At 36.3% G+C, this 121,896-nt stretch overlaps 1 protein-coding gene and 1 pseudogene across 1 annotated transcript; one reads left to right on the forward strand and one right to left on the reverse strand.

The window, feature by feature from the left end:
• The first annotated feature begins 13,008 nt into the window (after window positions 1-13,008).
• SH3BGRL2 (SH3 domain binding glutamate rich protein like 2) lies at window positions 13,009-117,743 on the forward strand. Its single transcript, XM_007484250.3, has 4 exons — window positions 13,009-13,408; window positions 72,476-72,661; window positions 100,329-100,409; window positions 116,678-117,743. Exons 1-4 carry the CDS (start codon window positions 13,364-13,366, stop codon window positions 116,687-116,689), a joined length of 324 nt encoding a protein of 107 aa, XP_007484312.1. The 5' UTR covers window positions 13,009-13,363; the 3' UTR covers window positions 116,690-117,743.
• Window positions 33,798-34,383, reverse strand: LOC100619689 (non-histone chromosomal protein HMG-14-like; annotated as a pseudogene).
• Window positions 117,744-121,896: the final 4,153 nt, after the last annotated feature.

Here is a 121,896-nt window from a genome sequence, read left to right on the forward strand (position 1 = left end):
TCCCAAAGTCAGGCAGGTGAAAAACAGAGAAAGAAAACTATAGACCAATCTCCTTAATGAATATATATGCAAAAATCTTAAATAGGATACTAGCAAAAAGACTCCAGCAAGTCATCACAAGGGTTATTCACTATGACTAGGTATGATTCATACCAGGAATGCAAGGATGGTTCAATATTAGGAAAACCATCCACATAATTGACCATATAATCAAGCAAATGGACAAAAATCACATGATTATCTCAACAGATGCAGAAAAAGCCTTCCATAAAATACAACACCTATTCCTACTGAAAACACCAGAAAGCATAGGAATAGAAGGGCCTTTCCTAAAAATAATAAACAGTATATATCTAAAACCATCTACAAACATCATTTGCAGTGGGGATAAACTAGAAGCCTTCACAATAAGATCAGGAGTAACAAGGATGCCCATTATCACCTCTATCATTTAACATTGTATTAGAAACACTAGCAGCAGCAATTAAGAGAAGAAAATGAAATTTAAGGTATTAAAATTGGCAATGAGGAGACCAAGCTATCACTCTTTGCAGATGACATGATGGTTACTTAAATAATCCTAGAGAATCAACCAAAAAGCTAGTTGAAATAATCCACAACTTTAGCAAAGTTGCAGGATACAAAATAAACTGGCATAAGTCATCAGCATTTCTATATATCTCCAACACATTTCAGCAGCAAGAATTAGAAAGAGAAATTCCATTTAAAATCACCCTTGACAATATAAAATACTTAGGAATCTATCTGCAGAGACAAACACAGGAACTATACGAACACAACTACAAAACACTCTCCACACAATTAAAACTAGATCTAAACAATTGGAAAAACATTGATTGCTCATGGGTGGGATTAGGTAAATATAATAAAAATGACAATCCTACCCAAATTAATTTACTTATTTAGTGCCATACCCTTTGAACTACCAAAAAACTTTTTTACTGAATTAGGAAAAAAACCTAATAAAGTTCCTTTGGAAGAACAAAAGATCAAGGATATCCAGGAAAATCATTAAAAAAAATGCAAAGAAAGGAGGACTTGCAATCCCAGTACTCAAACTATACTATAAAGCAGTGGTCATCAAAACAGTTTGGTACTAGATAAGAGACAGAAAGGGGGATCAGTGAAATAGACTTGGGGTAAATAACCTCAGCAATACAGTCTATGATAAGCATAAAGATCCCAATTTCTGGAACCAAAACCAACTATTTGATAAAAAATGCTTGGAAAATTGGAAGACAGTATGGGAGAGATTAGGTTTGGATCAACATCTCACACCCTACATCAAGATAAACTCAGAATGGGTGAATGACCTGAATATAAAGAAGGAAACTATAAGCAAATTAGGTGATCACAGAATAGTATACTTCTCAGATCTTTATGAAATGAAAGACTTTAAAACCAAGCAAGAGCTAGAAAAAAAATCACAAAATGTAAAATCAATAATTTTTTATTAAGTTTTTGTACAAACAAAAGGAATGCATCCAAAATTAGAAGGGAAGCAACAAGTTGGGAAACAATCTTCATTACAAAAACCTGACAAAGGTCTAATTACTCAAATTTATAAGGAGCTAAACTAATTGTAGAAAAAATCAAGCCATTCTCCAATTGATAAATGGGCAAGGGACATGAATAGGCAATTTTCAGTGAAAGAAATCAAAACTATTAATAAGCACATGAAAAAGTGTTCTAAATCTCTCATAATCAGAGAAATGCAAATCAAAACAGCTCTAAGGTATCACCTCACACCTAGCAGATTGGCTAACATGACATCAAAGTAAAGTAATGAATGTTGGAGGGGATGTGGCAAAGTGGGGACATTGATTCATTGCTGGTGGAGTTGTGAATTGATCCAACCATTCTGGAGGGCAATTTGGAGCTATGCCCAAAGGGCACTAAAAGACTGTCTGCCCTTTGATCCAGCCATAGCACTGCTGGGTTTGTACCCCAAAGAGATAATAAGGAAAAGACATGTACAAAAATATTCATAGCTGCATTCTTTGTGGTGGCAAAAAAATTAGAAAATGAGGGGATGCTCTTCAATTGGGGAATGGCTGAAAAAATTGTGGTATCTGTTGGTGATGGAATATTATTGTGCTCAGAGGAATAATAAAGTGGAGGAATTCCATGGGGACTGGAACAAGCTCCAGGAATTGATGCAGAGGGAAATGAGCAGAACCAGGAAAACATTGTACACAGAGACTGAAACACTGTGGTACAATCGAATGTAATGGACTTCTCCATTAGTGGCAATGCAGTGATCCTGAACAACTTGGAGGAATCTATGAGAAAAACCACTATCCACCTTCAGAGGAAACACTGTGGGAGTAGAAACACCGAAGATAAACAACTGCTTGAATACATGGGTCGAGGGGATATTGTTGGTGATATAAACTCTGAATGAACATCCTAGTGCAAACATCAACAACATGGAAATAGGTTCTGATCAGGGACACAAGTAATACCCAATGAAATTGTATGTTGGCTGTGGGAAGGGTGGGTGGAGAGGAGGGAGAGAAAAAATGTGATTATTGTAACCAAGAAATATTGTTATAAATTGACTAAATAAACTAATTCAAATGTGGAAAAAAATAAAGGGAAAAAATTAAATAAAGAAATAAAGAAAGAAACCTCTGCAGGTATCTAATGATTTTTTTCTTTTATAAATAGTCACAAACCTTCCATTCAATAATCCATTTGAGAATTTCATTACAATCTTGCTCTCTAGTACAGCAACACTTCGTCCATTCTCTAGGATTCCTCAAATACCACAAACAATGGTCTAGCAATAATACCAGTAAGTTATTTCAGTACCCTACTCTGGCCTGGTAACTTAAATTTTTGAAGGGCTGCTTAGTGTTTTCTCTTTTTCTTATCAATCAATTTTCGGTTTTAATTCCCTATTATCCATCTTTTCTCTTTCTACTTTCTAGTCTGAAGATCATTCTCCTTGATAGAGAAAACCTAAGGAAAATGTGTTAAGTATGTCAGCCTTTTCTCAATTGTCCATTATCATTATCCCATCTACCCATAGCAGCAGGTTTATCCCTTCCTTGATCTTCTTCTTGTCCCCGTTGTAGCTTTAAAAGCTCTTTTTGTTTTTCTCAGTACTTATCAGGAGCATCCTCTCAATCTAGGCTCTATCCTGCCTGACACTGTTCTTAAAAGACAGGGCCACTTTTCTGGACCTGTCCTGAATTTCCTGCTTTCAGTTATATCTTTTATACATGCCTTTTAAACATCTGAGCTTGTCCAGGATTTCTCAGGGCAGCACTAATAGTTTCTTTAGGTTCTTCTCTTTCTTCTTCCTCACCAGGATCATTTCCTATTATGTTGTGAAATATGGTTCTTGGAAACCTTCTATCCCTCTTGATCTAATTTAAGATCATAGGATTTAGAGCTAGATGTCTCCTGAGCTCCCTTCTCTCTCTAGTTCTATGATTCTATGATCCTTCTGTTTCTCTCTCATTTGATCGTTAGAGATCCTTTGAGATCCTTAGAGCTAGGTGGTAGAGGGGATATAGCACTGGTGTAGTCAGGAAGAACTAAGTTCATATCTGGCCTCAGATATTTACGAGCTGTAGGATGATGGGTAAGTCACTTAACCTCTGCCTCAATTTTCTTAAATGTAAAGTGAGGATTGTAATAGCACCTATCTTCCAGGGTGTTGAAGATCAAAAGAAATAACAAAAACCAAATTTTAAAAATCAAAAGAAAAAAAACCTTGAAACAGTGTCTGGCACATAGTAGGATAAAGCAGTAAAGGCTTATTCCCTCCTTGCCTTCCTTTTCGTCAAATGTAACACTAGATTTTTTTCTTTAGATCTGGGTTTTTGGACAATTGACTATCTCCTTTACACAAAATGTAACTTCAAAACATTTTTATATAATTTGTTTCTCTGGATTGTTATTTTGTTCTATTGTTACAGTCCAATCTTAACTTCCATCCCACCAAATCTCAGTGGCAATGATGAGGTCAGAATTATTTCCTTGTAATAAGATCTCTTGTTTCTTTTGTTATTCTCAATAATCTATGACTTGCTGGCTAAGAAATAGTGGTGGATCAGTGAAATAGATTAGGTATACAAAATCTAGTAATAAATGACCATGGAAATGTAGTGTTTGATAAGTCAAAAGATCTAAGCTTTTGGGACAAGCACTCTGTATTTAAAAAACTGTTGGAAAAATCAGCAACTGATATGTCAGTGACTGGAATAGACCAACACCTCACATTGTGTATGATGATATGGTCAACATGGGTACATGATCTAAACCTAAAAGGTAATGCCATAAGCAAATTAATGGAGCATGGAATAGTTTACCTGTTCAATCTATGAATAAGGGAAAAATTTAGGACCAAACAAGAGATAATAAGCATTATAAGATGTAAGTGCATATTTTTTTTAATTTTTTTTTTATAAAATCCCTTACCTTCCATCTTGGAATCAATACTATGTATTGGTTCCAAGGCAGAAGAGTGGTAAGGTCTAGGCAATGGGGGTCAAGTGACTTGCCCAGGGTCACAGAGCTTGGGAAGTGTCTAAGGCCAGATTTGAACCTAGGACCTCCCATCTCTAGACTTTGCTCTCAATTCATTGAGCTACTCTGCTGTCCCCGAGAGTTTTGATTATATTAAATTAAAAAGATTTTTGCACAAACAAAATCAATGCAACCAAATACTAGAAGAAAAGCAGAAAACTGGGATAAATTTTATTCAATCTGATATTTCTTAATTCAACCTGATAAAGGTCTTATTTCTCAAATATATAAAGAACTAAGTCAAATTTATAAAAATACAAGTCACTCTTCAATTGATAAATGACCAAAAGATATAAATAGGCAGTTTTCAAATGAAGAAATCAGTCATCTATAGTCATATGAAAAAATGCTCTAAATCAGGTATGATTAGAGAAATGTAATTTAAAACAACTTTGAGGTACCACCTTAGCTTATCAGATCTGCCAATATGATAGAAAAGAAAAATGATAAATATTGGAGGGGATGTGGGAAAATTGGGATACTAAAATATACAGTTTGTGGAGTTGTGATCCAACCATTCTGGAGAGCAATTTGGAATGCCAAAGGATTTTATTAGAAATATAAGGCTCTAAGATCCAAAGGACTGTGCTTATCCTTTGATCCAGCAATATCATTACTAGCTCTGTATCCCAAAGAGATTTTTAAAAATGGAAATGTAGGTATTTTTAGAAAAATATTTATTGCAGCTCTTTTGGGGGGAGCACAGTAGGAAATTGAGTGGTTGTCCATCAACTGGGGAATGGCTGAATAAGTTGTAGCAAATGTCTATGGTGAAATATTGTGCTATAAGAAATGACAAGCAGGATTTTGGAAAGACTTATATGAACTAATGGAAAAATGAAGTGAGAAGAACCAGAAGAACAGTGTTCATGGTGACAGCAAAATTTTTTGATGAATAATTGTGAATGACCTAATTATTCTCAGCAATGCAATGATCCAAGACAATCCCAGAGGCTCATGATGAAAAATTCTATCTTCCTTTTGAGAAAGAATTAATGGAGTCTGAATATAGAATGAAACATACTGTAGTTCACTTTTTCTTCTTTTTCTTATTTGTGATCTCTTCAATAAAATTACTAATGAGGAAAAGTAGTTTACATGACTGTATATAAAAAATTATATCAAATTGCTTAAAAACTCAGGGAGTAGGGAGGGGTAGGAGAAAGGGAAGGAAGAAGCAAAGTAAAGTAAAGAGGAATAGAATTTGGAATTCAAACTTTAAGAAAAAGAATACTTAAAAAAACATCTACACCTTAATACCATTCCTGACTAATAATCATCTAGCCCCTAACTCAGTAGATTTGGCATATAGCAAGACCCTAATAAATGCAATGTTGATTATTTTTTCCTAGCCTTTACTTGAAGACTTCCTCTTCCCCTAGTCATCAAAGACTTAGGAAAATGGGGAGAGTTAAAACAAAAGTATTCCTTATACAAACATAAGAGACCTTTGAAAATTGTTCTTGGAGACCGAGTTTTGTACTGATTTGTATTGATTAATTTGTACTGATCCTAGGATATAGTTTGGTAATGATTAGATTTCCTTTCTTTTTTTTTTTTCTGACTAAATTCAATTCTTGTTTGGGTTTGGGTTTTTTTGTTTTGTTTTGTTTAGGGTAATTTGCCTGATTATCCTAAATGCAAGAAAAAGAATTCAAAGTAATGGAGGGCTTTGCCTAAGCCATTTCTCAAAATGTTTTACATTGTATTAATATTCCTCTCTCTTTCATGGATTGGGTTTTTAAAGTAATAGAAAGTAATGAATCTTCTGCTTTTTCCCTTGCTTCAGCCACATGGCTATATACCTCATCATTGTTTTATTTCATTAGAACTTTCTTAAGTATGACTACCATCATTTATTAAAGCTTTTTAATTAATCCCTTTGCTATGAATGGCATTGTACAAAGAGAATATAACAAGCTTAATTTTCTATCCATATGGACACAAAAATATACAAGTGGGCATATATACACATATATTGACATATGATGATACAGCTAATAATGCCTATATAAATGATAAATTGGTCAATAACATACTTACATAATTATCATAATAATAGCCAGCATTTATAGAGCACTTTAGATTTACAAAGCTTTTTATAAATATATATTCATTTTATCCTCATAACAACCTTGGTAGGTAGGTGCTATTATTAACTTCATTTTACAGGAGACTGAGGCAGGCAGAAGTTAAGTTACTTGCCCAGTGTGACAAAGCTAGTAAGTGTCTGAGGATTGATTTAAACTCAAGTTCTCCTGACTCTAATACTGGACACTAATCACTGTGCCACCTAGCTGCTACATTACATATGTTAGAAATAATATAGATATATTTTCTATACTAGAAGTTTGTAACCTGATATCCAAAGATACTACTGATAGAGTTAAAGGGGTCCATGAACTTATTGTTTTTATTATTTGGGTAACTTTTTCCTTCATAATTCATTCTTCATAAGGTTTCCTTCGTAACCTTATGTATTTTCTTTTATGCAATTAAGACCATTTTCTAAGAAGGGATCCATAGACTTCAGTTGATTGACAAAGGGGCCCATAACAAAAAGGTGAACCTTTGTTCTATGAGGAAAGAGCATCTATTAAAGAACATGCAGGTCATGTAGGTGTGAATTTTAGATTTACTCCACCCTGCTTAGTCTAACAGACAGGAATGTCTACACCCCTACTCAAGGATTAAGTGTTGAGAAGGATGGCCTATGACAGACATATGCTAGCAAATGACAAATAAGAAACAACTGACAGACCCCTTGGGCTGTCTTAAGTCAAGCTTAAGCTACCATTGGTACATGTGAGACGCAGGAAGTGATGTAAAAAATGGTCTATATATTTCGCGTCACTTCCTCTCTTCAACCTCTTTTTGGGGAGAAGTAGCTCTGGCTCTCATTGGTCAACGGAGGCTTCTTGGCGTGGCTACAGCTATTGTCTGGGTTTGGCAGTGAGAGTCCTTGATACAGTCCTGGGAGAAGCTTAGTAGCGTGGTTCAGGTGAGGCATCTTCCCTATATTCTCTTGGAGTTTAGATTGATTGCTTTTTCCTTTATCTTTCCTAAAACGCCATCTTCCTAGGAGGTCCCTCATCTCAGAGGAGGCCTCATGGCTGGAAGGTCGCTGAACTCCCCTTGGCTCGGCTAGGCCAGAGAAATCTTATACCCTTTTCCCTCTCTCTTCTTCTTAATCCCTTCCTTCTATATTAATTGAACCACCATAAAATTAATTCCCAAACTGACTTGAGTATTTTTATTGGGATTTTGAATTAATCCCTGGCGACCATAAGGATAACATATTAGTCAAAAAACCCTAAATTTACCCCTTACATAGGACACCATATTAGGACTACAGAAAACTGTAGAGGATGCTACAAGCAAAGTTCTTATTCTTAAAGAATTTATACATTAATGGTAGATACAAGAGAAAATATATGCATATATAATATTTAGAAATGTATATACATGCAGAGGACAGATATATTTATATTCATAGATTAAAAAACACTCCACTTTCTGTCTTAGAATTTATACTAAGTATTGGTTCCAAGGCAGAAGAATGGTAAAGAGTTGGCAATTAGGGTTGTTTTGCCCAGAGTCACACAACTAGGAAGTACTTCTCTGAAACCAGAATTGAACCCAGAGCCTACCCATCTAGCTGCCCCCATAGACTGTTTTTTAAAGGCTTAAATTCATAATCACCACTGTGGTAGCCATGCAGCATTCATTCTCAGCTCTTGCTAAGCCACCTCTTACCTGTCTCAAGTTTCTCCTAGTTTATTACCTCCCTTTGAGGTATGGTCTACACTATTTTCCCAAGCTGTATCTCAAGGGCTCTGCCAGGATTTTTCTATCCAATCCTGCTTTGGGGTATAAAAACCTCTCTTCTAAAGAATGGCATAGAAATGGGAGGCTGAGAAAACTTTAGCACTGGGACAGTGCAGCTATGCTGCTATACATATTTGATATCACAGGTGTCCCCAGCTTTCTTTAGCGGGCAAGGAGCTGAGGGTCAAAGCCAACCTTGCTAAATGAGGTCGCCAGGGATGGACCATGAGGCTACTGAGATCTTGATTTTGACTATGTACCTTTCAATAAGTATCTGCAGTCTTTGCAGTCTCTCAGGTAAATCACATCCAGTATCTAATGAATAAAACTTGAGCACTGATTGGCTTGTCTGAAAAAGGTATACACAGATACAGAAATATCTTAATGGCTTAGGAAGAATTTATTCCCTGTTCCATTAGATTTCTCAGATCACTTAGACACAATCATCAGATTAGTCCATTTACCTGGATATAATCCTTTAAAAAACAACATCAGATGGTTAGAATTAGAAAGTGAGTTCCTTGAAGTAAAAAACAAAAACAAAAACATTTTCATCTTTCTTTGTATTCCAGGCTTAACACAGTGCCTGGTACCAGTAAGTGCTTAATGTTTGTTAGTAACAATGATGATGAAGTAGTAAATCAGAGAACAACTATATCACCTTTAACATTAAAAACAAAAGCAAAACACTTGCCTTCTGTCTTAATATGGAAACTCACTATCAGTTCCATAGTAGAAGAGTGGTTAAGGCTAGGCAATTGGGGGTAAGTGACTTGGCCAGGGTCACACAGTTAGGAGGTGCCTGATGCCAGATTTAAGCTTATATCTCCCATCTCTAGGTCCACTGAGCCACCCAGCTGCCCTGCTCCCCTTTTAACATTTTTAATGAGGGTTTGCTGCATATCAAGGCCACCTAAAAAATTACCTGTGGAAGATGCCAGGAGACCTGCTTCTTGGTGACAGGACAACTGGTGAATAAATAGATGTTTTATATTAGCCTACTATGGGCAGCATTTTTCCATGGACTACAGAGCTGAACTGGCAATAAACAGCCTGGCTCAGCACAGTTGGGGATTTTGCTTACATTCCTCTCTGAGGGTGAAGGGACTAGGATTTTGTCCTTTTTATTCATCCTTTTCAATTCTAGGTGCAGAGAGCAGTCTCCACCATAAGAACTTAAACCATGAAGACTGATGAGTTCAGGAATTGACGGTAGATATTTCAACAGCCCAAAAGGAACACCCTAAGGAACAAAACTGAAGGAGATTAGCTCAGTGAGGGTTGGAAATGGAACTTGGTAAAATTGTTATGAAGGAACTCTGAGCCTAATTCTTCTTTAGAGTGGGTTATGTCCACCAAGGCACTGGGGGAAAATATTTTAGTATCTATGTTTGCTATATCTTTGAATTAAATATCTTTGTAAAACCCAATCTCATATTAAATGATTAAATGGAACTGAGGTGCTTTTCACCGGTCCTTCAAATGTAGGAAACACAGGGGAGGCTCAATCCTAATAGCAGAAAAGACTCACTACCTGTTTCCCCTTCTTAGAGGATGGAAGAAAGGGTGAGAAGGTTAATGTAATAGAGTTGGCCTTCGGGGAGTGGATATAGAGCAATTCTATGTTGTTTTACAGTTTTGTCTGACTCTTCTAGACCCCATTTGGAGTTTTCTTGGCAAAGATACTAGTGGTTTACCATTTCCTTCTCCATCTCATTTTACAGATGAGGAAATGAGGCAAAGTTAAGTGACTTGTCTAGGGTGACATAATTAGTGTCTGAAGCCAGATTTGAATGCAGGAAGATAATGTTACTGACTCCAGGCCCAGCATTCTAACCAATGTGTCATCTACCTGTCTGAATGCCATGTTTTACATTCATAATAATTCAGTTTAGAACAATGCAGAACATGGGGAATCCCAGAAAGTTCAGTGAATATTCATGTTAATACAGGTTGAATCTCTAGAGAGTACAGACATTAAAGACTTAAGCAACAGTCAGGCCTGATATAGAATTATTAACTGAACATAGTCAGTTGAGTGGTCAGAACATTTCAAATAGCTTTTCAATTAATTGGTGGGTAAACTTTACCTCCTTGAACCTCAGTTTCTTCATCTGTATAATGAGGGAATTATTTAGATGGTCTTTGAGGACCCTTCAGGTTCTAGAATTGGAATTCTTTTTTTTTTTTTTAACCCTTACCTTCCATCTTGGAGTCAAGCTAGGCAATGGGGGTCAAGTGACTTGCCCAGGGTCACACAACTGGGAAGTGTCTGAGGCCAGATTTGAACCTAGGACCTTCTGTCTCTAGGCCTAGCTCTCAATCCACTGAGCTACCCAGCTGCCCCCTAGAACTGGAATTCTATAAGGATGTCTCTCCAGATTTGAGTTAGCTAATTCAAAACTCTTCCTCCTAACATCCTATATACTATCAGTATATTTTAAAGCTGTAGCTATTATTTTGTATTATTATGGTACCAAATTAAAATAGACATGAAGTTATATCAACTATAGTACTTAAACACACACAGACACACACAACAAACACACAAAACACCCACAGATATAAATTGAGGGAACAGGGCACACTTGAAATTCAGCAGAAAGTTCCCCTCAGGGAAGTATTTTTTTAAGGAGAATTAGACTATAATCACTGTACTATTTAAAAGATTTGCATCAAGGGAAGTCTATAATAATAATGACAGAGATAAACAATATTTTAAAAAATTGTATTCCCATAATCACAGATGTTCTAAGTTGGAATGGACCCCAAAGGTTCACTTGATCAACCCATAGCTGAACAAAATTCCTTTTATATAATGCCTGGAAGTAGTTGTTCAGGGTCTGACAAAAGACACCCAGAAAAGGGGAACTCAGTACTTCCCAAGGCATCATACTCCTCTTCAGGATATCTCTAATAATTTTTAGAAAAATTTCCCTTATATTTAGGTTAAATCAGACTCTGCAACTTTCACCCTTTGCTCCTCATTTGGCTCTCTGGGACCAAACAGAGCATTCTCTTACAAATGACAGCTCTTCATATTAAAAAAACAAACAAAAAACATTTCAGTATTTATATTGGAAAGTCAGCAAATTGCCAGTGTTTTCATTTTCTCTTTCTCCCTCTTTAAGTCTGTATCCCTCTCTTTGTATTTCCTTGTCTCTGACTGTCCAGATCTGTCTTATCTCCATCTTTGCCCCTCCCTTCCTCCCTCTCTCCCTCTCTCCCTCTCTCCCTCCCTCCCTCTCTCCCTCTCTCCCTCTCTCCCTCTCTCTCTCTCTCTCTCTCTCTCTCTCTCTCTCTCTCTCTGTCTCTCTCCTCTCTCTCTCCTCTCTCCTCTCTCTCTCTCTCTCTCTCTCTCTCTCTCTCTCTCTCTCTCTCTCTCTCTCTCTCTCTCTCTCTCTCTCTCTCTCTCTCTCTCTGTCATTAAATAACAATTGGATTAACCTTCCCCGATTAAATAAGAAAGTAAATACAGGTAGAAAATAGTCCTTTCCCAACATACAAGAGGCTTGTATTTTTTTGTTTGTTATAGAATATGCCTAAACTATTAACAACAATATAAATGGCATTCATCTATAACAAAAGAAGATGGATTGGGCACATGGGGGGAGTGGGCATAATAAATGGACATTCTGCTTGTTCTGCTGGTATCCATGTAAAGGGAATTCAAAGATGGCCCTCAGAACTTTGGGTGGACCTCCTGACAAAGATTTATGAGGGGACATAAACGAGTCTCACCCGGTAGTCAGGCATGGATGAATTGCTATTTTGCACAATTAAGATCATGGATACATTGTTGTTAAAAGCCATCGACTCAACTCCCTTTTGGAAACGTGCTGGAAAATGAGCAAATAAAAACAGCCACACTAAAAGCCTCAACTATAGAAATTAGGTGCAATTAAGTAAAACTGTCCCCAATTTTTCTTCTATCACAATTTTCTTATTTAAAAAATTGGTTGCATTTCCAACTTTTAGCAAAAATATCTCATAAATCTTAACCAGTTACAGAGCAATTTATATAACAACTAAGTCCAACACCAGAGCCTCTGCCCCGCCTTCCCTCCAGGAAGCATCTGACCGGCAGAAAATTTTCCAGGTGGGGTCCTAGTATGCAAGCCTACCCACGCAAGGACTCCTCACTCAGTATTTTGTTTTGCTTTTCTAAACTTTATTTTTTCATAGGTGACTTTCTCGGTGAGAACAGATGGAAAGAGTGTTAAGAGTGTCAGATTTAGATTTTGGAGGGTTAGGGTTTAAATTGAAGGTCTTTCTTTCACTTGCTACCAATGCAACCTTGGGCAAGTCACTTTGAAGATCATAGATCTGAAACTGGAACAGACCTTAGAGGCCTTGCAGTCGATTCCGTGCTCCCCCACCCCCACCCCTGTTTTACAGAGGAGGAAACTGAGGCTCAAAGAATTCAGGATATTCTTCTTTTCCACCTCAGTTTCATCATCTGCAAAACTCAGAAGCAGACTACCAAGTAAAATCCCTTCCAACACAGCTCTCTTGGTTCTCTTCTGAACTCAATTTCTACTCCTCCCGATCAACTATGGCTAAAACCTCCCGCCCCAGCTCCCTTCGGGGAACGGGCCAAACTACAAGTCCCACAAGCCCTTGCGGCTCTCCTCCCCCAACCCCCTCCCCTCCTTAGTATCTTTCCAGGCTGGCTGGCGGCTGGGCTAGCGCTGGGCTTTTATCTCCCAGCTGGCGCTGGTCGAAGCCAGATCCCCGTAGTCTTCCGAGACATCAGGCTGCTGCACTCGCTCCGCTTTGCATCCTCAGCCCGCGCTCGCGCCTCCCGTTGGAGCACCGTACCCCCCACCCCCCCACTCCTCCGCCCCCCAGCCAGGCGTAGAGTCACTGGAGGTCCAGCGGGGACTATCCAGTTCTCCTCCTCCTCCTCTCACCACCACTCACCTCTCCGCCCTCCGTCTCCTCTTGGGTAAGGGGCAGCGGATGAAGTGAGACGATGGTCATCCGAGTGTTCATCGCCTCTTCCTCAGGCTTTGTGGCGGTGAGTGAAGGAGGTAGGGGCGCCGGCGGGGTGAGGAGGGAGAAGCTTTGGCTGGATTGAGGACCTGAGACCGTGGCTGCCCTCTGGCCGGGACGAGCCTCTATCCTAGCCTCCTTGGGGCGGGAGTCAAACTTTGCAAATGAGAAAGGGGAGATGGGAACTTGGCAGCTCCTCTTTTCAACCCCCGCCACCCCCCGGGGGCATTTTCTGGGAGTAGGGACCTAAATCCAGAGCTGGGAGGGACCTCAGGGGTCACCTTTTTGCCTTAGTTTACTGATGAGGAAACAGAGACCCGGAGAAGGGAAATGACTTGCCCAAGGTCTCCCTAGGAGTCAAGGAAAGTCAGTATTTGAACTCCAGGTTCCCTAAGTCCAAATCCAGGACTTCTTCCTCTAGAAAGGATACAAAGGTCTCCTTCCTCCCCTACCCACCCATAGAATCATAGATTTAAAGCAAAAGGATATCTCCGAGATCACCTAGTCCAACTCCTTCCTTTCATACACGAAGAAAAGGAATTTTAAAAGGTTAGATGACTGGTCGAAAGTACATTTTCTACATAGGTAGAGAATGGCAGGGCTATCCAAGTTTTGGTTTCAAATCCAGCACTCCCCCCCCCCCCCCCCCCACCAGAGAGGATACAGATGGGTCTTCTGGACCTCTGAGACCTCTTTTCCTACTTGATTATTATTATCATAGATTTAAAACTAGACCTAATCCGAACCCTTCGATTTATAGATCAATTATCAAACATTTATTAAGGCACTATGAGCCAGGCAGATAAGGAAACCAAGGTTTATAAAGGGAAGAGACAGAGGAGAGATTTGAACACAGGTTTTTTGACGGAATCCAGCATTCCCTCCAAAGGGGGAAGGTACAGGTGCCTCCCACCCAATGTTCTAGAATCTAGATTCAGAGCTAGAAAAGACCATGGGGATTATTTTTCCCAACCATATCATAGAAGTGAACTGACTTGCCTAAGATCACACTAAAGCAGAAAGTAGCCTAGGCAAGATTCCAACCCAGGTCTCCTGATCTGAAATCCAGTGATTTTTTCCCCCCACTATATCACAGGCTCAGGAATTGGGGATACAGGGAGAAAATTTTCTATGGTGTTCTCCTTTAAAATTGGGCTTTTAGGCCACTTTTTTCATTGACAATGTCAAGTCCATTGTTTGGTTTTTAAACTTAGTTCCTAAAGGAAACATGTTTAAATGGGAAGTACCTTCTCCCTTCTGTTCCATTCCCTCAGCCCCAAAATATATTTCTATAGTTTTGCCTGGGCATGAAGAGAGACAAACCAGGTTTTTCCTGCCCTGTCAGATTTTTAATGGTCACCCATTAAAATAGTTCCTCCCATACCTAATAATGTAATATGGATTTGTTTGAGGTACATATTCTTGCTTGATTCATCTCTGACTGTGTTATTTATATCATGGACATTAATGCTCTTGGTACTTTAGGTTTTAGAGTTAGAAGGGATCTCAAAGGCTATCTGGTCTAGAGGTTTTTAATCTGATGTCCAGGAACCCCAGGGATCTCTGGGTCAGTTTCAAGGGATTGGTGAAATTGGAAGGGAAAACAAGTCAACATCTTGATTTTCACTAACCTTCAACAGAAATTTAGCATTTCCTTCCTTGACACAAAAAAGATTAAGGATCTCTGATCTAAATTAGCCTTATCATTTTACAAATAAGGAAATAGAACTTCTGGGAAGTACAGTGACATTCCCAAGGTCACATAGCAGATAAGTAGCAGAGCTAAGATAAAAAAAAAATTGATGTAATGTATTTTTAATAATATCCTTATTTCCAAATATCTCTTCTGCCTCCCCTGCCCAGAGTGATCCCATAGAACAAAAACAACAACAGCAAAAAGATAATTCAGGGAAACTCTTGCTTATACACATTAACCCTATCTGTCTGATAGCAGCATTCCACACCCATAGGGAGAAGGCTTGGAGTCAACTTTCTTCATTTTACAGATGAGGAGACAACCCTAGAGATATGAAACAATTTACCCAAAGTCACCCAGGTATTAAGTAATAGAAATGAGATTTGAACATATGCCCTATTTTTTTTAGCTGTTATATCTATTTGGGGATAGAAGTTACTTCAGGTTTTAACCTTGGGATAAGGCGGTAGGAAGAGTAGGTCTCATTTAAACAGCTAGGCTAGAGATTTTTCCTTAAAGAAGAAAATAGTTGACATTTCATAGTGCTAGAGTAATTTGTATCAGAGCTATTGTGACTTAAATTTCTCGGATGCAGTTAAAGTTCATATTAAGTTTATAAGTATATCCTGATATTAATAAATGCTTAGTTAAGTCAAGAGTCTTAATATGCCTAAAGAAATGCAGAATTAATTGCCCCTGCTGAGGTCTCACTGTTTTTTTGCCTTATATTTGGGTGGCATAGTCTTACAGTGAAATTTTTCCTGAAGGTATTGCTGGAATAAAATATTGCATGTATTAATTATAAGAAAAACCAATCCCAAAGGTCTGAGGCACATGCCAACAATTGGTGGGAAGTTATCATCTTGGCTGGGTAGTGCCGAACACTCAGACTGGTGATAGTTGAGGTTTGTGTATTTTTCTTTCTTTGTTGCTGCTTAGTCATATCTACCTGCTATATATTTTCCCATTAAGTTACAAATCATGTTTCTGGGAAGACAGTATGTCTCACGAATGGAAGTGCTCATTTAAATGTATCCTTCAATGAGGACAATAGAAGGCTTTAGGGTTTATTCATGATCCTTGTGCTTTAATCATTCTGTCCATGGCATTTTTATTCACTGAAAGAAGGAGAGAAGTATTTTATAGACTCAGAGTAGGCCCAAACCTGGAAAAGTAGTCAGGAACTAGCTTGATATTAATAACTGGATCTATGTGCACTGCAAATCAAAGTGGTTCTATATGACCAAGACTTTTCCTCCCTAAATAGCCTTTAAAAAAAATCCTTACCTTCTATCTTAGAATCAATACTATATTAGTTCCAAAGTAGAAGAGTGGTAAGGGCCAGAAAATGGGGGTTAAGTGACATGCCCTGGATCACATAGCTAGAAAGTGCCTGAGGCTGAATTTGAACCCAAGACTTCCTTGGTTCTGTCCCCAATAGCCTTTAAAAAGACAAAACACCAAATCAACCATTTATTTTTATTGAAATGACTGTTGAATTGGGAATCATGAGACCTAGGTCTGTTCACTCAACCATGCTCTGTATGCCTAAACAAAATTGCTTCATGTCTTTGGGCCCCTGGTTTTGTTGTTTTGTTTTGTTTTTGAGCTGGAGTACACATAGAATGAAGGGTTACAACTAGATTCCTTAAAGCTCCAACATTCATTCCTTGAGTCATGAATCAGAGATAGAAGGAATTGTCTTGGGTAGAGATTCTTAGACTCTTTACACTTAAAAATTGAGAACTCCTCCTTCAGAGCTGTTGTTTACATGGGTCATATCTTGCCAGCATTTACTGTAATAGAAATGAAGATGTCTTAGTTTTGTACTAGTGGACCTCCTGAAAGGAAGAGTCTTGGGATCCTTTGGTGGTCCCTGGACTACACTTTGAGAGTCACTGGTCTAGCCAACTCAATACCCTCCAAAGAATTCCCACTACCAAATACTTGATTATCTTTATTTGCTGGACTACCTGTGGGGTAGAACCCACTGCCTCCCTTTCTGTTGGTTAAGTTTTTCCTAATATCGAGCCTAATCTTGCTTTGCAACTTTCACTCATTGGCCCTTGTTCTTCCCACTGTGGCTAAAGAGTCTAATCTTACTCTTCCGAATTACATCCCTATTCAATGGTTAAGGGCAGTTCTCTTGTCCACACTGAGTCTTTTCTTCCCTGTGAATTAAGTGGATCTGGATAATTTCCTGAATAATCCCCATTATTTTGTGTAGACAGGTCCTAAAGTGCATATATTTCTTTTCTTTAGCATTTAACTCTGTGGCACCTGTTCAATAGAATGCCTTACAGGTATTCTGACAGAGCTTGGCTGAAACTGTTAGAAATACTCAGCAGTTGCATACTTACAGCTAATGAAAACTAATTATCCATTTCAATAGACTTCTGTGTAAACACTGAATCTTTTCAGGTTTCAAACAATAGACATTCATTGAGTCTCCCTAACTGTAATATCCCCTCCCGTTAACCAGTAGTTCACTTTTTCTGTAAAAATACAATACTAATGTTTTTAGTGATTCTGGAGTTTATGCCCACATAAAAGAATTAATAATTATTCCAAAAAATAATGAGCTGTTTATAAACTTCATTTAAGTTAGCTACTAGATGGCTGGGGAAAAGTTAATAGGGTTTTATTGCAATCCTGCTAGTTATTAAAACTGGGAAATAAAGCCCAATTTCTTTTCCTCAAATAAATGTAGTGGTCATAGGCGCAATTTCATTCATGGTATTAGAAACCTAGAGCTTTCTGTTCTTTCCATAAAATAGCACATATGTTATCAGTCTTAGTTGCAGTGGATGAACAAAAATGACTTGTAACTCTGCCTGGGGTATGGGAGAATAAATAGTTTGCTCTGCAAAACTGTGGCTCTGGCTGAACCTTAAATAGCTGAGTTGGGAACAGGATTAGAACTAGACTGAGCCAAGGAAGTAATTCATCAAGGGTTCTTAAAAAGAGGAGAGAGAGGTATTACAGCTTGGTGGATAGGGGATCTGTCTTGGTGTCCAGAAGCCCTAGTTTCAAATCTTGTTTCTGACAGATACTAGCTTTGTGGCTTTGGGCAAGATAACCAATCTTTCAATGCCCCCAGGCAACCCTGATTAAACTAAAGATGAGTTTGTTATCTTTGTTGTTGAAGCAATTCTAAGAATCCCCCACACTGAAAACATCACAATTTGGGACAGAATAAGAAAAACTAAAAGGACTTTAGGCTAACCAGATTTGAATAGTGATTACAAGTTAAAATTCTGGTGTTTTATTCTAATTCATGTGACCTGCAGCAAGTCCTTTCATCACCCTGAGCCTCAGTTTCCCTAGGTAAAATGTAAGATAATATTTGTACTATAAACCTCAAGGATCATTGTTCGAAGGGTGCAATTGTAAATTATAAAGAGCTAATGTTAGATTTTATGTATATAGATATAATACATTTGTGTATAGCATATGCAGATATATAGATACACATACATATATATATATTCATATGGAAATATTTTTGTTGTTTAGTTATTATTTGTCCTAATTTGAATTGAAGTGACTCATCCTAGGGAAATGAATTTCATTCACTTCGATTAAACAAGTATTCAGCACCATATTGAATTGGATGGGGAGTGGGGGAGAGTGGGAATGGGATACAAGGATAAATAAAACTTGGCACTTGCTTTCCTGAAATTTATAATCAAGTAAGGGGATAGGATATGTGACACCTATATAATGACAGTGCAGAATAGAGTTAGCATAATGGATAAGTTGTAACTGTAATTGTATATTGTTATATGTGTGTATATATAATATATGTGCATGTATGTAAATATATGTGTAGATAAATGTATGTATGTCTATATACACACATATATAAACAATATACAATTACAGTTACAACTTATACAATGTGCCATTGTGTATATGCACACACATATGTAATCATTCTAATGATAATGCCTATTTCACTATGAAATACTATTCTGTGATATTGTATATATTTGAAAATTATATATGTTATAGAAATGAATGTTGGTATTATCCTAATTTATGTGTTAATCTTGTGCTGGTCCCAGAAGCAAGATGTTGTGAAATGGAAACCCACTGACTCAATATAGACAATTTAGGTAAATAAAGTCAAAAAGCTAAATTTCTCCAAGTCAAGGTAGAAAGTTAGATTTTATTGGAAGATGGTCAAGTCCTCAAATAAAAACGTTCTCTTGCATGTATTACATTGTTGGGACTCCAGCAAGAGACAACGCCCAGAGACCGGGACTTGGTTTAAATACTGGACAGTAACACAATGAATGTTTCTGTACAAGGTTGATGACATATCACAAGACATAACATCACATAGACCTTATTTAGAAACAGTTACCCAATTACAAAGCTGATTGGTTAGTTCATTTCGGAAAGCCCATTTTAGTCTAAAGGTCAAGTCACAAGGCAATACCCTTATTTGAACAGTTAGTGATGACCATTACCTCAGTCTCGTCTGATCTGGGGGGAAGGATGGCTATTTTCAAACAGGGAAGGGTGCATGTTTGCACCATATTGGGACATGAGGTTCAGATGGTCAGCATTGTATGATAAGGGAAGTACAAGCTCAGGGAGGGGTTAGAAATCCCCTTAGAACCAGTTTTTATCCTTTAGTTAGAAATCCTTATGAAAATTATGAATTCTACTGATTGCATTAAGATTATAATGGAATTTATATTAATCACTTTAGAATCACAATATTGATTATCTTAAACCTATCTCTATCACTAAAATCCAATCAAATATAAAGGGGTAGGGGTCTATTTTCCCAACAAAGATGATCTGAGGTCTACTTTCAAGCACTAGGATCCTTGGCAAGTCCCTTAACCTCTGTCTACCTCAGTTTCCTTAACTATAAAAGGGGATAATAATAACAGCCACCTCAGCATTGTTGTAAGGATCAAATGAAATAATATTGTACTTAGTAAATAATTTTTTCCCTCTCTTCCATAGAACATGTTAAGTGAGGTATAAGCAGTATTAGAGTAGATCTGTCTGAGAAAGCGAAAGCCTCAGTTCTCCCCAGAAAATGGAGGCCCTAAAATATTTGGAAAGGTAATATATTAATATGCTTTTTTTTTTTTAATTAAAGGTGGGGATAGCTTCAGTAATAGTCATTCAATAGTAATTTCTTGGGTTTATATATAACACTGTACTAGTTGCTGATGGGTGGGATGGTCAGGGTAGAAAGCAAAAGACTATCAGGCAAGTAGAGGACATGAATCTATAGAGTGTGGAAAGCACTGATGTGTTGTCACAAGACCTGGAGTTGTCACTGGGCTTGACTGCTTGTTATCTGAGGGACCTTCTCTAAATCACTTCACCTTTTTGACCTCATTAGTCTGATCTGTAAAAGGAGGAGATTGGCCCAGATGATTCTAAGGTCCCATTTAACTTGGAAACCTGTGCTCTTATGTTCTCTGCTCCTGGGACTCATTATTGAGCTGTGTAAACTAATACTTCTCTTAATAAAGAGGACATGTCACGAGGACACATTTCTTTGGAAGAAACTTTACAGTCCAAGGTAGAAGTGATGAGTAGGCACAAGGATGTTTTCTAGATTGGTTGATATAAGCGTTTACTTCTAAATACTAACATCAATTATATTGGAAAAAAATAGGAATTTCCCCAGGGAGAAAAATAACTTTCTACTTCAGAAAAATTTTAATAGGGGCCAAAGCTTTCAGTCTACAGTGACAGCCACCTCAGTATATCATGTTGTTCAGATATTTTCAGTCATGTCTGATTCTTCGTGACCCTGTCAAGGCTTTTCTTGGCAACAGTATTGGAGTGTTTTGTCTTTTCCTTCTCCAGCTCATTTGACATATAAGGAAACTAAGACAAGCTGGATTAGCTGTTTTGCCCAAGGTCACACATCCAGGAAGTATCTGAGGCCAGATTTGAACTCAGGAAAATGTCTTCTTGACTTCAGACTCAGCACTCTACCCACTCTTTCTAGCTTTCCATAACTATACCTTGGTGTGTTAAGTACCTGTGATTTAATGTGGCAGGTAGATATCAGGCCTTGTCTATAAGAAGATGGTCTTTGAGAATTTTTATAGCCCCCAAATTCATCAATGGTGATACACCTTGCCAACTTAACTAGTTTGTTCTTCAGATAAGACATGCATTCAGTTCATCACTTGTCCATTACTTGGATCTTTTCCAGCTTGGTTGGACCCAAAAGGCCCCAAGGGCCATCTCCATACTGTGAAGAAGCTTCAAGGATAGTTATTATAGGGGCAGCTATGTAGCACAGTGGATAGAATGCCAGGTTTGGAGTTGGGAGGACCTGGATTCAAATTTGACTTGAAACAACTTCCTAGCTATGTGACCTTGGAAAAGTCACTTAACACTGATTGCCTAGCCCATGCCACTCTTCTGTCTTAAAATTGATACTGAAACAAAAGGTAAGGATTTAAAAAAACAGAAAAAAAGGATGGTTGTTTTATGGAGAAATAAGAGGGAGAGCTTAAAATTTACATTCTGGTTTAATTTATACGTTGAAACTCGTTCACATAAAATGCTATCAATCAGTCATAAAATACAAGTGAATGATATGAATACTTTCCTGTTTGGATAAGGGGATGGGGCAAGAACAGGTTTAGCAACTGATAGCATGGAAACAAATATATGACTTATCTTGTGGGGAATAAAGCAGGCCCAGAAGAATAGCATATATAGTATGAGTTTTTTTTTTCCTTTTAAAAGCATTAGGAACAATGGAAGGATTCTGGAATCAGAGAACTTGGGTTCAGATACAGCTTATACTTTACTATCTGATCTTGATTTAGTAAAGGAGTTGGACTAGATGACCTTTAAGATCCCTTATAGTCCTGTATTTGTGGTTCTTTGTTGTTCAAATATTATGATTTTGGGCAAAAGAAAACAGTATTGATTCAGCAGAGTTGTTTTTGTTAATTTCCAAGTCATCTTGAAACATGTCTTTCAGTAATTCAGTTTAACAAACATCTATAAAGCACCTACTGTGTGCAATGTAGTATGCTAGATATCAGAGATACAATAACAAAATCTGAAGGGAAACACAAAAGGAGTAATAATAGTAATAATGTAGATTTAGTATACATATAAAATCATTTTACATTGTAAGTAGTTTTAAATACATTTTAGTTTTGCTGTTTAAAGTCGTGTAAAAATTTGTATTTTAAAAAAGATTTTGTGCAATAGTTGCAAAGTAATAGTTGAATTTCACCTATTATAAGTGAAAATTAATGATTGCTTTCTGAAGTGGCTTACTCGACAAAGCTGAGTTTTTAAGGGTGTTGAAGGGACTATTTGTTCAGCTGCTAAATTTCATCAAACTGGACCTCTAAATTCCAATTGCAGATGAATTTTTTTCTCACTTATAAATTATCTTTAAGAAGGACCTACTTTCTTCTGACTAATTTTGATGGTAGAATAATTTAGTTAAAAATATGAGCCAACTTTTATTGATCCAAATTACAGAGTGCTTTTATGAATTAGCTTTTATATGATCTTTACATTTTGGTTGACTGATGTCAAGGGGAAAATGGCTTTGAAAACCCTAAATTATAGACTTTATGATGTTTGCCTCTACTCTTTCTGGGTCATGCTGAGCACTAATTAAAATTTTTGGGAAAACACTTCTGACTCTACACAATTGTTTTTTGTTTACCTTCCAACTGAAGCTCAGGGACTTGTCATTGAACCTTTCTGTTCAGTACTTTTGGCCAATCATAATGCATCATCATCTAGGGAAGCAGGAAGCCTGTTGTGAATAGCTCATTCAGTTTGTAAAAGGAATTTATGGACAATGTGAGATTTTTGGTTTGAATTTATTCTCTTAATATGTCTCTCCAATGGGTAACAATCAGCCCCTTATTTGTAGTAATAGTTCCAGTAGAAATAGTTATAAGATGTAATAATTTAAAGATTAAAAGAGTCTGTGCCTCCTTTGTGAATTTGATTAATTCCTTAGAGTTTGAGAGAACCTTCCTATTAGACCCATTAGGTGCTTAACACCAAAAGGATAAAAATCTAGCCAAATGATGCATTACCACATCATTGGTTTCCTCTAGGACAGTCCCCTAAATCAACTTTGATATGCAAACACTAAGGGCTTATTTGGGAATTGATTTGAACCTATCAGGATAACCTAGAACTAGATTGGTTGTCTGAGGACTCTCTGTATTCCTGGGTCTTTTGGAATTTGATCACTTCTTGGGTAGGTGGGAACACAAGTGTTAACAGCAGGAACTTGCTGGGAAGTATCTCTCACTATTGCCATAGTGCTCTCAGAGCAGGATTCAGTTAATTGTTCTATCAGTAAGCAATTTTATTAAGCACCTATTATGTGCCAGGTACTGGGCATACCATCAAGAGATCCCAGACCTGTCTGCAGAGAGTGATAGCCACTTCATTGTGTTGTTTCAATTTCCTGTAGTTAATGTTGACCTCCTCCCTTCCTCACTCTCCGCCAGCAAAATGGATATTGGAATAGCTCTCTTCCTTCTTGGATTTAATAGCTTTGAAATCAGAGGATTGGCACTTGCATGTATAGAGGTAGCTTCCCTAGTCAAGGCTAGTTCAATTTTATGTGATAAATATTGATGGAGTTACTATCGACAATAATACACTAGTTTTTATACCTTGTATACTTCCGTGGACCTGTGGTATCATTCTTCTACCAGTGTAGATTGTGACATATCTTCTCTCTTCTAATCCTCTGTAACTTTAGTCATTATCTTTCTGTAGGCAGCTGGTGGTGAAGTGAATAGAAAATTGGGCTTCGAGGAAGTCTTGTTCAAATTTAGCCTCCAGACACTTACTATATCTGAGCAAATCACTTAACTTCTGGCTGCCCCAATTTCCTTATATGTAAAATGGTGAAAAGAATTGCATCAACCTCTTATGGTTGTTGGGAAGATCAAATAATGATAATATTTGTAAAGTACTTTGCAAACTTAGAGCACTATGTAAAAGTTAGCCATTATTATTACTTTAATATTATTGGGATATGATTATCTTATTATTATTGTTGTTAAATAACTCCTCCATTAGAGAATATGTTCAATGCTCTGGAGATGTTCTAATATTTTTAGGATACCAATGCAATCCTTGGTTTGTCTATATGTTCTCCCTCATTCTTTCTTATTCTTCTCATTATCTGGACATATGAGTTCATCATTGAAAGAAGCTTTCCAACGAGGGCATTCCCTTTTCAAATTGGCAATTGCTCTATAGTCTATAATTTTAGAGAGTTACTTTAGGACCTTGAGAAGTTTAGCAGTTGAACACATATATGCCTTTTCTGATCATGTATAGTCTTACAATGTATTTATATCAATTCTAAAAGGAAAAACATTGTTGCTAATGTATTACAGCCTACTTTTAAAAAATATTTTTCTGTTATTTTTCTATTAAGCATTTTTTCTTTCCCTCATATCTTTCCCCACTTTAAAAGTAAAATAAAACTCTTGTAACAAATACAGTCAAGCAAAACAAATTCTTACATTGTGCATGTCTAAAAATGTATGTCTCATTCTCCATTTTGAATCTACATCCTCTCCATCACAAGGTGGGTTGGCGTTCTTCATCATCTGTCTTCTGATCATGCTATGGTCATATTGATCAAAGATCTTTTGTCTCTTAAAATTGGTTTTATTTACAATATTGTTTTTATTCTATAAATTGTTCTCTTGCTGCTGCAGACTTTATTCTGCATCAGCTCATATAAGTCATCTCATGTTTCTCTGAAGCCATCTCTTCAGTCATTTTTTATAGCATAATATATTCCATTACATTCACATACCATAATTTATTCAGCTGTTCCTCAGTTGATACTCTACTTCCTTAGTTTCCAGTATATTGCTACTACACAAAGAGCTGTTGCTATAAATGTTTTTGTATATATGGATTATTTTCCTTTTTATTTAATCTTTTTATAGTAAAAATCTAATATAGGCATCTCTGAGTCAAAGAGTATGTACTCTTTAGTGACTTTTTAAAATTATAATTCCAGTTTTCTGTAATAGCTAGACCAATCTGCAAACTCCTAACTCTTCTAACACTTGTCTTTTCCTTTTTTTTTGGGTCCTATTTGTCAAATCTGATGACTGTGAGGTAGAATCTCAGTTATTTGCATGTTCTTTAATCATTAGTGATTTGGAGTTTTTTTTTAACATATAGCTTTTGTTGTCTTGGATGTCTTCTTTTGAGAACTGCCTGTTTAAATTCTTGAACCATTTGTCAATTAATGAATGGCTCTTATTATTGTAAATGTGAATCAGTTCACTATGTATCTTGGAAATGAATCTTTTATTAGAAAAATTTATTGCAAACATCCTCTTTCATATTGTTAGTTCCCCTTCTAATTTTAACTGCATTGGTTTCATTTGTGCAAACAAATTCATTTTTATGTAATCAAAATTATCCATTTTATCTTCCGTGGTCTTCTCCATCCTCTTTTTCATCATGAGCTCTTCACATGACCCACATATACTAACTATATTTTTTTCCTTGTGTTTTGGATAACTGTTTTGCTGTTTTGGAGATCGTAGTGTTCCCTTAAGTAGGAGCCACATGCCATCACTTAACATGTCCTCTCCCATGAGTATTTTAACCTCATGAAAAATTCCTCAGTAGATGCTAATCATAGAGATAATTGTATATAGTGATTATCTTATTAAAATCAAGCACTTCATTCTCCTTGGAGATATTTACTGTTGTTAAAGAGATAGCCTGTGCAGGAGTAAGAAAAAAAAAAAGAGTTAACTCCTGGCCAGAGGCAAAATTCTCCAGATGCTTCTCCATTTGGATGACATTCTGGGACTCAGTGTATTAGCACAGACAACCAAAGGGGATCCATTTAGTAGAATACACAAGGCAGGAAAGTGGACAAAGAATACACATTGATATGCTTTTGGTTCGGCAACTTGTAACTTAGTCCCTTAGTACAGGTCTTGAATAGGCACTGTGGATGATGAGCTGGACCCAGAAATGAGCGGAGAAGGAAAGTAGGTTAAATTAATTCCACTTGAGAAATTGTGCAGTATTTTCAATGATCATAAATTGTTCTCCAACAGAGGACACCAGGAAAATGCTGAACAAAACTTTAATGTTGGCATATTTTGTTTGGTTTGTTGGCATAATAGTGTACTGGGCCTGGAGATAGAAAGACTTGACTTCTCATCCAGTGTCAGATACTATGACACTTTATAAGTAACCTTTGCCTCAGTTTCCTCAACTGTAAAATGGGAATAATAATAGCAACTATTTCTCAGGGTTGTTGTGAGGATCAAATGAGGTAATATTTGTAAAGCACTTAGCATAGTGCTTAGCATTTGCTTTTCCCCTTCCCCTATCTTTGTATAGTTTGGTGTCTTTTCTTTCTCATTCATGACATTCCTGTGTAAGCTAGAAGCTTTCTTTCTGCTTAATTATGTTTATTAGGATAATCATTAAAAGGTGTCCTCCAGTAGTTTTCTGACATTTCAATTAACTTAAACTCATTATTAACTGGAATTTTTTAAAAAGCAAAAACTATACCTATGATTTCTGGTGTAGGAAGACTGAGGAAGAAATTTCTTCATGAGACAGGTCAGCACCTACTCTGTAACTTAAAGTTTTAAAATTGCCTGGGCCCCAGAGAAACTAAGTGACTTATCCAGGGCCACACCGACTTTGTGTGATGAAGGAAAATCCAGGTTTTCTTTACTCTTTCAAACCACTAATCTACCTTGCTTCACTTTGCCAGAATTTTTAATGATGCTATAATAGAGCAGAAAAGCAAATGGAAACAAAGCAAGATGATGTCATATATACACATAAGCACACACGTGTGTGTGTGTGTGTGTGTGTGTGTGTGTGTGTGTTAATACAGATAAAGTTCTCCCTTTTATTCTCATTGGCTTATTGTTACAGCGACAATATTAAATAACATAGTTGTGATTCAAAATCATGACCCACTAGCACTGGAGAATTCTCAACTATCAAAGAAACTCTAAATTATATTTAGAGTACACTACTAAAGCAAGAAAGTGGCATTTTAGAAAAAAAAAATTTCAGGGTAAGGTTCAAACAAAAAGAGAATATGGTTTAACTCCTAGGTAACCAGAAAATTAATTTTGTAGGAACAGTCCATTCCCTAAGCAGCCTTAATTTAATCAGTTCTTCTGTAATATCTTAATTACTACTGGGTATTTAATGAGCACCCAGTAGTAATTAAAATTTTATTACTCCGTTGAACTCATGATGTAGTCTATTTTGGATGCCTCCTTTGTGCCCACCACTGTGCTAGAAGTCATAGTAAAGAATATCTTAGTTTGAATAATAAAGAACATTAGGGTGTGATGTGAGCCAAGATTTATACTAGAAAGTTTGCCATTTAAACTTTCATTCTAATTTGGCCTCGAGCTAGAATATTCTGAGTCAGGGAATATCATGGAAGAAGAGTAGGTGACACTAATTTTATGTTTTATGACTTTTTAAAGAAAAACACTATAATAACTTTCCAGTGCTTACCTCACTCTTCCTCCAACTTTCTACACTAGGAAGTGTTATTGTTACAAAGAATGTTCTTTGTGCCAGGTATGTGGTATGTTTTCTCCTCAGCTTCACCTCTTAGAATTTGTGACTTTTTAAAGACTTTGTTCAGGTGTGCCACCTTCTGCAGGAGGCCTGTTGTAGTTGGAAGGGTATTCTCCTCTCAAGGTTACCATCTATCTCTTTTCTTTATTGTTTTATATACATAGTTTTTTCCCCGGTTTAGAATGTAGGCTCTTTGAAGGCAGATATTGTTTTTTTTTTTGTTTGCTTTTTGCCTTGATTGATATCTAACTAACAACTCAAACTTTATTCTACAGTTAGAATATACACATTTTGGCAAAAAAAGAGAGAATCATGTATCACTGACATTCTTCCAAAATCTGTTGGTTTTTTGGTTTTTTCAATAATTAAAGTTTAAATTCTTTTAGTGTTATTTTCATTTTCATTTTTTTTATCAAGACCCATGATTTCATTAGTGTAAGAAATTCTCAGGGAGAAAATCTCCTCTAACAAGTTAATATATTTACTTTGTAATTTATAATTCTTAGAGAGTTAGCTGGAGCACTAAGAGGTTAAGCAACTTTCTCAAAGACACATAAGCCAATAATAATATGTTAGAGGAAGAATTTGAACCCTGGACTTCCTTTCTTCTGTGGGCTTTTTATTCACTACTATAAAAGGTAGCAAAGTACAGTCAGGAAGACTTGAGTTCAAAGTCAGTCTAGACATGTGTTGTTATCTGTGTGATCTTGGACAAGTACTTTAATCTTTGTCTCAGTTTCCTCATCTATAAAATAGAAATAATAATAGCACCCATATTCCACTGTTGTTAGGATAAAATAAGGTAATATTTATTAAATATTTGTTATAACTAAGGTGCCATTTCTTTTTATTAAGATGTAAATAAAAGAATCACAAAATTTGAGATTTGAAAAGGACCTTAGCACCCAATTAGTTAAACACATACACAGAGGCATTCCAACTAAAATATACCTGACAAGTGATTATACAGGCTCTGCTTGAAGACCTCCAAGAAGGAGTAACCCAGTACACTTTTGGACAGCTCCCTTCCTCTCCCACATAAAATCAAACCAGACATTTACTACAGCCCTTCAAATTCTTGAGTGCAAATTTCTTGTATTCTCCTGCATCATCTCTTCTCAATGCTTTGAATTGATCCTCATCTGACCGTTTTGAGTGGGATTATTATTTTTTTTCCTGGGAACTATGCATGCCTTAATGCACCCTAAAGTTTCAATAGTTTTTTTGGCTGACACATAGCACTTTTAACTCATACAAAATTTACAGTCCATTAAAATGCCCATTTCATTTTCAGAATGTCTGCTCTCTATCCATGCTTCCCCTATCTTATACTTGGGAAGGAAATTTCATCTATTAGATTCAGCCCAATGTGTTACCATGTCAAGATATTTTTGTACCCTGATTGTCATTCATTATATTATTCCATTCACTATCCTAACCAACTTTGAGTTACTTGCATATTTGATAAGTTTGTCATCAATACCTTTTTTTCCAAGTCATTGATAAAATTATTAAATTGAGGTACTACATTCGACATTTTCCAGGAGGATGATAGTGAGCCATTAACAGATGCTTTTTGAATGTAGCTATTCAACCAATTTAGAATCCATCTAATTATTGTCTAATTCACATCTTCACAAATTGATTTTTTGGTTCTACTTACTTTGCTTCATATAATTTTATATAAAATTCTCTGAATTCTTAGTTTTTGTGACTTATTATGGTAGAATAATATTTTACAACAGGTTTAAAATATGGGAAGCTAGTTAAGCAAAACTGAGTATAATTTTGTCTATATGTGCTAAATTTTTTTTATTTTAGACCTCACCTTTCTTTTTTTTCTTCTTTTATAATCAAGATTTTATTAGTTCTTGTTTGGTCATGTAAAGATTAAAATTTAGGGGAGAGGGGGAGACTGAGGCAGGTAGAAATTAGTTTCTCTCTGCAAGGAATATATATTTTTTAGAGGTTTATTAAAGGTTAAAGATTAAGAATATACAAGTAAGAAACATGTGCCTAGGCCAGAGGCCTAGACAAAATAACCTCACATCATGGAAGAGACGCCTCTGCTCCAAAAACGGAAGTCCAAAAGCCCGAGCCCTTCAAAAAACTTTGCTTAAATATCTTCTCGATCTCGGCCCAGGTGAGATTACAAGGCATTCTGGGGAAGTGGAGCAAAGGCTCATGGGGATTGTAGTCCTGTATTCGAGTCTATTTTTTACATCCCCCCGTGTGATCATTTGTGGAAAAATTAATTTTTCCCCAAAAGGATCATAAAAACATAATAAACTTAAAAGATTACAATAGTGTGAGGATAAGAGAAAAAAGAATAAAACCAATAATTTCTGAACACATTGACAAAAAGCCGTTAGGGGGCAGTCCCCTTTTGCATAAAAGTATACATACAAATAAATGTTCAATCAACCACACCCAAAGTTCAATTTTGTGCATCTTGTGGTCTGGAGGCTTCTTCATGGTGGCTTCTCCAACAGTTCAGTTCTGGATTCAGAGAGGTAGCATCTTCTTCACCTAAAATTCTTCTCAAAAGGAATTTAAACTTTGCAATTTAAATAATGATATTTTTTACATTCCCCCGTGTTGTGGGTGATTGAAGGATTCAGAATCAGTTAGGGATGCATGGCTGAGGTATGAGGTATATGAATCAATTGGCAAGAGATATTAAAAAGACACCAGAAAATCCAAAAGAAAAGAAAAATTTCTGGATGAAAATATAGACTATCAAAGTCTTATGTGTAAAAATTCCAAGTAGAAGAAAAATAAATCTATAACAGGTCCTTCAATCAGGGCCCAATCAAAATGATCTAAGTAATGATGCATTTACCCAGTCAGTGCCAGGACTACAGAAAGGTACCACACTATGAGAGGCAGAAAAGAAAGGGACCAGATTATAGAAGCCAAGTAGGAGCCAAGGTTTCGGGGATACTCATTTGTGAGTATTTTCAGAGTGAGTGTAGATACAAGGAAAGCCTATGTCTTAACACATGTTAAACATAGTAACCTTGAGTCTTCACACTAGGTTCAAGACCTTTGTATTGGCCTAGAAGTGCATCAATCCATCCTAGATTGGCCTTTCTTTGGCCCTATGAAATGGCTCTTGTGTGTATCTCTTGTCCTGGAATCAGACAGAATCATTAAGCAAAGTCCCATAATTTATTTAAATAATTAGTGGCATCAGTTTCATAGTCACAAGCTTTTTAGGGCATGCATTAGAAAATGTATCTTAAACTTGTAGCACTGAAAATCAAAAGGTTTAAAGAAAATCTTAATACTGGTGACTTGTGCTTCAAATATAAAAGGGAAAGAAAAAATTATTAAAAAACTGAAAAAGTATATTGCACATGCAAGAAAAATATAATAATAAAAGAGCTTTAAAAAATTCAAAAATATAGCTTATAACCATTGACACTCTGTGTCAGTTAAGAAAATATAAAATACAAGGCTTTCTCACCAAAAAATGAGATCCATTTCCTCTTTGTATCTGGCCATGATCACTGTGAGTAGAAGGCAAATGAATTGAACAAGGTTAACAATTTTTTCATCTTTAAAAATACAGTAGTACAAATATATAGATATCAAAATCCCCAAAATTCTCAATAGCCCAATTAATTACAATAGCAAACAAACACACTTTCATATTTCACATAAGTTGCTGTATGACATTTTTAAAACCTATGAATTGATGGACATTTGTCACAATTTTTACAAATGTAGCAATCTTTCAACTTTGGTATTTAAACATATTTTTTAAACAAAGTAAAACTCATCTTGGGTTAAGAACATAATCAAGAAATCTATATATCATTCTGGTGCAAGTAAAGTAGTGAGCTGAAGAGTATAAATAAAGGGTGCTCCTTTTGGAGGCTTTTCCCAAGGGTACAAATGCCCTGAAATTAACTGCCCAACTTCCATTCACATGTGGGAAGGTTGGGGGTTATAAAATACATTTCACTTCAGCTACTAGAATGGGCCTTACCTCGTGGTAGGGGCAGGCAAAAATAACCAGACTGTTAAAAAAATTCCAAAATCATATTTAAAAAACCCTTAAAATCAAATCATTTGAGGTATTTAGCACATTAAAATTCCAAAGGTTGTTAATACAATTATAACCAGTTCTGAAGTCCATCTATCCTCAGCAAAATAGAAAAAAGCTGTTTTTTCATATATGGGCTTATTCACAACAATATTTGTTCAACACAGTTATAGGGGAAAAACAACAGAATTTCAAAACTCAGTACATTCAAAATAAATTCAATCAACCTTCAGTTCAAGCAGAATAATATTGAATCCAGTAATATATGAACTTAAAATCACAAAGTTAAACCTTAAACAAAAAATGCAATAGAATACAGAGATTTTTTAATAAACCATTAGAGTTTGAAATGCCTTAGAATATAGCCTTTAGTCTCTTCAAAGTTCCTTGGGTTGTTTTTTTTGTTTTGTTTGTTTGTTTTTAATTATCCATTTAAATGCCTATTGTCTGAAGGTAGAGTAGTAAAGGCTAGGCTATGGGGTTCAAGGGATCCGTCCAGGGCCCCACAGCTGGGAAGCATCGGAGGCCAGATTTTAACTAGAGACCTCCCGTCTCTGGGCCTGGCTTCCAGTTCGCTGGGCCACCCATTTTCCTCCCCAAAGTTAAAGTTGAATCTTTGGGCTGAGTCTGCTCCCAGACAGTCAGGTAAAATCAATGAAACTGCCAGAAGAGTCAAAAATCCTTTTAAACAGCCCATTGCTATTAAGTTTCTGTTTGAAAAGATCTGTTTCTTCTCTTTAGTCTTTTCTGTCTTTCCCCTCTCTGATACCCCTGTGGCCAATACCCCCAGCCACGTGGAGGCTTAGCCTAAGGGAAAATTGCCCGTTCTCCTTTCCCTCTGGTCTCTCCCCTCCCCCCACGTGGCCAACACTGTTACCAGCTGGTCGCAATGAGTCCTCAGCGATCTGCTCCAAGGATCTGGGTGATGAGCCGGCTGGGTCGGAAGCCAGATGGGTGAGAGATAGACTGCCGGGGTGGGTCGGGCTGGCTGGAGCACAGCTCAGGCACCAGGTGAGAGGCCAGGAGCAGAAGCAGGAGCCGGAGAGGGCCGCAGGCAGGAGCTGATCAAGATGGTTTTCTAAAGAGCATCTCGGAGAACCTTGGCTTTAAAAAAAAATTCTCTAGGCTAAAAAATTTTTTTTTTTGAGAAGTTCTCATCCCTTCGTGGTCGCCAACTGTAAAGATTAAAATTTAGGGGAGAGGGGGAGACTGAGGCAGGTAGAAATTAGTTTCTCTCTGCAAGGAATATATATTTTTTAGAGGTTTATTAAAGGTTAAAGATTAAGAATATACAAGTAAGAAACATGTGCCTAGGCCAGAGGCCTAGACAAAATAACCTCACATCATGGAAGAGACGCCTCTGCTCCAAAAACGGAAGTCCAAAAGCCCGAGCCCTTCAAAAAACTTTGCTTAAATATCTTCTCGATCTCGGCCCAGGTGAGATTACAAGGCATTCTGGGGAAGTGGAGCAAAGGCTCATGGGGATTGTAGTCCTGTATTCGAGTCTATTTTTTACAGTCATCAGTACATATACACTATAACTAATTTGTACATTTAAAAAATGCTAGAAAAAAATCTAAAAATTATGTAGTTGTAATCCTTTTCTAAACCATTTTCCCAGTGACTTTCTTACTAAGTTTGAAGGCAAATCTCCCTAAAGAGGTTATCAAATACCAATATCCTAAATATGGATAGGGAATTACATCTTTTACAAAGCAAAATTCCACTAATTCTGTATTTGATAAAACTACACTCATTATATACATTTCCCAATCTTTTACGGCACATAAAACTAAGTTGCTGGAAAAAAGTAGTACCACAACTACCCAAAGATGACAATGTCACCGATAGCACACAATTTTGAAAGGAAGATCCAACACCAGGGCAGTTTTATTTAGGAAAAAATTGTACCGAAAGATAAGATGGAAAACAGATGAATTCAAATAAGATCTTTAAAACTCATGGTCAAAATTCCAAATGGCCACCTATGCTTCATTTAATGATGTAAAAACTGCTTATGGAATGTTAACCTATGCACAAGACCGTGAACACATTCCTAATCAACATTCTATTAATTTCTGGCCATATTAAAACAAAATACCAAACCAACAATCAGTACGTCATTTCACCTCTTTAAATAGGATTCTAAATAAAGTCACTTTAGATTGGCTTACATTTATCTAAATGTTTTAAAAAATTAATGTGATGAGGTGGAATTGCCTCCTTAAAAATGTGTTTCTAGAGCCACTAAAAAACTGGCATATACAAAATAGTTGATAAAAATATTTGTCTGAATTGTACAAGAAGGGAGGTAACAGGTACAACTGTCAAAAGACTTGGTATAAGATGTTATTCAGATTTGGTTTCTTTCCTGCTGAAGCAGTGACTGGGCCCTCTTCATTTTTAGTTTCTCCATTTTCTATAGGTAAGTCTTCTTTATTCTCTTCTTGGTTAGTCACTTCTGCTTGTTTTCCTTTTGCTCCTTTTTTTTCCTTTTGTGTGAACTTTTTTGTCCTCTGATTTATTCTTCCCAGTGGTCTTTTTGGCATTAGGTCCAGCCTGCAAGGACTGGTTTAGCTGACAATCTTGCTGACCTCCTCTTGGGCTCCTCCCTTACTTCCCCTTCCACAGAGTTGACCTTCCTCTTGGGCATCTTGGCTGCGAGTGGGAATCAGCTAGGTCCCTCTCCTCAGACACGAGCGAGCACCAGCACGAGCGACTTGGATCTGGGGTCCAAGGGAAAGGGCCGTGGCTGGGAACCGTTCTTTTCAAGCAGGGATTCTGGGCCTCTATGCTCCTCCTCCTGCAGCTGGGCTGTTAGGACCCACAGCAGGAGCCTAGACCTCACCTTTCTTCAAAGAAAACTTATATTTCCTCATTTGTTCTTTGGGACCAATATTAATTATTGAGATTATTCTGTTTGGCTTTTTAAAGTGTTTTTTTTTTTGTCCATGCTATGGTAATCATGTATATTATCTTTCTGGTTCTGTTTACTTTCCTCAATGTAAGTTCACATATTTTCCTATATTTTTCTAAATTCCAAATTCATAATTTCTTATAATGCAGTAATATTCCGTTACATTTATATACCATGGTTTGTTCATCCATTGCCCAATATAGACACACATTTTCTTTTGTATGTGTGTGTGGTGTTTGTTTTTGCTGTCACAAAAATCACTAGTATGACTGTTATTGCCATTTCCCTGCTCAAGAAGCTCCAGTAACCCCATATTGCCTATAAGAAACAGTATAAATATATCTGATTGGTATTTAAATTCCTTCACCTTTAGTTTAAGTCCATTTATATAGACTAATTACACAGTTATCCATAGTGTTAGAGTCAGGCACTGTAAGTGCTGAGGTTACAAAAAGGTATAAGTTGGCCCCTGCCCTCAAGATGTTCATAATTTAATGGTGAAGGCAATTCATAGAAGACAGTCATTGCAGGGGCTGATGAGATCATGATAAAGCCCTACAGTCAGGGTGTGAAATGATAGGAAGAGTTGAGAGTTTCAGAGATCATTTCATATTGCAGAATGATGAGTGATGAAGCCTGGGGATGCAGGCAGGTGGGAAATGATGAGTCCATAATGGACTTTAAGTTTGAGTCTAACTTTGTTATTTTCTCTTCTGGCATTCTTTCTCTCAACTTTGTCCCTTTGCAAAGCCTGCGAATGCACTCTCTCCTCCTTTTTACCTCTTGGAACCTCTGTTTCCTTTCAGATGTTCTTCCTCACCTAAAGTATTACTTACTGTAGGAGCCTTTCCTTATTTTCATCTCTTTCTTATTCTTTCCCTCCCAAAATTACTTTGTAGTTATTTTGGACAAATATGTTTTTCAAGTAGAATGTAAACTCTTTTAGGGAAGGAGCTGTTTCATTTTTATCTTTGTGTCCCTAGTGCCTGGTACATATTAGTCCTTAAATCCTTGTTGAACTGAATTGCTATAAAATGTTCCATGTATATAGTTTTTGCTTCTGCATTTGACTTCTTACGTTATATGCCCAATAGTGGGGTGACTGGCTAAAAGCAAAAGAATAGTTGTGATTTCTCAAATATAATTTTAAATTGATTTCCAGAATGGTTATTGGCTCTACCAACTGGGTATTAATGTGCTTATCTTTCTATAGCCTTTGTGATTTTTATTATTTCCACTTTGGCAGAGAGTTTATTATATCCTTCAGGCAATAGGGAGCTATTAGAGTTTATTAAATGGGGAAAAGATATTAGACTTATGTTTTAGAAAATCACTTGAGCAGATGTGTAGAGGAAAGACTGAAGAGAGATGGGGTTTGAGGCAAGGAGACCACTTAAGAGGATGTCACAAATGTAAAGGCAAAGGTGTTGAGGGCCCTAACAATAGAGTTACCTTGGGAATAGAGAGAAGATGTAGGATGTGAGAGATGGGGCGGATTCATAAAGGACAAGATTTGACAGTTGAATGAATATACTATTGAGGGGTAGTGAGGAGACAAGGACCTTGAATTTGTGGACCTGGGAGATTAGATGGTGGTGATATCTTCAACAGAAATAGGTAAGGTGTGAAGATGGATGGGTTTGGAGACAAAGGTAATGGATTTGAATTTAGAAGTCTTTGAGCTTTGGTTCCCTCATCTGTATAATGGCTTTGAAAATACCAGTAGTTCCCATGGCAGTCGGAATCCACTAAGGAGTATGTAACGACTCACCTGTAAGCCCTGAAAATGGATGGCACTGATATATTTTTATCTGGTCAGGTGAATGATTAGAGGTCTTGGGGACAAAATGATCGCAATCTATTCTCAAACTTTAAATGGATTTGACAGATCTAAGAATTAAAAAATTGTTGTGGTGGCCATTTATAAAAATTAACTCTTAAGTCATGAGGCTGTTAGTAGCTTTAGTAGCTTTATTACAGCAAAGTAGAGATAGTATAGGGGGAAATATAGGAAGGAGATAAAAAATATTGCCTAGCTAAATGCCCTATAATTGCCAATTGGGGGAATCCAGCTCAACTCCACAAAGGCTCCCTCAGGTCCTAATCTCCAACCAAGGGTCCCTGTAGTCTCTTTAGCAAGCGCCACCAATGCAGAATCTCCAAAGCAGAATGAAATCCAACACAGAGACACCAAGACAGCAGAATCCCTCCAGAGCAGAAGTAGTCCCTCTTTTAGCAAAAGCCACCAATGCAGCAGAATGAATCAGAATGCCCTCACCTGGCTATTATAAGAAGTTTTCTCCACATCTCAGGAACCAATCATAGTTTTTTAATTTGTCTGCAGTACCTGTGGGATCCACCTCCTGTCCTCTGAGAGTATGAATTTTTATCAAAAGGATTGCAAGTTCTTGACTGATTAAGTTAAAAGGGTGGAGCACTCCAAGTACTTGATTGATTAACTTAAGATAAAAAACCCTTTCCCATAAGGATGTTGTGAGGATAAAATGAAATCATATATGGAGAATGCCTATTCATCTAATGATGTCTTGAATTATCCTGTATTTCTGACCATTGTTTTAGTCAATTCTTTTTGAATATAGCACTTCTTTTTTCCTCGTTTTCATTCTCCCCTCCTTCCTTTTCTTATTTTTGTTCTTCTAAAAGGAAAACTCTGCTTGTTTTGTTTTTCTTCTTCATATTGTAAACTTAGGGCAAAACTCAGCTTCTGTTCAAAACAATTTTACTAACTTGGCATCTTTCCACTCAAATAAGCCTTCCATCATGCTGGAAATTATCATTTTGGGAAGGGAGGAAAGAGTAGGACCATCACACCTGACTTCCTGGAACTAGTTGTGGGGTTATAGTTTATTCTGTTCTCCCTCACCCCCTGTCGAAAAAATCACATCCATTAATATTTGTGAACTCTGTATATTACAGAACTCTGTTTAGAAATGTTAATAAATGTGTGCAACACACTTTTAGCCAAATAATACCAAAGTACTAAAGAATATAAAGAGTTCTTTGGGGATTTGAATTGTTTGTTCCTTCTTCCTTGCAAAGTCTTAAAACAAATAGAAAAATAATGTAGGAATGAGAATGTTCTTAGATTATGTTGGGCTTCCAGATTCATATTTTTCTTTGTTATAATTTTCTAGTCATTTTAAATATTCATGGACAATTTTTAAATTTTAGGCTGACTTATTTTTTGATGCTCTCTTCTAATTGTAAATTGGCATATACCCCAGGCATACTAACCACCTTTATCATCAGCCCTTTCATTGTATAAATAGGAAGACAATTCTACTACAACTACTACAACTTCCCTCAAAAAAAGTCCTATTATAAATTGTAAAGCCAAATAGAAATGATGCATATATTACCATGACTACAACTTCTCAGATAATTGAGGCTACTCTCTAAGAAATATAACAGATTTAAAAACAAACTGTTTTTTGCATGGCAAAGCATTGGGGTAAATAACTTAATAGCTTAGGATACTGAGTAAAGGCAAGCCCTTTGGTTAGAGTTCTATGAAAAATACAGTGCTCAGCAGGATTTCCTTCTTACTGCAGCAGGATTTTGACTGCTGAAATAGCAGCTTGTTCTGGAGCAGCTTTTCTAAAATGTAAGGCAGTAATTAACCGGAAGTAGGGAGTATGAAAGCTTGTACATGATTTTCAAAAAGTGTCTCATTTAATAGTTGTTCACCTAAATTTTCATTTTATGCTTTTGCAGAATCTGGTTTTTTTAAAAAACCAAATAAAGGCATAATCTTGACAATACATTTAAAAGCAAGGAAAGCACAACACCCACATCTTTCATTATGTGTTTATGTTAATATTTCATTATGTCAGTTTCTCTCTAATAGTAAATTTATATATAGCTTGGTTTTTCATATCAAATGTGATGAAACACATTTTACCTAGAGGCAGCTAGGTGGTACAGTGGGAGTCAGAAAAATCCAAGTTGACATACCTCAGACACTTTTTAGTTGTGTGACCCTAGGTAAATAATTTAGCCTCTCTCTGCCTCAGTTTCCTAATCTGTAAATTGAGGGTAACAATAGTACCTATCTCTTATCTTTGGGAGGATAAAATGAAATAATTGTAAAGTGCTTTGCAAACTTTAAAATGTTACATAAATGCTATTACAATAAGGGAGTTGAAGGAAAACTGATCAGTGAGTGTTGACCATCAACCAATGGGAAACCAAAAACAAAAGAATCAATTATGGTGTTGACATTATAATTATTTATGTACTATGCTGACAACACAGTATATTCCACAAGGATGCCTGATGTCTCCTTAAAGAGATAATTTTCTTCAAGGAGCTACTAATCAAATGGAAGAAATAAGATGAAAACAAATAAAATAATTATCAAACATATAAAGTCCTAAATTGTGAGAGATAATGAAGGAAAAAGGAAATTAATGAGAATTGGAGTCATTTGGACAATTCAGAGCAGGAATTGAGATTTGGATTGAAAATTTTTATTTAATTAATCTAGAATATTTTTCCATGGTTACATGATTCATGTCCCCCTCCCTCCCCCAAACCCCCGTCCTCCCCAGCCAACATGCAATTCCACTAGATTGGAATTGAGGCTTGGAATGGGCCTCGAGAGATAGGTACAACTGGGGCAGGTAGAAAATGGGAAGGGAGAAATTCTAACTGAGGGGGAACTGTAAAAGTAGGGATATGTATAGTTGTAGATAAATTTAATAAATATGGTGGAGTCAGATTATGGGTAGTCTAGAAAGCCTGACTAGACTTAATTAGGCTACAGTAGTTTTCTCCCTTCAAAACCTTTCTTTCTAGTTCTTAGATTATTATTCTTAAAAGATTGAGTGGAACTGTGAAACTAATAATAATAATAGTAGCTAATGTTTAAATAGCACTTTACATATATCCCCTCATAAAAGCTCTATGAACATGCCATGGTGAGGGCATTACCCTTGGTCCTTCCCTTTCTCCTCTGGCATACCTGACTTGCTGGAAACTTGAGGCTCAAGGACATTCTATCACTTGCCTATGGCAGCTTAGCTAGAATAAGTATCAAACCCCCATATATCTCCTAAATCCAAGTCTAGTGCTTTTCCTACTTCACAGTGTAGTCCCTCTGACTTGATTCTGTAAAAAGATAGTTTGTAATAGTAGATCAACTTAACTATTCTTAGCATAAAATAAACCAGTTAGCTTAAGATAATTAACTATTCCTTGAACAGGAAATTAAAAGAAGAGCCCCATTTGGTTGCTTCTTATATACAAAACATTTCCTGTATTTTAAAAGGAAAAAACCAAACAAACTATGGAAGCGTTTGAAAACTTTTAAAAATAGGAAAGATAGGCAATGTTGTTGATTTCTTAACCAAATTTGATTCCTCTTGCAGTCAAGGGGCTATCTGGTAAAGACTGGTGTGGGACCTTGACCTCATTAGTTAGCCCTGTGCCCCAACTGGCTGAACTCATTTATCCAAACCAAATCATAATTAATAGGTAATTTTAGAAGTCTAGTATTTTTCAGTATCTTCCTTATTTTTATTGTTTATCCTTTCCAGACCCATGTCAATGGGAATGGAATGGAATGAAGGAAGAATCATAAGATTGTCAGACTAAATATGAAGTCATGGGAGAGGGAAATGTCAAGAGATTTCAGAGTTGTTAGCCTAGATTATAAAAAGAATGATAGTAATATTGTCAGAATTTTGTTGGGGATATGGTTTTTGAGAAAAAGATGCTTGGTTTCAGACATTGAATTTGAGATGCTGGTAGAACATCTGGGTAGAAACACCTTGAAAGTGCTTAGAAATATTGGAGTGGTGGTAAGGGTGAGTAATCCTGAAAGTGTAATTTGGCAGTCTTTTATGTAGCAGTGATAGCTGGAACCCTGAAATGGTTCTCTTAGGGGGGAGGGATTATATGCAAAGTCACAGACCAGAACAACAGCTTTGTGCCCAACAAAAATGGTTTTGCTGAGTGTTGTGTATTATGTCAGACGCTATGCCAACCTCTGCCTTTGTTTGCCATGTGGCCATACAGTCTGTTCTTTTGGTTTTCCATTTGTGAAAAGGTTTTAGACATGAAACCTTCCATAACATTGTTTAGAAAAATAAGATACATGTAAGAAAAAATCATGTTTTACATTGAACTCAGTAATCCTTGAGAGTAGGACAGATCAATATTCCATTTGAAAACAGCAGATAATACCATAGCTCATGGTATTCTATTTTTTAGTATAGCCTTTTGTTTTGTTTTCTTTTGAGAAACATGAGAACAATTTGAAAATGAGAAATGGGCTATTTGGTGTGAGTTATATTGGGGGGGAATACTAGTAATACTTCTATAGAGTGTACTCTACTTTCTACTCTGCATTTGGACTTAGGTCTGACAATTTATCCTACAAACAAAAGTGTAAAGTTTGCATGACTTTTAGTTGAACATTTGCACATTACTGGGATGGGTTTATTTTGATACATAAAAGACCTCTAAGGGAGTTCTGCAGACACTGTTGGAGTACACTTCATTGTTTTCCCTCTCAGAGGACCAGTTATACATCTGAAAAAACAACACTGGAAAGAAGTCAAACTGGAAATCCATTTTTCCTGCAAGACAAAGCTAAGCTAGGGAAAAGCCAAGTGTCTTTTGTCACAGCTCCTTTCCAGGGTACAAAAGTCTCTGCAGTCAGTAGATGTTGTTTATGACCCATACTTTTTTTCCAAGACACATGTGATCACGTCTGGAAAAATGATCCTTGCCCTCCAGTGAACAATGTTCAAATAATGACATGCACCCAGCAGAAGTTATATTTGTATATACACATATTATACATATATACGCACACATATAAGATTAATCTTGTCTCCCTCTTGCATTCTGTTATATTGCCAAACTGACTTATTTGTTCTTCACACATAATACTCCATCTTATTTCTTTGAGTCTTTGCTTAGGAAATTCCAAACTGGAATATATTTCCTCCTTATCTCCACCTCATAGAGTCTCTCTTTCTCTAAAATGTAGCTGAAGTACCATCTATTTTTTTTTTCAGTGATTAACTATGTTTATCATACATACTTTAGAAAAAAGTAAACAGAAGGATAAACTCTTAAGACACAAAGATAAAGCTTGGGAAACAGGTGCAGCCTTCTCAAGAGAGAGCGAGAGAGGGAAGAAGGAAAAAATGGAAGAATCACTTCCTCATAGATTTGTAATGAAGAGGCGATATGTGGAGAGTTTTAGGAACACAACAACCTTCCCAATATCAAGCATAATCTACTCACATAGCTCTTGTCCTAGAGTTTGATGGCAAATGATTTCATGGCTGATGTTCCTTCCTTCTATGGCTTTTGCTTTCCCTATCTAGAACTCTATTGGTTATCCTGGTAGCATTTGCCTTCTTCCAATTCCAAGTATTTTCTCTGTTGATAGTGGATTTCTTTGTTGGTGTATGTTATCTCTCTGTCTCTCAACTCTTTTTTTTTTTCTATTCTGAATTTAAACAACAAAACCAACAAACATTTCATATACACAGTGGAATGTAAAAAGAAGATTCTCTATGAAATACAGATTTCATATTTTGCATGAGACTTTTTCTGATACTCTAATTTTGAGCACTTTCCCAAACTACCTTTTATTTAACTACTTTACATATTCACTTTATATTTATATTATATATGCATATATATGCATATATATATGTATATATATATATATGTACTTGATCTCCCATTAGAATGTAAGATCCTTGTAAGGATGAATTATTTCATTCTTTGTACATGTGCTTTTAGCATGTAGGAAGATATTGCTTAATTCATAGTAGGTACTTATTAAACTTTTTTGATTGTTTAATTAACAATATCTTTTATATTGTCAGACATTTTGTTGATGTTAACCTATTTAACACTATTTAGTATTTAGCAGATAATGAATAAAGTCATCTTAAAAATCATGTCTGTCATTGACTTGTATGTTTTGGGGTCCACATGAGGTATCTTGTTTGAAAAAAGCTTTCAAGGTTATATTAAGCTAAATTAAGTCAAATGTCTTTTTAGAAATATAAATAACACTAAACTTACAGATAGAGAAAGGAAACTTGTGGGTCACTGATTTTTAGTGTCATCCAAAAGTCTTGTGTGTTTGAATAAATGTGTTCTTAATTATCTTTTTCATTCTTTGAAATCTTCCCCTTTAAACAATTTTTTTAATGAACAAAATTGATTTTTTTCTCCATGCTAACTTCTACTTCTGAGTTGGCCATGCCCCCAAATACATATGTCTTATTTTGCACTGTGAATCTGTCACTACTCTGTCAGGAAATGGGTAGTGTCTTATGTTGACCATAGGTCTTCAGTCTTTCAAAATTATATCTTTATTATGTTGTTTTTGTATAAATTAATCTTTTGGTCCTGTCTAATTTACTCTGCATCAAAACCATTCATCTTCTCAAGTTTCTCTGAAATTATCCAGTTCATCATTTCTTGTAGCAATTATATTCATACATTATCATTATTTTAAAGAAAACACAACCTTACTTTACATCTCAGAATCAATACCATGTATTAGTTCCAAGGCCCAAGAATGGTAAGGGCTAGGCAATGGGGAATAAGTGACTTGCCCAGGGTCACACAACTAGGAAGTGTCTCAGGCTAGATTTGAACACAGGACCTCATATCTCTAGGGTTGACTCTCAAGCCACTGAGCCACCCAGACATCATCACTTTTTCAGCTATACCCTAATTAATTATCTTACCCTTTTTATGAGATAAGGATCAATCCATAAGTGCATTTAAAGTTTCATTCAGTACAAATTTTTTTCTATATGTATTTAGCCAGTTCCATTTGTTCTTCCTGACTTCATTTGCTTAATACCATTGCTATTTCTTTAATTAGTTTAACAGGAGCAGAGGTGGTGGAGTCCAAATGTATTGACTCCATATTTTTTTGACAAATGTGAATAAAAGACTATGAAATGCAGTCATACCTGTTAGATTTTTTTCTCCTTCTCATTTCACTTTTCAAGATATTCTGGTTTAGTTAGATTAATTCTAGGATATGTTCTGCTTTTTGGTGTTTCATAGGGTAATAATATTTAAAATCTTCAATCCTCTTCTACTTTGTTTGCATACCCCTCTACCTGTAATAGTAATAGTAATAATAATAGCTGTCACTGATGTTGGGCTTTTAAGGTTGAAAATGCTTTATCCAAAGTATTTCATTTGAACCTCATAATGACCCTCTTGGGTAGGTACTACAGGTATTATTATCTTTGTTTTATGGTTGAGGAAACTGAGATTCAGAACATTTCAGTGACTTATTGATAGCTACATAAGTGATTATTATCTAGTTAGATGACATATTACTCACTAGGTCAGATTCCAGAAAGCTACAAGACCTCTTCGGTAATGCCAAAATGATCAATCTGATGAGGCACACTGCAGAAGCAAAGTGGAAGAAAAAGCAGTGTTCTGAGTATGACATATGGACATATGTGTTGCCTGTTGAAGTAATCTTTTTATTAAAAAATCAAATGCCAATACTTTGTCCATTCCCCCCTCATCAGTTCCTATTTTATTAGTTAAATGGTTTTATTACTTTCAATTTTATTAATCTCTCCTTTGATTTTTCAGGATTTTCAAATGGGTGTCTTTAATTGGGGATTTAAAATTTGTTCATTTTCTAGGTTTTTTAGTTACATGCCCAGTTAATTGATCTGATCTTTATTTTATTGATGTAAGCACTTAGAGATATAAAATTTCCCCAAAGTATTGCTTTGGTTGTATCCCATAAGTCTTGGTATATGTATTGGTCTATATTCATCAATATGTTTTTTTAAGACTAGTATTATAATTGAAAAATAATATGGATCTGGAGTTGTTGAAGAGTAGAAGCAATTGGGAGTTTGCATAGTATTTTTTGTGATACCAGACTTTCTGCCATGTAATTTCACCCAATAGTAATTCACCCAGTAATAATCTATAGCCACAAAGCATCAACATCTCAAAAGGATGAAACTTACAAAATAGTGCCCATAAAGAAGTTCTGACAGCACATTAACAATGATGATCATGTGAAAAATAGTATGAAAGAGAAGATCAGGGACAGGTATGACTGAAAACGTGGGAAGGCTGGTTATATAGTAAGAATGGGAGGACAACAGATAGCTAAAATATTTTGGAACTTTCCAGTTAAGGACTTTTCTGTTTATAATTTATAAAATGATGAGATATGTAACTATCATTAGGGTCTTTTTAACTTCTACACAAAGGTTGTTTAGCCTTAAATTTTTTTCAGCTACATCAAACATTAGAGTGACATAAATCATCAATGTCATGAGATTAAATCAACTGATGGCATAATTGCATTGATATTCAATGTTTAGATTCAAATTTGACTTTGTGTGTACTGTATATAATTTTTAAAAATCACATAATTATATGTATATTTAAGGTACTAGATTCACTATCAATTTGAGCAATTTGCCATGTTCTCAGCTTTTTTGGCATTGATTTCAATGTTTTATTCATTAAAAAAAATAAGATGTCTTTATGTAGGCTTTATAATGAAAATATCCAATAATAGTAATGATAATATATCACTTTAAATTTTGTGAAATACTTTACCTATATCTAATTTTAATCTCATGTCAATCCTATAAGGTAGGTGCTATTGTTAACCTCTTTTTAGAGATAAGGAAACTGAAGCTGAAATAAATAAGCTGCTCAGGGTTATATAGCTTCTGGACCCAATTCTAGCAATCTATCCACTGGACCCCTAGCTATCCCTTAATAAGAGCTCAATAATTTGGGGTTTTGCTTTGCAACCCCTCTGTCCTAAAAGAGTTCCTTTCCTCTCTTCCTCTGGGTGAATGTGTTCAATAGTTATGAAAATTCTATATTAAATTGTATGTACACATATATCTCAACTCTAATGACTATGTGATCATGGGCACTTAACCTTTGTTTCCTTATCTATAAAATAAAAAATAATACTTTCAATACTTACCTCATAGTTTATTTGTGATGAAGTTACTTTTTTATACTTCAGGGTACTATGTAATGTGAGTTATGATCATAATCATCATCCTATAGCTAAACACACCATCTACAGCTGTATAAATATATCAAGGGCTTAGTAAGATGAATGAAAAAAGGAGTTGCTGAAGTGATTAAATTCAGCTATGCTTGTGTGGGAAGATTTCTTGCTAGAGATGAGCCCAGCAGAATTTGGGAAGGAGGCAATGTTTCTTTGATGAAAAAGAAGAAAAGAAAACATTTAGGTCAACAGACATATTTTTAGTAAGAGGAGGCATAACATATTGGTGATAGTTTTGCCCAACTAAAGATAGATTGCATAGGGTGAATTGTTGGAAAACCATGGGGAAAAGGCACATAGCATGATGGGTTATGAAGTTATAAATATAATATTAAACTGTCATAATCTGAGTTGTTGAACACCAAAAATTAGTTGTATTAACCCATTGGACTGAAACAAGAACTGAAGATAATTAAAAACCATAAAGGGTTTTCCCTTTTTTCTTGTTCTTCTAAGTGGCAAAGCAATTAGGAACCATAATAGGATTTTGAGAAGGGTAGTGATGTAGTCTTCTGTATCTTAACAAAAATTCTGCTTTCTGCTATGTACAGGATATATTTCATAGGATATCAAAAAAGTTGGATGAGAATTCATAGTCACAAAGTCCATCCTATATCTGAACAAAAATTCCCTATAAGTAAAAAGTTGCCACTTGAAGGAAGACCTCTAGTGATGGCAAATCCATTACCTTTCAATTTCCACTTTTGTATAGTTTCAATCAAAAGAAGCATTTCCCTTATAAATCATTGGGTACCTCCTTTTTTTTTTTGGTGTCTATACTCACCTTTCTCCATACTGTATTCAGTTCCATGAATGTTTCTCATTTTTTCTTTGTATCTCCAGGGTCTAGCATAATGTCTTAATCATACAGTAGAAGGTACTTTTAAAATGTTTAATGGAGTAGGTTGGATCTTCCCACTGACTTAAAGCCATTGTTCCCATGCCTATATTTTTGGGTCAAACAGAGCAAATTGAATGGTCTCCAGACACTCCACTTTTAATGATTGGCCTTTTATAAACATGTTCTAGTTTTTCAGTATCTTTCCTAAAATGTATTGCCCAGATTGGAACAGGAGAATCTAGTTGTAGTTTGACCAGAGTAGAGTACAATGGACTATTATAGTTCAAATGAACTATCTCCTCTACTCTTTGTAGTATAGTTATTACAGAGGTCTATCATCTCTTATTCTGGGTACTGTGATTCTGCTGGTAATGTAGTCTTAAGCATTTTGGTGACCATTTCGCCATCGATTCATATTGAGTTTGTTAGCCATTAAAATCCTAAGGTTTTTTTTTTTTTTGACAGAAACTATTATTTAGGCATGCCTTCATCTTGTGTAACGTATTTAAAAAATTTCAAGGGAAGCTTATTTAAGTTTATTCCTATTAAATTATAGTCAAACTTTTAAAGATATTTTTGGGTCCTGTATGTTAGACAGTATGTTGGCTATCAGTATATGCAAATTTGATAAACATGCTATTTATCCTTTCATTCAAATTGTTGATCATGATATTGAAAATGATAATAAAATGTCATATTAATAGGAATCAGAATATTAGGTTTATAAATGGAAGGAAGGCTCTTTAGAGATCATTCCAAGTCCTTCATTTTATCATTGAGGTAAAGTCACTTTGACTGAGGTCACAGTGGGAGTGGTAACAGGTATTGATTTTGGACCCAGTGCCTCAACTTAAGACCAGAAGAGTTCTACTCTCCATCATTCCTTCTAAAACTTTCTTCACAACAGCAGTTACCTGTGAAATAGGTGGAGCAAAGATTCTTACCCCCATTCTGCTGATGAGGAAACTAAGGCTAAAAGAAATTACCCAGGTTCAAACCGTACTATGTACTGGAGGTTGTTATTCAAACCCAGTCTTTTTCTGACTCCAAATTCAGTGTTTTTTCCATCATACAGTGCTTTTTCTTGCACTAATATATCAAGGAACCTATTTTGTCCATATAGCAACTCATTCACTGACATGGAGCACAATTCTTATTTATTTTATGACCCTTACCTTCTGTCTTAGAATCAGTACTGTATATTGGTTCCAAGGCAGAAGAGCGATAAGGGCTAGGCAATGGGGGTTAAGTGACTTGCCCAGGGTCACACAGCTGGGAAGTGTCTGAGGTCACATTTGAACCCAGGACCTCCTGTCTCTAGGTCTGGCTCTCCATCCACTGAGCCACCCAGCTGCCCCCGTGGATCACAATTCTTATGTATTATAGAATCTTAGAGAGTTGATTGAGTCAGTAAGGTTAAATGACAACCTACTGTGTATTCACGTGGCTGATAAATATTAGCCTCATAATCTGAACTATATTTTCTTACTTTCAAGGCCAGCCCTGTATAACAAGAAGCTCTCTTTCATACTTGAATTGGTAAAACAGGCATTGAAAATGTCGATGTGTTCCAAAAGGCACCTCCAACGAGGAGACCTTCCCACGATTTGACATGGGTCCATTTGAGGAGAAGGAGGTTGAGAGGAAGACTTTTGAAATGGCCCATGCATGGGCCTGGAATGGAATGGAAAGAAATAGGAAAGATTCTAAAAACAGAATTTTCAGGATTTAGTAGGTGAAGGAATTGATTTAAAGAGAGAAAAAGAAATGATGATTCCCTGGTTACGTCCAGCCAACCATGAAAAAGGAAATGAATGTTTTTGCAGTTGGTTGATAGGAAGCTATGAGGGGAGGAGGCTTTACAGATGAAAATAATGAGGCTGTGAAATTAGAGTAGTCTTTGAAATAAATTATTATAGCCCAAATGTTCTTTAAAAAGGCTAATTAAAACATAGGACTGCTGTTTAGATTATGTTCTAGCTGATTTTATTCTTAAATTTACTGCAGTATCTTATAAAAAGCCCCTTTAAAAAGCATAGGAATACTAGAAGTAAACAAATCATTTTAGTAGCTTGTCCCTGATCAGAGAGGTGATGCAATAATAATTGAATAAATGGCTTTATGAAAATATTTATGTTCCTAATCAAAAACTATTTACTGGTAACATTGTATTCTGATTATGAATTAGATTATAGTTCGTGGGAAGAACTGTTTGTGGCAGTTGTAGAGAAACTGCCTTTGATCTGTTATGAAAGGTTACTTTGAACTCAGAGGTACATAGATTCAGACACCTGCCTGCACCTTAGAGTAATAAATGTGACCCTCAGACGTTTAATTTTGCTCTAACTCCTTGATAGGAGTTAAAAGTTCACTTTAACATCACTCATGACCTGGTCTCACATCTCTTGGTACAGAAGTTTTGTTCTATTACATTTCTAGCAGTCAATTAGGTGGTGTGATGAATAGAGCAAGGGTTCAAGTCCAGAAGTCCCGAGTTCAAATTCTGTCTCAGAGTCTAGCTATGTAACTGGTAAAATTTGTAAAATGGTAGCATCCTCCTCCCAGTATATTATTAGCATTAAAAAGGACTTTTGGAATACACTGTCTTTTTAAAGGACTTTGCAAACTTTAAAGTGCTATATCATCATCATCATCATCATCATCATCGTCCTTATTAACCTAAGTTCTAAAAGGAAACCAACTGACTTGTGCTTAAAAAGACAAAAATAAAAGTATTTTCACCCAGTCAGGATAATTTTTAAACCACTCTAAAATGAACTTTAGCTCTCAAGCTGAACGATAGGAATATCGTATTAACACTTCTTTCCTCTCCTGACCCCACTTCTCAGTTCTCCCAAACCATCTTTCCCCTCCATCTTCTAGCCCTAGTTTCATTTTTGCCCCATTTTCATTGATACTCAATTCAGACCCAAAATAATTTAAAAAACAAATAATTTTTAAAAGCGCTTTATTATTTGTGCCTTCTTTTGTCTTCCCTGTATTCTTTCTCATAGGTCTGAGAAGGTTGGCTCATTTACTTAGCATATTCTGCTCGCTTCATGCCAGGCCAGTTAGTTTCATGTGTCAACAAACCTTTTTTCCTGCTGTTGTCAGCTTTACTCTTAATCCTGATCCGGCACCTCAGAAATAATGATGATGATAAAAGTGTATATTTTATAGCACTTTCAAGGTTGCAAAATGTTTCCTGTCCATTACCTTATTAGAGCCTTACCACCGCCCTATGAGATGAGGCACCTTTTACAGATATGAAATCTGAGGCTCAGTTTTCTTGATTACAGGCTGGAAAGTGCCAGGGGCAGAATTTGAACCCAGTTCCTCTTAACTTCGAGTCTTGCACTCACTCTACATGCTGTGGCTCACAACACAAAGTATGGCTATTTATTTAATTGGTTCAACACAAACTGAGGGAGAAAAACATATTTTATTCATTTGGGGGACAGTTAGTACCATTTTAATATATGTGTATGTGTATATGTATATATATAGAAACATATCTATAAGTTTATTCTTTATTAATTATATGTTCCTAGAAGGTATAGACTGTGTATTATTATTTTTTAGACTCCTGGCCTGATCCCACTGCTGACTGGCATGGAAATTTTGATCTGTACCATTTCCAACCTCGGTTTTGGTTTGCACCTCCTTAGGCAGCCTGTAGACCCCTCTGCTCTGGCCAGATTGAGTGCAGACCCCTGAGTGATTGTCAGTCTACAGTGGCTCAGAACTCCTGAGTGCTCTAAATGACAGCCTTCCTGCCACCACACCTGACCCAGGCTGTGTTTTCCAAAATTGGATTTTGCGTAGTTTCTTGCACACTGTTCATGATTCTTCTGATTTTGATTTTTTTTCATTTTACATTATTTCATAAAGGAATTTCCAGATTTTTTTGTATATATCACATGCCTTGCTCGTTATATTATAGTTTTCCATTACATTTATACTGTACAATTTTATTTATGCAATCCTTTTGGTTGGACTAGGTAGGTGATTTGTGGAGATTTAAAAAAAATAATTATGTACAATGAATGCTACTGTCTCTTTGCACATATACATGGTAGCTTAAAAAAAAATAATAGAGATTGATTTACATAGAGCTCCCTCTCTGTCTTGACCAGTGACACACTTTGTAGAATAACTGGTATAGTTTGTTGCTCTGGCATATGGGCAAAGCCAGCTGGACAAAATGACAATCAAATCCACAATCTTGGCCTCATTACCTTCAGAGTAGCACACTGAGCTGACTGGACACAGATAAAATATTGAAGACTTCACGGATTTGCACATCCTATTTGCACAAGGGTTGCATTAATTTTCTTTCATTCGAGAAATATGCATGCTGCTAAATTGAGCACAGAATTACAGAGTCTCTTAGTTAAGATTCTAGTTGAGACTTTTAGAGCCACAGAAAGAATCTATTTTGATATAATTATGAGTAAATGAAAGTTTTAATGCATTTAATTCCTTTTAAGTACGGTGATAAGCACTGGCCTTTGCTAAAATCCCACTCAGCTACCACATCATGAATTAGAGGTGACCCCGGGTTCTTGAAGGTTAGCTTGGGAGAGTACAAGCCCTGGCAGGTCACACCAAGCTGCAAAATAAATGAATGCGATGAAGCCTGGAAACATTTACCATCTTTATCGCCTCATATTACAGTCAATCAACCTTGCCTTACTGCCAGAATTTTGCAGGCTTATTGCCAAATGCAGTGTGATGTTTGAAGACTTTAAGGCTAAAAACCATGGATCATCCCTGCTGCATCTTGCACTTCATATCATAGGCGTAACCCTATGGGCTGAGTTATCAGAATGCATTTTCATGGATAATTTTTGTATTTCTTCAGACTAGAATTCTCTATCTTTTGTAACTTTAAATCTTCAGTGATTTATGTTTTTTTGTGTTCCAGTGCTTACAGGCATGATTTATCCAGTTACTATTTTGTTGAAATGTTGGAATTCGTGATACATTTTAAATGTTTATGGGGAAAACAGGACAGAATATTTAAAATTGTAGCTGGCATAGAAAGTTCAGGATCTCTGGTTGCAGTATCCTTAGGCCAAACTGAATATCGTGCTGGTATATTTGAATTGATGGAATATATTAAATGAAGTATGCTGTAGTCTTTTGTATATGTCAGACAGCATCATATATCAACAACGTTGGACAAAAAACAGTTTTTAAAATAGCCCGGAACACTATCCAGTGATAGCAGAATCGTTAGGAAAGGAGGCGAGGGTTCCAAGAGTCATCGTTTTTAGATTATCTGCTGTATCCGTAGGTTCTCAATGTTTTCAGATGACCAAGAAATTGACATGTAGCCAGAACTGAACCATATCAGTATTCTTTTGATAAATTAAATCAGAAATTGAAAGAAGGTTGCAGCCAATAGGCATTCATAGGTTCCACTTGGAAAGACCAGTAAAGGTGTCAGGGGATTTGGCTTTATTGTGGACTGAAGGAGAATCTGCATGAAATATTTGGCTGTATCACCTTGTAGAACTCATAGTAAGCCTGAGCGCAAAAAAAAAAAAAACACCAAAAAACTGCAATGAAATAATTGTAGTTTATATACTGCTGACAGCTGTAGAGGATGAAAATACCAAATCTTGTCATAGCCTTTCATTTCTATGATAATAATAATATTTCTGTAGTGCTTAATATGTATCAGGTATTGGGCTAATTATTATCTCATTTGTCTTGAGTATAAAATGTAATATTTGTAGAGTGCTTAAAAAACCTCAAAGCACTATATAAATAAAAATGTTAGTTGTTGTTTTGTTGTTTTTTAGTTTTCAGTGGAGTTTGGAGGTGATCTAGGGGGCTCTCCCAGGGTGTTTTTTTGCATAGTGTAGCTTTGGCAGCTTCTAAGGTAATTTTTATGGATGCTGGTAGCATCTAACTCTTTAAAGTAGTGGTTCACTGTTGACATGGTCCCTCGGGCTGAGTGGTAACTGTAGAATCTGTAGTTGGAATAGAAATAGCACATCCTAAATGGAAGTGTAAATGGAATTGTCGAAACAGAATTCAAGAGTAACTAAAGGCATAAGGAGGCCTACTTATCTTCCTGGCAATTAATGAGGCAGAGTTCCAAAGTAGTTTTTTCTCTGTATCAGATTTTTGACCTGGAGGTGTTACACAGTAGGAAAACAGACCTTGATGTATATTGTGAGGGCAAGGCCCATCCAAAATGGGAAAATAGTTGTGATCTAAGGAAGGTGAGTGGGTGATGTGTGAAACTAGAACATTTCCTAGAGAAGCAATCATAAGCATTTTTAATAGCAGTTCTAATATATTTGTTTGTTTATTGTGAGTCTAATATAGAATTTTTTATATTTCAAGGTTCATCAAGAAAAATTCCTAACTAATAGGAAATCAACTTTTAACTGTTTGCACATATATCATCAGACGTATGTGTGACACGAAGGGATGATGGGGACTTTTTGTGTAGGGATCTTCCAGGTGAGGATACAGAAGTACAGAGGCTAAGCAAGGGCCCAGTTCTACTTTAATCCACACAAGAGATTCACCCTGCTCTGTTTTAGATGAGTGCTAATTTGTCCTTCCAGAGGCAATCTAGTGACCTCCCACTAATGGGGTCTCATCATATTATTATCAACCTTCGTTTGGGCACCTGATCAGAATAATCCGAACCTGTTCAGAATTTTGCTAGCTTCAGCTTCCCCAGAGCTGGGATTACAGGCAGGCACCACCATAATGAGCATTTTAACTTGCCTTCTATATTTCCACAAATCAATTTGTCAAACAGGCTTAATTGCAAAGTAAATTAAATTATCAGCTGAAAAATTATTAGAAGGCTGTGTACTATATTAGTAAATATTAAACACTGTGTAGATTAGCTATTAAGTTACATCAATTAGGAGAGAGCCATTTCTGTCAATTTGAAGTCAATGAATTAATAAGGAGAACTGTGATTATAGAATATTCACAATTCCATTAAGTGTGAGTGGGAAAAATTGGACAGGTTTTATATGTTATTGGCACTAGACTCCCAATACCTGGACCTGAGACCCAGCTCTGCATCTGTTAGGTATGAAGGTGATGTTTGGCAAATCGGTTAATCTCTCAGCCTCAGTTTCCTTATCTGTAAAATGAGGATGATATTTGTACTATCCATTTACCACAGATGCCCTGAAGATCCAAGGAAATCTATGTAAAGTGCTTTGCAAATTGTAAAACTATATAAATGTGGGCTATTATTACAGTGATCATCACTACTCTATTCCTAAATATCATTCTTACAAATTGAATAGCCTGAATAACTGATTTTTAAAAAGAAAAAGTATTGAGTAAAGAGTATGTAATTCTATATATGATGAATCTAAAGCATCACTATTAGTCATTTAGAGCTCTAAAGAATCTTAAAAATCATCTAGTTTAAAGGTTCTTAACCTTTTTTGTGTGTCATGGTCTCCTTTGGTAGCTTGGGGAAGCTTCTTAGGATAAGGCTTTTTAACACATAAAATAAAATACAGATGACAAAGAAAACCAACCATATTGAAATTGTTATTTAAAAGAGTTGATTCACTTATCTCAGGTTAAGAATCCCTGTTGCAGTTCAGCCCTCTGATCTGAGCTAATCACTTTCTCAGTCTTCGTTTCCTCATCTGTGAAATTAAAGGATTGGGCTAGATGACCTTCAAGGTCCCTCCCAGCTCTAAATCTGTGATCTTTAATGAGAGGAACAGGCCCAAAGAGCTGGAGTGATCGGCATCGGCATCATCTCTAGCTACTCAATGGCGGAGTTTGGATGAGGTTCCTGGCTTTTAAGCAGAGCTCAGAGGGATCTCATTGGAATTCAAAGCTATTGGATTCCCAAGAGCATCTAAAACTCTTACGACCCATCTACATCTTACTAATTCATCGATTGTTATCTTTACACGTGGCACATTCCCCATTGGGCAGCGAGCTGGGCAGTGAGCGTGGCGAGATGAGGAAGAGAACTAAGCCTTATCCCAACTCTGTCACCCTTGTGCGTGGCCCAGGCTTCTGCATTCTATTGGACGAGCTTCTTGAGGGCAGGAACTGGTTTTGCCTTCCTTTATATTCCTAGCCCTGAACACACAGTAGCTGCCTAAAATCAGCCCTCGCCGACAGAAGCCACATAACCCTTGCTCAATAAATGTGTGTGGAATTGGACTCAAGAAGATATAATTAAGCAGACTTAAAATTACCTTGTCCACAGTCCTCCTATATAAGGAAACCAAACAATAGGTACTAGCCCCCTAAATCCATTTTCTCTGCAGGTTTGCTTTATTGATTTATTGACTGAATAATGTCATCCCATATAGTGCTTTTGCTTTTGTTCCTGAATGCACATGAAACCCTTTCATGTTCAACGCATTTCACTGTGACATTTCTCTTTCAAAAGCAAGCCTGAGATAGAAACTGAATGATTCACTGCACTGCATGTGCCATTCAAAAGCTAGGAATGGGTTTGAAACCTCCGTTCCCTCGGTGGACAGAAAAGGAGAGGGAGATAGTTTTGGTGTGAGGAGCCAGGCCTTTGTGCTCATAGCGCCTGAAAAAGGAAAAACTGATCACTTCAGTTTAACTCATCAATAGCATTTTTTGATTGTTAAAGCACCCAGGACTGTAGTAGATGATATTAAGAAGGCATATTTGATGGATACTAGATAACTAGTGGATCGGGTAGTTCTCTTCTTTTTCCTTCCCTCCTCCCTTTTATACCTCCCATCTTCCCTCTTCCAATCTCCCTTCCTCCCCTCTTCTTCCTTTCAGTTTCCCCTTCCCCCTTCTTCTTCAGCCTCCTTCTAAGTCACTCAGGGTGAGCTCTGATGTTTCAGAGGAAATACTTTTTTCTCTCTATCTCAAGTAAGGGTTTATTGGGGAAAACAGGAAAGAGAGAGGATGAAGGTAAGAGGGGTGGAGGTTTCCCTATTATCTGCAGTGAATCTTAGGTTGGAGGATATTGAGAGAAATGGCACTCCAGTCACTAGCATGAAACGGAATCAGTCAGAGAGAGATATGAGGACTATTTATTCTTCTTCTGTCTTCAAATCAGCCCGGCCACCTCCCACTTGATTATCCCAAGTCCCAGAGATAAACCCAGCTTCGTCCTTCAAAGTCACCATCAGCCAAAAGCCCTCAAAAACAGTCAGCAGTTGGCTCTTGCCTCCAACTGTTTCCCGGTCACATTCCACATGGAATCTTCCTTTGACTGACAGCTGATCAATCTCCAGCTTCTTGTCTTGCTTCTTGTCCTTTTGCATGCTTTATAATTTCTCCTCCACAGGACACAGACACAGAAATGGAGAAAAGGGCCTGTCCTAAAGTAGCCTAGCTTGTAACAGGACCTTAATAATTATTCATTTTTGTTATTTATACTATAAATATTGTGAAATTATAGTGTTGTTTTTTTCTTGACGTGACACACGACCTGAGTTATACTCAGTTTTTTGGTGAATTTTGACACATCAAGCTCAAAAGGTTGCCCATCACTGGGCTAGGCAATGGGGGCTAAGTGACTTGTCCAGGGCCACATTTGAACCTAGGACCTCCCATCTCTAGGCCTGCCTCTCCATCCTCTGAGCCACCCAGCTGCCCCCTAATTAAGGATTCTAAAACAAGGAAAAAGGCAAATTATACTGTCTTGGAAGTAGGCAGTGGAGACCATGACCCTTTCATTTATGAAGCAGTGACTCAGGAAGGCTCTGGAGTCAGAGGACCTGGGTTCAACTCCCCTTGTGATTCCCTGTGATCTTGGATATATCACTTTCCTAGAACTCTGTGGCTTCAGTTGTTTGATAGGGGAGGGAGAGTTGTCCCTTCAGTTCTGAAAACTGTGACTTCTCCATTGAGGCCTCTTGTTTTGCATGTTTTGCATGTTTTGCAGACTATGTTTTCTGTTCCCCAGAAGCTTACTGATGTTTAAGGAAGCATTTCAAAAATACCAGGTGTTTTTTCAAGATGATTTTAAGTTTTTTCATATTTTAAGTTTTTGTGAGTGAATCTAGTTCTTTTCACTCTCTAGATTACCTGTTCATCTCTATCTTGGAGTAATTCCTTTATCTGGAGTGAGATCAAAGACTTGTATTCCCATTCATACTCTTTCTTGATTAAAGTGACATTTAGGGATGAAATTAGAACTAGTGAACAATGGAAGTATTGTGACCTTTAGGTGGGGATTTTTATTACATGTAATTTACTTCAACATAAAAGAAACAATATAAAGAAGGTGGGGGGAGGAGAAGGAGAGAGAGAAAGAAAATTTTTATTAGAATAGTTTCACAACCTCAGTCTCTTAACTTTCTAGTTGTATCTAACTCTTCGTGACTCCATTTGAGGTTTTCTTAGCAAAGACACTGAATGGTTTGCCAATTCCTTCTCTAGCTCATTTGATAGATAAAGAAACTTAACCAAATGGGCTTAAGTGACTTGCCCAGGGTCACATAGCCAGGAAATGTCCAAGACTGGATTTGAACTTGGGTCTTCTTGACTCCAAGCTTGGCGCTTTATCCACTGTTACCTAGCTGCCTCATCTCCAGAGTCCCTTTTTTTAAAAAAACTTATTATTATTTCATATGTCTTATTTATTTGTTCTTTCATACCAGATCATCTTCCCAGGAATCAATGAAATTAAGGACTTATTGTGCGACTTGATTTGCTAGATTAAAATTTTTCCTCCTTAGCCTAGAACTTTGTACTCATATGTACTTATTATAGTCTATAACATTGTTCTTCATACTTTTTTTTATTGTAGCCTATTTGATATTAAGCATCTTTGGGACAGAAAATGATTCTTAATGACAAATCTCACTCATAAAAGATTTGAGTTTTACAGAATACTCTCTACCCAACAGTCATGTTAAGTGTGTAGTGTGTTATTATTTCCCATTTTATACATGAAGGAAAGGAAAGTGAAGGGCCATATTTTGTCCAGGTAATAGTAAGAATGGGATTCAAATTCTGTACCCTCCTGATTCCAGTGCTAGCTATCTTCTCACTTTTTGGTGCTGCCTCGCTTATTTATCTTTATGTTTTCCTCAGCGGTTAGCACAGCACATTTAGCTAGGGTGCTTAAATAAATCTAACTGAATGAATGTTATTGATGTATATCATTATCTTCCCTAAAGACCTATGGCAGAGCCCCCCTTGTAATAAAGATGGCCCTAGGTCTTTGAAGGCTGTGCCAAGAGAACACAAATTCTAACTGCACCAAACTAGATTTTGAATATATCCTCTCCAAAGGACCCTCATCTGAACTTTGAACCAAGCTGATCACAAGAAAGTTGATCCTTAGATGTTGAACAATTTTAATGATGCCAAATGATGAAATAGTCTTGCTAAGACATGGAAGAAGTAGCAGTGTGTGGAGCTGGAGGGAAACCAAGCAAAAATGATAGGATTTAGATTTGAAAAAGAATTTAGAAACTCCAAGATTATAGTACAGGAGTTAAAAGGGACTTCATAAACCATCTAGTAGAACTCCTTTATTTTACAGATAATAAAACTGAGGTTCAGAAAAGTAGTTACTTATTCCAGATACCACAGGCAGCATAACCAACATTTAAACCTAGATCCTGTCCTGTTCAAATCCAGTGTCTTGCCTTCTACATGGACCTTTTGAAATATTAAACTGGTATGTCCTGGGCCCTTTTTTTACCTTCCTCTATTCAGTGTTATTTCATCAGCTCCCATTGATTTCATTATTATCTCAATGCTGATGATTGTCACATTTACCTAACCTCTCTGCTGATCTCCAATAACAACAATAAATTGAGGAGGCAGTGGTGTGGCTCAGTGCATTGAGAACCAGGCTCAGAGACAGGAGGTCCTGGGTTCAAATCTGGCCTCAGACACTTCCTAGCTGTGTGACCCTGGGCAAGTCACTTGACCCCCCATTGCCTAGCCTTTACTGCTCTTCTGCCTTGGAACCAATCCCTAGTATTGATTCCAAGATGGAAAGTAAGGGTTAAAAATAACAACTACAACAACAAAACAATAAATTGAACAAGGTTTTGTAATTAAAAAATCCAGTGATAGTTATTATGAATAAAAATTAAAAATCTGGAAATCTTTGTCTTAAATAATCAGTATTACATTTTCAGTTGTACATGAGTTCATTAGGTATGCTGTACTCCAAAGTACAAAGTAAGAGCTGACCTGCATTGATAGAAGGGGTTTTCTAATTAGGGAATTCCTTATAAATCATAGATTCATGCTCTATCCCTGCCTTTGTTGTGTCTAATAATCATTGATCCAAATTAAGCCCAGCATTCTTCACTGATTTTTTCTAAACTACATACATTCTTATGACTCATATTTATATTGTCATACCCACTGATCCAAAAACAGCCTGCTTTATTGAAGGTCGAACAGTTTTGCTCTCATCTTTGGCTAAATGATCTGGTATCAGCTTTCCAGCAAGATAAATTGGAAAAGTGACCAAACATAGTATTTATATGATATCTAGTGTTTTCTTATTTAAAGGACTCTAGTAACTTAACAAAGAACAAGAATTACATTGGAATAACTATGCAATTTAAAAACTGAACAGTTTGGGCATCTTGTGCATTTTTTCAAATGCTGATCAATTTCAGGATTTTTTTTCTGATTCTTTTTATGCCATGTGATTAGTAGTAGTAGTAGTCTCTGGGTAACTGAGGATGACGATTGTCTTTGTGGGCTTTGATTATTTTGTAGAAAACTGGTCAACAGACATTAGTTGTTTAGTCAAAAATTTACTGTCAGTGAGGGCTTGCCCTTCGATTGGGGAATGGCTGAAGAAGTTGTGATATATGTTGGTGATGAAACACTATTGTGCCCAAAGGAATAATATACTGGAGGAATTCCATGGGAACTGGAACAACCTCCAGGAACTGATACAGAGTGAAAGGAGCAGAACCAGGAGAACATTGTACACAGAGACTGATACACTGTGGCACAATCGAATGTAATGGACTTCTCTACCAGTAGCAATGAAATGATCCAGGACAATTCTGAGGGATTCATGAGAAATAATGCTATTCATATCCAGAGAAAGAATTGTGGGAGTAGAAACACAGAAGAAGTGAACATTTCCTTGATCACATGATTCGATGGGGATATAATTGGGGTTGTAGACTCTAAATGAACACTCTATTACAAATAATAATATGGAAATAGGTTTTGATCAATGATACATGTAAAACCCAGTTGAATTGCTCATTGGCAATTCCTCATTGGAGGGGGTGGAGGGAGGGAAGGGAAAGAGCTTGAATCATGTAACCATGGAAAAATATTCTAAATTAATTAAATAAATAAACTTTTAAAAATACAGGAGCAAATTTACTGTCATTTATAAAATATAATTTAGTGTCAAATTATTTCATTTTTAGTTATCTTACTACAGTCATCTGCTGTTCTCTCTGTCTTTTGCCTTTCAGGATGATGTTGGATAAATTTGGGAACGTGAAAATGGTATCACAAAAATAACAGGAGTGGTTAAAACAACCCCCTGAATTTTTTGCTTTGATGTCTATTGTTATCCCCGATCAGGGGTGAAGTTGAAAATAGAATTTAATTTTCCTCAAAGCCAAATCTAGTACTTTTTTTTTTAACTGAGTTGGATGACTTAGTCACTTCAAAGAGAAGGTATAGAAGGCTGGACTTGATAAGCCTCTTTTGATAATCTTGATTTAATATAAAGAGAAACTGTAGGTTCTTTTTGCTTGTGTATGATCTAGTTTTGAGAGAGCTAGATTTATCTTGTGGTTTTGCCATGTCTACTTCACTTTCTGATAATAGAATTGTTTCTGATTGTTATTACCTATGATTTGGCTGAGTAATGTCCTCCTTGGACTTTGGTTTCTTCAAGTGTATTAAAATACTGCCTTTAGCTGCCCATTTTTGCCACCCTTGCCAAATTCCTTATATACTTTTTGTATATATTTATGTACATGCTTTTAGTCAACTAGCATGTATTAAGTATTTCATTCATAATCAATTCATTTTGAGTTCTTTAAGACCAGAACTGGTTTGTTTGTTTGTTGTTTTTTTTTTGTCTTTTCATCCCCAGCACCTTGCACAATGCCTGGCACATGGGAAATGCTTGTGGATTGATTAATTAAATTAGTTGGACTTATTGACCTCTGGGGTTTCTTCCCATCTCAAGATCTATGATCCTCTCATATGATTTGAATTAAAGTCTCTTAGATTGGGGAGAGATTTTGAATATTATGTCAAGTGGAGGAGATAGTACAACCTTTAATAACCTACAGCTTCTTATTTATTCTTCATATTGAGTCTAAAGCCCCATATCACTTCAAGGTACTTTCCATCCTTAGTGTTTTCTAAGAACCATGCCCCCCCTCCCCCAAAGATATAGTATAATGCAAAAAGCTTTAATTATGCAACAAATCTATAGATCAAAATTGAACAAATCATCTTTTTATCATTTGTGATAAATCATAAGTTTCAATTCAGCATGAACTTCACTTAAGAACAAAAGAATATTTCAGTATTTCTACTTGAAAGAGAGTCACATTTGCTATCTGGTGTCCAGTGGCTCGCCTAGGAAATGAAACTTGATTTTCTGAGATAGAGAGATAGGCAATATAGAATCACTTGAGAACTGAAGTTTTGGAATCAGAGCAGCCCACATGGGTTATTGCTTTTGACTGTTTATAGTTCTATGTAGTCATGGGAAAATCACTTAACCTTCTGGACCTCAGTTTCCTCATCTGAAAAATGGAATTACTAATACCTTTAGTACCTCTTTCATCACAAATTGTTATGAAGATCAAATGAGGGAATATATGTAAAATATTTTATAAATCTTGAAGTATTTTATAAGTATTAGCACTTTATGTTGTTTTAGCCATAGATAAAAAGTTCTCTCAAGAGTTAATTGACCTTCTGAGATAAATCATTATTGCTTAAATTTTAAATTTTATTTTATTTTATCTATTTATTAAAAATTACATGTAATAACAAATTTCCACACAAGTTTTCTGAAGTTATTTGATCCAAATTGTCTCCCTCCCTTTTTCTCTCCCCCTCCTTGATCTGGCAAGCAATTCAATCTGTCTTATACAGTTATATACATTGCCACTCAAAGCATATTTCCATATTATTCATTTTTGTAAGTGAATAATCTCATAAAACCCAAAACACATACCCAAATAAGTGTTAAATCATATACTTTCATCTGCCTTCCTATTCCAACAGTTCTTTCTCTGGAGGTAGATATAATTCTTTTTCATAAGATCCTCAGAATTGTTCTGGATCATTGTACTGCAGAGAGTATCACATCTGATCCTTCCACAATATTGCTGTTACTGTGTCTAATGTTTTCCTGGTTCTGCTAATTTTACTCTGCATCAGTTTTTCTAGCTCTTTCTGAAAGCATCCTGTTCATCATTCCTTATAACACAATAGTATTCCATCACCATCAGAAAGCACAAAACATATAGAAATGCTGATGATTTATTTGGGTTTATTTTGTACCCTGCAACTTTGCTAAAGTTATTAATTACTTCAACTAGATTTTTAGTTGATCCTCTAGGATTCTCTAAATATACCAAATTATCATCTGAGAAGAATGATACTTTAATTTACTCATTGCCTACTTTAATTCCTTTAGTTTCCTTTTCTTCTTTTATTGCTAAAGCTAGAATTTCTAGTACAATATTTAATAAAATTGGTGATGATGGGCATCCTTGCTTCACTCCTGATCTTATTGGGAATGCTTCTAACTCATATCCATTGCAGATGATACTTGCTGATGGTTTTAAATGAAATACTACTTATTATTTTAAGGAAAAGGCCTTTTATTCCTTTGCTTTTTAGTGTTTTTTTTTCCAAAGTATTTAATTTTTATTTTCCTCTCAGTATTTGCTTTACTTTTATCTTTACGATGTTTCATGGAGTTCACAGCTTTGTACCAAAATGAAAGGGGCTAAGGTATTTGCTTATTAAATACTTCCAGAACTGCTTCACCCATTTCCATTCTTCTAAATCCACATATGGTGTTTAAACAAACAAATGAACGAACTGTTCTAAAACCAAGAACACTGAAGTAATTCTGGTATACATATACTAAGGAGAAAGAAAAAAAAGTTTTTTCCAACATCATTTGGACTGTGTTACTAGGAAATGGTGTATTCCACAGGGTGTCCCAAAAGCCTTAGTGCAGATTAAAGTCTTAGCCAAGACTTTTGGGACCCCCAGTAGATCTAAGAAAGTTGTAGAAGTTTGGTGAAAAGTCATGTGATACAAAGACTATATATTGGGGAAGGCTGTTAAAACTGTAGTTCTATTTTTGATAAGGGATATCTTAGACAAGTTTGTACATGAAACTCAGTGTAGAACCTATCACTGCTCCAAGGATAGCTTCTGTTTACTATCTTCTAAACCAGCATAACTGGTCAGAGAAGGCAAGCTGGAGGTGGGGACCTTTTTTTTAGTGTTTTTAATAGGAACGGGTGTTGTATTTTTTCAGAGACTTTTTCTGCATCTATTGAGATAATCTTGTGATTTGTTAATTTGATTATGGATATGGTCAATTATACTCATAGTTTTCCTAATATTAAACCATCTTTGCATTCCTGGTATAAATCCCACCTGGTCATAGTGAATGATCCTTGTGATATATTGCTGTCTCTTTACTAGTATATTATTTAAGATTTTGGCTATATTCAACTAATCTGCTGAAAATCTGCTGCTTGACTATTGAGCTAAAAACTACCTTTAAAAAATTAATTTATTAGTTATATTAAAATGCCCATTTGTCTCCATCTTTTGTACACACTAGTGATCTTTTGACCAAAAAAAATGTATATATAAACTATGCCTTTCATTTTTCTATTTATCAATTCTTTCTCCATAGGTAAATATTCAAGTTATTCTTCAAACATTAATTTTGTAGGTCAATATAATATTCTCTTGTTTCTATTTCTCTTTTTATAATTTCATGTTTTTAAAAATTAACCTGGTCATCATTTCTTTGGTACAGTAATATTCCATCACAATCAAATGCCAGAACTTGTCCAGCCATTCCTCAAATGATGGATCTCTCCTAAATTTCCAGTTCTTTGCCAGCACAAAGAGGGCTGCTATATTTATTTTAGAGCATATAGTTTCTTTTCCTTTTTTTCTGATTTCCTTGGGAAATAGACCTACCAGTGGTATTGCTGGGTCCAAAGGTATACAGTTTTATAACTCAGAACATAATTCCACAATGTTTGGATTAGTTCACTGTCCCACTAACAGTGTATGAGGGACCCTCTTTTTCCACATTGAAACTACCTCCTTTTATTTTTACTTATTTAAAACCCTTACCTTTTGAATCAGTACTTTGTATTGGCTCCAAGGCAGAAGAGTGGTAAGGGCTAGGCAATGGTGATTAAATGATTTGCCCAGGGTCACACAGCTAGGAAGTGTCTGAGACCATATTTGAACTCAGGACCTCCTGTCTCTGGGCCTGGCTCTCAATCTACTGAGACACCCAGCTGCCCCCAAAACTACCCCCTTTTAGAAGAGGAGGGAGTTTCAGGACAGCATTCTTCTTGACTGTAGCCCATGAGACAAGATGATGTGATTAGGGATAGAGGAGGGAAGGAATAGGTCCTTGAGTGTCATGGTGAATCTTCTACTTGGTAGCCAAAAATATTCACAAGCCTTTCAAATTCATAAGCCCATTTAGCAAAGGGAAGGAACCACAGAAGAGGCAAAAGGAACCATGAATGTCTTCTTGGGGGGCTCATGCAGTTAAAATTCTCTGGCTAGTTTGGGCAAAAGATACATGATTTCCTCTTTCCACTCTTGCTTCAAGGAAAACTTTGATACTTCCGTATTGGCATCACATCTTTGGGGGGGAGGTGGGAAAGCAGATCTATTACATTTCTATCAGAGAACTTCTGACTTACAAATATCTTTTCTTTCCATTATAATCAATGAGTTAATCAATGAATGTTTGTTAAGTAGCTATTATGTGCCAGGCACAAAGACAAAAGAAAACAGTCCTTGTACTCATGGAACTTATATAAGTACTTACAAAGTCTTTAAATAAAAAACATAAAGTTATTTTTTAGAGAGAAAGCACTAGCCTTTTGGGGCATCAGGAAAGTTTTCTTGAAGAAGATAGTTCTTGAGGCCAGGAATTTCAAGAGCCTGAGATAAAGAGCACAGAGCTCTGTATAGAGATCAGTGTGTACAAAGGCATGGAAATGGATTGTCCACTCTAAAGAACAGCAAGATCTGTTTGGCTGTACCTTGGAGTTTCTTGAGGAAAGCAATGTATAATGAGACAAGAGGCTATAAAGGGCTTAAAATACCAAATGCATCTTATCTTAGAGGTAACCAGGAATTTATAAGTGGGGAGTGGTGGTCAGACCTGAGCATTTAGCAAAATCACTTTGGCTGCTGGGTGGAAGGTGGATTAGAGAAGGGACAGACTTGTAAATTCTGTGATAGCAGTGTCTTCAGATAATGTCTTCTTTATCTTTATCAGCACCTAGTAGAGCATTCTGAATACTTAACATAAGATCTAAATGGCAGGACAGGGTCAGGCAGCTACCAAAGTATACTGAAATAACACTATTGCCCCTTGGTTACTGATAGGGTGACCTGACTCCCTGCCAGCACATTTCCTACAACTTATTTTCTTCTTCCCCCAAAGGGATCCTGCACACATCATGTTCCTGATTTCCTCTGTTCTTAGTTTCTACTTAAAGCAATCTCTTTTGTACATGTACAAACATATCCCCTTTAACCCTATTCTTCCTTACCCTTTCTCTTTCAAATATTATCCATTTACCTCAGAAAATTCTCTTTTCCTTTTCAATGATAATCAGCTCAAAAGCAATTCTAATCATGGCTAGCAGGTATAACAGGCTAAAGAAAAGGGAAAGCATAAGTTTTATAGTGAAATTGTAATAACATAAAGAACTAGTGCTTTTAATCCCTAAAGCCCAAGAAAGTTCTGAGTACCTTTGCAGCATTCAATAAGTATTTTTTATTGCATTATATCCTTAGGTTTGGCTTAAATAGTTGTTGCAATGTTGTAACAATAATAATTATTTTTAAATAACATTTTCTATTGAAAATGATTTCTATTATGTAATGGGATTTTGAGGATTTTATTGGTATGAGACTATATATAACATTGTTTCTGTACAAATATATGATCCAAAACCTGATTTACAATGAATATTTATAAGTTGGAGACCTTCTTTTCTTAGGTGTACACACTAGTTTCATTTTAGTGCTTATTGATCTGTAGATCTATAAGTGTAATCATTTTGTAACCACCAGGGATTATTAGAACGATCAACTCAACAGATATTTGTCAAGCATCTATCTACTGTGTGAGGCACTTAGTAATAAATACTTCTTTCCTTAAAAAATTATAGCAAAAAAATTTGTTAGAGATAGGATATAGTGACTATCTCCTGCTGAATAAATATCTTAATTCCTTCGTATTATAGGTTTTCCACATTTTAGACCCAATTTGCTTTTCTTCTGCAGTTTCTCATTAATCTTTAACCAAACTGAGTTACTTGTTCCTCAGATGTGCCCTACCTTTTTTTTTTCACTAAACCTTTATTCGATTGTTCCTTCCACTTAAGAGTTCTCTTCTCTTACCCTATCCCCAATTCCATTTCTCTAATTCTTGCCTATTCTTTAATACCTAACTAAAATAATAATCTGTCTCTGCTCTTGGATCTGGTAGACCCTTTGTAGTTTTAGAATTATATTCCCACAGTCCACTTTGTATTGAAGTTTTCTGTGTCCAGGGTTTTAGGTACTCAATAAATATTTCTTAAATGAAAAAAATGTTCCTGAGAAGAGTGCGGATTGTTGCTTTAAAATAATTGACTTAATCCAAGGGTTTTTTTTTCTAAGTATTATCATGAGCTGTCAGTATTCTGTGATGTGTCTCTCTAAGAAACTGCATACATACATAAATAATGAAATACATTTATGCCTAAGTAAGCAAGTCAATATTTGAAAAATGAAAGTTTATCTAAAAAGTCAATTAGGGAGTCCTTATTTACTAGAAATCCTAGGATTCCTTTATAAAATAAATTCTCTTAGTATTAAAAAAAAAAAGAGAACTGACTTATTTCCAGATTTTGGGAAATACATCTTTTTGGTGAAGTCTGTATTTGTATGTAAGTTCAATGTGTGTGTATGTGCATGTACAAGTATGGGTCATTTAACTTACTTATTTTAGTATTTTAGATCCATGGTTTCATTCCTATAGGTACTCTCAGTGAAATACACTGTCTTTATCCTGTGTGGTTCTTATTCATGATTTCTGTAGATTATTCAACTGTAAAGGGTGAATCCCAAATAATAAAATACCCAAGTCAGCTGCCAAATTTTATGGTGATTTAATTGATATAGTAGAGAAGATTTTAAGAAGGAGGAGGAAAGAAAGGGCTAGTACCAGGCAGGAAGATAGGAGATCTAGAAAGTAAGGGTTTGAGTGTGAAGGAGAAAGAATCAGCCTGACCTCTAAAGAGGCTTAGCTAAGATGCCCGAACCTGAAATCAGCTCCAGGGCAAACTCTCCAACACTCCAAGATGTGGTAATGCTTAGCATACTGCCAGTCAGAGTCGCTCTCCAGGGAAAGAGGCATGAGGCAGGAAGTGACGTCCTTATATGGACATTTTAACATCATCTTTCTGAGTCTCATCTGTACCAATGAGGACCTAGCTTGGCTTAGGACAGCCCAGAGGGCTGTCCTTTTTTTTGCACATGTCTGTTGAAGGCCATCTCCTCAGACAAATTAAATCTTGAGTTTGAAGCAGACCTTAAAAATCTTGTCAAACTGAGTAGGGTGGAGAATGCAGAGTTTCTAAGACCTGATTCTGTTATTCCAAGTATCTCCATTGTTACTGATCAGGAAATAGCTAAATCAGATCTTCTAAAGAATGGTCTGATTAGGGTGGAATAGTTTTGAAATTCACACACCTAAAGAAGGTTCAGTGTTAGAAGGAACAGCAAGGGGCCATTTAAGCTTAACCCCTTTTTACCTTCTTCTTTTTACTGGATCTATCATTTCACTGGTTTAGGAACTACCAAGAAGGCACTCTTCTCCATCAGTGCTGATTGTGAATCTTAAAATCCTCAAGTTGCCCAAGATACCAAGATAATTAAATGACTGGTCCAGGTATCAGCCAATAGGTATCAGAAGTGGAAAATGAACCTATGTCTTCCGGACCTTGAGATCAAGTCTATACTCTGTTGAACCAACATTCATACCTGAACAAAAAAATCTCTATAATGTTCTTGGCAAGTGCTCATTTAGCCATTGACATTCAGTGAGGAAAACCATCCTCATGTTAACAGTGGCATTTATCATAATTTCTTAGTTAGCCCATTCCATTTTTTGAAGCTCCGATTATTAATTTTTTCTTTACATTAATTCAAAGTCCATCTCTCTGACACTTGTTCCTATTATTCCTAATTCTGCTTTCTGGAGCTAAATAGCATAAGTATATTCCTTCTTCCTCATGACAGTCTTTCAAATAAATTCTTAAACAGTTATGTTCCCTTACCCCATATCTTCTCTTCTCCAGGCTAGTCATCCTTGATTGCTTCAGTGGATCCTCTTATGGCATGATTTTGAGGCTCTTGATCCCTTTACTATCCTAGTTACCATTATATGGACATTTCCAGCTTATTGATATTCTTACTAAGCCGTGGTGCTCCCATTCATGATCCACCAACCTCACTGGAAGTCTTTCTCTAGTTCTTATGTCAAGATACCAATATTTGTGAGGAATTGCATGTTTATTTTCATTCATAGTCACTTTTTACATCCAGGAAATATAGATGGTAGCACAAATCTGCCTTCTGAGCATGCTAAAGAATTTTGAGTTTTAATCTTTGAGAGTTTTTATGAGTAGCTAGCTTGGAATCCTTCAGGTTAGCCCCAAACAATAACAAATTCTGGAATGCTTCATGTTTCTTCCTACCCATTTTCTTGGGAAATAGCTATCTTGGTTGTATGAAGTACTAGCAGTAGAATTTTGAGCACATCTCTTAACTTGGGGTGAGTGGGGGGGGGGGCTGTTCCTCATTGGTAAAATAAAAACATTTAATTCTCTGAATTCCCATCATGTTCTATAATCCTATAATTTTTTGTAATTCTCCTAGGGCAGTTCTGATATTACATTGAGGATTTAAGGATTCCTATCTTATATCAGACCCCTTCAAAGAACATACAGGTTTCTAAATGGAAAGTATAATGGGTGGTTCTTTTATGTTCATATGTCAGCATGCTTGAACACTTCTGTCAAGCCACTCCATGCCTCCACATTTAGCCCACATTCAAACTGGACAAATTCATTTCAAGGTATATTCATTTCAGCAGGCACTTGGAACAGTGCCTGCCAGCACGACTGATCTTTCTTCCTGGATATCATTTTAGTAAAATAAACTTTGTAAACTTTCTTCCCCAAGTCTTGTTTCTTTAGTCTTGTCTTTTTGGTAATTTTATTTTATCTTTTCTTCTGGCGTACCTTAGCATTATTTTTTATAAATGTCTTTCTCCTAATTATAAAAAATAAACCAGAAGACAGAAGTCTGATAGATAGTAAAGTGCAAAGTTTGCCTAAGAAGGGGGAGTTCTAAGTTTTAAAAAAAACTCCTCACCTATTATTTTAAGTACACTAGAAATACAGTGCTATTCACTCCATTCTTACCTGTGCCTTAGATTACCTCCTTTCCTTTAATAGACAGTTCAGGAGTCATCTTCTGCATGAAGCCTTTTGTGACTCCTATAACTGCTAGTTTTCTCTCTTTTCATAGTACCTTGTATTTAACTGTGTTTTATATGCATGTATCTATATATGTATTTATGGATGTCATACTCTCATCAATCTCAACGTGCTTTGCTGTTTCCCCCTTTAGAATGTAAGCTCATTGCAAGTAGGAATCACTTCTAACATATCTGTCTAGCATATGCATGTTGATTGTTTGGAATTTGTACAAAGATGTTTAGAAAAAAGCCAGGAATTAAAGAACTCTCAGAGTATGCACTGATGGTGCTTAAAGAAGCACTCTGAGAAAGAAAGGGAAAAAATCATAAGAAAATAATCTTTGCATTTACAAAAAATGGATTTATAGATGTTCTTTACAAGTATGTTTCAGTTGTATAAAGGTATGTGCACCTGAATTAATATTGGTAATATCAATAGCTTATAATGCTTATTTCTAATGCCATTTTCAGTATCATTGAACATGAAACAAATTACATTCCACTAGACTATCATTCCTGTCTTTGCTTAAGTCACTGGTTTGGAAACTAATCACAACATTCAACTCTCTTTATGTATGGCATGTGACATTATTGGTAGCATTAGTATTTTAAAATCTATTGCAAATATGTTCTATTATTCCTCAATGTCAAAGCCTCATCTCCTTTTAAATTTATTGTAATCAATTACGTGAGTCCTTGCTCCAGAACACAAGGTAGGAATTGACTTGATAGTTCAATACCAAACACCAGTGCCATAATTTTGACTGTGTTCACATAGAAGAATACCTTCATAAACTCAAATTATAGTGGTCTATAAGTTATAGTCATATGTAGTTGCCTAAGCCTCAGAGAAAATTTAATGGCTTGCTCAGGGTGTAACAACTAGTTAGTGTCAGAGGCCAGGGTTTGATTCTATATTTTTAGAACTCTTAAGTCTACCACCCTATTTACTATGCTCTTCCACCATCACTTTTCTACAAGTCAAGCCATCTCAAAAGTTTCATGACTTTCCTGAGCAATATGTTTAGCTACTGTTAGAAATTCATAGTTCCATTTTTCTTGGCACCTCTTGGGGAGTTTTCAGATTGCTTATATCAGTGCAGAAGAACCACAGAAGTCTGACTACTTAATTGAATTAATCATTCCAGGGTATAAACTAAATGTGGATAAGCCATTAATCAATTTCAGAGCAATAAAATGCTTTGATCTTTGGATAACCATAAATGATGCTACATAGGAAACATTTTGTGATTTGCCCAAGTTAGAAATTCCTCTAAGCTTGTATACAAAACAATAAGCCAATTAGGAGTCTGAAAGCCAACAATAATACTTGAGTTCAGAGGAGGGGGAGCTTCAGTCAAGACCCAGAAAGCATATCTTTTGAGAAGAGGAAAATTTCTTTCTGTCTTTTCCCTCAATCCCAGACCATTGTATGGGTTTGAGAGATCCTGAGGTCCTTTGAGAGGGGTTCACCAGTGACCAGAGCTAATAGCAGTGACCCCCAGAATGGTATTAGTGGCTAAAGATAAAGGAAGCACTTGCAGATAGATTTGGAATGACAGTGTCATCTGGAACAACAACATCTTCAGGGAATTAGACACCTCATGGCACAAAAAAATTAAACTGTCAGCTCAACAGAGGTAATCAACCTTGGAGCCTAGTAGAGACCCAAACATAAGGGAAAACTTCATTAGAATTTTATGAATGGAGATAAAGACTTTTAGTAAATAGGCACTATTAACTTATCCTTTGGATACATATATTTTCTACATTTATGCTTTATTACTATTGTTCTATGGATCTTATCTGTGTAAGAGAAGGATGTCCCTTCTGTTATAGGAATGTTTCTTGTCACACTTTACTTTGTAAATATTCTTTTCTAAGCTAATTGATGCGACTATCTGACAGTAGAGAGCACTGGTGGGAACTAGTGGACTACAGAAACCCAGCTCTTCAGGGTTACCTCTAGAATACTGATTAGGCATAGTTATTTGATTTTCTGGGTACCCCAAACTACACATATGGGTACAAATGGAGGCAAGAGAGCCTAGATGTGATCTTACATAAAATTAAGTCTTACTCTTTACACATTGCTTAATGGCAACAGTAAATATTGTCTCTGTCCAAATTTTTTTAATATATACTTAAACATTTTAAGTGTGCATACATTTTGAAGACCTTGTTAATAGGTAGGTGGTTTTGGCAAAAGAGTATTGATGACACCTAGTGACTAAGAAAGGTAATAGAAGACTAGAGGAATGAAAGGGGTTAATAATTTAATAGGATTGAGATTATACCCTTTCTCTACCCTTATTTTTAGAAGTAGAGTACATTTTTCTGCTGTGAATTAATGAAAGAAAAAATCTGTAAAAGTAATGAGTGCTTGCAATGCTATTTAGGAAAAAAAAAACCTGATGATGAAAAGGTGTTTCCTCCCCACCCCTACCTCATTAATTCAATTAAATGTCACCTCCATGGAGCATTAGAAGCAGTGTGGTGAAAAAAGCCCAGGACTGATGTTAGCAGACCTAGACTTGAGTCCTAGTTCCTCTCTTTATGTCACAGCTGTGGGTCCTTAAAAAAATCCCTGAACTTCTGAGTTCTATTTTGCCATAGTAAGCAGTGCTAGTGTCTGACAAGAAATATTGAAGTTGAGACTTTTAATGATAATAAATGACCATATATCTCTCTATGTGGGGCTGGATTTGGACCTAAATGTGCTATGCAGATAAAAAAATAATGTATATGTTTTCAAGTAATCTTAAAATATGCCTCATAAAACCTGGAGTGTTCAGTGGGAAGCCATTTGAAAAACAACTATTCTGGGACTTGGTTATACATTGCATTATACATGACCTGCCTGACTCACTACTTTTCTTCACAACTTCTCTCAAGAAGTTAAATTCTGTTGGAGTCAGAATGTAGATCAAAGCATACTGTTTTTCACTTTAGTTTAATTGAGGTTTTTATTTTGGAGTTTTGATTTTATGTAAATATTCTTTTACAACAATGAACAATAAAACAAGCCAAAAAAAAGTTAAATTCAGTTCACTCTGAATGAAATTTAAAAGGCCTCCCCCAAACAAATAAAAAAAGAAATTCTTTTCCTTGTTCAAATATCCTTTCTGCTGATTTTTCTCTCTAGATAAAGAAGAAGCAGCAAGATGTAGTTCGTTTTCTGGAAGCAAACAAGATAGAATTTGAGGAGGTAGACATCACAATGTCAGAGGAACAAAGACAGTGGATGTACAAGAACATTCCTCCAGAAAAAAAACCGGCTCAGGGTAATCCAACACCACCACAAATATTCAATGGAGATCGATACTGTGGTGTAAGTAACCAAAATGGCATATTATGACTTAGATACAGATGTAAATTGATTTCTGTCACTGTCTCTGTCTCTGTCTCTGTCTCTCTCTCTCTCTATATATATATAGTAGATATGTATATTTCTATGTGTATAATAATAATATATATAGCATATTCAAAAATATATAATAGATATTTTGTCTCTATGTGATTTGAATAGGATGTTCCTTCCTTGCTTGCTTCCTTCCTTCCTTCCCACCCTCACTCTCTCCTTCCCTCCCTCCCTCCCTCCCTCCCCTTACTTTCTGTCCTAGTAACAACTATAAGACAGAAGGATAAGGGCTAATCCAGTGGGGTTAAGTAACTTTCCCAGGGTCATATAGCTTAGGTAGTATCTAAGACCAGATTTGAACCTAAGTCTTCCTGACTTTAGGCTGGTGCTCAATCTACATACTACCTAGCTGCCCCATCAGGACATTGTTTCATTGGCCAGCACTATACTGGGTTGCCTTTTCTCTGTGCATGCAGATGGATGGAAATATGGCTAAATGGGTAGACATCCTGACAGACAAGATAGATGGATGGATGGATGGATGGATGGATGGATGGATGGATGGATGGATGGATGGATAAAAGAGAATAGACTCTAGAGTTAAGAGAATGTGAGTTTGACTGGCCAATATGTGAACAAAGGAAAGTGATAAATGTGGGGAGGGGATGTGGCAAAATTGGGACACTAATACACTACTGGTGGAGTTGTGAATTGGTCCAACTATTCTGGAAGTCAATTTGGAATTATGCACAAAGGGCTTTAAAAGATTGCTTGCCCTTTGATCCAGCCATGGGTTTGTACCCCAAAGAGATAATAAGGAAAAAAGACCTGTACAAGAATATTTATAGCCACGCTCTTTGTGGTGGTAAAAAATTGGAAAATGAAGGGGTGTCCATTGATTGGGGCATGGCTGGACAAATTGTATCTGATTAATATTTTTGTGCTGAAAGGAATGATGAACTGGGGTATTTCTGTGTGAACTGGAAAGACCTCCAGGAATTGATGTAGAGCGAAAGGAGCAGAACCACGAGAACATTATACACCGAGACTGATACATTATGGTACAATCAAATGTAATAGACTTCTCTACTAGTAGCAGTGCAATGACCCAGGGCAATCTAGAGGAACTTATGAGAAGGAACACTATCCACCTCCAGAGAAAGAACTGTGGGATCAGAAAAGCAGAAGAAAAACATATGATTGATCACATGGTTCAATGGGAATGTGATTGGGTTTTTGATGTTAAAAGATCACTCTATTTCATATATGAATAACATGGAAATAGGTTCTGAACAATGATACATGTATAATCCAGTGGAATTGCTTGCCAGTTCTGGGAGCAAAGAGAGAAAGCGGGTGAGGGGAGTTAAGGGATGGGAGAGAATCATGAATCATGTAACCATGGAAAAATATTCTAAATGGATTAAAAAAAAAAGAGGACCTAGGTTTAAGCTCCACTTCTGTCACACTAGCTGTATGATCCTAAGCAAGTCATTTAAACTCTTGGTACTCCAGGAAACTTTGTAAGATTTTAAGTGGTATAACATGAGTTCTCTATACCAAATGCAATTGAGATCTGATAAAAACAAAAAGTTTTTAAAAACCAGATAGTCAAGTTATTCTCAACTTTTCTGCTTTATGAATAGCCTTATTCTCTCTCCTACTCAGCTAGTTTCAGACCTCTTAACAAAACAGGGATGAGCTAAAAAGACTATGAATACAAGTACAATAGAGTATGTTTGTGTCTCTTTAACTTTGTTTCTGATTATATTTTGTATTTAAATGTAGATAACTTTTAAATTAACCTTTTGGAGCCAAGAGGAAATTAACTCTACCCCTCTGCCTATACATGAATGAAAATAATCAAGAATTGTTTATAAGCCAAATTCCTTTGCAAACATTTTTATGAGCATTTGAAATATATTGGATCTATACAACTACACATAACATAAGACTAAGTACCCATTCTCTAATTAGTAACTTTTACTAATTTTACTAATTTTTATTAGTATGTCTTTTCAGACATAGTATTAATTTTGCACTAAAACTTTAATCAGAAATAAATTGGAGGAAGAGAAAGATGCCTCAATGGCTTTTGAACTTTGGGGTTAAGACATCCAAGTTCAAACACAATTTGTTTCTCATTATGGTATAGAAATAGGATAATGGGGTTTATCAAATGATAAATAATTTATGTGAAATGCTGTACATATATAAAAGTGCTTTGGAAATATATGCCTTTATCATTATTATTGATAGTTTAGAAGAAAAAGTAAGGAGCAGTTAGAGCAATGGAGCATAAAGTTCGAAGATGGACTAGTATTTCTTTGGCAGCTGAACTATTGATCCAGTCATCTGCTGTTTTATGGAGTGAAGGGTGGCTTTAGTTGCCAGACTTGCACCATACATATTAATATATGTATTTAAAAGACCTTTGCAGAAATGGGAGGCTATATACTGTATAAAACATCATACTTTTTCAGTATATCTTACTGGGGATTTTTTACTATCCCCTTTTCTTAATTTATGGGTGTTCAGTGAAGGAAGAGGGGAAGGGAAGGATACATTGGGAAATGTAGATAATACAAGAATGAATGGTATCAATAACATTTTTTCTTAAACCCATAACTTCTGTCTTCTGAGGTAGAAGAGTGGTAAGGGCTAGGCAATGGGAGTTAAAATGACTTGCCCAGGGTCACACAGCTAGGAATTATCTGCACCCAAATTTGAACCCAGGACCTCCTATCACTAGACCTGGCTCTCATTTCACTTAGCCACTCAGTTGCCTCATCAAGATTATTTTTTTTAGAAAGCCATCTGTACTTACTTAGTGGCTATTAGTAAATTCTTTAAAAATGGGCAATGTTGCATAATCCTTTAAGTGAAAAATTGCCTCCACCTGTTTGAAAGAAAGAGGATGTTGAAGTCTGAAAATTAAACTCATTCTTCCCTCAGTGTCTTTGGACATCTTTTCTAAAATAAATGCTTACTTCTGAATCCCTACTTTCTAGTACATAGCTAATCATAAAACCATAGAATTCCAGAACTAGAACTAAGAGATCATTTAGTTCAACCCTCTTATTTTACTTGTTAATAAGGGCAACGAGTTGATTTCAAATCCAGCCTCAGACATTAAATAGTGCTGTGATCTTGGACAAGTCACTTAAGTCTTGTCTGCCCCAGTTTCCTCAAATGTTAAATGGGGATAACAGTAACACCTACCTCCCAGAGATGTTATGAGGATCAAATGAGATCATATTTGTAAGTCATTTAGCACAGTGCCTGACACATAAATTTTTGTCCCCTTCCATCATCATCATCATCATCATCATCATCATCATCATCATCATCATCATCATCAAATCATAGGATTGAGGAGTCCCTCTATCTTATAATTCAAGTTCTCCACCCAGATCCCAAACTAAGAGTTCTCATGGACTGTCTTCATAGAAGTAGAGGCTATGCTCTCTGCTCTCTCTCTCATCTACCTGAAGAAATCTAACTAAATCCTATTCTAGCTGGTCCACTAAAAAGTAGTGACTAGCAAATAGTTCATTAGGATAAGCTAGCAATAACAAAGATGAGTTCAGCCCTTGAGGCCCGAGGTCTCGTCAAGATGGCAGGGCTTTTCTCAATGGTAGGTTCCAGTGGGGTCTTCACAGCTCACACACACAGAATTCAGATTGGTTCATGAATATGTCAGCTCACAGAATCACAAATGATGATCTCTGGAGTCTGGGATGGAAACCGACACAGAAATATCTCGATGACAGCAACCTCCAAGGTGTGGTCAGAAAAGCCAGTTAACTCCCTCTCGCCTTCCCAAGACGGCCACAGGAAGTCCGTCTTGGCTCTTCTGGTGTCTGGTAATCAACATACGCCTTGGCTCTCTAGGTTCCACCTTTTATCCATTCTCCCGATTCTAGAACCCCTCTTTTCATTCTATGCATGTGCCCAAGTCTTGCTTTGCAAAGTCATGCACCAGAGCTTTGCAAGAACTCCTGTCTGTCTCTTTCTATTCTATAGAAGCCCTGAATGTGTGCAGCTTTAAAGATGGTCTGCTGTTTCACTAGTCAACGTCAGTGCCAGATATTCCAGGATTTCGGTTCCGGTGAATGATAAACCTTTCTAAAATTGTATTCAGTGAATCTTGCCTAAGATACCACCTCTATTTGAAGCACCTGAGCTCTAAATGTTACATTTTTTCCTTTCAAAGATTTTAGTCTATGAGCTTTTCGTGAACCTATATTCATGGTTCATAGATTTAGAATTGGAAGGGGCCTCTAGTATAAACCTCTCATTTTACAGAGGAGGAGACTGAGGCCAAGAATGTTTAAGCAACTAAAGTAAGCTCTCCAAGAGACGTTTTTTCCTAAAAGGGAAATTATCTGAGCTGTATCCTCATTCATGATTCAACCATCTACAGCATGAAGACAGAAGCCCAGGCTTGAATGGGACCTCAGTGGCCATCTGGTTCAATCCATTTCTGAATAAAAATTCCTCTTGTAGCACACTCACCAAATAATTATCAGGTCACCACTTGAAAACCTGTGAAAGGGAACCATTTCCTCCTGAGCCAGCCCATGCTGTTTGAGGACTGCTTGCGTTGCTTCTTTCGTTGCTACCAGATCTGCAGGGATCAGCAGACAAATCTGAACCCTCTTCCACATAACAGCCCTTCCAGTCCAGTTACCCTTAAGGGTAACTGTCATGAACCCCTCAAATTTTTTTTCCTCTGCGTTAACAGCCTCTCCCTTCAACCAGTACCTGTTCCCCACTCCTCTCACCATTCGCATTACTCTCTTTGAGTTGTGCTCCATCTTGTCACCTGATGGGGCATAGGTGGGCCCTGTTCTCTTGCTTTGTGAAAAATATTCATATTCCTGTAAATGGGTAAGTGGAGGCTTTAGCCCTGGAGCAGGATACACAGGGGCAAATGTGTGTTGGGAAAAAAGAACAGGAATTTCTCCTCTCCCACTGAGGTATCTTGGATTTATGCTCCAAAGCATAAAATTTTAATATATCTTTTGCAATTTATTCTTTACAACTACGTTTTTGATTCTACTCTTTCTAAACGTTTCACACTACCCTTTTTTCACCTTTACTAGACTGTTTGCTTTAGTGTTCTACAGTGATGAATTCCTATGATGTGATTGCTCCTTGAAAATGATGGTTTGTGCTATGAATATTGAAACCTCTCTGCTAAACAGTTGTCAAGGCCACCCATGAACATCTAGCCCAGCCCTTTTTTTTTTCCTTAATGCTCTAATTCTGTGTATGTTTTCATTCCTTAGCCATATACCGAGTCTTATGGAGATGCCTAATGAGAACCAAACTTGAGGATAAGGAAATAGGACTATTTTATCATATGCTGAGGACCAAAGCTTATGAGGAAAGAATGCACAATTCTGTAAGTTATAGCTTTAGGGTTACTTATTTCATCCTAATGGACTATCAGACTTTATGTCTTATTCTACCAGTCAAAATACAGATTGATTATTAAAAGTGAATGGAGAAACATATTTACCTTGAGCTAGTACAAGTGGATATGAATAATTACAGTGCTGTATTTTTCCCTTTCAGCCTCATTCTTTGATAGGATAATGTTAGACATTTTTTCCTAGAAACAGAAGGTATTTTTTTAATCTACCTCTCTGAGGCTTACCTTTACTATTAGGTGGTCTACTAAAAGGTTCAAATGGAACTAGTCTGGATAACTTTGTCTTTTATAACCTTTTAGTACTAGAAATTGTCAACTTTCTCCATCTTAATTTCATAGGATGGACTGTAGCAGAAAGTAGCTATTAAGTGAAGAAATTTTGCTTGCAGGCTGCCCTCAGGTGAGAAAGAAACAGCCCTCATCCAGTTTTAAACCACTGCCATACAAGTAGAGTCTTAAAAAAAAAAAGTTGGAGAACTTTTTTTAAAAATAGTGTTCATTTCCTTCTTTAGGGCAATCCAGTATACCCCTCCCTTTGCCCCTCCCTCAACTTCATTTGGTGATGATTGGATTTGCCCTTTTTCTTGATAGATCATCTTTGTTTTTATTCCATCTAACCTTCTGTTTGGCTGTGTCTTCCTCATGCAGAAACAAAACTGGGGATATCAGCTTATCACCTGATTGTCTCTGGTTTAGCAGTGTGAAACAACACAGCTGTTCAGAGCAGCTGGAAGGGAGGGACCCATTTCACATGTACACACCCTCAAACAAACCCTTTTTCTCTTTTGGAGAATACTGGAACAAAATAATACCCTCAGGTTCCCTGTCTTAAATGCTGTGTAATCCTGGACAGTTTAATCAGTTTGCCTTTAATGTTCTTAAGTGAGTTCAGTCCAACATTATGAATTCTGGATTTGACAACTCTGCTATTTGCTACTTGTGTGACTTTAGGCAAATTACTTATTCTCCCTGGGCCTCAGTTTCCTCATTTGTAATACAAGTAGGGTTTGACTAGATGGCCTCTGAGTTCTCTTCCAGCTCTTGATCTATGATCAATTCCTTTTGTTTATTAAATGTTCCTGTCACCAGTTATAAAAGATTTGATTTAAGGGTCACAGGACCAAATAGGAGTACAGTTGATTAAAATTTCTAAACAGGTCCAAAGCTTTATAATTTCTTAAGTCTGGAGTGGTCTGATGAATGTTCTTTTTGTAAATAGAATTTTAAAAAACAAATATCCAGACAGTATCCAGGAAATTTACATTTCTTTTTTAAGTGGCTCCCTACACTGTAAACAAAGTGGCTTTTTCTTCCAGCTTCGGCAAGTTCAATAAAAGGAATTGAGTTTCTGAAATTGGGTAAGGGCATGTACAGACTTGCCCTTAATGATATTTATGCATTTTCACCCTTCCCTAAAGAGACTGCTGAAGTAATTGGTAGAAAAAGTATTTATGACTCTGTTTGAAGAAAAAAAAATACACTTAATCAGACTAGAAAAAAGTGTCAGTGTACTTTAATTGAAACATGTATGATAGATTAAACAATTTTTATGGGAAAGCAGAAAGGTTTTAAAAATACAAATCCTTGAGTTATTTTCATGTAATAGAAATCACCCCTTTCTTCCTAAAACTATATTTAACTTTATTACCGATTTTTTTAGTATTGAATGTAAATAGAATGCAAGCTACTTGAAAAGGCCAGGGCTGACTGGTTTTTGTCTCTGAATCCCTAGCATCTATAAAGTACCTGATATGTATTAGGCATTTAAGGAATGCTTGTTGCTTGTTGAATTTTTTAAAAATCTGAGGCAATTAGCTTCAAGGTTAGATAGAAGATAGAAAAATTATCTTTCAAAGAGTCCTGAGATATTTTTTAAGAATTTGAAAGAAAATTATTTGACATCTTCTTTACTTAAGGATTTAACAAATCACTGGGAATCAATGGAATATTAGCAATTGAAAAAAAGGAGTAATGTCAGGGTGAAAAAGATTAAAAAACAAGGAGCAATAGACTAGAACTTTGATTAAATAAAGTTTGTGTTAAGTATGTAAACGCCAAAACTGTAAGGATAATTTTAGTGTTTTGACTTAAAATCTAAGTAAGTGGTCACCATGGGAAATTCCCAAATATGAAAATACCCAAGTCAGCTGGGGATTTATGGAGATTTTAATTGAGAGAGAGAGAGAGAGAGAGAGAGAGAGAGAGAGAGAGAGAGAGAGAGAGAGAGAGAGAGAGAGAGAGAATTAATTTAAACTGCTCTGGCTCAGGCTGAGCCAAGCAGTAGCTAAAGGCTAGGCCAAAGTGGCCTCCCTGAGCCTAAGGGAGAGAGAGTCAGTCTTATTACTCACCACAAGACAGTCTCCAAGCAAGTTCCAGTCCTCCACTGAATCTTCTGAACTGAGTTCAGCTTTTTTCATCAATTCAACTGACCTCCTTTTAAAGAGAATTTTCTCTTATGTCACCTCCCCTAAATTTTCACATCTACCAATCACAGTAGACGCTTTTTTCCAGGACTGCCCATTCTTAGTTCTCATCTTCTTTGGTTCTCACCTTCTCTGGTTAGATTATATCTTCTGAGTACTTCACACCTCTTTGTTGAGCTTGCCTTTTGTAAGTTACTTGACCCTTTTGTGATTAATTTAACCTTTACAGGTACTTAACACCTTTTTGTATTAGATCTAAAACTAGACCTATCTTAAGGTTCTAGCTTTACTATAAGGTATGGGTTAGGGACTTTCATTGTTCAGTCAGGAGTTTACAACTTTATCTTCCTCTAAGGCACTGTCTAAGTAGTAGTAGTCTCTCTGAAGCCGAGAATGAAGATCAAAGATACTTGTGCATGAAAGAGATTTAAGTGGAAAAGTCAGTGCACAGAGACAGTCCTACTCTCTCGGCATTGGAAGCCTGGGTCCAGTGGCATGAAAAATCATTACATCTGGAGACTTCCTCAGCTGCATTGGGTGGCCGTGTTGTCCTTTGTGCTCCAACATGCCCTAGGCACTCCACAGTGCCTTGCTGTATTGCCATCTCAGCTGTTGAACCTTCTTGTTGGTTTCTTCCGCCTGTTCTACCAAAACAGTCTTCACATTCTGGGTGAGCAAAGCCCTAGTTCACCAGGGGTCGACGACCGGATGGCTACCCTCACAAGGTTTGGCCGGCCTGTCGAAGCCATTGCCCGGGGTGTGGCCACTGCCTCATGCTAGCAGCTACTAGGAGCCACAAGTGAGAGCTCAGTGTCAGGTGGGGGTCAAAGGCTGGAGAGCTGCCCTAAGAGGGCATGACAAGCCCTCCATACCAAGGTGCTACCCATCCTGAACACCCCATACACCCCATACGCTGTCTGAGTAGGGTGGAGTAATTTCCAAGTTCACCATACATTCTTGATTCTTGTTAGACCAAGTATCTCCATTGTTACAATAAGGGAATAGCTAGACCAAATCTTCTAAGGTCTGAGTAGTTTTTAAGATTCACAAGTGTCATCATACTACTCTTAATGTGGAATTTTTACATATAAAATTGTTAATCTTATAACTCATAGTTTGTGTTATAAAAATAAAAAAATTTTTTCTTTAAGTAAAGAGTTACTTATTTTGGTGTTTATCACAGTCTTTGCCACTGAAGGAGGGCAAGTTCCAACATTTAGGCAAATGAGAGGTAATACATTTATTTGGAGATGGCTGAAATCCATATATTGTGTTAATATCATGCATGAAAAGGAACATGGTATCTAGTTGAAGATACCCCCCTTATACAAAGAAAAATATATTTATTTGACTATGGCACAGCAGTTGCATAGTGGATAAAGAATATGCTGGGTATGAAAAAAAGGGATGTAGATAATTAGGGACACTAATATGCTGTGAGTGTAACTAAGAACTGAACCAACTATGTAGAGCAATCTGGAATTATCCTGAGTTGTGAAACTGGACATTTCCTTACATCCAGCAATACCACTGTTGAGTCTGTTTCCTCGGGAGATCAGGGAAAAAGGAAAAGAGAATCTATATTCCAAAATATTTATATCAGTTGTCTTTGTGGTGGCAAAGAACTAGAAATTGAGGGGGGATGTGAATCATTTGGGGAATGACTGAACAAATTCTGCGTATGATTGTGATAGAATACTACTGTGCTGTAAGAAATGATGAGCAGGTTAATTAAAAGAAACAACAAAAATACTTGGAAAGACCTACATGAAATAATGAATGAAACAATTAGAACCAAGAACATTAGAGAGCTACAGATTAATATTTGAAGAATATAACTGATGAATAGAAACATGAAAGATGTAATTTATATATATATACATATACATATGTATATTTTGTCAGGTGGTGTCTTCTATGGTTAAGGGAGTCAGTGGAGAGCATTAAATACCTGGGAATAAATTCTTAAAAATTTAAATTAAAAAAATGAAGGGAAAAAAGAATATGCTAGTGAATCTATTATAAAGCACTTTGAAAACTTAAAATCATTATTTTAAAAAATATATTTGATGCTTTTGTTTATTTGATTTTTCTTTGAGAGGGGTGAAGTTTGAAAGGACTGATTGTAAAAACAAGGCATCAGCAAAATATATTAAAAGGAAAATTACCACTTAAATGCTATAAAGCCCCAATGGTATGAGAATAGTCTTTATCTTTTGAAAATGTTAAGAAAATGAAGATCTTCAACAAACATGAATAGAAACTTTCTAGAAATATAAAGAATACTATTTGTGAATATCTTTTGAGTTCAGCTGCAAAGTTCCCTATAAAGTCTAATGTCAATTTCTTTAGAAATCACTGAATCTGAGTCACACATTACTTTTGAAGACATTCAGTATGAAAGAAATTTTTTTAAGAATAATTCTTAAGGATCAAAATGAAGTTTCCTTATGGAAACAAATAATGTCCAAATTTCTCAAGAAATGGGAAAGTGTGTCAGTTCATTCTGCTGAAAATCTCAGATGCAGGATTTAAGTAAGGGAAAGTAATGCTATCATTGCTACTGCATTTGGTGGGGATTACAAATTGAATTCCATGGAGGATGTGCAGTGAAGCAAGTACTTTCAAATGCTGCTAAAAACAGAACATCTTCAGGTGCATGGCCTGGTTGTAGACTCAGACTTGCAACACAAACATCCCTCCTTGCAACCATGATGACCTATCATTTTATACCTTTAATTCTTTTTGTCTACTTCAAGCTTCTTGGTTTTCTGAAATACATCCAGGTTACCTAATATTTAGAAATGCATCATACATGAAGAAAAACTGAATGAGCTGCATATTTGAATGCTGGCATACCTTTAGTTTTTGAAAAGATTATGATGAAAATTAAAAAAAGGATACTGATTAGTAACAAATGGCAGGCTTTCAGATGAGTTAGTTTCTTTCAGTTTCTCCATGTTCTTGACATTGTGGAAGAACACCAAGTTTAAAAAAAAATGTAACTTTGCTACATTATGAAATTGCACTTTCTTTTATCTATTCAAGCTTTTGTTGATTCTCGAACAAGAAAAACTAAGATGCTTGATTCATTTAAGTTTCATTTCCAATTTCCAATTAAAAAAATATTATTCCTCAGATATGTAGCTCTATGTGTTACTTTCACAGAATCAGCCTCAGAACTGGGATCTCAGGAGCCATTTAGTACAAATAAACCATACATGGACATGGATTCCCTCTGATATGGACATGGAAAGTGGTCATTTAGGTTTAGTTTGAAGAATTCCATGAACTATCTCTGAGCCATTGTTAGAATTTTTTTTAGATGAAGTCTATATTTGCTTCTTTGCAGTTTCCATCTACTGTTCTCATGTCTCCTCTCTGAGCCTACAGAGAACACATCTAGTCTCCCTTGCAAATGTGACAGCTCTTCAGATACTTAGAAGAAAACTATCATTTTCTTCTAGACTTTTCTGTACTCTAAACTGATTCTAATATGGCCTTGAGTCACCATTCTGTTTGTCTTCTTCTGGGAGCTTTCCATTTCATCAGTATCCTTTTTGAAATGTGCCCATGACCAAACCCATTACTCCAGACCAGATTGAGAACAGCCTTCAATGTAGTTAGCATAGTCTCTGTTCTTCTTGACTGTGCTTGCTTCTGATGATGACTTAATAATCCAAAATCCTGTTTGCAACATCGTAATAGGCTAATATGAAATCATCTCCAAACTTGATGAATCAAGAATGGAGGACTCACTGCATGGTAGGAAGAGTGCTGAATTTAAGAGTGGAAGGAATTTGGGTACGGTTCTGGCTCTACCACCAGGTAACCTTGGGCATGTCAACCGACTTCTTTGGACCTCAGTTTCCTCATCTCAGAACTGAAAGGATGGAGGCCTGGGCCTACTGCCTGTAGCTACCCACCTTGGACCTGTAATGCTGTGCCGTATGGGACAACCCAAAACAGCAAGGACTCAGAGAGCATTACAGGGGATGTTGCCACCATGTCCCAAAGCACTGTTCACATGGATTATGACAGAAATTCCCAAGTCACAGATTTATTTATATAAGAAAGAAAAGGAGAGGTTTTCACCTTACTATATGATCCTTAGGGTCCCTTCCATATCTAAATCTATGTTCCTTTCATTTGAAAATTTTAAGAATCCATATTTTAACATTTTCAGGTAATTAACATTTCATAAGAAAAACTAATTATCTACATATGAAAAATAGCTAGTTAGGGATTCAGGAAGTGCTTTCTTTACATGTGTGTATTTAAATTCCTTTGTTTATAGAAATATATATGTGAAAGTTTTTAAGAGGCTCTTGTTTCTAGTTTTATGTATTTTGGCTTGAACCTCATAACCAGTTTGTGATCATCTTAAGATTAAGGTTTCCAACATAAACACATTGAAGCCTGAAATGTGGAAGTTTGGCTTCACCACAATTTACAGCATAATTTTTCTTTATATATAGGATTTGTGAGTTACTGTGTAGTTAATGTTTTTTAAGGTATAGTCCATATTCCAATTACATATACAGGAATTAGCGTACATCAACAGTGAAAGGCATATAAATCTGGGGTAGTACAGCAATTCTCAAATGTTTTGGTCTCAATACCTCTTTACAATTCTTAAAAATTATTGGGGAAGGGGGCAGCTGGGTAGCTCAGTGGATGGAGAGCCAGGCCTAGAGATGGGAGGTCCTAGGTTCAAATCTGGCCTCAGACACTTCCCAGCTGTGTGACCCTGGGCAAGTCACTTGACCCCCATTGCCTAGCCCTTACCACTCTTCTGCCTTGGAGCCAATACACAGTATTGACTCCAAGACGGAAGGTGAGGGTTTAAAAAAAAATTATTGGGGACTTTCCAAAGAGCTTTTGTGTAGATTATATTTATTGATATATCACACAAGAAATTAAAATATCTTCATATTATTATGAAAATAGTTTTGACCTTATAGACCCTCTGAAAGGATCTTGGGGACCATCAAGGACTCCAGTCCATACTTTGAGCTGTGGAGGCAGAGCTAGCCTTGCAGTCTGGAAGACCTGAGTTCAAGGTACAGCTTTGACACAGTTGGGCTTAAGATACAGAGAAACTTCAGATGTTTATTGGGAGAGAATCCTTCCTTATTAGGAGTTCCTTCTACCACTATGATCACTGATCCAGTCTTTACATTCAGAACAAATATATAGTTTGTTTTTAATATTCAGGTTGTCTAAATTCCCCTGTTTCTTGCCTTTTTTAATGAATTGGCATCCCAGTTGATTTTTAATCCTTTACAGTTCTTTCTGGAGATAATAAGCTCCTGGGTTCTTTTTGTTTCTTTTTCCTTTTATTTCTTTTTTTTAAAAAAGGTAATTATCAGAGTAGTTAGATGGTTCAATAGACAGACCACTAAGCCTGGAGACAGGGGGAGTATTTGGGTTCAAATCTGGCCTCAGATACTTCCTTTTTTATTTTTTTATTTTTTTTATTTTTATTTTTTTTTAAACTCTTACCTTCCATCTTGGAGTCAATACTATGTATTGGCTCCAAGGCAGAAGAGTAGTAAGGGCTAGGCAATGGGGGTCAAGTGACTTTCCCAGGGTCACACAGCTGGGAAGTGGCTGAGGCCAGATTTGAACCTAGGACCTCCCCTCTCTAGGACTGGCTCTTAATCCACTGAGCTACCCAGCTGCCCCCAGATACTTCCTTTGCTGTGTGTCCTTGGGCAAGTACCTTAAACCCTGTTTGCCCAGCCATTGCCCTTCTGTCTTAAGACAGAAGGTAAAGATTATTAAAAATAAATAAATAAAATAAAGGTAATTATGGCTAGTGGTTTAGCTAGCCAGCTAGACTCCCACTTCTGAGAGTTGCTCTTCTTGTTCATCTGTATGCTTATAGTAGAGAAGAGTAGAGTTTACAGAGTTTGAGAAATAGTGGCTGAAGGTGGTGTCATCACCACCCATTGCTATTATGGATATGTGCCCCTCCCCACGCCCCCACTCCTTGATTTAGAAATTGCCCGTATTTCCCACCACTGCTACATACTTCTCCCTTTCCTGGGTCAATCCCTACTTTCATCTCGATCTGAGAAAGAGGGAAGAGCCAGACATCGTCATGGGACAAGAATTGACCAGCCCAACCCTAGTTATGTATATATATAAAAGTACATCACAAACAACGCCTGGGACACTCAGATTGTTTGCCATAGTATAATTTCTTCACAACTGAACAACCATGAACAAATACAATGAATAGGTTGTTTGAAATCACATTCCAGGTCTGCAGGGATTGTAATTCAAACAAAGCCAACGGCCAGCATTTCTGAAGTGAGACAGCAGGAGGAAAAGTATAGATGTTTGAGGCAGCAGGTCTATTACTCTCACCCATTTATTTCTCCAGGCTCTAGCTAGGGTCTTTTTTCTTTTTGTGTTATGTGATTGTCTTGGGGTAAAAAATTTGGCAGGGCGAGGAGTTATTTTTGGAGTGAATAGTTAGGAGATTTGAAGAAGAAAGGAATGACTAGAACTGAAGAGTGATTTCTCTCTTCTTAGATTGTCCTTTGATAGCAGGTTCCATGCCCATTTACCTTGTATCCCCATCACGTTTTATCCCCTTATCCCCTTTATCCCACTTTAGCATGTAGGAAGGACAATGTGATTTAGTGTATAAACCTTAAAACTATAAACTTTTTTTAAAAATTAATTTATTTAGTCAATTTAGAACATTATGGAAAACCATAAACTTCTGATTGACTTCACACTCACTCTCTGATACATATTGGTTGTATGACCCTGAGCAAGTCACTTACCCTCTTGGTACCCTAGTCAGTTCTCTAAGCACATAAGTTTCAGAGAAGGTGCTAAAAGAGGGAAATTCCTTATTGGGTATCCCCATAGCCAATGAAATCACAGGTCCAATCCCCATCATATACTTTAATATTGATACTTCAAATATCAATGTTTTCCACTTATCTAAATTTAGTAGATGGTTTTCAGAAGTTACTATGGCAGGGGAAAAAAAAAAGAAAAATATTTTTACCCTATAAACTGTCCAGACGCCAGATAGATAAACAGATAGATATGGATGGATAGTCAGACAGACAAATGGATGAATGGATGGATAGATAGATAAATAGATAGATGGATGATGGATGGATGGATAGATGAAGCATTCATCAGGTGTTTATTGTGTTCTAGGCATTGTGCTAAGCAGTTGGGGATATGGAGAAAAGCATACAAGAAAGTCCTCTTCAAGGAATTGTCATTCTATTGGGGCTAGGGGAGAGATGGAATATAAAGGGGAACTGGAAAAGGGTGCAGAGACTTAAGGAAATGGAATGTTCTTGTTCCCAGCTAGATAAAGTAAAAGTCTCAGTGATCAGAGCTGGAGGGAGCCAGGAGTGACATTCTGGTGGGATGGAACTGATCTACCAACAATAGAAACATTTCCTCATTAAGCTCATATTCAAAGCCTTTCTGGCTTGCAAGAACCTGCCAGAGTTTACACTCCCCTGGCATAACATTGGAGAATTCAAGGTCACCTTCATGCCCCATGAGGCTTTGTAATAGACCTTTCCCGGAGGCCGTGCATATAGGCCCTTAATGTTTATTACACTGAATTGCTGCATAAAGAAAGACTAATGAAACAGTGGAAAAGCCAGCAATGTTTTAGCTTTTGTCTCTCTGTCCTCACATGCTGTGTAAATGGCATATGGAGAGTCATTATTATATAGTTAGGAACCAGAGAAAGCATATGTCATGGGATCATATTCCTGTAACTAGATTTTTTGAAATGTTGTTATTAAGGGCTAGCAACCTAGACATTCATTGACATGCAACAAATATTTATTCTGAGCTGCTTTAGGGCAAGAACTATGTCATTTTTCATTTCTTTCTCTTCTTCCCCTCCTTTAGTTGACCTCCCCCTCCTGTTTGTATATGCTTTGCATATACCATTCATTAATAATTTTTAAAAATTATTTAAAATAATAATAATAAAATGTATCTATTATGCTCAAGATCTTCCCTTGCCTTCATGGAGTTTACACCCCACTCAGGAGGACATCATAGAATTCAGAGTTAGAAAGAACGTAGAGACCATTGTGAAGGATCATTCACCTTCTTTTGTGTTCTAAACCCAGACGCATGGTGAATGGTATGGACTGCTTCTCAGAATAATGTTCCTAAAGGTATAAAATATGTAGGGTTCTAAAGGAAACTAATTATATTAGTATACAGTTTTCAAAATCAAACTTTGAAAAAAAGTTCATGAATCTCACATTAAGAACCCCCAGCCCTTCATTTTAAAGATAAGGAATCTGAGGAGTTAAATGGCTTGGCCAAAGATCCCACAGTAAGTAGCAGAGTAAAGATCCAGGCTCTTTCCCTTATGCAGTACTGCATCCATGTACACAAACTACTTGTACTCCAAGATAGAATGAATGTTCAGAAGGATTGGAAGTAGGAGAGATCATTTTCCCATGACAGGATGATGAGGAAAGGACAAAGAATGATCTTAGAATTTAAAGCTTACCTTGAAATGAATATAGGAAAAGGATATGTCTAACTGGCAAGGATCAGCATTCCAGGTGGGGGAACAGCATGAGCAAAGGATCAGGGCAAGAACACTTGGAATGCCAGAGAATGTTCAGGGATTGTGAAGGAGCTTGGCTTGGCTTTAGCAAAAAATGTGTGCAAAGAAGTTAGTAGGAGATAAAGATGAAAAGAGAGATTGAGTTTTAATCCTTTAATGCTAGGCAAAAAAAAGTTTGAATTTCATTTATTAGGTAATGGAGAAAGAGACACTGAAGTTCTTTGAGTCAGGGGTGGAGGCTATAGGAACTGTTTTTGAAGCCAGGTCTCCTTTTCTTATCCAGGCTGTAAGTAAAGCCACCAGCCACCAGCCTAGCCTCATCACTGGATTTGCACAGACACTTTAACCTACTAATTTTTTCTAACTGAGACTAATTCAGCCCTCCTTAGAAAGCTTGATAACCTCCTGGTCAAAGGGGTTCATTGTACTGATGCCAGACTCAGCATGGGCTCCCCCTCCCCAAGTTGGCCTTAGCCCTACAGCCTATCAGAAATGCAGAGCTCAAGTCATGGATTAGCCTCAGCTTCCCCCAGGAACAGTAACAGGTCTGGCCACCACACCTGGCTCAGAAATTGTTTTATAATGATATTTTCTGTCTTTAGATTTTATTAATATTCACACTGCCCTTAATCATGGATTTGTATAATAATTAGCTTAAATCATAAGCTCATTTATAACACAAGTCATTTGAATATAGTATTTTTGTGCTGTCTGAGGGCTGCAGATCTATCTGGGTATAACACTTTATTAACTTGTCCCTGTAGTACAGGTGCAATAGTTTGGAGAGAACAGAGACAGTCATGACTGGGGCCTCCCAACAGCTGGCCTCTGACAAGCTGCAGCTTGCAGATAAGCTGGTTTGCCCAGCAGAGTCACTGCTGTCACACAGTTCAAACAGTTATGAATAAAATGCACTAAGAATTTCCAAGAAGTAAGGCTCTACCAAAAAAAAAATTGTTGCCTTTCTTTTACAACTCCTGGATAGAATTCAGTTTGTAGCGTTAGAGCCAGGCACTTGGAAATGTGTTCATCAAGTGCAAGTAATCCCTGGCATTCAGATCACACCACTATCACCCGGTGCCAATAGCAGTACTAGCAATAAAATGTTTGTTGTCTGAGAAATCTCAAATGAAAGCAAAATTATTTTTTGTTTTAAATACACAGACACACACAAATAAGCCTTGTTTTCTGTTCCAGCTAGCCTTTTTTAAAAAAATTATTTTTTAATCCTCACCTTTTGCTTTAGTATCAGTTCTAAGACAGAAAGGCTAGGCAATTAGAGTTAGCTAGGGCTAAGCAACTGGGGTTAAGTGACTTGTCCAGGGTAGCATAGCTAGGAAGTATCTGAGATCACATTTGAAAACAAGTCCTCTCGACTCCAGGCCTGGTGCTCCATCATTGTGCTACCCACCTGCCATTGATGTTAATCATCTATTTTATTTATTCTTTCTCCTTCTTGAGAGGTTGTATGGCATAGAGGATAATCACTTGGAAGATCTGTATCCAAGCCCTTCCCCTGATACCTTTGTGATACTCTAATTGCCCCAGGACAATGATTTAATCTCTCAGTGCTTGAGGCAAATCACCAAGACTATAAATTGTAGAGAAGACCTCAACACTGGGTGTTAATTAAAAGCAAGGAAATTTCAAGTCTGAAATTTCTGCATTAGGAAAAGCTGAACAGGCAGGCAAAATTTCTTTTCTAATTCTGTGTTGTCCTTCTTGTGCCTACACTCTTTTATTATTATTATTTATTATTATCTACCTCTGAGCTCGCAAGAGACAATACCCTGCACTGCAGTTGAGAGTTGGTAGCTGAGCCTAGTAACAACTAATCGTAGTCATGTTGTAATCCCAACCTCTTCTTCCAGCTTCATTGGGCATTACTTTCTTCCACAGGCTGTGATCCAGCCAGACTGGCTTTCTCTCTCTTCTTCACTCATGTCATTTCATCTCCCTTCTCTCTGTACCTCTGTCCTAATTATGCCTCCATGCCTGGATTGCACTTCCTCTTTACCACCACTTGGGAGACCTTCTTTTAAGATGCAGCTCAAGAACCATCATCTTCATGAAATTTGTCAATCCCCCTCCCCCCAAGTGCTAGTGTCCTTCTTCCCAAACTGTCTTATATTTAACTCTTTTGTATGTATTTGCATCTATTAATTTTATGCTGAATAATTTTTTATCTGTATTTGTCACCTATTGGAACATAAATGCTTTGAAAATAAGAATTGTTTCTTTTTACGTGTATTCCTGGCACCTAACATTGCCTGGTACTTAATAGGCACTTGTTGATTGCTCCCTCTTTGAGATATGATGTTTGTGCACCTCTCAAAATAGTTCAGTTGATTAAATATGCCATAAAAGAAGATTTGACAGCATAATGCCAAATATATCTGAACATTTTATGGTGAAAAAGACCTGGAAAATTCTTTTTTTATTTGCTTGTTTTTTAATTCTAAACTTATGCCACAAAAAAGACATATTTTACAAAAAGCAGATTCTGAATGAAACTGTGAATCTCCATTTTATTCTGTTTGTATTTTTTTAAAGTATATAATAAATTACTTTCGAATCTGTGCTGCTTGCCTATGCTTCTATTTGAACTAACTTCTGTTCCTTTCTATGCCTTAAAAAAAGTTTCTATGATGTTTTGTCATCCTGTCTCTCACTCTGTATCTTTTTCTCTCTCACATCATTATTTCTATCTTTCCTTTCCCCCTTATAATTAAGAACTAAGAGACAGAAAAAGAAAAATAAACTTGCAATAAATAGGCATAGTAAATAAAAATCTACAGAGTGGCCATGGCCATTTCCAAATGGTTCTTTGTGTTCCTTGGGTCTGTCATCTTTCTGTTAAGAGATAACAGACTTATAGATCCCTCTGGAGATGAAGTTGATTCTTTGGAGATATGATTGGTGATTGCTTTGATCAAAATTTAAAGCTGTTTTCTTTACAGTTTTGTAGAAATTTTTCTAGTTGTGCTCAGTTCATTCTACAACAGTTCATATTACCAAGAATTCTCTGCCATCTTCTCTTTCATAATTTTAATAACAATATTGTTCAATTATATTCACATGCTATAGTTTATTGAGTCATATCCTAGATGTCAAAGAGGTAATTTTGAAGTACCCCCCTTAGATTCTAGTTCTTTTCTACACCACTACCATGCCTCTTCGATCTGCAGATCTCATTCTTGGGTGTTCTTTAACAATCTTTTGTCCTCACCAAGTAGAAGCTCTGTTGCTTAAATATCACAATCAATCTTTCTTTCATCAACATATAGCTAAATATGATATTATTTTTCCTGGGAATGAATATATACAAACTAAAAGGAATAGTGTGTTGAACCCAGCAATACTTCTTCCCAATTTACTAACTAATGGAGAACTATTCCATGAATGCACAACAGTTGTAGAATTAGCAGAACAACCAAGAAAAGATTTAAAAGATAAATCAATTGACAATCCTGATCTTGTGCTTTTTACCGATGGTTCTTCACATTTGCAAAATGGGATACGGTATACAGGTGCATTGGTAGTAACAGAATTTGAGACCTTATGGTGTGCTTCTCTACCCAAAAATATGAGTGCTCAAGGTGCAGAGTTAGTGGCTCTGACACACGCTTGTAATTTAGCTAAAAGCAAGAGAGCTAATGTTGACACAGGCTCTCATTATGTGTTCTCGATATGCCATGCTACTGTATCAATTTGGAAATGGAAAGGATTTATTACATCTGCAGGAAAACAGATAGCTCATAGAGTTACTGAAAGTTGTCCTAAAACCTAAAGAATTGGCCATAATACATTGCAAAGGTCATTCTGTTAAAAGAGACTTAGTGTCTCAGGGTAATAAGCTGATTTCATAGCTAGATACGCAACACAAAATTCACCAACTTGCATAATGAGTTTGTCTGTGATAGAGCCAACAGATCTTTAAAAAGCATATTTAGACACTGAAATTTAGACATAAAAACAAAATTTGGAACTAGGGAAGAAAATGGAATTTGGGTAGCATCCACAGGAAAGCCTATTTTACCAAAACATTTTTACAACCATCTATGTCAGGCTTTCCATAATAAGAGTTATTTTGGGATACAAGCTATCAATGATACAATAAAGAATGTGGATTGCACCTGGGGTGAACACAGATGCTAATAAAGTATGTTACAATTGTTCTATTTGTCAAAGATTCAGTCAAGATGTATTTAAGAAAGAGGGTTTAGGGTGAATACTGTTAGCATAAAGTCCTTTTGAAAATTTGCAAATAGATTATGTAAGTATGCCAAAAGCTGGAAAATTCAAGTTTTGTTTAATTTTGGTGGATAAATTAACTAGATATGGCCAGAATAATTTCCAGCTGATAAAAAATACATCAGCTTTTGTGGTTAAGACCTTATTAAGGTAGATTATACCAAGATTTGTTTTCCTTGTTAAAATTAACTCAAAGTTTCTCATTTCACTGATAATATTTCAAAAGAAGTTTGTGAAAATTTCGGAATCTCTGCAAAATATCATGTACTCTATCATCCACAAAGTTCAGGCCAAGTGGAAAGAATGAATAGGGAACTCAAAACAATGATTGGAAAACTTTGTACTGAGACACATTTAAAATGGTCAGACATCCTACTCTTAGCTCTATTCTTTATCCATACAAGACCCCGTGCAGACATACATATTTCTCCTTGTGAAATGTTGTATGGCCACCCACCACTACAAGTCAAAACTTATAAAACTGCCTATGCTTCCATGTTTGGAGGAGACATCCAAATTTCATCTTATATTACTGCCTTGCAAACCAGATTAAGAGAACTACAAGATATGGGGATTTTAGTTCAGAGTGGTCCTCTCAATTATTCATTACACAGCATAAAGCCAAGTGACTCAGTATATATAAAAAATTTTGACAAAACATCAGCCACACAACAATCTTGGCTGGGCCCTTACACAGTAATTATAGTTTCACCTTCTGCAATAAAAATCTTAGAAAAAGATACTTGGTTTGCATGTTAAATTAGTTTCTAGGGATGAAGGAGAAAAAGTTCCAGAAGAAAAAGGAGGAGGAAGAGGAAGGAGAAGGAAGAAGACATAGAATTAGCTGAGAGATTATCATCAGTCAACACGTCTACATGCAAAAAGACCAGAGAAGGAAATAGAATCAGAAGATGACTGAAGATAGAAGACAACGCAGCAGAATCGCTGATAACAGTAACAGACTTTGTAAAAGAATCCAATACAGACAGAAGAAAGAAGACTAATATGGACATAAATTGTAAGATATTACATCATCAAACACTCCACATTTTCCTCTATAATTACAAACAACACTACACATAGTACTACAAATAAGTATGAAAACAGAAGACAGACACATCAGTCAACAAGAGAAGAGAAGAACAAATCTGAAGATTTAGTAAGTATTTCTTTGTATCCAACACACATTTAAGATACACTGGTCATAAATTGTTAATAAAAGGCTATTTATGGAACACACATTTAAGAAAAAGGGTAATGACTATAATCAAGATTCACTTTAGTTTTATGAGATCTTACCTAAATGGAAAGTTTTGGTTTTATAACATTCTGTTCAGGTAACATCTGAAAATATATAGGTCTTTATACAGATTGTAGTATTGTCAGAGGGAGGACATTTATTTTCCTGACACATATATGTATATATTTGTAATATACTTTGTAAATAGATCTATAGTATACTATATATATAAACTTTGTATCATAGTTTATAGATACCATACATAGAATAGCAAAATTTATAAAAATGTAAATAGTATACAGGTTCTATATATTACATTGTGAATAGTTATAAAGATACAAGAATTAAAATTTTTTGTTAGATCTGTATATATTTGTAGAATTGTACAGGAAATCATTTGTATATTGATGTAAATACGTACAGATTTCTGTAAATTAGCTGTGTGAATAGCTATAATGTTATAAAAAAACTTTGATTTTGAGTATAGGACACTCAATTTTCAGTTATCTGTAATCAGTTTTGTTTTCTGTACTAGAATAAGGTTTATCATAGAGAAAAATGGTTTGCTTTGAATTGTTCAACTAAGATTTTTTTTTAAACTCTTACCTTCTATCTTTGAATCAATACTGTTTATTGGTTCCAAGGCAGAGGAGTGGTAAGGGCTAGGTAGGCAATGGGGGTTAAGTGACTTACCCAGGGTCACACAGCTGGGAAGTGTCTGAGGCCAGATTTGAACCTAGGACCTCCCGTCTCTAGGCCTGGCTCTCAGTCCACTGAGCTACCCAGCTGTCCTCTTAGCTAAGATGTTTAGATGCACTTTGATTAAGCTACATTAAGTTTGTTGTAATTTTCTCTTTGCAATTATGCTAGATTAGTATAAAATTTTTAGGCAAATATGGTTTTCTATATTAGTTTTAGAATGATGTATTCTTTGTAACAGCTATTTTTCCAAAAGTTTTGCATTTTGCATGTTGCATTTTTGGAATTTTAGCATTTGATATTTTGAATTACCTACTATTACTGGGTTTTTTTTTTGCAAATATGTTCATTTTGTTTTTGCTTTCGTGTAAAACAGCTTATTGTAATTCTCTATTTCTCTTTTTTTCCCTATTGTATATCTCTAGAGTAAGTTAGTGAATAGGCGTAGGAAACACAGATAAGTTTAGAGTAGGAATATTTGTTATTTTTGATAAATATAATAAGTTTATAATAAAAAGAATTTATATATTTACTAGTGATCATATGAGAAATTTCTCTTCAACAAATTGACTCAAATGATCACAGGGAGAAATGTAATGGGAAAAGGATAGAGAGAGGGTAAGATTTAAGAGAAGTGGAAGACTGTCTTTAAGGCACAGACTAGAAACTCAAGGGAAAGGATTTTAGTAGGCAGATGGCAGAGAAGGAAGTTTGGAAGTGACAACTGCTAGAGTAGTGACTTCTGGTAGGAGGTTGGGCTCTTCCTGTCTGGAAAGGTGGAGGAAAAGTGGGCTTGTGGAGCTCATCTACCTCAACCTGACTGAAGGAGTAAACCCCTAAATCATATTTGAAGGTTCTCTATTGACCGGGAAACATCTAGAAAAAGATCTGACCATACCTGCTCTGCTTTCCAGAAGTTTTTTATCAAAAAATCCTGTCAGATCAGCTTTGAGGTTTTACCTCAGAGGTCAGACCCCCTGGAGTAAACTTAGCCATTTGTTATCAATCATAATGGTTTAAGGAGACAGCTTTTGGGGAACACCTAAATAGAAATAGGGAGCTGGTAAGTTAAAGGCTCCTCTTGTGAGGGACATAGAGAATTGTGGGGGACTAGCTAGATCTCTTAGAGTTAGGGACCCCTTGTTTTGATCTTCAGTTTGTATCCCCTCTTATAATAAAAGAGATATTGTTTTTATATATCAATTGTCTCCAAGGCATTTGCACAACTGGCTCAGGGAGAGAAAGTGATTCTTTTCACTTTCACTAACTGAATGTTAGAATACCCAGAGATCATGACAGAGTGTTCAGGGGAATCCCTAAGTGAAAAGTACCTTATCCACTCTGGGTTTGAGTCTCCCCTTTATATATTTTTTTACTCCCCAGAAGTTTTCTTTATAATAATTTTTGTTTCCAGAGATAACAGTTCTCTTCTGTAAAGTCTCTTCTGTGCCTCCTTGTGGTATGAGGTGAACCTGGTCTCTTAAAAGCTCTGTTAGGCAAGTGTAAGGTTGGGAAGCTCCTTCCAGGCAAGAGATTCTTTAAGGACAGACCTGGGAACCAATTGTACTTTGTACTTCTTTTAGCTAGAGACTAGCCTAGCTAAGTTTCAAGAGGCTCATCCCCAGGGTGGCCAAGGAATGATTAATTCTTCAGTCACAGTAAACTATACAAAGGCTGAGAAGGGCTATGGGTTGTACCAGTAGAGGAAATGCTTTGGCTGATACAGTAATGGGCCCCTGAAGTATGGAAATTCAGATATGCTTTAGGCATATGAGATAGTGGAAGCTAATGACTCCATAAGACATCAAGAATTGATAAAACAAAATCAAAAGAATGAAAAAATAGAAGAAAATGTGAAATATCTCAATGGAAAAACAACTAACCTGGAAAATAGATGGAGGAGAGATTTCTTAAGAATTATTGGACTACGTGGAAACAATGATTAAAAAAAGAGCCTAGACATCATATGTCAAGAAATTGTCAAGGAAAACTTCCCTCATATCTTAGATGAATGAGGCATCAAAGAAACCCAGTGAAGCAGTAACAAAAAATGTTATGTTAGGCATTTCAAAACTTATAATTTTGAATGTGGTGATTGATCCCTGTTTGAAATATTTTTCCTCTTTAATACCTACATCAGCAGCACAGTCTTTATCATGCACCAATCTGTATGATATGACAATAAAAAAGAACTTTAAGTTCTCTGTTGGAACTTGGGCAATTCCTAAAGAAATGGTAATATTTTGTGTTGTTTTGTGAGTCCAAGTGGTAATAATCTTTGAAGATGCCTTTCTTGATTCTATAGCACATTTCATTTTGATGCTTTATTTATCACTGTTACAGATCACTGCTCCATCATGCCTTCTCATCCTGTGTAAATTCTCCTGTAAATTGTTCGCAGAAAAGGCACCATAAATTCTAGATGGCTCCTAGGTCTTTTAGGTGGGGAAAAGCTACTTTGTATTAATACGCAAACTGAAAAGATTAAAGCTGAGTAATTTAAACCCAGTCTAGGAATTTAAAAATATTTAATAAATTCATTAAGTGATGATGAAGATAATGATAATAACAATAATCAATCAGTAATTATTTCTTAAGATCCTATGTAAAATTGAGATTTGAACTCTGGACTTCAATCCCCACAAGCCCTTGCTCCACTTTCCCAAAATGCTCTGTAATCTCACGGGAATTCTCAGGTGGGCCGAGATCAAAAAGGGATTTAACCTGATTACAAAGGCTTTTGAGGGTCTTTTGGACTTCCGCTTTGGGGCAGACATGGCTCTTTCCATAATGTAGGTGAGGTCTTGTCTAGGCCTCTGGCCTAGGCATGTTTTCCTTATCCTGTATTCTCTTTAATCCTTAATCCTTAATAAACCTCTAAAAAAAATATAATACTCCTTGTAGAGAGAAACTAATTTCTACCTGCCTCAGTCTCCCCTAAAATTTTAATCTTTACACCTACTATGTGTCATGCACTGAGCTAGGTGCTGGGGATATAGAGATAAAACTAAAGTAGCCTCCAGCTTCAAGAAGTTTACCTTCTAATGGAACAGACAACATATTTGTAAAAAGGTACAAACAAGTCATACAGAGTAGATGGAAAGATAATCTTAGAGGGTAAGGGAGTAGTTGTTGATATTGCTTTAATGTTGACAGAAAATTTTGTGTGTGTGTGTGTGTGTGTTGATTCATTTATCCCAATTTCATTGATGACTTCCTGTAAGTATGAGGTAGTGTGGTTATACTTAAGAGTCCTGGACTTAGTATGGTTGGTAGGACTTAAGTGAAATCAGCCTCTAGAAACCAGACTCTGCCACTTATTAACCATGTGACTTTGTGCAGATCATTTCTATCTGAGCTTCAGTTTTCTTAATCTGTAAAATGAAAAAGTTGTACTGGATGATACCTGAGTGTCTTTCTAGCATTGTATTTAAGGTTAATAGTTCTTTAGAAAATGATGACCTTGTGAAAAATATAATTTTGACTTTCTTCTTTAATAAACAGCTCACATTTTTATAGCATTTTAATTAGTACAAAATGTTTTCCTCATTAACAATCCTATGAGGTAGGTAATAAGTGTACATATATATATATATATGAGATACCTGCTTTATCAAAAAAGTAATGAAGTCTCAGACTGTTAGGATCCAAATCCTTTTTATACTGATTTTTAAAAAGAGTAGAAAGGGGGCAGTGGATTGAGAGTCAGGCCTAGAGATAGGAGGTCCTGGGTTCAAATTTGGCCTCAGATACTTCCCAGCTGTGTGACCCTGGGCAAGTCACTTGACCCCCATTGCCTAGCCCTTACCACTCTTCTGCCTTGGAGCCAATATACAGTATTGACTCCAAGACGGAAGGCAAGGGTTTAAAAAAAAAAAGTAGAAAGTGAGTGAAATTAAGTGAATGAAAAACAATTTAGTGTGCTAAGTACTAAAAGTATCAATATTAAAGCGAAGACAGTCCCTGCACAATTGTAACCCCTTTAATCCCTCACGAAGTTTATGTGCTAATAGCAGCAAATTAGGGAAGTGGTTCCCAAGGAAGAGTGTTTTGATTTGGGAAATCACAGGAATTGTAATTGAACTATAGAGGAATTGGTCAGCTTGTCCTTTTTAGTATAAATGGCAATATTGATTTAATTGTAGTTCTCAGAGAAAGAGATGAAAAGTGGGCTTCAGGGTAACATGTCAAGAAAATGTGCAAGGTGGAATATGAAACAGAACTGGGGCATTCTATAATAAACCATAGGTATTTGCACTCATACATTCACCAATCATGACAGCATAAGCCTCAGGGCCAGTGTTCCAAAGTTTGAATGGATTAAGTCACTCAGGGCACAGTCTGAGGCCCTGCTGACTGAAAGGTGACATTTGCCCTGTTGCATCAGGAGAATAATGTCAGAAGAAAGTACATAAACCACCCCAGGGAAATCTGTATAGCTTTAGAACTGAGAAGGAGTCAAGGAGTAGTTCTTAACTATGGACTTGCCCATGAACTTTTTTTTTTTAAATTAATAATTATATATTTAAATATAATTTTAAAATATTAAATATATATTGGTTTAAATATAATTGGTTTCTCTTGTCATTTTATTTATTTTATAGATTAGATTGTATTTTTTCTGTATTTATAGTTAGAAAATTTTTCTACAATTAAATCTTAGATTGGCATGTAGAGAAAAATGGGTGAATTATTGTGTCCATTCTCTATTTAATTGTGTGAATACAGATTTTTATTTGCCATGAAAAGAGGAGAGGATTTAAAAGCAGCTTTTCCAGTGGATCCTAGATGGTTCCAGGTATCTTTAAAGGAAGAGGAAAGTTTAGATTCAGGTAGAATAAAAGCATCAAATATTTGTAACTTTCCTTAGAACTGAATATAGATATATTATATTTTGGTTTTGATTTTTATTGACCTTAAAGGATTGTGTGTCTGTTTAAGGCATCAAAGATAACTTTAATACCTTTTCTTTTCCTCTTCCCTTATTTTTTTTTTAGGATTATGACAGCTTTTTTGAATCAAAGGAAAGCAACACAGTCTTTTCATTCTTAGGCCTCAAAGCAAGATTGCCATCAAAGGTAAATAAATATCTTCCTAATCTCTAATTTTAGAATTTATTCTCCTAAAATAAAGGTTATGGGGCAACTCATTGATCCTATACTATATTTCATTTTCCATTTTCCCTGTTAATTAGTTGATAAAATGTATACTCAGAAAAGATTGTGGAATTGCAGGCTAAGGAAGAATCTAGGGCAAACCCTACCCAGAAGACATTCCTGTCCACATTATATTTGATATTGGTCATCTTTATAGAAGACCTTCAGTAAAAGAAAAAAAAGCCCTTTCTCTAGAGAACCGCATATTCCATTTTTGGTTAGTTCTATTAGAAAATTGTTTTTTTCCCCTTCTATTGAACCTAAATCTGCCTCCCTATAATGTCTAGCCAGTGTTATTTTATTCTCCCCTCCAGGACAAAGTAGAACATGACTCATTCTTGTTCTGCCTTCAAATATTCATTAATGTTATACCCTTGCTGGTCATGGGAGCACACACCTGTAATCCCTTCTACTAGGGAGGCTGAGGATTATGGATCACCTGAGCTGAGAAATTCTGCACTTCTCTAGGGCTAAAATTGATTGGCTCTCCAATATGATGAATTCTAGGAGTGGGGGGGGGGAAGCACTAAACCTGGTCAGAAAAAGAGTAGGTAAATGCTTTTGGTCTGATTAGCATTAGGCTGCTACTCTTCTAGCCCAGAAAGATAGGGAAATATGGCCTCAACAAAAACAACAACAAACCATTTCCTTGATCATTCAACCAAAAACTCTCCTTAACTTTTATAATAAGTCCCTGTTCATTTTTCAGGTTCAGGAAGTAGAAACCTGTATCAACCTATAAGCTTTTTGAAGGAAAGAACTGAGTCTTATTTCCTCTTATATCTCTAGTGCCTGGCACCTAAGTGTTTATTAAGTTGGAAATTGAATGATTTGATTTTTTTAAATGTCTCATATCTGAACAGTGTCCAACTACAGAAGAAGGAAATGACTTGTGATTGGGTATGGTCAGCATTGACATGATGTTGTCAGTCTTAATCTATTCAGTGTCATGGTAAGGTCACTTGATGTTAGCATTGTCTCCTTTAGAAGTTTTTGTGCAGAATATGAAAGCTCTAGATCTGGTTCTCCTTTTAGTTTTCCTAGATTCACAAATGATTGGCATTGTGGCAGTCTGCCCATACACTTGGGACCACTTACAAATTAAACTTTCTAATATTCAGAATTTGGCAGGCATGAGTCCCAAATTGGAAAGTCTGATTTCATTGATTCTAGAACTAAAAGACATTTATATTCTGGTGTTTGTTTGAGAGCACTGGGTCCAGAGCCAAAGAACATGGGCTTGAATCCTGTTTCTATTACTTACTACTTGTAAGAGAGTCAGAATGGTTTGATGGATAGACTGTTGGGAGTGAAGTCAAGAAGACCTGGGTTCCAATTTGAACTGGAACTGATGTTTATTTTAGTACCATGAGCAAATCACTTGATTTCTAGGACCCTAAGTTTTCTTATCTGTAAAACAGGGATAGCTATACTTATATTACCTTCCTCAGAGAATTGTAGTGGAGTTCAAATGAGATAAGGTTAGTGTAGATAGTACTTTGCCAGCTTAAAGTTGCTATATCAAATGTTGGTGGTCATCATTATTTAGCATAACTCTGGGTAAGTTTTTAAATCTTTGTAGACCTTAATTGCCTTATTTGTAAAATGAGGTGTTTGGACTAGATGGCCTCTAATGCCTTTTCTGTCTCCAAATCCTAAAATCCTTTAGCTTAATGTCAATGGATTCTGGTTATATTACAGTCAAGCAGCAAATACTTAGAGAAGAAACTGTTTCTGGCTTAAGGAATGTTCTTACTCTGGTTTTGTCTGTCCCTAAAAGTAAGAGAGTAGTCAGCAGACCTTACATTATTTTTTTTAATGTTTAGGTAATAGTATTTTTTTGTTATTGTAGCAGCAGAGTAGGATAATGAGGGAAATCATTCTATTTTTTTTAGTCTATCCTCTTTTGAGAGTCTCTCAAAAAGAACACTGGGAGGAAAAGTACCTAATTTGTATTTTGTATCTTTACATCTGTTGTGTCAACCTTCCACTCTCCAGAAACTGACTGGATCTACTAATAAAGCTAACAAACCTGAGCAATTTTTAACATCTCATATTTTCATTGCTCATGTTTCAGATATCATAGTAGGAAGTAAAATGATGAGAGGGAGAGAAGACGAATTTGGAGAAATCTGAATATATTTTCATTTTGAGCCTTGATTTCAAGGTTTCTAATTGTATCCAATGAATAGTAACAAAAGCATATTATTTAGAAAGTTTGTGTTTTGTCAGAAATAAGTTCTTCTAAAGTTCTCTAGGATTTCAATCCAATTTTTCAATTCTTGTGAGAGAAAGGAAGGGTTTTATCAACATTAGGTTGGCTGGGCATAGTGGCCATGCTTTTAGTCACTGCTACTGAGGAACCTGAGACTAGTAGATGACTTGAGTTTGGAACTGTTGAGCTATAGTAGAACCAAAGCTAATCAGGTGTCTGCATTAAAGCTACCCAATATAGTGAGCCCCTAGAGAGCGAAGGGTGACCAGGCTGGATAAGGAGAAATGAACTGGCCAAGATGAGAATAATGGAGAACATCAAAACTCCTGTGCCAGTCAGCAGTGGGCCTGGGCCAGAGCCCTTCCAGCCTGGGTGAGGTAGGGAGACAGTCTCAAAAAACAAAAACAAAGAATGTAAGTTATAAATAGGCCCCATCAGTATACTTCTGGTGTAAAGTAGTGCTTTGTTTTTCATCATTTGAGCCTCCAGATGGTTGTGGGTGTTTTCCCTGTACATGTATTAAGGAAAAACAAAACCCACACATGCACATTTTAAAAGCTCTTGGAAGTATTCTTAATATAGAACAATTGCATACTTGTTAAAATAAAATTCTTGTATCTATATAAAATTTCTCACAAAAGGATCATAAGAATGCAAATTTATCTGCAAAGAACTAAAACTGTATCTTATGGAATCATAAGAGCTGGAAGGAACCTAAGAGGTTATCTAATGTACCCTGTATTTGACCAAAATATTTTTTGTGCTGTATTACCAACAAGTGGCCATTTAGTCCATACTTGAAGACCTCAGAATAGCAAGTACTCTAAAAGAGTACTTGAAGGGAATAATATATTTTTAAAAACCCAAACTTAAAATTTAGGTTGCCATTAAATTGGGGCTTTAAATACCAAACAAGGAAGTTTAAATTTGATTCCAAAGGTCATGAGAGTCATTGAAGTTTATTGAACAGGAGAGAGTGATATGATCAAATCTGTGCATTAAGGAGTGTCATTTTGGTAACTATATATGTAGTACAGATTGAATAGGGGAAAAGATTTGAGTCAGGGACGCCAATTAAGAGGCCTTTGATACCTACCTGGAATGAGATGCTGTGGGCTTGAACCAGGGTGATGGCCATTTGAGTAGAGAGAAGGATACAAGAAATGCTGAGGGAGAATCAACAAGATATGGCAACTGATTGGATATGTAAGGAGAGTCAAGAGTCAAGAATGAGTTCAGGGATATGAAACTGGGTCACTGGAAAGGTGGTTGTGTCTTAGCAGAAATACAAGGTAGTTCAGAACAAGAATGAGTTTAGGGGAGCAAATGAGTTCTATTTTGGATATGTTGAGTTTAAAAAGCCTGCAGGACATCCAATTCAAAATGCTTTAGAGACAGTTCATGATCCAGATCTGGAGCTCAGGAAAAATCCAGGTTGGACATATAGATCCAGCAGTCATCTGCATTTAACATGATTGTTAAACCCATGGGCACTGAGGAGAGGTCAGTGAGAGAAAGTATCTGAGTGGACCTTGGACCAAGCCCACATCTGGAGACACAATACTTAAGAAGATATTGAAAGGAGAAGTTGATATGTAGGAAGAAAAACAGAGAACACAGACAAATCCTGATAGGAGAATTTCCAGAAAAGGGTGGTTAATAGCTGAGATACTTTAGAAAGGTTAAATAATAAGAAATTTGAGTAAATGCCATCTGATTTGACAATTTAAGAATAGTCTCAGAGAGGCCAGTTTCTGCTAAGTGATGAGGTTGAAAACCAGACTATAAAGGCTGAGAAGTGGATGAAAGGAGAGGAAGAAGGGGTAACAAGAGGAGACAACTTTTTATAAGACTCTCACTTTGAAAGGGAAGAGAAATAGAAGACAGTAGCTTGAGGTCATTTTAGGGGCAAGTGAGAGTTTTATTTTTACTTTTTTCAATGATGAGGGAGACCAAGGCATGTTTGTAGGTTTCAAGAAAGGATCCATTGGATAAGGGAAAGTTAAAGAAGAAAAAGAGTGAGAGAATGAATTATGGAAGCTCATCAGAACAACTTGAATCCATTTTACATTTCAACATTTTTAATACTTAATAACAACTAATGCATTCCCTCCCCATTTCCCCCGACTAAATCTTTGGTTTTTTCCAAGCTCTATAACCCTTTATCTCCTTCTTCCTTATCTCTTTGTATGGCATGAAAGCCAACCCATTTCATTTTACTGGTTAATCTTTTTTGAATATTTATATCTTACCTAAAATGTAAGAGTCCCAAGTAACTAAGCTGACCAGGGCAGAATATAGAATTATTGCCTCCTTTGTCCTGTACACTAAAGCTTTCTTTCTTTTTTTTTTTAACCCTTACCTTCCAGTATTGATTCCAAAACAGAAGAGTGGTAAGGGCTAGGCAATGGGGGTCAAGTGATTTGCCCAGGGTCACACAGCTGGGAAGTGTCAGATTTGAACCTAGGACCTCCCATCTTTAGGTGTGGCTCTCAGTCCACTGAGCTACCCAGCTGCCCCCACACTAAAGCTTTCTTAATGCTGCCTAGGAAAGCCTTGGGTTTATTTAAAAAAATTTTTTTAAACTATCATGCCACATTACTGATCAATAATGAGCTTGCATTCCACTTTGACTGCCAGATCTTTTTCATAGAATCTCCCCAATTTTGTGACTTGCAATATTGATATTTTGAACCTGAGTTCAAATTTTAATTTGTTCCTATTAAATTTCATCTTATAAAATTAGGTTCATTGTTCTGGCTTGTCAAGAACCTTTTGGACTGAACAATTTTATTCAGTAAGTTAGTTCTCTTTCCATCTTTGAGTCACCTTGTTTTATCAAAGTCAGTACAAGAGTAAAGTCCAACTAGAGACTGGAGAAAGGGAAGTGATATTTTTCAGGTAGTCTCAAAAGGCAACCTCTTACCCCTTTTTAGCTAGCTATCATCACTAGTCCATCACTTCCATCTTGTTCACCAGGTTAGTATCTGAGACTTTGTGAAGTGCTTTGGTAAAATCTGAGGAATCTATGTCTCCCTCATTCCTCTGATCTACTGACGTTTCTAATCTCTGATCTACAGGTGTTCTCTTATCTACCTTGTCAAAAAGGAGATGAAGTTAGTCTGGCATAACCTGTCCTTGATGAAGCCATGTTAAATGCTCATAAATCATCTTCTTAATAATGTGTTATAGAATTTTTCAGAGAATAAAGATCAAGTTTACTGACTTGTAATTTGCATGCCCTATTTCCCCTCTCAAAAAAAAACCAAAATCAGATGTTTTCCTTTCTCTATACTTGTGCTATTTTTCCAGTTCTTTAAGATGTTTCAAAAACCACTTTTGGCAACTCAGTAATTTAGGAAGGACTTCATCCAGACCTTTAATAACTTGAACCCATTAACCATATGCTCATTTAACTTAGCTTTCCATTTTTTGCTTACCAATTTTGTCCCCTCCTTCCCTGTCACCAGATCATTCTGTTTGGAAGAAGAAGAAAAAAGAAGATTGAAGCTAAATAAGAGTTGAATAGAACAAACTTCTCAAAGTTGTCCATTTTCACCCTTCTATCTATCTTGAGCTTTGGGCCTATCCTTTATTTGGTTCTTTTCATGCCTTGAGCATAGCTAAAAAGGAGGAAAAAAATTATAGTCCTTAGCATTTAAGGTGCTCCTGACACAATTATTGTAAGACCCACTGTCATTTTCTTTTACATTTTGTGATTAAATTGTTCCTCTCATTCTGTGTATTTTTTTTTGTTTTGCATTGTTTATGAGGGTCTTCCAGAGTTTCTTGGAATTCTTCCTATTTGTCATTGATTAAATTATAATTATATGAAATTAAATTATTGAGGTTTTCCCTTTCAAAGTATTAGACTATTGAATCCTACCTTCCCTGATTCTGAAACCTCTAAAAATTGCTCTTTTCAATTTGCTGTTTTCTTTTCTATCATAAATTCTATTGCTGAGTATTTATTTCCCCAAAGGTTATAGGTCAGGAACCCCTTTTTCCTTGGAGGAATGTATAGGACACAGAGATAAATGGACCCAATGACCCTCATGGCTCATCAAAGGACATGAGCATTTATTATTCTTGTTTCTTATTTTCTGCAAAGATAAAAGGAATGTGTAATTCCTTAGAAAATATGAAGACTACTTTTAAAATTTATCAGATAGAGATCTGTCAAAAAACTATTTAGCAAATTAGAAAAAATAGAACTTAATATTAATTAACATAACATAAATAACAAACATAAATGTGTTTGTTTATGACCATAATATTGAATTATATTTTGGACCAACAGAAGTTTGTCTGGGCACATTAGGGAAAAAAAGTATGAATCCCTGATTTCTCTAGGATGTTAGCCATCTTATTTTATGATATTTTTTACTAATCTGGTACATGAAACTTGTCTGATAATGACATGGGCCATTTTTTTGAGTAAATTATTCATGGCCCTGGGGAATAATAAATATTATAGCACACTTAATTCTTACATGAAGGATATATTTTTTTCAGGGGAAAATCACCTGAATTTCTCCCTCTATAACTTTTCATTTTTATATTGTTGAGTACTTTTCATTATAAATTTTCCTTTTGTCTCTATTTTGAAAATCATGTCATATTTGTAGTTTTTAGGCAGTTTTAACAAAAAGTGGCAATAGTATAAATCATTATTATAGTATTTTATTTTGTTTTCCCCATTTGAATTAGTTAATTTAGTCAATTTAGGACATTATTCCTTGGTTACAATAATCACATTATTTCCCTCCCTCCCCTCCACCCACGCTTCCCACAGCCAACGTGCAATTTCATTGGGTATTACTTGTGTCCTTGATCAGAACCTATTTCCATGTAGTTGTTTGCACTAGGATGTTCATTTAGAGTCTACATTCCCAACCATATCCCTTCGACCCATGTATTCAAGCAGTTGTTTTTCTTCAGTGTTTTTACTCTCACAGTGTTTCCTCTGGATGTGGATAGTGGTTTTTCTGGTAGATTTCTCCAAGTTGTTCAGGATCATTGCATTGCCACTAATGGAGAAGTCCATTACATTCAATTATACAACAGTATATCAGTCTCTGTATACAGTGTTTTTGTTGTTCCACTCCCCATGGAATTCCTCCACTTTATTGTTCCTTTGAGCACAATAGTATTCCATCACCAACAGATACCACAATTTGTTCATCCATTCCCCAATTAAAGGGCATCCCCTCATTTTCCAATTTTTTGCCATCACAAAGAGTGCAGCTATGAATATTCTTGTACAGGTCTTTTCCCTTATGATCTCTTTGGGGTAAAAACCCAGCAGTGCTATGGCTGGATCAAAGGTCTTTTATCGCCATTAGGGCATAGTTCCAAATTGCCCTCCAGAATGGTTGGATCAATTCACAATTCCACCAGCAATGAATTAATGTCCCTACTTTGCCACACCCCCTCCAGGATTCACTACTTTCCTCTGCTGTCATGTTAGCCAATCTGCTAGGTGTGAGGTGATACCTCAGATTTGTTTTGATTTGCATTTCTCTGATTATAAGAGATTTAGAACACTTTTTCATGTGCTTATTAATAGTTTTGATTTCTTTAACTGAAAGTTGCCTATTCATGTCCCTTGCCCATTTTTCAATTGGAGAATGGCTTGATTTTTTTGTACAACTGGTTTAGCTCTTTATAGATTTGAGTAATTAGACCTTTGTCAGAGGTTTTTGTTATGAAGATTGTTTCCCAATTTGTTGCTTCCCTTCTAATTTTAGTTACATTGGTTTTATTTGTACAAAAACTTTTTAATTTGATGTAATCAAAATTATTTTATATTTTGTGACTCTTTCTAAGTCTTGCTTGGTTTTAAAATCTTTCCCTTCCCAAAGGTCTGACATGTATAGTATTCTGTGTTCACCTAATTTCCTTATAGTTTCCTTCTTTATATTCAAGTCATTTACCCATTCTGAGTTTATCTTGGTGTAGGGTGTGAGGTGTTGATCCAAACCTAATCTCTCCCACACTGTCTCCCAATTTTCACAGCAGTTTTTATCAAATACTGGATTTTTGTCCCAAAGCTGGGGTCTTTGGGTTTGTCATAGACTGTCTTGCTGAGGTCATTTACCCCAAGTTTATTCCACTGGTCCTCCTTTCTGTCTCTTAGCCAGTACCAAATTGTTTTATGACCACTGCTTTGTAATATAGTTTGAGATCTGGGATTGCAAGGACACCTTCCTTTGTATTTTTTTTTTCATGATTTCCCTGGATATCCTTGATCCTTTGTTCTTCCAAATGAACTTTGTTATGGTTTTCTCTAATTCAGTAAAAAAGTTTTTTGGAAGTTCAATGTGTATGGCATTAAATAGATAGATAAGTTTGGGTAGGATGGTCATTTTTATTATGTTAGCTCGTCCCACCCATGAGCAATCAATGTTTTTCCAGTTGCTTAGATCTAGTTTTAATTGTGTGGAGAGTGTTTTGTAGTTGTGTTCATATAGTTCCTGTGGTTGTCTGGGCAGATAGATTCCTAAGTATTTTATATTGTCTCAGGTGACTTTAAATGGAATTTCTCTTTCTAATTCTTGCTGCTGAACTGGGTTGGAGATATATAGAAATGCTGATGACTTATGTGGATTTATTTTGTACCCTGCAACTTTGCTAAAGTTGTTGATTATTTCACCTAGCTTTTTGGTTGATTCTCTAGGATTTTTTAAGTAGATCATCATATCATCTGCAAAGAATGATAGCTTGGTCTCCTCATTACCAATTTTAATACCTTCGATTTCTTTTTCTTCTCTAATTGCTACTATTAGTGTTTCTAGTACAATATTAAATAATAAAGGTGATAATGGGCATCCTTGTTTGACTCCTGATCTTATTGAGAAGGCTTCGAGTTTATCCCCATTGCAGATGATGTTTGCTGATGGTTTTAGATATATACTGTTTATTATTTTTAGGAAAGGCCCTTCTATTCCTATACTCTCTAGTGTTTTCAATAGGAATGGGTGTTGTATTTTACCAAAGGCTTTTTCTGCATCTGTTGAGATAATCATGTGATTTTTGTTGATTTGCTTGTTAATATGGTCAATTATGTGGATGGTTTTCCTAATATTGAACCATCCTTGCATTCCTGGTATGAATCCTATGTGATCATAGTGGATAACCCTTGTGATGACTTGCTGGATTCTTTTTGCTAGTATCCCATTTAAGATTTTTGCATCTGTATTCATTAAGGAGATTGGTCTATAGTTTTCTTTCTCTGTTTTTGTCCTGCCTGGCTTTGGGATTAGTACCATATTTGTGTCATAAAATGAATTTGGTAGAACTCCTTCTTTGCTTATTCTGTCAAATAGTTTGTATAATATTAGGATTAGTTGTTCTTTGAATGTTTGATAGAATTCATTTGTGAATCCATCTGGACCTGGGGATTTTTTCTTAGGGCGTTCTTTGATGCCTTGTTCAATTTCTTTTTCTGATATGGGGTTGTTTAGGTAATCTATTTCTTCCTCTGTTAGTCTAGGCAATTTATATTTTTGTAAGTATTCATCCATATCACCTAGATTGCCATGTTTGTTGCCATATAATTGGGCATAATAGTTTTTAATGATTGCCTTAATTTACTCTTCATTAGAAGTGAGGTCTCCCTTTTCATCTTGGATACTGTCAATTTGGTTTTCTTTTTTCCTTTTTTTAATTAGACTGACTAGTACTTTGTCTATTTTATTTGTTTTTTTCAAAGTACCAGCTTCTAGTCTTATTCATTAAATAAATAGTTCTTTTACTTTCAATTTTATTAATTTCTCCCTTGATTTTTTAGGATCTCTAATTTAGTCTTCATTTTAGGATTTTTAATTTGTTCACTTTTTAATTTTTTAATTTGCCGAATTCATTGATTACTGCCCTCCCTAATTTGTTAATATATGATCTCAAGGATATAAATTTCCCCCTCAGTACTGCTTTGGTTGCATCCCATAGATTTTTTGTTGTTTGTTTTTAAACCCTTACCTTCTGTCTTGGGTCAATACTGTGTGTTGGCTCCAAGGCAGAAGAATGGTAAGGGCTAGGCAATGGGGGTCAAGTGACTTGCCCAGGTCACACAGCTGGGAAGTGTGTGAGGCCAGATTTGAACCTAGGACCTCCCGTCTGTAGGCCTCCACTGAGCCACCCAGCTGCCCTCCATCCCATAGGTTTTGAAAGGATATCTCATCATTGTCATTTTCTTCAATGAAATTATTTTTTCTTTGATTTGTTCTTTGACTAATCAGTTTTGGAGAATCATATTGTTTAATTTCCAATTAATTTTTTATTTACCTCTCCATGTACCCTTACTAATTATTATTTTCATTGCATTGTGATCTGAAAAGGTTGCATTTATTATTTCTGCTCTTTTGCACTTGTTTGCAATGTTTTTATGCCCTAATACATGGTCAATTTTTGTGAATGTATCATGTGCTGCTGAAAAGAAGGTGTATTCCTTTTTGTCCCTATTTTTCTCCATATATCTACTAACTCTAATTTTTCTAAGATTTCATTCACTTCTCTTTTTTATTATTATAGTATTTCAGTATAAGTATATTGAACTTTTGGGTACACTGAGTGAGGATGGGATAAAAAAATTCCTATGAATCAACAAAATTGGAGAATTGGCTTCTCTGGAAATTTTAGTATGACTCATTAATAAAGCCCATTGTAAGGCAATTAAAATGAAGCAACAGAATATTCAAATTGGAAGTGACTTTGATTTCTCTTTATGTATGGACAGACATTTAGCTTTCTGAAAGCTTCAACTCCCTAATATATTTACTTATGGATTTTTAGAATGATGCTATTTTGGTTCCTATAAAGTGTTTTGTAGGATTCAGTAACAAGCCATTAAGAAAGGAACCACAAAATTTCAGTTCAAACTATCTACTATATTCAAATCAGAGCAGCAACCTGCTATAGTAGTTAAAGAGTTGGGCCTGGAGCAGGGAAAACCTGGATTCAAATCCCACCTCTGATGTATACTGGCTCTGTGACCCTGGATAAGTCCCTTAACTCCTCAGTACTTTAGGTAGGTCTCTATGTCTCTAAATATTTCTTGATTAAAATTTTTCAACTTAACAAAAAAATCAGTTCACTCTGCCTCTCAACCTTATTTCCTCCCAACCCCACCATTGGAAATACAAAATAAATAAACAAATACCAAATACCCTGATGAGAATTTGATATTCAAGTTACAAAGAAGGTGCCAAACTCCATTATTAGAGGAAATTTCCTTATCTAGGAGTTCCTTAGACAAATGGAAAAAAAATATATATATATAGTTTATTTTATCTTTATTACATACTTTTAAAATTTGTATTTTTGTGTATATTTTATAATAGAGATGCTAGCACAGTAGCACTTGTTTATAATTTCTAAATAAGCATACATCTATTAGTGGCACATGCTTAGAATTTTTTTTTCTGCTGTGGTATATGATCCAAAAGAACGTGGAGACCTTTATAATAGCTGTTACATTATATACACATGAAAATAAAAAAAAAAGGTAAGATGAGGGGAAAGAACAGTAGCTACTAGAGGGACCAGGAAAGGATACTCCTAGGAAACAGCACCTAATTGAAGGAGGATAACTAAGGATACAGAGAGGCAGAGTAGAGGCAATCCTGGGAGATGGCTCGTAACAAAGTCACAGAAGTGAGATTGTGATGCTGTATTTGGAGATAGCAAATAGGCTATAATAGCTGAAGCATGGACTGAAAGGCAGGAGAGTGATGGGAAATATGAGGAAAGGGAGGATGGGGCCGAATTGTGCAGAGCTTGAAATGCTAAGCTGATGGGTTGGTATTTGGTCCTGAAAGGGGAAAGGAAGCAACTCTTGGGAAGAAAAGGATGCTGCTTCTGCCAGTAATCAGCACAATTTGCTACTGTATTCCAAATATATCTGTGTGTGTATACCTCTTCATCCAAGCTTACTAACATATGGATGTTGTTGTCATTCAGTTATTTCAGTTGTGCCTAATTCCTCATGGCTTGTTTGGAGTTCTCTCCCATTCGAATGCAAGCTTCTTGAGGTCAAGGGCTGTCTTTTGCCCTACTTTGTTCCCTTAACTTAGTACATTGCTTGACACATAATCTTGCTTTTTAGTAATTTTTCAATCCGGTCCAACACTTTGTGAACCCATTTGGGGCTTTCTTGGCAAAGATCCTGAAGTGGTCTGCCTTTTCCTTCCCTGGCTCATTTTATAGATAAGGAAACTGAGACAAACAGGTTAAGTCCCTGTAACCTCATTTGGGGCTTTCTTGGTAAAGATCCTGGAGTGGTCTGCCTTTTCTTTCTCTGGCTCATTTTATAAATAAGGAAACTGAGGCAAACAGAATTAAGTCCCTGTGACCTCATTTGGGGCTTTCTTGGCAAAGATACTGGAGTGGTTTGCCATTTCCTATTCCAGTTCTTTTTATAGATGAGGAAACTGAGGCAAACAGGATTAAGTGACTTGCCCAAAGTCACACATATAATATGTGTCTGGAGTCATGGTTGGACTCAGGGAGATGAGTCTTCTTGATTTCAGATCTGGCACTCTATCCACTGAGCTACCTAGCTTCCCTTTTCTCGTCTATAGAGTTGTGTAATAGTTATAGTATATATCAAACAGGGTTTTCTTTGGGAAATGCTTTGTTAAATAACCTTAAGGCACTTTACAAATGGGAGCTGCTATGACCACTAACTTGGAATCAATCCTGTCTAATTTGGTGCATTGCCCTAGAAAGATCACTGGCTCAGAATTCAGAGAACTAGGTTAAAATCCCAACTTTAATGTTTATTGCCTTGGGCAAATCACTTAATCTCTGAAAACCTTAGTTTTCTCTTCTGAAAAATGGAAGATGAACTCACAGGTCCCTTCTAGGTCCAACTTGATAATTGAAAGTCATTTAATTTCTCTTGTCCTCAGTTTATTCAAGTATTAAAATGAGATAATTGACCAGACAGCCTCTGATACCCCTTTTAACTTGCATGCTGTGTTCCATTTTTCACCATTTTCACATCTCAAAATAGGGAATAGCCAGTGGTTAGAGTAGCAGACTGACAGTAGAACTTCTCTCTAGGGTAGAGTTATCAGTACCTCCAAATACAGAGATCTTTTCCATAATAGAAACTCATTTATTTAAAACTTTCATAAAATAAGATAAAAATTCACTTTGCAGAAGAGCATCTGCCCAAACTTAACTGACTTTGGGAGTCTCATGCCACCTGCTTTCTTGTCCCTGCTGCTACTGCCAGCTGGAGAGTTTAGCTTTACTCTTTTTTTCTTCTTCTTTGATTAGCTTAATTAGCTGCTGATTCCCAACAATGATGGCACCTTACCAGGAGCTAGAAGCATTGTCTTAGCTCCTGCATATGTCATATATGAAAGGCACAACACATTCTAACTTCCAACCATCCATGCCCATGTTAGGCCTGAGATAAATATTGGCTGAATTGAATAATGAGGCCATTAGCCAGTAATACCAAATAAATCAAACAAACCAAACATGCAGTTGGGCAGATTTTTGGTTGGGTACAGTATATTGGAATATACTATTCATTGTCAGACATTAGTTTCCTCTAGCAGGTGCCAATCAGAAGCAAAGATTAAAGTTGAGCTTTCTATGCTCTCTCTTATGATGTGGAAAACAGCCATCAGAGAGAATACTAAAAAACATCTTCAAGTATTTGAGGGCTATCAAGGAAAAAGTAAGACTTGTTCTGCTTGGCTAGAGGGTAGAAGAAGGAGCAGTGAATGAAAGTTGTAGAGGAAAGATTTTCACTTGACATAAGAAAAATCTTCTTAACAATTTACTACCCCTAGGAAAATGTGCCCCTTCCCAGGTTTCTTCAGACATAAACTAGTTAAGTATTTGTTAGAAATTTTGTAGAGAGAATTCTTTGCTTCAAACAAAGTGGGACAGGATGATTGCAGAAAGGCCCCTTCAACCTTGAGATTCTATGATTCTATAATCCAAGAGTATTATCAAATCAATAAAGTGCTTGCCCTGTTATAGGTCCTATGCTAAGTCTTTGGGATACAAAACCAAAAAGGAAGGAAAGAGGAAAGGAAAGAAGATAGACCCTGCTTTTAAGGACCTTACCTTTTAACTGGGGGAGACAACATGTAATGAGGAACTGAAATATGACAGGTTGCAGCTGGTACCAGTTCAAGGCAGAGTAATAAAATCCAGAGGATGAAGGATGGTGGATATAGGTCCTTTCTCAAAATGGAAGTTCCGGAAGAAACTCACTAATCAGAAATGGAGGGGGCCACTGGATTAGGAGAAAATGTCTTGGGGTGTGATGGCTGTAATTGTAACAAACCATATAGGTATTTCTATATCTGTGGTAAGAGACCTTTAAGTTCAAATGATGAGAAAAGTACAAAGCAAAAAATAAAAATACTATTCACTTGGATATAAAATTAGAATTAGTAAATGAACTGAAGTTGGATGATAGTAGTAAGAATGAGTGGTTAGTTATACCACTTGTTAAGCTATACATCAAGTCTGCCAGTTTTTGGTGCTAAATTGGGTTTTTTTTTCTATTTAGTAGTTGTTAATATTTTTAGTATTATTGATACATTATAGAAAACAGCTTTTTTTCTTTAGTTTGTTTTAAAAAATCTTGTTTGTTGCATATTCCCATAAGATTTTTTATTATATCCAGGTAACAAAATTGTTTTCAATGGAACATTATCTTTTAATTCTTCATGAAAGACAGAGGGAAAGAGAATTCGTGGGAATTTATTTTACAGAAGTACTGAAATGTATTCCATTAAACTAGGATATCTGTCAAGTGGTTCTAAAAATGTCTGCCTTCATAGCACACTGTGTAACCCTGTAAGCAGGTATTAAAGCCACAAAAGGTACCTAATTTTCACTTTCTGGGTCTCCAAAGAGTATAAAGATCTTCACACCTCTGATGAAAGACATATGAAAAGGAAAAAACAAACAAACAACCAAACCCTAAATCCTGTTTATTTAAGGATAGTGGACCCAGACACTTCAGATTTAATAAAAAAGAAGTTCCAAAAGCAAAGCACTTCCTTCTCCCAAAATTGCCCCTTATAAAATCCCGTTTCAGCTTTGGATACCATTAACCAGAATACATGAATTAACAGATGGTTCATAAAGTAAGGTACTATCGTAGGTCCTATAATAGTCTGAGGCTCTATAGAAACATTAACATTCATGAAGAAAAAAATCTCTGGAAAGAAATTGTATCATGGAACATGGGGATGGCACATTTTATGGGGGCAAACATTTGTCTGTTATTCCCCTTAGAATACATAAAGTCTTTGAGAGAGTGGATTGAATTGATTTTTTCTTTATATTTCTGGCACCTAAGTTCTTAGAACATTTTTTACTTTGGGACTGGCCCTTTGATTTAATTTCTTTCATGTGGAAATCTCCCTCATTTAGAAATTCCTCTATTGATGTAGATCACCATTTTATCTATAAGTTGGAGCCCTTTGTTGCCTGAGGTACTGAGGTTAAGCCACTTGCCTAAGGTCACGCAACTTGGTTATATCAGAATTCCTGATACTAAGGCTGACCCTCTTGGGACTATAGTTGTTCACCTACTAATATGAAATGTGAACTGGGATTGGGCCATTTGAGAAAGGTTAATTACATCTAACTGAGTTTAATAGATTAATTTTAATTGAATTGATTTGCTATTATGGTTCTGATTTGTTTTTCTTTCTTTACCTTCTGGTTGTAAACCTCAGGTTTTACTTCATGAATTAGGTAAGAGACTGTTTCATTTTTGTCTCTATAATTACATTGCCTGGTACACAGTAAATACTTAATAAGTGTTTATTGATTGAGTTATCGTCTTTTCACCAAGGCAACATCCACCATGAAAAGTTACTGCTGATGTCACAGAGAAGAAATGGTGGGTTGTAGATGGAAAAGCATCATTTAGCTTTTCAAAAGAATATGACAATTCATGCTGTTCTGGTGTTTCCTTTCTTTTCTCATCTAGGCAGAGCCCTAGGAGAAGGAGAACAAAGAGGGCAGAGCCACATTTGGAAGAGCAAGGGTGGTGTTCAGCAAACAGCCGCTTACCTAATGGATCACTGTGATAAAAGCTGCGTGCATCATCAGCACTTTGCTTGCCACTGAAGAAATGCTTTCCAAAGATGTGGGACCACTGGGCATTACAAAAACCTATAAATCAAATTGGCCATATGGTGGATTGTTCCTTATTTTCCGATTTACCTACATATGATGCGCTGTCTTCGGGGAGTCATTTACTGGATTCTGGTAGTCTTCCTTCATAGTTTCTAAGATAAGTGGATGGCAGGCATCAGATGAGTGTAGCATCCCTACTCTACTGCAGTGGATACCCACGTTAGTCAGACATGCTTTCCTTTAAGCTAATGCTGCCCAGATCATGTTCTTGAAATTAGTTTATTAGAATATTTGTATCTCTTGAGCCAAGCGGGGGGAAAATGATGCTTAGTATAAGGGTGCTGAAGAAAAATGGCTCATGACCAGGAATGGCGATATTTCTGTTATTTGTAAATACCACATACATATAACCTTTGATGTTACAGCCTGCTTACTGTAATAGGAGCTCTTCATACTATAAAAATGATTCTAAGTTCATTGTCACAGGAAAATGTACAAATGACTTGATTGAGGGAAATTTTGCTAGAGCATTGAAAACTTGGGAAGTTTTTGGAAAGTGTCAGATTTTTTTCTCCTCTTTAAAGAGCTTTTCCACTTTGTCATAAGATGCTTGACAGATAGATATGCTTTAAATTGTTGAAGACCATGCATTAACCTAATCAGAAGTTTATAAGGAAATTGTTTGACTTACCTGAAGGTTTTGTGATTTAGAAATGTATTGCATATATGTGTGTGTATATGTTTACATACATGCATATGTGTTATTGACACACACATATATATTTTTAGTGTACCTCTCCCCAGTAGCTACTTACTGTTTCTGGTAAAGGGATTATATTTTTTGAAAAGGGAGCTCTCGGTTAGATATATTTTGTGTACCCACTGATGAGTCATATTAAATGATGCTTATACCTCCACATAAGTGAATATTTCTTTATATAACCTTTCCTCACTTTGCTTCTCCTGGGCTCTACCCTAATCTTAACCCCTTTTAAAATGAAAATATTTGAACTTAATGCAGATAAAAACTTTTCCTACTAATCCTGACCTCAAGAATAAGTTTGCAGATTATGCATTTATAAGAAAATTGCTTTATGTCATGTAAGATCCTTTTACTTCCACTTGGAGCAGCTGCTCATAAACTCTGTTTGGTCATCATCTCATTTAGGCAGGTATGCTTTTCTGCATCTTAATATTCTTTATGTAAACAACTTGCATTTTTATAGTATGTGTTAACTAAATTGGGACTTCATTTTCAGGCATTTTCCTTGCATGAGTACCCTGGAAAACTCCTTGATATGCATACCCACACTATTCACCTACTCAGATAAACATCAGAGCTGTTGGACCTAGACTGACATAGGTTTGGACTATTAGCAGGAAAGTTATATGAAATTGAAAGAGCAACAGAAATTCCTAAATCTAGGTAAAACTGTTTCAAAAATCCCTTTGTGGTTTATTTCATGGGAAACATTTCATAGAACTTGGAGAAGACTAAAACTAACTTTTAGGCCAATGATGTAGTGTCCAGCACTACATCCAAAAAAAATAATAAAGAAAATGCAGTCTTCATTTCTATTCCGTAAAACTAGAGACTTGATCTAGGATCTATCCAAATAAAAAGGTTAGCCAGGAAACTTGCATATCATTGATTGGTTGTGTGGGTTTTTAAATATTGTGGCTGGGGGAACTGCATCCCCCAGTGTGCCCTGGGGTCCCTCCTGATGTGGGATTGCTCTTGAATGGGCCAATCCTGTGCTGGGGAAGGATCATCTCCCCCCGCCCCCATTTCCTGGCATGGGATTGGTCTTGAACTAAACCAATCCCATGCTTGGGAGGGGAGATACCCCCTACTTCCAGGTTTGGTTTGGTTTATATAAGAACCAATCCTGCACCTAGGAGGGAACTTTGAATCTGAGAAGACTGGGGAGGGGGGGCAGGCAGGATTAGTTCATTTCAGCTAGGAAACTGGTGGATTTTTTTTTCTTTTAATAAAGTTTTTAAAAGATCAAAGAGATAGTTTTCTTTCACCTCTTTCAGTTGTCAGTGAGTAATGGGATGAATATCAGCTTCTATTATTCCAAGGACTTGTCCTGAAATTTTGTTTAATTTGGTATTGGTTGAATATCTGAGCCCTATACTGCAGTTCTGAAACTGTATTTTCATTGGATAAAATGGGATTTAACCACTACCCATTTGATCAAACCCTTTGGGTGAGTGGGGGAGAAAACTAACACAAAGCAGATGAAGTTGAAAGACAATGGTGAGGTTGGTTTCTGGAACTTTGGGGCCAATGGCATGTATCCTGTAAAAAAAACCAGTGACCCAGATAAGATGTTTCCCCTACAAATTCTTAATTTTCCATAGTAAATCTGGCATGCTCATACTACATGAGTGTTTTTCTTTTTTTTTTTTTTAATCCTTACCTTCCGTCTTGGAGCCAAGGCAGAAGAGTGGTAAGGGCTAGGCAAGGGGGGGTCAAGTGACTTGCCCAGGGTCACACAGCTGGGAAGTATCTAAGGCCAGATTTGAATCTAGGACCTCTCGTCTCTAGGCCTGGCTCTCAATCCATTGAGGTACCCAGCTGCCCCCATGAGTGTTTTTCTGAATTCATTTGATGTACAATATCCATCCTTTGCTTTGTCAATTATATAGGAAGATAGTGCATTAATTCCAGTGAATAATTAATTTTTGGAAATGTTATATTAGGACTATTGGGTGGTGAAGGTACTGTTTTTAGGGTACTGAAAGTGTCCTAAACATTATGTCTATGCAAGAGTTATTTTTAATCTAGGACCAACCAAACCAAATCACATCCTCATAGTGACTTTCTTTCTCTTACTTTCAACTAAACTCAAAACATTTTTTTAGCACCTATTATGTGCAAGGTGTTACTGTAAATGTGAGGGGGAATAAAATAAAACATTGTACAGTCCTTGCCCTCAAGGAGTTTATAATCCAAAATGGGAATTAAATCCAATTATGAATATTTGTTTCACATGGTAAACTCTGATAAGGGCAGAAATGGGGTAAGCAAGACAAAGTACTATGAAAATATGAAGAATAAACAATCATGCTTTATTAACAAAATCAATGAAGGCTTCATCAAAGAAGGACACTTGAGCTGGCCCTTGAAGAAAGAGCAATATTTTTAACAGACACAGCTTTGATGTGGATGAAATACTTTCATTATCACAAGACTGTGGTGGCTAATGTCTTGAAAACCAAGTTTGGGAAGAGAATTATAATTATGGGGACTGCAATTACAGATTTCACATGTTAGAACAGTCATTAAGAAAAAAAAATTCTCAAGTGAATTCTTATAGGACACAACTTTAAGGTAAAGAAAGCTTGATAGCAAAAATAATCAAATTATGTGTCTTTTAATCAGATGCCCTGGAATCGTCTGCTGCTGCTAGAATGTTAAACTGAATATTTAGTTATGGAACTATTTGGGCTTTTTTCAGGTTTTAAGTGTTATATCAAATATCCAAACAAAGAAGAAGAATTAGCTTTGACCCCAAACCATTTCTGATTTATTTAATATAAAATTTCCAATTTGACATGCATAGTTTGACATTTTTTATGATAATTTAAAAATAGAGCAAGGCAAACTGACTATACACTCTTTATAGAAAACAACAGTTTCTGTTTTTTACTTTTCAAGTGTTTTTCATTTTACTATCACTCTAAGTGCTGCTTTGTAGCCTCTATTACCACTTTTGTTTTTAGCTTTGTCTGCTCATAAAATGAGTTGCATACCAGGTGATAAATCTAGCAGCAAAAAAGATGTGTGTGAGCTATTTAAACATACACTGAAATAGGGAGTGGCCCCTTCCCAACAATTTTCCCCATCTAGATCCCTTTTGAATATTTTTCTTTACAAAGGAAAACTTTCTGCTTAGATCTGTACTTGTCTGTCATATTTCTGTGGCTAGGTGTTAAAGACTCAATCACATAAACAATGTGATAAAAGGAGAAAGAAGCCAGTGACCGTGACCCTGGGAAAATGTTTGTCTTTACTTCAGAAAAACATCAGTATAGAACAAAGCAGCAGCCATTGTGTCAACTCATCTGGTTTTAGAGCAACGATTCATTCCTTGGCTGCTTGAACACACAGATGTTATATAATTGGTTTAAGATAGCAATATAAAGCAGTGGATACAATTCTTGTCAGAAAGACCCAAGTTCAGATACTAGGACTGACACTAGCTGTGTGAGCCTGGGTATGTCACTAATTAATCTATATGTTCCCAAGGCAGGACTTCTTTACTACGTAGATGGTCTGTGAGTTCTCGGGGATTTCTGTCTGCAGAGATAGGGGGAAGTTCCTTCACCCAGGACTTCCCTGCACTGATGAAATCACATGTCCCTTATCTATCCAGATGGCAGAGACCAAGGGAAATCATAGCTTTTATGAAGTCAGGCAGTACCATTTATTCAAGATGTCCCTTGAGGGGTGGTAAGACCTGAAATGCATCCCATCAATTCACTTCCAACTACTGGTACTCTCATTGCATTGTGGCATCATTGCAGTGACTTTGTGTCACCTTGGGGAAATCACAACCCTTTGGGTCTCAGTTTCCTCATTTGTAAAATGAGAAGATTGGACTAGATGACCTTTTAAGGTCTTGCCCACCTCCATATGGTCCAAAGATTTTCTCAATAAACCAATAAATTATTAAGGCTGGTTCAGTATTACAATGGACAGAGTGTTGATGTGGAGTTAGGAAGACTTGAATTTGAATCCTACCTTAGACACTTTCTAGCTATTTGATCCTGGGCAAATCACTTAATCTGTGCCTCAGTTTCCTCATCTGTAAAATGGGGATGTTAATAATAGCACCTACCTCCCAGAGTAGGGGTCTTAGGCTTAAGTGAGTTAGCATGTAAGGTGTTTCTCCATCATTAAAGAGCCATATAAATACTAGCTATTGTTGCATGTTAGGTTCTAGAGAAAATGAAGGAAAATAATGAAACAATCTTAAGAACAATGCATTTTACTGGGAATGAATCTTAGTGGGGAAGGGGGAGGAAGTTAGGGAAGTTTTGAGACCTGTTGTCATGTCT

The sequence above is a fragment of the Monodelphis domestica genome, chromosome 2, assembly GCF_027887165.1.
Source record: "Monodelphis domestica isolate mMonDom1 chromosome 2, mMonDom1.pri, whole genome shotgun sequence".
Lineage (NCBI taxonomy): Eukaryota > Metazoa > Chordata > Mammalia > Didelphimorphia > Didelphidae > Monodelphis > Monodelphis domestica.

Bases quoted from the DNA above. Each gene is read 5' to 3' on its own strand.
- SH3BGRL2 (XM_007484250.3), top strand. From the start codon at position 13,364: ATGGTCATCCGAGTGTTCATCGCCTCTTCCTCAGGCTTTGTGGCG. The intron at 13,409-72,475 runs GTGAGTGAAGGA...TTTTCTCTCTAG, and splicing joins CTTCCTCAGGCTTTGTGGCG to ATAAAGAAGAAGCAGCAAGA. The intron at 72,662-100,328 runs GTAAGTAACCAA...TTTTTTTTTTAG, and splicing joins ATGGAGATCGATACTGTGGT to GATTATGACAGCTTTTTTGA.